Raw genomic sequence first — 144179 nt, forward strand, 5'->3', positions numbered from 1 at the left:
AACACAATAAATACAATACAATACAATACAATACAAATGTAATATTCCAAAACGAATGGTTGTTATCAACCGCAACTCGTCATGTGACTCTCTAATAGGATTTCGAGCGATGGAAGCGAGTGCAAGCATGTGTGCGTATGCCAGGCAGGTTAGGCATCCCCCAGTGATGTTTCTTGGTATAGCCGTACAATTGAGATTCATCATTAACATGCTATGCATTTGGAAAGGATTGCATCTGTGTTGCACCTATTTATAACTGGCTACAAATAGAATCTGTGTAGCATTGTAGGTGACTGCACGCCTAGTACCTGTCAAACTATAAGTGCTATGCTCGGTTAAGGAACGTAGTAAGGAAATGCCTGTTGCGAGTTGATGCGGGTTGGCTCAATATATCAGTCAATATTGCCACTTCGTCTCAAGAACTAACAGCCTAGTACTTGTGTGCCAATTAGGCATGGGGTGAGCTCTAGCCTAGTGTGAGTAATGAGCCGGCACCATCATGATGGAAATGGTTGCTGTGGGAGACAGTGGGAAAGATTATAGATAATTGTCAGTCCTCGCTTGTATGTGGTCCATACAGTGTGTGCATTATCACCTTTTGCCCCTGGATGGTATTGAGGCTAAGCTGTGCTCTCTACATCAATATTATAAGGAAGGTTATTGGAGCATCACCAAAGTTTGCCAGGGTATGGCCTCATTTAGGCCCCCCGATCTATGTGTAGACGGAATATCCAGTTCTGGTCTCTTTTTAGTAATAAGGACTGAATGTCGCCTCCCCTCCATGGACAGATCACTTTCTCAATTATTGTCCAATGTATATCAGTAGGTGTGTGATGGTGTTGTTGAAAATATTCCACCACAGGCGCATTCTCACGTTCAAGTCTGATACAGGACATATGTTCTTTAATCCATTTTTTTATAGGTCTGCTTGTCATCCAAATGTACCTTAATTGACGTGAACACTTGATAAGGTAGATTACGTTCATGGTGTTACAATTTTTGTTTCCATGGTGTTCTAAGGCCAAGGTCTAAATTTTGTGTCTGTGTTGTCAGGGGACATATATTACACATATCCATATCCCACAGCATACCTTGATGCTCTGATGGGTCCCTGACCCAGGTTGGCAGACCTGTTTTCCTTCTCTATCAGGTCTCTTAGTCCCAAACACAAACTTGGTTTACTCACCTGCCAAGTTATGTGTTCAACCGTATTATTCTCTCAGTTCTCTTTATGGTCTTTTTCTCTTAAATGCAGACTTGGTTTACTCCCCTGCCAAGTACTGTGTCTATATGTATTACTCTCACAGTTCTCTTTATGGCCTCTTGATCTCACATGACGACTTGGTTTACTCCCCGGCCAAGTACTGTTTCCATATGTATTACTCTCACAGTTCTCTTTATGGCCTCTTGATCTCACATGACGACTTGGTTTACTCCCCGGCCAAGTACTGTTTCCATATGTATTACTCTCACAGTTCTCGTTACAGCCTCTTGATCTCACATTCAGACTTGGTACTGTGTTTTTTGTAGGGTTTCAAGCACCCTCTGGGGACCCCCAACCATAGGCTCAGCCACCCAAATACCTTTAGGGTCTTGGCTGTTGACCTCCAGTCAGTCGCAAGCTTCCCCATGTCTTTCTCTGTCTCGCCGGCACTCTGCATCCCACAGTGGCTCCTCAGCTCCTGTCCCTGTTCAGTGTGTCTCTCCCAGCCGGACTGCGTGGTCCCGCAGTGCTGTGATTCTGGCGTTTTTCCCAGCCAGCCTCCCGGTTTGGCCAGCATCTCTGGTGGAGACCGCCACTCCAGCGTCTCCACATCTGGGTCTGCTCCTGCTGATCTCCTTGCCGAGCACCGGTCCCTCTTGTGGTTCCTCTATGGAGCATCTTACATTTGGGTAAGTCTAGACCGTTCACTCCAGTTCTTCTGTTTGATCCCTGCAGGACCCTACTTGATTAGATTTGTTGGAAAGATATCATTCACACCTGATGATTGGACCTTGTGTGCCAAAAAGCGTAGTGTTGGATATAAGAATAGTCATATGAGAGACCATCTTCATTGAAGTTCGACTTTTTATATTCAAGAGTGTATTATGTGGGATAGTTAGATAACAATATAAATATCAAAAAGACATATTGTTACTTGTCCGAATTACGTTTTTTCTGTAACACGAATGATGTCCTTCTGTCAGAATCTGAAGAAACCTTCCTCCCTTCCTCCTCACCTGGGTCTTCTGCAGAGCTTTCTTCTGGATCCCTCTTCTTCCTTCTAGTCTTTTGCTGGGTGCTCCCCTTCTTGTCTTTCTTTTGGTGTAAATAGGGTCTCCCTCCTTGGAATGCCACACACCCCGAGGAGATGAGGGATGCCACACTGTCAGTAGGGAGATCCCCAACAGAGTGGTCTCCCCTGGAGTAAGCCCAAAAAAAGGGAAAAGCCTCTTGGCTGAAAAACCCTGTAGGTCCGAAGATGTTTAACTGGACTTATAGTTAAGTTTGAAGGTGAGGCAATAATGATGCTGTAGTTCCTGGTAAGGCTGTACTGATACAGTGGTTCTGGGTGAAACAGTAAGATGCTGGAGATCCCAGGAAAACTCCAGAACAAAGAGTGAAGGCAGTTGGCCGCAAAAGGTAATGATCGGCAGCGAAATGAATTCTTGAACAGATGAGTCCGCCTTGCGCCAAACACGAGCAGCTGCAAAGGATGAAAATGAGAGAGCCTGAGAGAAAGACAAAGCAGAATGAAAGTCGGAACGGAATCCCCGAGAGCCGGGAGTCAGACGTGCAGAAGCACAAATGAAGGAAGAGGGAAAGTGAAGGGATACTAGATGCGGCCGAGAGCCGTGAGGGGAAAAGAAAGATAGGAAATATGGAGACGAGAGGACGGAACGAAGCGAAGAAAGATAGGCAAAGATTCACTACAAAGGAAGCAATAATCGGAGCTCTACAGAAGAGCTCCCATACAGAGAAGGGCTAAGGAAATGCTATTGCAAGCGATAGAGGGAGAGCGTAAGCGCACGGAAAGAATTCAAAGTGCAATGCACCAAAGCGCCGTTGCTGTGTCAGTAGATGCCTGGTGGTGGCCATCTTTGAAAACAACTAGACTGTTACTGACAGAATGGTGAAAACGTGATGGAACAACCTAATGGCGCCGCCAGCGATCCCAGATCGTCCAAGAGGGCATGACAGTATAACCCCTCTTCCTCGGCAGGCCTCCCGGCTTTCCCGGGTTGCGTCTGTGGAACTTCTGAATAAGAAGAGGGGCATGTATGTTTCTTCTTGGTTCCCAGGTATGCTGCGCCTCTGAATACCCTTTCCAATGTACCAAGTATTGGAGTACTCCTCTCCGGTACCTGGAATCTATAAGATGGGAGACTTTGTATTCTTCCTCTTCTGGGGGAATCGTAAATTCTGGCTTTGGAACTTTTCACTGGTAAGGATCTGGTTTGTATTCCTTCAATAAGGAAGAGTGGATCACTCGGTGTATCCTCTTCATACTTGCTGTAAGACGGAGACGAAATGCCTCTGGATTGATTTGATCTTGAATGTTAAAGGGGCCAATGTATCTGGGAGAAAACTTCCCTCTTCTAATACATCTAGGTAGGAATCTGGTGGACAACCACACCCGGGTCTCCTTATTCCAGGATGGATTTGGCTTTCTAACCGCATCTGCCTTTTTCTTGTAACCCCTCCTGCTTTCCTCCAGTGTCTCGATTGCCTGCTTGTGGGTCTCATTGATGGTCTCTCCCAATTGCTCAATAGAAGGAATCTTAGTGGAAGTTGACAGATGCAAAGGAAGGTGCCAAGGATGGGATCCATAAATACACTGGAACATGCTCATTCCTATGGCAGTATGACACGTGTTATTGTAAGTGAACTCGGCCATATGAAGGAAACTGCTCCACTGGTCTTGCTTATGGCAGCAAAAACATTGCAAGTACTCTTCTAAAGTTGTGTTTATCCTTTCGGTCTGGCCATTACTCTAAGGATGATATCCCAAAGAGAGAGCCTGCTAGATGCCCATCTGTTGACATAGAGAAGACCAAAAGGATGATGTAAATTGGGATCCGCGGTCTGACACAATGGTGACAGGGAGTCCATGCAAACAGACAATTTCTTTTAGGAAAATTGCAGCCGTCTGCAGAGCGGATGGTAGACCAGGGAGTGGAGAAAAATGGGCTAACTTGGAGAAGGTGTCTACAGTCACCATTACAGCATTGAATCCTTCAGACTTAGGGAGGTCCACGATAAAATCTGTAGAGATGTGAGTCCCTGGTTGAGACGGTAGTACTTCTTGCTGTAACAACCCAACTGGCTTACTGGTTATGTGTTTAACCAATGCACATGTTGGGCAGGTGGAAACATAGACCTCCACATCTGTTTGCATCATTGGCCACCAAAAATATTGCGATAGGAGTTCGGTGATGGCCTTCTGACCCTTGTGGCCCGCCGAAAGGAGGTCGTGACACCAGGCTAGGGCTTGGTCTTGGAGTTTCTTGGTCGGCAGTAACAAGGCTTGTCCTTTTAAGTAGAGTCCATCCTTTAGGAGGAGAGGAGTCTTCAGAGTGGGAGGTAAGGCTCTTGGAGCAGAGCCATCCCGCATGTCTTGAAGAAAGGTATTAACAGCAATAAAGCCCTTGCCTACAAGCAGCATGTTGCCTCTGTGTGGACTGTCATGCCTTTCTCCAATACTGCGTGACAGTGCGTCGGCCAGGCTATTTTCTTTGCCAGGTATGTAGGTAAGTGTAAAATCAAACTGAGAAAAGTAATATGCCCAGCGGGCATGTCAAGCATTCTGGCACTCCATGTGTTGTAGGATTTGGAGATTGCGGTGATCGGTTCTGACCAAGAAAAGATGTAACGCTCCGTGTAGAAGATGACGCCATTCTGTTCGCACCTTGAAACACTTGTGTATAGGCGCGTTACAAATGCCATATCATATCATATCATTTCACAGGCCTGATGTTTGGCCAATAGCTCCTTCTCGATCACCGAATAGTTAAGTTCACTCGTGGTCAGCGTCCGTGAATGGTAGGCGATAGGGTGTTCTAGCCCGTCTTCCCCTTCCTGGAGAAGGACTGCCCCTATGGCTCCATTCGAGGAGTCAGTCTGTACCACGAATGGGAGGCTTTGGTCGGGTTGCCTGAGGATGGGTGCTGTAATAAAGGCGTGCTTGAGAAGGATAAAGGCTTTTTCAGCCTCTGGGCCCCATAGAAACGGTACCGCCTTCTTTAACAGCGTTGTGAGGGCCAGGACCTTGGGCCAGGACCTTGTCCGAAAAGTCAGCTATGACCTGAAAATAAAAGTTCGCCAGAGCTAAAAAATGCTGGAGGTCTTTCACCGTCTTAGGGGTTGGCCAACTCACGATCGCTTGGATCTTGACAGGGTCCATCTGTATCCCATCGGCTGTAGCCCATATAGTCAATGTAAGGGGTAACATAGTAAAATGGAACCCGAAAAAGACTGCTAAATTGAATAATTTAATGATGCATGATTTTACACAAAGAACCCTGGAATCTAAAATTGAAACGTACTCAGTAGACTCATTTGGAGTTTTGCTGGATAATATGTTATCTAAGTTTTATGAATCATCAACAAATGTATTACCAAAAAAACAAAAGTCATGGACATGCTTATGACTTAGCTATTAAACAACGTAGATCGCAGTTGTATAAAGAACTTCGAGGCATGAAGCACTTAAATCTGAATCCATTAGAAGCAAAGGAATACATAAGAGTGTGTCGGCAGCGGTATAAGAATTGAATGATTCAAAACCATTCTGCGCAATCGCAGAAAGATGGAGAAGCTATGTTAGTAGCTATGAAGAAATCAAATTCAAGAAATGATTGGCCCCTGATTAATAACACTGAGGTCTCTACTACTCAATTGAACATAAACCCTATAAGTGATACGATGTGGTGCGAATATTTTGAGAAACTGTATTGTTGCTCTTCTACTATCTGGACGGTACCAGTGTTTGAAAAGGAGAATTGGGTTCTAGATTTGTCAGTCGAAAATATAAGCAGAAGTATCAGGAAAGCAAAATTTACTTCCTCCCCTGGGCCGAATAATTTGTCTTATGTAACTTTTAAACAAAATATGTTTGTATGGTCAAGGATTCTTAGCCTAATATACAGAAATGTAGTCGAAACGAAGAGAATGCCCGAGTCTTGGAAAATGTTGTACGTGCTCTTGATATTTAAAAAGGGTAATTGGCTTAGTCCTACAAATTATCGGCCAATTTCAGTAATGAATGTGGAGGCTAAGATCTTTGCCTCTCTGGTTTTAGAATGACTAATATGATGGATGGACGAACAAAGAATCCTGAATATTAGACAATTAGGATTTAGAAAGGGGATGGGGAATGATGTTGGGGGCCTCCTTGTCTTTATTCTGCAAATGATAGCACAAAGTTCAGGTCATCTTCCACTGTATGCTGCCTCAATGGACCTGTCAACTGCCTTTGATAAGGTTGATAGACCCCTACTTTGGCAGAGGCTGCTTGTACTAAATAGGATTAGTATCCTGATAGAGGATTACTGGATGTACTGATATATTTATATTCTAATACAGTGATGAAAGTGAGACTAGGCATGAATGGCTTGATGTCTAAAGAAATTAAGGCAAAGAACGGTCTTAACAGGGCTGCGCACTAGTGGCCATATTATTTAATTTATATGTATTTGGCGCTAGTGAGGTTCTTGAGGGAAGTGGACTAGTGGCACCAAAGTTGGGAGGGACAGCAATAAAACGGGTTGCATATACAGATGACTTCCTGCTTTTTGATAAAACCAAAATTGGCTTACAAAAATAGATACATTCACGAAATTCATAAGTGATTTGAAGTTGAAAATAAATCCATAAAAAACAATAATTATTAATCTGGGACATATAAATAAGAAAGTATTAAAGCCAATTTGGTTTGTTGAGGGGTCAAGGATTCAGCTACATAAGGTCTTTCGATACTTGGGTTACTCATTTGCCAGTTCAATGACTAAGATTTTCATTATAAACTGTTTAAAAACGAAGGCAATTGAAGCTGCTAGGCAAATGAAGGTAACTGAAAGGAGATATGGTAAATTCACAATGTCCACATGGAGAGACTTTTATATCACTAAGGTCATGCCAAGACTTGCATATGGGTTTGAATTTATTCCAGATACCTTGACCCCATACCTAAGAACAATAGAAGCTATAATCTGGAAAAAAATCCTGTTTTTTTCTGCCAAAATGTGTACCCATTGAAGTAATCCGTTTGGCCTTGGGTCGCTGAAAAGTCTTATGGAATGCAGGAAGATTGCGCTGTATAGGAAATGTGTATTAGGTGAAAGCAGTTCAATGTATAGCATATTCAGTGACAATGAGTCGGAAAATTCACGTGGAACCTTAAAACATATGTTGAAACTATACTGTAAAATGTTGGCGTCACAATGCAATGTCTCATAGAGAAACCTTTGAAGGTAAAATTGTTAATTAAAGCTTTTGACTGGGTAGACAATAATGGCACTATATTGAATCTTAAGCTATATTGTCAAACTGTATCAGCATGGAAATTGTATCCTGGGTCAGAGAAATATCTTGTAAAGTATCCATCCCACTATTGGAGGAATAGTGGGATGCGCTTCAGGTGCAATGTTTTAAATACAGATGACAATGGCTTTATGCGTAATTTAACCCCTGAGGAAATGAAATTGTGTAGATGTTGTTCAGTCAAAGGCGAAACTGAAACTTTGATGCACTTGTTTTTAATTTGCCCTAAACTGTGTAAGGAGAGGATAAAGTAATTTTCAAAATTTGTGTAAGACACATCAAATGTTTGAAGGGATGTGATTTGGTAAGAAATGTTACATGGCTCCTCAATGTCCTTAAAAATCGGGGTGATTGAATTTGTAAAGGTGGTTTGTAAAGTGGCTTAGAAGGTATTCAAGGAACCGGGGGGTCTCTATTGAAAAAATGTTGTTTGTAGAGATCCAAGTTAAGTGGCTAACCATTTACTGTTTGAATACAAATTATGATCTCGTTGAGATTTCACACTTGTGGAGATTCATTGTGAAAAAAATTGTAAAGAAAGTATATGTCGTTGGCTAATGAACTGTTGTAAGTATTGTCTTGGAAATTTAATTTAATTGTTAGAAAGTATGAGTGAAATTTAGTGAGAAAAACAGTATGTTTTGTTTTATGATGATGTTTTAATGAAATTTTAGAATCTTTTTGTAAAGGTTTATATAAATCAATAAACAATAAAAAAAAAAAAAGAATGTAGCCCAGGTAGGAAATAGTGGATACTTTGAACATGCATTTCTCTGGTTTAGCATAGAGGTGGTTGTGATGAAGGCGAGATAGAACCTCACGAACATGCCTGCAATGTTCAGCGGTCGAGGACAAATACACCAGGATATCATCCAGATAGACTACCATGCTTACAAATAACAGATCTGCAATTAGCTTGTCCATGAACCTCTGGAAAACGGCAGCGGCATTGACTAGTCCGAACAGTAAACTCAAAGTGGCCTAGGGGAGTTCTGAATGCCGTCTTCCAATCGTCGCCAGATCTTATTCACAACAAATGGTAAGCTCCCCTGAGGTCCAACTTTGTGAAGATGGAGGCTCCCTGAACTGCTTCCAGGATTTCCTTAATTAAAGGCATAGGGTATCGGTCCTTGATGGTGTATTGGTTTAGGCCATGATAGTCTATGCAGGGTCTGAGCTCAGTGGATCCTTTCTTCGGTATGAGCTGGTGATCTGGACTCTCGGATAAACCCATGCTTCAGATTGGTATCCAGGTATTCCTTGAGAGCTTGACGTTCTGGGATGGACAGTGGTTACATCCTACCGAAGGGAATGGAGGCTCCGGATGTAGTATCAATCGCACAATCCTTGGCTCTGGGAGGAGGAAGGAGGTGATGGACCTTGTCTTCAAACTCTTCCTGGAAATCCTGGTAGTTTTATTGGCACAGAGCCGGCAATGATGGGAGAACCATCTTTAAGGATGCCCTTGAGGGGTACTGGCCTTGGACAATTTAAACAGTGGTCTCAAAAATAGGAGGAATCAAAGGTTACTGTGTTGTCAGCCCAGTCTATGGAAGGTTTGTGGCGACGCATCCACAGTATTCCCAGAATGATCGAGAAGTGGGCTGCCTTGATGAGGTCAAACACTACTTCCTCCTGGTGTTGGAAGATGGTCGCCTGCATTGGGTGTGTCTCTTTATCAATAGGCCCAGAAGATAAAGGAGAACCATCAACCCCTTCCACCAGAGTCAGTCTGGTCTTTGGGCAAATGGGAAGTTGGTTTTCTTCTGCCCAACCAATGTCTACGAAGTTGCTGGCCACACCACAATCCAGCATGGCCAGAGCTTCCCATTCTCGGATGGCAGAGGACAATCTCACCTTGAAGACCATGAGACGACTGTCCTCAGGGTTCCTAGTTGCTCTGGAGAGCCTACAGGGACTCATGGCAACCACCCCCGACCTATCCCTGTTTAGGTTTGGGGAGCGGCATTTCCCAGACGCCGTGGCGGAACCTCTGGACAGTTCCTTAGTTGATGCTTCTGGGAGCCACAATACATGCACAAGCCAAGCTCCCTCCTTCTCTTCCGTTCTTCAGGGGTCAAGGGACCCCGCGCTGTTTTGATCTGCATCGGCTCCTCTCCTGAAGTGGTTGTAGGCCTTTCACCGGTCTGGGATGAATTAACTAGAGGTTGCAGGGTTACACAGCTTTGCTTCCTTTCAAGTCTTCTTTCCCCTAGACGGAATTCCATCTGCAGAGCGAGAGTTACTAACTCCTGGAAGGTCTGAGGTCGAGCTGTTCTAGCCAGCTCATCATTGATGTCTTCATGGAGTCCACGCATCTGTTGCACCGAATCCGGCCACACTGCGTTAGCTGCTAGATGCTGAAAGGCAGAGACGTATGTTTGAACATCCTGTGAGAACTATCGAAGGTCTAACATGGCTTCATACGTTGAGAACTGGACTTTGTGTCTCTCGAAACGGGCTCTGAACAAGGCATAGTCATTTACAACCGGATCAGACTGGGTTATCAAGGGGGTTGCCCAGGCCAGGGCATTGCCTACCAAGTTTAATACCAAAAACCCTACTAAGGCTCTGTCAGATTCATAGGCCTGAGGCCGAAAGGTGCAATACATAAGGCAGGCATCCAGGAACTCCTTTAAGGTCTTTGGGTGGCCGTCATACTTCCCAAAAAGTAACAGTAAAGGAGGCAGGTCACCCCGAGTCCCATCATCCCGGACCGCTACTTGCTGTCTTAATGCTACATTCTCCGAGCAGGGAGTCTGCACCTCCGCAGTCAAACCCTGAATAGCAGTGACCAGTTCATGGTATTGTCCCAATGAGGCCATAGTGTGCTTTGGGTGTTTGCACGCCATCAGAATCCGAAGAAATCTCCCTCCCTTCCTCCTCACCTGGGTCTTCCTCAGAGCTTTTTTCTGGATTCCTCTTCTTTCTTCTAGAAGTCTTTTGCTAGGTGCTCCTGGTTTCTCTCCTCGGGATGCCACACTGTTGGTAAGGGGATCCCCAACAGAGTGGTCTCCCCTGGAGTAAGTCCAAAAACAGGGGAAAACCCTGTAGGTCCGAAGGTGTAGAACTGGACTTATAGTTCAGTTTGTAGGCGAGGCAGTAATGATGCTCTAGTTCCGGGTAAGGTTGTACCGATACAGTGATTCTGGGTGAAACAGTAAGATGCTCGAGATCCCAAGAAAACTTCCACAAGGCACTTCAGAACAAATAGGCAAGGCAATTGGCCGCAAAAGGTAATTATCGGCAGCGGGACAAACTCTTCAACAGATGAGGCCACCTTGCGCCAAACACAAGCAGCTCCAAGGAGGAAAAGGAGAAACAGGTAAGAGGAGCTCCGGAGAGAGCCTGAGAGAAAGCCAAAGCAGAATGAAAGTTGGAACGGAATCCCTGAGAGCCGGGAGGCAGACGTGCAGAAGCACAAAAGAAGGAAGAAGGAAAGCGAAGGGAAACTAGACACGGCTGGGAGCCGTGAGGAGAAAAGAAAGATAGGAAATAAGGAGACGAATGGACGGAACGGAGCAAAGAAATATAGGCAAAGGTTTGCTACAAATGAAGCAATAATCGGAACTCCACAGAAGAGCTCCCATACAGAGAAGGGCTAAGGAAACGCTATTGCAAGCGATAGAGAGAGAGCGTAAGCGCACGCAAAGAATCCAAGGTGCAACACACCGAGGCACCTTTGCTGTGTCAGTATATGCCTGGTGGCGGCCATCTTTGAAAACAACTAGACCGTTACTGACAGAACGGTGAAAACGTGATGGAACAACCTAATGGCGCCGCCAGTGATCCCAGATCTTCCAAGAGGGCATGACACCTTCTTCCTTGGTTTAAAAGAAGTTTGGATGAATATATGATTTTGTCTGAATGTTAATGAGAAACAATTTTCGATTTAGTTTAAGTATCATTGACTTGAACCATAAATTGCTTGTAATAAATGTATTAAGAATATGTGATTATATGTGGAATCTATTTTTCCGTTAGGAGTGACTAGGTATCTCATCAAATGGCTTGTTAAATATGTTGCCTCTGTCCTTGTAGCTAGGATTGGACCCAGAGCACCTGAAGTACATTAAGATATTTACCTACATTTATGGGAACAACGGTATTCTTCATAAAGTTGATTGTTAAGTTGTAGCAGTGTGCCTCATCAGTCCTATGTTGTTTTTGTCATCAAAACCAAGTGATGAGCAATGGTTATGAGAACTTCTCAAAGCCATTAACCCCTCTAACTTGTAGATACATGTATAACCAGCGAATTTTCTCAATACTAAATCCTGGTCATTGATTTAATTTTCAGGCCTTGCTCGTGCAGCAGTGGTTAACAGTAGCGCATACCTCCCCAGGTCAGTGCTTTTTTGGCTTGTTAAACACAGCAACACCACAGATAACGAGTACTTCTGTGTCCATTGATCTATAGATGTTTCATACATTAGCTGTAACCTGCGTTAGAGATTATGGTTACCCTGTTACAAGCACTGCATTATGTATGTTTTACACATAAACCCCACGTCGAATCTGGAAAATGACATTCCACAAATGTGTGATTGTGGACACATTGCACCTCCCTCTGTGCCTCAGTTCTTATATCTGGCTCTAATGAGAGCACCTGGAAACACAGGTGCTAGACGCATCTGAAAAATCTGAAGGTCGTTTGCCATCACTTGCTGTGATGTCAATTTGGGTCTCTGGGTGTCAAATGACATCACTTCCTGTGATGTCATCAGGGGGTCAAGGGTCGTGTGATGTCACTTCTGATACCCCTGGCATTTTGGTGAAATGACGTCCCTGTAGTGTGATGATATATTTCAATAACCCTCAATCTCATACTTATGGAGTTTAAAGAAAATGGGCTTGATGTAGGAACCGGGTTTATGAGTCAGTTTGCTCCTTTTGTATGAAGAATGCACTCGCAAAATCCATTGCTGCGCAAGCTTTCTCATACATGAATGGAATACTGCTTTGGCCAAGGTTGCGTTTTTGTGCTCCCAATAATTGAATTCAAAGGCCATGGGCTTGACATAACACTGCCGAGGATGCCTCATGGCCAAGTAACAATGCGTATACCGGCTTGCAATATGTTTCCTGTCTGTGCTTGATGACATCAACGGAAATGTTTTCATCTTTGGCTCAAAAAATGAATTCAAAGAAAGGCTGATGAACTCGGGCGCTGGGTTTATCCAGCGATTAGCGAGCTCTTGCATGCTATAGAAATATAAAGTCATTCAAACGAATGGATATGCATCATAAAAGCAGAAAGAATATTTGCCAGTATGCAATGACTATACAAGAAACGGCGTCCAATCAAAAAGCGCATTTTTCAAGTAAATGTAGTCTTTCAGGAAATTGCAATTCAGGTCATTGAATGAGCATGAACAACCTTTAGAAAAACTCTGAGCATCAGAATGTTACCCCATGAGACAATTCACGAACGGGTTTGTTGTCAAAGCATTATCTATTCCCCACAAGTGCTCTTACAGGTGAAAAGCAAAGCTCATTAAAAGGCCTGAGTGGCGTGCAAGAGCAAAATGAAGGAGATCGTGATGTTAAAAATTGAGCTACCAAGAAAATGGATACTATATTACTAGGGATTCTTTTTCGCACTACTTTGGTTTCTGGCAACATTCTTTATTTCCAATGAAAATTGACCCTTAACATAGGGTCAAGGGGGGTGCATTTTGGGACTAAGGTGCCCATCAACTACATCCTCTCCACTACTTGCCACCCACATTGAATTCAGATGAGATAGGCAGGGGCACTGCTGATTTGACAACTGTGGCCGGCTGACATACTTCAGCTGTAGTGTAATGCCTGTGATCTCCAGGAAGCTACTTCACTGAATCAGAGGTCTGATTCACTCCCATTTATACCCATCTGAATCTCCCACTCTGCCAACTCTTTTCCATCTCCAGTCTAGTTTGTTTCTGGTTCTATCACTTTCTGCCTTGGGCAATTGCCATCTACAATTTAGAATCTCCCAAAGTGTCTATAGCATCACACTACCCCAGTCTCTTCACTGAGCCCCCTGTCAACCCAGCTCATGAACTTTGGCCTCTCTGACGTAACTGCTCCCACGCCAATCATAGTGTTTTGTGATGCCCAGGGTAAAAAATGTGGCGAAGCCCATTGCTACTTCATGCACTGAGCCAGCAGCAGTGTGGCGCCACCAACAGGGGACCAAATAACTCTCCTTTGAGTTTATGGATGAGGAACCAGAATGTGGTTTGTTATTTTAACTGTGCATACTGTAAACAAAATACATATTCAACCCAATAATCAAGGGACAAGCAAATAGTTGCATAGAAATGGCAATCAATCAACACCCTCAGCAACTGCTAAACACCAATAACCAGTTCAGGTGGAACTATTTTGTCTCCATGGTAGTGCTAGTGCAAATGTCCAAACACCCCATGCCACCAAATGGATCCAATACAAAATATAGTAAGTATTTGGCTGGAATGTCCACCTAGGAACAAGGAGGACCAATATCTCCATCAGAGGTGCACTTGAAAGCCATGAGTGTTCCCTATCAGGGTCCTAACATTTCACCAGCATCGTCGCTATCTACCGCTATCTACAAACAGCGCCAGGCTCCCTGGCCAAGCCCACTACATACCCTCCTTTACAGAGGACAGACATTACTTACTTTGCCACATAAGTGGCCACTCCCAAGACATCCTCCTTAACTTTGTGCATCCCACTTATTTTATGCACCTTGTAATGGTTACCTAATAGGAAGCATATGTCTCATGTGAACTCAAATATCCATGGTGCTAACTGAAATAACCCCACCTTGGACACCTAAGTGCCACAGAGATGCTCAGTGTTGGCAGATTGTTTTGGTGCAATGTAACCTTGCTGTTTTATATGATTGGATGAAAGGATACTGCTATGCACCCTGTGCTGTCTCTGGAACTCGTTACTAGCACAGATAATACTGCCGCAAACATTCTACAGTTCAGGCAGGACATGAAGACCCCTACTCCTCAAAGACGATCTTGCCAAACCTTTATCAGTCCAGTGAAACTACTTCTCCCACTCCAGAGTGCCTACCACCCCTGCTCATCCTACCCATTCAATCACGTCTGAGCCTTACTTGTATCCTCCTGGGTGTTCCCCAATATACAGCACTCTGTGGCCTCCCCTATAGGTTTGTGCTCTCTAATCCCATACGTACATGGACTGACCATGAGAGTACACTTATTCAGCATAGTTAAGGATTGCTCAACCACAGTTACTGGTCGGTTACTGCCAGTGGCATCCGTATTCCTGCTGGAGTAGCTCACTGCCATGCTTGACATCTTTAGAGATGAAGCAAAGCATTACAGTCCTAAATAAAAATAATGATTTTATCATAGAAAAAGCATGTGTTTGTGTTTCTGTCATTGTGGGGAGTTTGGCATGATAACACCCACACGCTGTGGGGGCTTGGTTTCACTGCGCGCACAAGAACCCAAGTCCCCACATGATAATGTCTTCCAGGCTGCGTGAAATATCCAGCACCCTTAGCCAGCACATAGCAGGGACACGTTTCACCAGTATTGCTGTTACGTTCACTTTTAGTCCTCTTGTTGCCTTGCCATGTGGAAGGGACAATCCTTCCTCATTGTAACCAATAACAAACGACAAAATGTGCCTAATAAGCAAAGATGTTTCTACAGAACTCCCTTTTATTGTTCCTTTCAGATTAATTTGTGGATCTAGTATGTCAGACACTCATGATCCCAACTGAGTATCCAGCAATAAATGTGGCTGTCTGCGCTACTATTGTGACTCATTTCTAAAGGTAGAACTCAGCCAACTCCGAGTTCCCTCTCTTGGGTGCTCTTACCAGGTCAGTGGTGGCCCAGCTAGTATTTTATTTGCCCAGCCCACACTCTATTGTTTTTATTCAACCTTTCATTAATCCCCCTATACAGCCTATAGTTACGTTTCTCCACACTGAATACTTCCATCTTTCTTTTAGAGACACGATCCCAGGCCCAGAAGAAGGCAGCCTTCGATGCAGCCGAAACGTCTATGGACCAAGCAACTACTGCTCCTATACAGTCCATAATACACAGAGGGAAGCGCACCCCCCATGTCGACCCTGGATTGGTCACTATCTAGTCTGCAGCATGACCGAAGTTAGGTCAAACGTACAATGCATACACTAATTTAGTTTCAGCTATGCTTGTATCATGTATATGCTATGAGAATTGATGTCTAGCTTAACTCCAGCTATCCACACTGAAATGTTAACAGATGTATGTGTGGTTGATATTTATATGTTTTTTCACTCACGATTGGTTCACAAACTTTTGTTGTTATGTTCTGAATGCACAACTGTGAAAAATAAATGCTAAAAAATGCTATTCAAAAATAAATAGTGGTATACGTTCAAACCATCTGTGTTAAATGCATTAAAGCAACCTAACAAGGCATAGGTTCAAGGCTTTCACTGTACATGACCATCTTTGAAAGGTTGCTCTAGGGCAGTCTTATTCCAGCCTAATTTCAGAAAAAATGGTACATACACAACTAAGAGTATGTTATATTGTTAAGTGGAAAGACCAATTACAACACAACCTGTGCCCCACTGGGTGCCTTGAACTTACCTGCACATCGTACACACCAAAGACATGCATTGCATGAAAGTAAACACACAGGATAACCTTGGTTTGTCCCATAAGGAACAAGGTAACTTGACAGCCATGGATCACCCAGTGTCAACAACCGGAAGGACGTATCAAAGAGCGTGAGCAACAATGAATCCAGCAAAATCCAAACTCATTGACAGAGTAATCACTGGCAGTGAATCAAATTTCCAGCACAACATTTTATGCACTCTGGACACAGTCTGCCCTGGCATGCGTGCACAATCTGGGCAACTGATTGCAGGCATTCAAGTTGTGCACATCCACGTTCAGGTGTCACGTGTCCCTTTGGGTCACCCTTGGATGCAGGGGAGGGAAAGGGACAACAAGTGATGAGATAAAGGTCTTGAGCTTAGAGCCCTTTGGGTAACACGCATGCAGTGGATGAAATGCAGAATAACTCTGACACCAAATAATCACACCAACTCAGGAAGATGGCAAAGTTTGCTGTTTCAATATCAATTATCTACAACAGGGAGTTACAATGGACATCAACCGACATTTGCTCAGTTTTCTCAGCGCATATATCTCATAAAAACATTTCTGTACTAAAGATTTGTCATAAGTGACGTCATACTACATGGCAAATGAGAAAAACATACGAGGGGTTGTGATATGCTCAAGGGGAACATCTAAGTATACTTTCTATTAGGGGTGAGGTTGTGATTGGATATCTACTGTCAGGTGGACAACTTTTGCCTACCTCTAAAATGTTTTCTCTTCTACACTAGTAAGTACACAATATATCATTGGCTCTTAAACTATAAGGTCCTTTGTTATACAGCCCTCTACAATTGGTTGGCACACTCGTGCCGTGTCTGGAACATTCGGCTCACTTAGCAGCATGTGATCTCAGACCCAGCTACCAGGAGGTGCATTGGATTTTACCTCCCCACCAAATTAGCCCAAAGTCTCTCATCATTCAAGCATTCTGCCATGAAGATTGTCTTTGAACTTGGCCTTGCAGAATGTTCTTATCTCTGGGAATATATCCTCTCCCTCTCCTACTTTGCTACCCACTCTGCCTTCCTTTGAATTCATGTTTAAAATATGTAATTCTCCCCATGCTATTTCTTTCCTCATCATCTATCGCCCCACCGGCCCTCTAGGCTCCTTCTATGAGGACATTGACCATCTCCTCAGTCTCATTACTCCTTGCCCTACTCCACTACTTGTACTTGGTGACTTCAATCTCCATCTCTCCCACCTCTCCTCTTTTATCCATCCTTGACTCCTACCTTCTCTCCCCCTCTCTTCCCCTCATACTTATCAGTCTAGCTGGTCAATACCTGATCTTTAATTCCTCTTTCACTGCTTCTCCTATTTCTATCCTACCCAACTATCTTTCCGACCACTCCTTACTCTCTCTTTCCCTCACCCACCCTCCCCCTCTGCTCCCTCCCCATCCTCCACCCACTTCTCCCGCCGTGATTTACGCAATTTCAACCCCTCTTTATTCCTTTCATCCTGCTCCCCTTCCCTCCCCCCTCTCCCATTTCTCTTCTCTTTCTGCTACTGAAGCCTCTTCCACCTTATCCTCCTCTCTCTCTTCCACTCGTGATCTTCTTTGCCCTCTCTCCTCATTCCGCCCTTCCCTTCGACCTGCTCAACCCTGGCTTTCATCTCATCTCTCCTCAATGCGCCGCCTCCTCGGGCGCCTTGAACGACTCTGGCCCAAACACCGTACACCCTCCAACCAAACAGCTTACTTGTCCTATCACACCCTCTATGACTACTGCCTCCACTCCGCTAAACGCACCTACTTTTCTGACCTTCTCCAGTCTCAATCTTCTCACCCTCGTCACATCTTTCAAATCTTATCTACACTTCTCTCTCCAGCTACCCCTGATCCTTCCATTGCCTCTCCTCTCTCTGCTTCTGATCTTGCCTCCTTCTTTTCTAACAAAGTCCTCAATTTCTGCCAAACTATCCTCTCCTCCCCTTCTTACTCTCCTCTTCCACCTCCTCAACCTCCCCCTCCTTTCTCCATGTCCTCTTTTACTCCTGTCACTCAATCTGATGTTGCCATCCTTCTTTCTAAAACTCATCCTACAGCTTCTCCCACTGATCCCATTCCTACCCCCCTCATTCCTAAAATCTACCCCCTTCTCATACCCTACCTCACCTCCTTTTTCAACACCTGTCTTTCATCTTCCACCTTTCCTACTCCATTCAAGCATGCATCTATCATTCCCATTCTCAAAAAACATTCTGCTAATCCCCTCCTTGCTTCCAGCCATTGTCCCATCTCTCTCCTCCCTTTTCTCTCTAAACTTCTCGAACGTATTGTCTATTCTCAACTTTCTTCCTTAATCTCTTCCCATTCTCTTCTTCCCTCTACCCAATCTGGTTTCCGTCCTCTACACTCCACTGAAACTGCCCTCATCTCTGTTCTCAACTCTCTCCTTTCTGCATGCTACTCGAAACATTCCTCTATTCTTATTCTCCTTGACCTCTCTGCTGCTTTCGACACTGTGGACCATCCTCTTCTCATTAACTCTCTCTCCTCTTTTGGCCTCAAAGACTCTGTCCTTAACTGGTTCTCCTCTTATCTTTCCAACCGAACCTTTGCTGTTTCCTGGGGTGGCTCCACCTCTCTCACCCTCCCTCTTAACCATGGTGTTCCACAAGGTTCTGTCCTCGGCCCCTTTCTCTTCTCACTCTACACTTCCTTCCTTGCTTCTATCATCTCCTCCTTTGGTGTCTCACACCATTTATTTCTATGCCGATGATACTCAGCTCCTCCTCTCCTTCTCCTCCTTCTCTCCCGACATCCACCATAAGCTTTCTTCCTGTCTCTCCGCTATTAAATCCTGTATGTACTCTCACTTCCTCACTCTCAATGCTGACAAAACTGAAGTCCTATTCTTCCCTGCCAACACTCTCCCTCCTCCCTCCCCTCCCCTTTCATTCTCTTTCCCCCCTCCCATCTCTCCTTCTCCCCCCACGTACGTAACCTTGGTCTTTACTTTGACCCTCACCTCTCTCTATCTCACCACATTTCTCTTACTGACAGATCTTGCCGTTTTCACCTCTACAACATCTGTAAAATTCGGCCCTTCCTAACCTTTCATGCTACTAAACTCTTAATCTCCTCTCTCATCTTTTCTAGACTTTTCTACTGCTCTACTCTTTTCTTTGGTCTCCCCTCCTCTCATCTCTCCCCACTCGAATCTGTCTACCACTCTGCTATTCGCTCCCTCTGCCTCCTCTCACCTCTTGACTCTATCTCTTCCTCTCTCACCTCACTTGGTTGGCTCCCCTTCCACTCTCTGCTCAAATTCAACTTCCTCTGCCTAGTCTTGAAATCCCTCTATGGTCTTGCCCCCCTACCTATCCTCCCTCCTTACTTTCCACACTCCTTCTCATTCTCTCTGATCTGCTGATCTCTGTCTTCTCTCTCCTCCTCCCCCCTGCGCCTCTTCCCGCTTCTGTTCCTTCCAATTGCTTGCTCCCTTCCATTGGAACCACCTCCCCCTCTCTATCCGCTCCATTCCCTCCTACCCTATCTTCCGTACCTTTCTAAAATCATATCTCTTCCATTCAACCCCTAACCCTTCTACTATGCTCCCTCCTACCCTTCTTCCAGCATCTCTAATTCTTATGTTGTCCATTCTTCTCCCTTTCACTGCCTCCTTCCTCTTCATTTCTGCTTTTACCACTACTCATTCCTCTTTTTCCCACTCATGCCTTATTCCGCCTTCTCTCTCACCAATACTCATCTATAATGTAAATTGTTGCTTGTACTGTTTTCTGGTTTGATTCAATTTGTTACCTAATGCTTGATGTTTCTAATGTTTGATGTATCTTGTTTTGTTCCTCTTGCAAAGCGTTTTGGATTAAAACGCTATATAAATTCAATAAAGTACAAATAAAATACAAATACAAATAAGGTAGTCCTCGAACGCAATGCCCAACTCTATTTTTGTCCTTGGCTCACGTGACAGGAGACCATGATCTGGACCAATTTACAGCATTTAAATGTCTTAAATGACTAAAACTTGGCATGCTTTGTGTTCTTTCTTTGCACCTTAACACAGGATGATTCAGATTCTCACGTTCTCTGCCTTCAAGAATAGAGAACCGGTCTTGGCTGCTTTCAGCTTTGGTACCAGGCCACACAGCTTTGCCACTCATGTCCACGATCTCAGCTAATTCTTGCTGTGACACAGTTCTCGGCCTTCCTCTTCATGGGTCCGGGCGTACTAAATTGATGACACCGATGTCCAGCTTCTATACAATGGAGGCTCAGCCTACAGTCTATTCACTACTTATAGCCAGCTTCTATGATCACTTAGTCTACTTGCGTTACTGCATCTGTACAGTTATTGAACGGCTTGTATTTTCTGCAGTGCATCACACACATGCAATATTCTTTTCACATATGAAAGTTTACTCAATTCTTAACTTTGTTGTCAGTTTCTATAGGGTCCATGCATTTTCTTCAGCCAGTCTTCTCAGTGCCTCGCGCTGGTTTCTTGTGACGTCACCAGCTCCTCTTTAACTCGTTCTCATATTCCTTCAAGGATTGTCGTCTCTTTGGGGATACATTTGATAGGGTTTTCTCAGAGGATATCTTTTCTCAGATATTCTCTGTGGTTTGGTCAAAACTGCTGGTGTCAAGTATGGCACGATCTCAGATCTCCAACATACAGGAGGTAGGGGGACGGGACTTCCTGCAGAGGCATTCAGCTGCTCCTCTACACTCCCCCCTCTTCCACAATGGTCTCCACATCTTGATATTTTCTCTTGAAGAAATGCTTCTTTGTAGTCCAGATCTTCACCACCCCCCTCCTAGGTGCCAGCTGATTTAACATGTTCATCCACACTCCAAGTCATGTAGATGCACTATCCATTTGGATTACAATGGATTATGATTCTTGGGATACAGAAACTTAATTCCTTCAGGTGCTACGATGCTGTCCCCTGTGTATTTTTTCATCAGTCAATTCCTTGGATCCAAACCCTGATTCTGATCATGATCTTCATTCCTACTGCCTTCTTTGCTGTCTTCTTACATTGGGCAATCATGGGGCCTCATTCCGAGATTGGAGGCAGCCATGGCGCTAATAGCGCCATGGCTGCCTCCAATAACAGTACCGAGTCCACCCTCATTCAATGGGGATTTACCGGTCTAGTCGGACCTTTGCGGGACCGGTAAATCCCCATTGAAAATACCGGTACCGAAATTTGTGGTACCGTTATTTGCTCCCTGGACCCTTTGCGGCTCCCTAAGGCTGCCTGGTAAAACCAGGCGGCCTTAGCAGGACCCGCAAAGGGACCTCGGAATAGGGCGCAAAGGGATCACCGGCACCGATGTCCTTAATCCAAACATCACCATGAGCAATAGTGCTCCAAGAAACTTGAAGATGTTTGCCATCCACTGCGGAATCCATGAAAATATGGATGCAAACCAACTGTCATCTACAATGTCCTCTCTCTTGTCTTCCATCTTATTATGCAAGGTTGTCAACAGCGTTATGGCCTCTGTCAAGGTCCCATTGTCGTCATCTTGAGAAGGCTTGAACATACAACATGATGGCCCGATTTTGGCTCAAACTCCTCCTTCCACCTCACAGTGATCATGTCAAGGACATATCTGTTCTGAAGAGTCATCAGTCGTATGGCCCTCAACTCTTCCTTGATAGCATTGAATCCCTTTATGGTGGTGTTGATTGTCTGCAGAAGCTCCCATCTGGTCATTTGCAACCATTTGGCATTAGCCATCGTCTCGATTCCAGGCATGAAGATAGTCGTAAATATCAAAACATTTTGGCTGAACAACCTATGTTCATACGGAATGACATCAAATGCTTCTATCGACTTACCTGAGAAGTAATTCTCTCTTATGGTTCGTTTGAGAAATTCAAGCGCTCTTCTCTTTCTGAAATGGACATCCACCTTTGGAAATTCTCCAATGTCCAGGTCACTCTGAGGAATCACCAATGCTGGAACATGGATAAGCACCAAAGAGCACAATCCTTGGGCAGCGTCATGTAGGCCCTAGGCCCACAAGCCCAATATCGATCCATCAGGACAGCTGCTCCTGCTCCCATTCTGGAAAAATCAACTGTAGTTTTGCAGCCTATATTGTCTCCCACACGCTTATTTCCTTCTCTTCGGAAGCACAATGCTGCATTCGCCAGTGGAATCACAATCATTGGACCTCATTCATCTTCTCCCCATGTCAGAAGTTTGGCATGCTTAGCATGCTTAGCCCATGTCTTCAAACACTCATCGTTCACTCTATGTACCTCTTGCACATATTCTGACTTCAGTAGATGAGCTGCGCTGGGCATCAGCCCTCCTTCCCATCCCTTCTTGGACTTAACTTGTCCATAGACTAAAACTTGAGTTTGTTCCCAACACCCAGGTGATCCAGCTATCTCTGTTATACCAGGGCATTCCATTCTCTTCATGTCTTTTATAATTACTTCTTCCTGTCTGTCTGCAGGATACACAAGCATCTTGCTCTCCCATCCAGGTTGCTTTTCCATTTGTGAAGTTTTGGTATAGTCATCCTGGAATGGAAATGACCATTTCAATGTCCATCGTAAAGTGGCCCAACTTCCTAGCAATTGTCCTCTGGACATGCATGCTGCAAGATGAACGAGACAACTGCCATCATGTTCTGGGCTTTCTCTGGAAATGAAAGTTCGCACTGTATTTATGGCATATGGTATGAGAGCGCAGACATAGCAACTTTCCTCAGATGTTCTCACTCCCACCTTTTTCATGTGCTGATACTACATGTTATTACCCAAGTGTGCTGCATTGTCTAGGTAGGTATTTATCCCATCATTATCTTCCTCTGCAATTCTCTTATATCTCACAAATGTAAAGGTTGTGAAATACATACGAAGCAAATCAAGAGCAGTTCTCCTAATGGGGAAACCATAGTGGCTTCTACCTCAGTAGAAGTACTAATGAGAAAAAGACTGTGAAAAGTGAGGAGCAGAAAGACCCAGAGTGTAATTGTGCAGGCATATAATAAGCACCAAAAGATTGGCATCCATCTTTTTTGCCATCCAGGTACTTGTGGCACTTGTTCATTCTCTAGAACTGTGCTAGTTTCTCCATTTCTCATTTTCAATACAATCCTCAAATTACTGTATACTTGTAATTGTAAAATCTGTTAAATTATCACGATTAGGATCCTCTTTATCACAGGGCTAGTCTTAGGATCCTGTAAAAAAGTATGAATATCAACATCTCTTCTGACAAGAGCAGGATAAGCTTGAAGTATAAAAATAAAAATAGCAATTCCAATTTCTGATCAAGAACTGACGTTTAGGCATAACTTTAATGCTTCAATGCATTTTTAAAGTTCATTTTCAAAATTCCTATTATTCTCAGCAAGGGTTTGCGCTCCTGCTAAAAATATCTATAAGAAGCGTCAGTTCGAATCATAGTCCAAATGCAAAATCTGCATTAACAGCTGGTCTTTTTATCATCCTTCTTCTTTGTCATCGATCGAGTCTGCACACACTGAAATTCTTCTTCTTGTCTTGCTTCTGGATCAGCAACAGTTGTCACAAGTCTCTCCCCTTCTCACCTGTTTTTCTTCACTTGCAACCTTCTTGGAAGTGGCTTCCTTCTTTCGCACTGTCCGGGATTTATACAGGCCCATGTGCGGGTCTTTGGATTCCAGCGTGAGGTTTACGAGTGTCCTTCGCTGGGTAGCGTTCAAACATCCAGGACTGGGAACCAGGAAGGAAACAGTGTCCGGGCTTGGAGGTACGGAAGCGTCGTAGGACTGAGCACAGAAAGGATCCAGGAATGAAGCGCGGAAGTAGGTAAGGTAAGGAAAGGAAAGGGAACGAACGGGATATACAATTAGGAAGATGAGAACAAGGACTCAGAAGAGAGTACCGAGCGGACTCCGGCAACACAGGTCTAACTACTCCAAGCAGTAGCGTTGAGACGCGCAGAGCCACGGGGGCGTGGCTGTTTAGTAGGAAGTAAGTTGAACGTAACACGCAAGGGCTGGTAAGCAGCGTTTCGAAACTGACGGCCATGTTGGAAGGACCACAGAGTTCAGACCACGATGCATCATGGACCACGAAGTCCCGAATGGACGTAATCGGCGGTTCATGACAGTATGCCTCCTCCTAAGCCCTGCACCTCCGGGTTTGCCTGGGTGGATATGATGATATCTTTGTATCAATCGGGGGGCATTCACGTTTGAGACTGGTTCCCAGGTGCACTCACTGGAAGGATATTCTTTCCATTCGACCAAATACTGGAGTTGACCTCATCTGTATCTGGAGTCACATATCCTGGAGACCTCGAATTCAAGTTGGTTATTGACAATTACTGGAGTAGGTCTTGGAGCAGTTCGAGTGGATTGTACAAATGGTTTTAACAAAGAAGTGTGAAAGACTGGATGAATCTTTTTCCACGACTCTGGAAGTTGGAGTCGAAAGGCCACTGGATTAATCATTTCCTTTATGGAGAAAGTCCATAAGAAGAACAGAAAAACACAAGTGCTGAATGATTTTCAGTAGCGACACTCAAGAAGCAGTGCGAATCAGGGCAAACCCCTGAGGTAACCTGGTAACTATGGCTGCGGACAAAACTAAAAGTTATGATGCAAAATACGTCGAGGAGCTATTAGCTCAAGCTTCCTTTTTTTCTGAAGAAGGAGAAGGTCCACTGGCTGTGAATTTGAGCAACTGGGACGAACTTGTACAAACCAAAAAAAGGTTAATACGCACTGAGCTACATGGATCCATCATGATAGAGTACCTACGGTCGGGTACGCTACCTACGGGACTGATCGTACGGAACGAACCACGGTTGTTCTTGGATAATAAAGAGTTCATTATCCAGCGGAGCTACATAGCAAATAAATGCGGTAGAGACTGGGTGATTTTGATAATTGACACAGCGAGAGAAATGACACTGAAGATCACAGGAGATCTAGATAAAATGGGTGAAGCCATTAAGAAATTGGTACCATAGGATACATATAAAAAACGCCTAGAGGAAATTACACGAGAAATGAAGGACTTTAAAAGCTTCTGCACAAAAGATAGAGTTGCCCGGATGAAAAAGGACCTGATACAGTTCTCACATGAAGGAGCGTATCAATACACCAAAGAAGGCTATGAGCCTCAAGGAGTACAACAACAAAGACAAAGAGGTTATGGTCAACAACAACAAAACAGGAGAGGTTATACGTCATATAGCTCGGGTAGTTCTAATGATGGCAGTTTTCAAAATGGTCAAGATCAGAGACCCTATAGAAATAGAGGTCGACAGCAGAGAGGGAACTATCGGAATAGGCGTTCACAGCGCAGAGGTGGTACTAGTAATCAATATAACTCCAGACCACAACCACAACAACAACCACAACCTCCCAATTCTACGGTATCTTTTTTGGACGAGCGAGAGAGAATAAACGAATGGGAAACAGAAGAACGCAGGACTCGGAGCAATCATCCTTATTAGTCAATCTATCCACATATACTCCTAATGCTGTTGAGGAGAGAGTGTTAAATCACGGGTTAGGATGTGTCCCTACTACGCATTACAATAAGTTTCAAACTAGAATTGAGATCGAACAGTTACTGCGGAAGATCCACTTGAAACAGTACTTTATGGATAAAGATTTTGAAAAGGCAGTGAATGAGAGTGGGCTAAAAAAAACATCCAACTTTGATCCTCCGGTAGCTAGCTATACTGAGGCCATAGTGTTTGCCAGACGGGTGTGGCAAGATCTGCACAAAATGGAAAATGCAAATGCTCCCTCTAAATTTCAAAATGTGAGTAATGAAGAGAGAAAAGCTATAAAATCACTAGCAAATAATCACAGTATCATCATACGAAAGGCAGATAAAGGTGGTGCTGTAGTGATTTTAGATAGAGAAGCTTATATAACAGAATGCGAACGACAATTGAGAGATGTGTCTTATTACCTTAAGGTCACAGAGGATCCTTCTGGTAGATTATCGAGTCTTATTCGAGAGAAAGTCGAGAAAGCACTTGGGAGAAGATGGATATGTCAACAGGAATATGAATATCTTATCGTCCACAGACCCTCCGTTCCTAAATTTTACACTCTGCCTAAAATCCATAAATCACTACTAGCACCCCCAGGCCGTCCAATTGTCTCAGGTATGGGGTCGTTGCTAGAACCGCTTGCTAAATTTGCAGACAAATTTCTTAAACCATTCGTATTAGAGATGTTTTCATACATACAAGACACTACAGAGGTCATCAATTCCATAGAACATATGAGTTTTGACCCTGACATTCATCTGCTAGTTAGCTTGGATGTAGTAGCATTGTACACGTGTATTCCACAACATGATACATTAGAGGTGCTCGAAAACGTTTTACTAACTAAGAGGACTACAGGAGTAACACCTAATAGCTTTATTCTATGGTGCGCCGAGATGGCTCTGACAGAGAATTATTTTATGTTCAATAATGAACTATGCTAATTAAAAAGGGGGGTCCGGGGAGTCCCTCTGCCAGACATTAGTCCTGGTTACTCTGGGTAAGTCACTCATAACCAGGACTAATGTCTGGCAGAGCGACTCCCAGGACCCCCCTTGTTAATCTGCATATTTAAGTAACTTTGGGTCTCACCCTAAGTTACTAGGGGAATCCAGACGTGGACCCCTTGCTCACTATTCTTAGAGAGGCACAGATCCACCCTACTGATGAGGTCCAACCAGACCGAAACACGTGTCTGGGGTTTCTGTTGGTACTCTTGTTCAGAGGAGAATTGCCTAGCATTTCGGTGCTGGACTGCCCCAGGGCAGGACAAAGACTGATATGTTTGGGATATTTCTTCTTTGTGAAAGATAGTGAGCTAAAGACTCTGGGTAAGTCACTCATAACCAGGACTAATGTCTGGCAGAGCGACTCCCAGGACCCCCCTTGTTAATCTGCATATTTAAGTAACTTTGGGTCTCACCCTAAGTTACTAGGGGAATCCAGACGTGGACCCCTTGCTCACTATTCTTAGAGAGGCACAGATCCACCCTACTGATGAGGTCCAACCAGACCGAAACACGTGTCTGGGGTTTCTGTTGGTACTCTTGTTCAGAGGAGAATTGCCTAGCATTTCAGTGCTGGACTGCCCCAGGGCAGGACAAAGACTGATATGTTTGGGATATTTCTTCTTTGTGAAAGATAGTGAGCTAAAGACTCTGGGTAAGTCACTCATAACCAGGACTAATGTCTGGCAGAGCGACTCCCAGGACCCCCCTTGTTAATCTGCATATTTAAGTAACTTTGGGTCTCACCCTAAGTTACTAGGGGAATCCAGACGTGGACCCCTTGCTCACTATTCTTAGAGAGGCACAGATCCACCCTACTGATGAGGTCCAACCAGACCGAAACACGTGTCTGGGGTTTCTGTTGGTACTCTTGTTCAGAGGAGAATTGCCTAGCATTTCGGTGCTGGACTGCCCCAGGGCAGGACAAAGACTGATATGTTTGGGATATTTCTTCTTTGTGAAAGATAGTGAGCTAAAGACTCTGGGTAAGTCACTCATAACCAGGACTAATGTCTGGCAGAGCGACTCCCAGGACCCCCCTTGTTAATCAATAATGAACTATACCATCAGATCCATGGCACTGCCATGGGGTCGCCAGTTGCACCGACAGCTGCTAACCTATATGTGGAAAATTTTGAAATACAATACATTTATCAAAACACCAATCCATATTTTTCAAAAATCGCATTATGGCGTAGATTCATCGACGACATCCTAATAGTATGGGAATGTACTGTAAGTTCCTTTCTAGAATTTTTCGAATGGATCAACCAGCAGAATAGACATTTGAAGTTCACCTGTACTTACAGCGCAGAAAAAATTGACTTTCTGGATATTACAATTTGGGTGGACACAGTACAGAACATATTACAAGTGAAGCCCTTTCACAAAAAAACAGACAAGAATGCCCTGTTAAGTTTTAACAGTTTCCACCCGAGACACACAAGAGAAAATTTTGCATTTGGGCAATTCCTTCGGTTAAAAAGGAATAGCACATTGAACACAACGTTTCATGAGGAAGCAGAATCATTAAAAATGAAATTGCTGAGTAGAAAATACCTGAAGAATATCATCAAGAGAGCTTATAAAAGATCGACCAACAACCATCGGGACGCATTACTAGAGTACCATCCGAAAAATCTAGATAATAGAGAGATCGTGTTTGTTAGTACGTTCAACGAAAGAAGCAATGAAGTTATCAAGATTGTCAAAAAAAACTGGCACATTCTTACAGGGGGAGAGAGCCCATTAAATAGGCCTTTATGTGCCTATAAGAGAGCTCCTAATTTAAAATAATTGGTAACGAAGAATGACGTTTTTCTGAAATTGAAAAATCAAATTAGTGTTACACAAGCCTGGGGGTTACCCTTACTAGTAGGACATGCGCAGTGTGGCAAATGTGTCAATTGCAAGTATACGCGGAGGACCAAAGAGGTTGATTTGAAATTACAAAAGATGTGGCAACAGACCAAATTCACAAATTGTAATTCAATGCATGTGATTTATGCAGTATAGTGCCCATGCCAGAAAATTTACATAGGCATGACTGAACGAAGAGTGACCACAAGAATAGGAGAACACAGAAGTTGTATCCGTAATAAGAATATATTGGCTCCGATGGCGGGCCATTTTTTGGTAATGGACCACAATGTAGAGGAACTGAAGTGGACGGTACTGTGGCAAGCAGAAAGAACTAATAATTCAGAGGCAGATTTAAGGAAACTACAATACAAAGAACAATGGTTAATCTTTTTAACTGACTCAGCGAATACGGGGCTTAACAAATTAAATAATTGGAAATTTTAGTTCTGGATGATCCAATGGCAGGGACGAGCTATTCATAGACTGGTGATAGTGTAGATCCATACAGGACTACAAGGAGAACGAATCCCATACCGGTCCACTGCATCCTTGCCTGTATCACTATGGTAATTGATGGAATCAAGATAAGACAGGCGGGAGGTATCAGTGATCATACCTGTAACGTTGAAACTCACCATGTTGATGGTACCCAGTGTACATGCAAATACTGCTCAACGGATATGTGCTCTGTCGAGCGATGTGTCGCGCATCGCTCAGACAGAAGGTCGGATTTGGTGTCCTCCGCACGGGCAACAACGAGTTAACTATTAGAGCAGGACCAAAACAATCGGTCACGTGAACATCCACGTGATACAGACGTTCACGCAATGAGACGGAGAAATAATCGTGCGTACGTGGTGCTAGAAACCCGGATATAATCTACTGTGTCTGAATATCGCTAGCGCACAGCACGGTTTGGGAAGAGATAGACGAGGTCGTAGCAGTTCGTGGATGAGGTAAGCACTTTTTCGCATAGAATGGAGACCGGGGGGAGCATTCGCACCATGACGCTTGGGACGATTTTATGAAGGTGGTGTATTTTCCCATTTTTTGGTGTAGACAATTCATTCGGCAATACACTTGTCACGGACAAGAATGCATTACAGCTTCACTGGTGAGAGCGATGTTAACGAAAAAACGACCTGCAAATGTATGAAGTACGACCGATCAACGTGAGATTTAAGTTCCGTTGATAAAAGGTATGTGAGTGTGCCCCTTGCTGGCTTTTTGGACATCATAAAATTCAGCACGCAGAAGGTGTGGTGTACACGATGTAGAAGGTGGTGTTGGTAACCGACTCGCCACGTAGAGGTGGTTCCATGAGTTAATGGTACATATACAGAAAGCACCTTTAAGTCGGAGTTCAAGCACTATGGACAAACTTATGGCATTTGTTTACTGGTAATTTTGGCTAAGAGGTGTTATGAATAGCGAGCACACCGCGTTGGAAAAATGATTGTAAGCAGTTACGCATTGGAGATTATTCACCACATAGAAGTGCTTTTTTGTTTGTGTTTCTCTAGGTTTTGAGTGGTCTGACATATATGTTGGGACCCTCCCCTATGGTATTGTGGTCAATTGACACTCTTTGAGTGACACGGTAAGCCTTAGTTTGATAAACTTAGGTATCAACTAGGAAGTACAAGAGTTACTGAAGTACTAATGACTGTTGTTTCTTGTTATTTTTTCCTACTTTTTGTTTCCCCAGGTCAAGAACTGTGTTTGAAGTAAATTCTGAGTTATAATTTTTGAGTGTCACTGAGGGTGAAATGTTGAAAAGTGATGTATCAACCTTATAGAAATTACGAGAGCTAAAGGGTACAGAGGGTCCCCCTGATGAAGTTCTTGAGCATTTTATTGAACTGAATTGTTGGACGAAACATGTTGGGCAATTGAGTAGTATTGTGAGTTAGTGACAATACACAAACAACATTGTAAATTCAGTTGTGACTAAACCCTTGGGTAGCATTATGAAGGGTATTAATATACAAAGTAGAAAACACAAGGTATCCAGTATTTAAAAGTGAACCTGTGGGCTACCGACCATTGTGCTTTCTTTAGGAAAGGTAATGTTCTTAGAGGCACTATACATTATTTAGTTCTGTATAGGCAGGAGGTTACAAGGTTGAAATACAACACTGGGTTGTGTATGGTATTGTATGGTTTTGCAATTGTATTTTATATTTGTATAAGGTTTTAGGAATTTTTTACACATTTTACATGTTTTAGGTATTGTGTGATGTATATGTAATAAAATTATGAATTACTGTTTTTTGGTTTAGTTTTGTCAAAGTTATTCGAAAGTTAGTACCTATTTGTTCAAAGTACTAAGGTATAGCGACCTGGGGAGGACAAAGAAAGGTAACAAGTAGACGTGATTGATCCTTTGTCAAAGGACTGTCCAGCTTTTTTTGTGTAATAAGTCAGGTCAACACGTCGATAAATGGCTTAAGGTCTCTGTTTGGTTGATATATGAAACGTCCATAATACCTGGGAGCCAGTTTATTTGGTCATATATGTCGAGGAAGGAGTTTCGAAGACAGCCAAACCTTATCTCCCACAGCATAAGAAGGACTAGGCCTCCTTTTGGTGTCTGCATATTGTTTGACATCTTTTCTGGCCTTTTCCAAGCGTTCCTTGGCGTCCTTGTGTTCGTTGATCAGTATTTCAATCCAGGAATTGACCGCAGGAACTGGGGTAGGATGTGGAAGAACGGATGGTAGAACTGAAGGGTGAAATCCTTGACTGCAAAAGAATGGACTGGTCTTGATAGCGGAATGATCCGAATTGTTGTAAGCAAATTCAGCTACAGGAATCAAAAGCGACTAATCATCCTGGACTTTAGTGGCGAAGCAACGAAGATACTGTTCTAGGGTCTGGTTGACTCGTTCAGTTGCTCCATTGGTCTGTGGATAATACCCCAAGGACAATGCATGCTGGATTCCCAATATTTGACATAGTTGTTTCCAAAACTGGGATATGTACTCGGGTCCTCTGTCGGAAATGATTTTGGAAGGTAGTCCATGAAGCCTGAATATATGTTCCAGAAAAATTCCAGCCAAATCAGATGAGGATGGTAGCTTGAACAAAGGTGTAAAGTGAGCCATATGTGTAAACAAATCGATGGTAACCATTATGGTCGTGTATCCTCTGGATGGGGGTAATTCCATGATAAAATCTGTGGCGATGGTTTCCCAAGGTCGTGTCGGTATTGCTGGTTGGTGTAAGAGACCCGCTGGTCTTCTGTTATCATATTTATTCTGATTGCACACTGCACAGGATTGGACATAGGTTCTTACGTCGTCTTTCATCCTTGGCCACCAAAACTGCCTCTGTATAAAACGGAGGGTGTTGGTGATTCCTCGGTGTCCTGAATGGAGGGTATCATGGCATAGATTTGTGATCTTATGTCTCAGCTCTTGGGTGGGAATAGCCAGCCGTGTTTCCTTGAAAAGATATCCGTCCTTCATCATGAGATTCCTTAGATTGCCTCCTTTACATTCCTTCCACAGTTCGGAAGAAGGTGTCTTGGCTCGAATATCCTCCAGGAGAGTAATGGCTTGAGCTACGAACACTGTGTTAGGAAACGTCTTGGGGAAGCTCCGAGCTTTAAGGGGTTCATAATCAGGACATCTGGACAAGGCATCAGCTATGAGGTTATGTGTTCCAGGAAAGTGTTGGATTTGCAATTGATATTGGGCAAAAAAGAAGGCCCAACGGGCCTGACAGCTATTTCTGCATTCCAAGGACTGTAGGATTTGTAGGTTTCGGTGATCCGTGCGAACTTGTACTGGGTGTTTGGCACCCAAAAGGAGATGATGCCAGTCGGTAAAGGCTTGTCGGATACCAATAGTTCCTTCTCCAGGACGGAATAATGAGTCTCACTAGGAGTAAAGGTACGGGATAGGTATGCAATAGGAAGCTCCATCTTGTCCTCAAGTTCCTGTTTTAACACTGCTCCAATGGCATAGTCGGATGCATCTGTCTCTACCAAAAAGGGTCGATCTATATCAGGTTGAGCTAGGATTGAAGCACGAGTGAATTCCAGTTTCAGTTGTTTAAAGGCCTTCTCTTGAGTCGCAGACTAATGGAATGCAGTGTCTTTCTTTAAGAGCGTTACAATGGGATGTACTATGTCAGAAAACGTGGGTTTGAATTTCCTGTAAAAATTAGCAAGTCCCAGGAAGGATTGGATCTGTTTTACTGAAGTGGGAGCGGGCCAAGACAGGATAGAATCAACCTTGGATGGATCCATTCTGATACCTTTGGAACTAAGCACAAAGCCAAGATAATGAACGGTTGATACATGGAAAAGGCATTTTTTAGGCTTGGCCAGGAGCTTGTGTTCACGTAGGCATTGTAGAACTGCTTGTACATGTTCTTGATGGACCTGAGGTTCTTTGGAGTAAATTCGAATATCGTCCAGATAGACTGTGACAAAAAGGAACAGCATATCAGAAAAGACCCGATCCATGAAGTGTTAAAATACTGCAGGGGAATTGGCGAGACTAAAGGGCATCACCAGATACTCAAAGTGGCCAAAATGGAGTCCTGAAGGCAGTCCCGAGAAACAAGGACCGTGCTGACCAATTGATATATTGATTGTGTTTCTGTAGCCAAGGCATGCCTAAAACCATGGGGTAGTGGGCAGGCTTTATGATGTCAAATCTAATCATTTCTTGATGGTTGTTTATCGAAAGTAGTATCTCCTTGGTTTGATGAGTTATGGGTCCAGAAGACAAGGGTATGCCATCGTTGGCTTCAACAGGTTGCATTACTTCTTTGGTTTCCCAGGGGATGTGATGGCTTACGGCCCAATCATGATCTATGAAAATGCCCATGGCTCTGCAGTCCACTAAGGCCAGGATGGGGTAGTATTCTTTTTTGGAAGGCGACAGAAATGTCTGTAGAATCACGAGATTGTTCTGTCCTGGGGATTTCAAGGAAGGAATAGATGAGGAGCTGACATCTTTCTCTCGAAACTGTGCTCCACTTAGGATCGGGAGCTGGCGTTTCCCGAACGCCGAGGCGGCGCTATAGGACACTCTCTTACAAGGTGTTTATCAGAGGCATAGTACATGCACAGTCCTGTATTAATCCGACGGATCCTTTCTTGGGGAGAAATTGGTCCTCGGAAGGCACCTAGTTGCATGGGTTCTGGATCTGAGGCTTGAGATGCAGAGGTTTCTTTTTGGCAGGGGTAACCTGTGGCTGCCTTTGGGGATGTTGACTTAGACTTCCTTTTCTGTGCCTTTCTTTCCTGGATCCGGAAATCAATCTGTAGGGAGAGGTCCATGCCATGAGAGCATGGAAGGAGCTTGGGCGAGCTACCCTAGCTAATTCATCCTTTATCTCGTCATTCAGACCTCTTCGAAAGAGGGTAAAGCTGGCTTCTTGGGACCAATCGGCTTCTATTACTAGCTGTTTAAAGCGAGTCACATAAGTGAGCATATCCTGAGTTCCTTGTTGGAATTCAAGTAGTCTTTCTTGTGCACTGTAAACGAGTTCTGGGCGATCAAACATGGCCTTAAGGGCTTCCACAAAGCCATCATAATCATCCAGGTGGGCATCACCCACATTGACTAAGGGAGTTGCCCAAGTTAAGGCATTGCCCGTGAGATGAGATATCATAAATCCCACCTTTGCTCTTGGGGTGGAAAAATAGTACGTTTTGAAGGTAAAATGTACCAAACAAGAATCAAGGAAGGCACGGAAGGTTTTTGATGAGCCATCGTATTTGTCCTCTACTCCTCCCAAAAGGACACTTACTTTGGCTGCAGAGTCACGAGATAAGACTAACTGCTTTAATGCTGCATTCTCAGCTTTGAGGTTCTGGACTTCAGTGGTTAATTCTTGCATACCTCACATGAGGTCTTGAACTGCGGCTTCCATATCTGCCTTTGAATCAGGTTTTAGGCTTCTCAATCTGTCACAAGTCTCTCCCCTTCTCACCTGTTTCTCTTTACTTGCGACCTTCTTGGAAGTGGCTTCCTTCTTTTGCACTGTCCGGGATTTATACAGGCCGGTGTGCAGGTCTTCGGATTCCAGCGTGAGGTTTACGAGTGTCCTTCGCTGGATAGCGTTCAAACATCCAGGACTGGGAACCAAGAAGCAAACAGTGTCTGGGCTCGGAGGTACGGAAGCGTCGTAGGACCAAGCACAGAAAGGATCCAGGAATGAAGCGCGGAAGTAGGAAAGGAAAGAGTACAAACGAGAAATACAATTAGGAAGATGAGAACAAGGACTCGGGAAAGAGTACCGAGCGGACTCCGCAACACACGTCTAACTGCTCCAAGTAGTATCGTTGAGACACGTAGAGCCATGGGGGCGCGGCTGTTTAGTAGGAAGTTGAACGTAACGCGCAAGGGCTGGTAAGCAGCGTTTTTGAAACTGACGGCCATGTTGGAAGGACCGCAGAGTTCAGACCACGATGCATCATGGACCACGAAGTCCAGAATGGACGTAATCGGCGGTTCATGACAACAGTGGGAGGGGGGGCTTCACCTTCGTAGGCTTTCACATTGCCCAAATGAAACCAAGCTTGTCTCCCGTGGACCTTCACAGCCGAAGGCGTTATATTTTCAACACAAAAGGGGCCACAAAAGGAATCAAAAGCGATTAATCATCCTGGACTTTAGTGGCGAAGCAACGAAGGTACTGTTCTAGGGTCTGGTTGACTCGTTCAGTTGTTCCATTGGTCTGTGGATGATACCCCAAGGACAATGCATGCTGGATTCCCAATATTTGACATAGTTGTTTCCAAAACTGGCATATGTACTCGGGTCCTCTGTCGGAAATGATTTTGGAAGGTAGTCCATGAAGCCTGAATATATGTTCCAGAAAAATTCCAGCCAATTCAGATGAGGATGGTAGCTTGAACAAAGGTGTAAAGTGAGCCATATGTGTAAACAAATCGATGGTAACCATTATGGTCGTGTATCCTCTGGATGGGGGTAATTCCACGATAAAATCTGTGGCGATGGTTTCCCAAGGTCATGTCGGTATTGCTGGTTGGTGTAAGAGACCCGCTGGTCTTCTGTTATCATATTTATTCTGATTGCACACTGCACAGGATTGGACATAGGTTCTTACGTCGTCTTTCATCCTTGGCCACCAAAACTGCCTCTGTATAAGACGGAGGGTGTTGGTGATTCCTCTGTTTCCTGAATGGAGGGTATCATGGCATAGATTTGTGATCTTATGTCTCAGCTCTTGTGTGGGAATAGCCAGCCGTGTTTCCTTGAAAAGATATCCGTCCTTCATCATGAGATTCCTTAGATTGCCTCCTTTATATTCCTTCCACAGTTCGGAAGAAGGTGTCTTGGCTCGAATATCCTCCAGGAGAGTAATGGCTTGAGCTACGAACACTGTGTTAGGAAACATCTTGGGGAAGCTCCGAGCTTTAAGGGGTTCATAATCAGGACGTCTGGACAAGGCATCAGCTATGAGGTTATGTGTTCCAGGAAAGTGTTGGATTTGAAATCGATATTGGGCAAAAAACAAGGCCCAACGGGCCTGACGGCTATTTCTGCATTCCAAGGACTGTAGGATGTGTAGGTTTCGGTGATCCGTGCGAACTTGTACTGGGTGTTTGGCACCCAAAAGGAGATGATGCCAGTCGGTGAAGGCTTGTCGGATACCTAATAGTTCCTTCTCCAGGATGGAATAATGAGTCTCACTAGGAGTCAAGGTACGGGATAGGTTTGCAATAGGATGCTCCATCTTGTCCTCAAGTTCCTGTTTTAACACTGCTCCAATGGCATAGTCGGATGCATCTGTCTCTACCAAAAAGGGTCGATCTATATCAGGTTGAGCTAGGATTGAAGCACGAGTGAATTCCAGTTTCAGTTGTTTAAAGGCCTTCTCTTGAGTCGCAGACTAATGGAATGCAGTGTCTTTCTTTAAGAGCGTTACAATGGGATGTACTATGTCAGAAAACGTGGGTTTGAATTTCCTGTAAAAATTAGCAAGTCCCAGGAAGGATTGGATCTGTTTTACTGAAGTGGGAGCGGGCCAACACAGGATAGAATCAACCTTGGATGGATCCATTCTGATACCTTTGGAACTATGCACGAAGCCAAGATAATGAACGGTTGATACATGGAAAAGGCATTTTTTAGGCTTGGCCAGGAGCTTGTGTTCACGTAGGTGTTGTAGAACTGCTTGTACATGTTCTTGATGGACCTGAGGTTCTTTGGAGTAAATTCAAATATCGTCCAGATAGACTGTGACAAAAAGGAACAGCATATCAGAAAAGACCCGATCCATGAAGTGTTAAAATACTGCAGGGGAATTGGCGAGACCAAAGGGCATCACCAGATACTCAAAGTGGCCAAAATGGAGTCCTGAAGGCAGTTTTCCACTCATCGCCTTCTCTTATGCGAATGAGGTGGTAAGCACTCCTGAGATCGAGTTTAGTGAAAATTACAGCACCTCTCACTGCCTCCAGAATGTCTGAAATGAGTGGTAATGGATAGCGGTCTTTGAGTGTGCATTGATTAAGGCCACAGTAATCCAGACAAGGTCGAAGTTCCTTAGTGTCATTTTTAGGAATGAAGAAGAGAGAAGCACCGGCTGGAGACTTGGAAGGTCGGATAGTGCCGTCTGTCAAATTGGTGTCCAGATACTCTCAAAGGGCTTTCTTTTCAGGTTCAGACAAAATGAACATTCTCCCAAAGGGAATTACCGCAGCTGGGTCTGTATCAATGGCACAATCCTTGGGTCTATGAGGTGGAAGAGCTTGAACAATGGCTGTTGAAAAGACATCTGAGTAAACTTGGTATACCTGAGGAATCTGGATAATGTTGGATACAGATACAACTGGTTGCTTGGGCTCCTAGAAGTCCGCTGAAGAACTTTGCAATGTGGCAAGAGATAAACAATGGGACATACAATGTTCTGAACCGAGAAACAAGGACCCTGCTGACCAATTGATATATTGATTGTGTTTCTGTAGCCCAGGCATGCCTAAAACCATGAGGTAGTGGGCAGACTTTATGATGTAAAATCTAATCATTTCTTGATGGTTGTTTATCAAAAGTAGTATCTCCTTGGTTTGATGAGTTATGGGTCCAGAAGACAAGGGTCTGCCATCGTTGGCTTCAACAGGTTGCATTATTTCTTTGGTTTCCCAGGGGATGTGATGGCTTACGGCCCAATCATGATCTATGAAAATGCCCATGGCTCTGCAGTCCACTAAGGCCAGGATAGGGTAGTATTCTTTTTTGGAAGGTGACAGAAATGTCTGTAGAATCACAAGACTGTTCTGTCCTGGGGATTTCAAGGAAGGAATAGATGAGGAGCTGACATCTTTCTCCCGAAACTGTGCTCCACTTAGGATCGGGAGCTGGCGTTTCCCGAACGCCGAGGCGGCGCTATAGGACACTCTCTTACAAGGTGTTTATCAGAGGCATAGTACATGCACAGTCCTGTATTAATCCGACGGATCCTTTCTTGGGGAGAAATTAGTCCTCGGAAGGCACCTAGTTGCATGGGTTCTGGATCTGAGGCTTGAGATGCAGAGGTTTCTTTTTGGCAGGGGTAACCTGTGGCTGCCTTTGGGGATGTTGACTTAGACTTCCTTTTCTCTGCCTTTCTTTACTGGATCCGGAAATCAATCTGTAGAGAGAGGTCCATGCCATTAGAGCATGGAAGGAGCTTGGGCGAGCTACCCTAGCTAATTCATCCTTTATATCATCATTCAGACCTCTTCGAAGGAGGGTAAAGATGGCTTCTTGAGACCAATCGGCTTCTTTTACTAGCTGTTTAAAGCGAGTCACATAAGTGAGCATATCCTGAGTTCCTTGTTGGAATTCAAGTAGTCTTTCTTGTGCACTGTAAACAAGTTCTGGGCGATCAAACATGGCCTTAAGGGCTTCCACAAAGCCATCATAATCATCCAGGAGGGCATCACCCGCATTGACTAAGGGAGTTGCCCAAGTTAAGGCATTGCCCGTGAGATGAGATATCATAAATCCCACCTTTGCTCTTGGGGTGGAAAAATAGTACGGTTTGAAGGTAAAATTTACCAAACAAGAATCAAGGAAGGCACGGAAGGTTTTTGATGAGCCATCGTATTTGTCCTCTACTCCTCCCAAAAGGACACTTACTTTGGCTGCAGAGTCACGAGATAAGACAAACTGCTTTAATGCTGCATTCTCAGCTTTGAGGTTCTGGACTTCAGTGGTTAATTCTTGCATACCTCACATGAGGTCTTGAACTGCGGCTTCCATATCTGCCTTTGAATCAGGTTTTAGGCGTCTCAATCTGTCACAAGTCTCTCCCCTTCTCACCTGTTTCTCTTTACTTGCAACCTTCTTGGAAGTGGCTTCCTTCTTTCGCACTGTCCGGGATTTATACAGGCCGGTGTGCAGGTCTTCAGATTCCAGCGTGAGGTTTACGAGTGTCCTTCGCTGGGTAGCGTTCAAACATCCAGGACTGGGAACCAGGAAGCAAACAGTGTCTGGGCTCGGAGGTACGGAAGCTTCATAGGACCGAGCACAGAAAGGATCCAGGAATGAAGCGCGGAAGTAGGAAAGGAAAGGAAAGAGAACAAACGGGAAATACAATTAGGAAGATGAGAACAAGGACTCGGGAGAGAGTACCGAGCGGAACTCCGCAACACACATCTAACTACTCCAAGCAGTAGCGTTGAGACGCGTAGAGCCGTGGGGGCATGACTGTTTAATAGGAAGTTGAACGTAACGCGCAAGGGCTGGTAAGCAGCGTTTTTGAAACTGACGGCCATGTTGGAAGGACCACAGAGTTCAGACCACGATGCATCATGGACACGAAGTCCAGAATGGACGTAATCGGCGGTTCATGACAACAGTGGGAGGCGGGGCCTCACCTTCGTAGGCTTTCACATTGCCCAAATGAAGCCAAGCTTGTCTCCCTTGGACCTTCACAGCCGAAGAGGTTATATTTTCAACACAAAAGGGGCCATGAAAATGTGTCTCATGCCACATGCGGGTAAAGTTCCTTATTAAGATCAAATCAGCAACATATAACTTGAGTGCTGATAAAAGTTCATCTGTGCTGGTTGCTGAATTGTCTTCATCTGTGTTCTGAGACCGACCCCCCGATGCTGGAGTTAATCTGAAATGAGAGAGATGCTAGAGGTCATACTTGTCAAATAATCATGCAGCTCATCACCTAAAGTCTTAGCTACACTCTGGGCATTACTTCTACTCCTACACAGAGGTGTAAGAGGCATTCTCATTTGCCGTCCTGTCACTAGCTCATGAGGTGTGAGGTGATGGTCTGAAGCAGTCTGATTCCGAAGGGCATATCAAGTTAAGGGTAGGCAATATAGCCATCCCTTCTTCAAAGTCAATTTGATCTTGGCAATCCTTTCTTTAAGGAGGCAGTTGAGTCTCTCACATATCCTGTTCACTTGCGAGTGCTAAGCAGAAGAAAACTTCTGTTTTATATTCAATAAAAGCCCTATTTGTTCAAATACCTCAATAACACAATGTGGCCCATTGTCGGATCTCAGCACTTCACACACACCCCATCTTGGAAAGACTTCAAGTACTTAAAACTTTGCTGCCCAAGTGCCGTTAGGGTGTGTACATGGACCTGCCTCGATCCACCTAGAAAAGGGACACACTGCCACTAATAGGTACCTGTATCCATTACAAACTTGCAGCATATCGACTTAGTTAATATGTAAATGCTGAAACAGACCATTTGGTCGAGGTATTATCCCTCTAATTGTTCTCAGTGTATGCCCAGTAGTAAACCTTTGACAACTTTAGACACGATGCAATTTACCATAAAGAGTACAACGCATTCCAACAGATTTGGAATGAACCAGTCTTCCTCAATCGTTGCAGCAAGACTCTCCCTAGTTGCATGCGCGGGGTAATGCAACTGCTCAAGCGCAACCTTTAATAATGCTACTGGCATCACCGGCTTTCCAGTGCTGTCTTGTCGCTATAATGCTTCAGTGTGGGATAAAGAACACCCCCTTCGTTTCCATAATTCCTGCTCATACTGTGGTGCACTTCCTTGAATATCCATTAATTGGGTTATCGACAATTTATTAAACCCTTCTTGCACTATTATGGCTATAACTACTTTCTCTTTAATATTCTCAGTGTCAAAACTCGAAATGTCAGGGGAATATTGAACCCTTTTGGCTTCTACGTCTGTGTCTTTGTTCCCACAAGAGATCAAATCAGTTTGTTTAGTGTGCGCTGCAAACTTAAATTGTAGTGCCTTAATAAGCCTGTCCAATAGGGATGCATGCTGTACTGAAGCGCCGTCCGCACAGAGGTAGCCCCTCCATTTCCAACATGCTAGCCCTGCATGTACGGTTGATGTCACTGAACCCTGTTGCTTCCTGCCCTTTGTGTTTCTCGAGTGCAACAATAAGTGCTGCCAATTCTGCTGCTTGCACTGAAAAATGAGATGGTAGTCTTGCACTTGCTACAACTTCAAATTTCTAATTTAATCTGTGTCTTATCACTGCTGCACCTGAATGCCTCTCCCCACTAGTCTGATACATTTTCGAAGAACCATCAATAAAGAGAATTTCCCCTCCTGCTAAAGCATTTTTCATCACACAGGGTATGTCATCATAAAATTCAACATAATTAGCACAGGCATGCACATGATCACCTTCTGCTACTGGCTCAGCTATAAACGTGGCAGGATTTACTATTTGACATCTTACAATTTTATTTGTTGGTTCAAAATCATTACCTCATGAGCTGAAGCACTTTGGGATGTCAATGTCCCTTTGGGGTTCTCTAAAATGGCAAATAGAGCACGCTCCACGAAGAGAGTCAAGAGCAGCCGATCACAATACTTGTAGACTTCTCAATTGCGAATGTAGCGGCTGCCAATGACTGTTCACAAGGAAAATGTCCTCTACTGACTGGGTCTATAATCCCACTGTAATACGCTAGAGGCTTGTACCCCAATGTAGTCGTCTGTGTGAGTACCGCTGTCCTGACTGTCCCATTTGTGTGTGAAAACAAATAAAATTCCTCAGCATAATTGGGTATTCCCAAAACAGGGGCCGTACAGATTGTTTTTTCAGCTGCTCAAACCCTTCCTCAATTTCCCCAGTCTATTCTATTTTTACTTTATTCACTTGCGCTTTCTTTAAAGCTTGCAAAAGGGGTCTTGTGTATGAACTGTAGTCAAACACCCATGCTTTAACATAGTTGCATAATCCCAAAAACTGTTGCGTCAGTTTCACTGTATTTGGCTTCAAGGTTTTCATAATTGCCTCAGCTCTCTCAGGAGTCACCTTCTTTCCTTCATGTGAAATCAACTGCCTATGTATAACACATCTTCTTGGCAATATTGTAACTTCTCCTTGTCTACCTTATATCCTTATCTGCTAGAATAGTCATCAACTGAATAGAATCTTGTCCGCACTCATCTTCCGTGGTGCTACAGATTATATGTCATTTACCTATTGTATCAATGCACTCTTAAGATCAATATTGCCTAAATCCATCTGTAGGACTCTATTGAAAATTGATGGGGACTCACAATACCCTTGGTGCAAACGAGTATGTTTCAGTCGAGTTTGGCGGAATGTAAAGGAAGTCAAGTCTTGTGAGTCTTTATGCAACACGATTGTGAAAAACTTATTTTTCAAATCGATCGCCATGAAATATTGAGCTTCCACTGGGATACTACACAGTATCGTCGCTGCGTTAGGAACTAAAGGAAACTCTGCCACTACAATCTGGTTAATCGTCTCATATCTTGTATAAATCTCCATGACCCTCCTTTAGATTTTTTGATAGTATACACCGCTGTGTTACACGATGATTCATGATTCTGATGGCACCAGAATTCCTTGTTTCATCATTGCTGAAATAGTCTGAAATATGCCCTCATCTGCCTCTCGAGACATAGGGTACTGTCTTGCTCAAGGTAAAGTCGCTCCTGGCGTCAGCTTTATTTTGACTTCCCCTATTCCCTTCAACAAACCTATGTCATAAGGGCCTGTGGTCCAAAGGATGCTTGGTGCTTTCTCCAAGTCTTCCTGAAATTCTACTGGATGCTGCTGTATTGTCGTCATTCGTTGTGGGATTTCCCTCTTTTCTATTCTTATCCAGTATATGATGCTCAGAAGAACTCCACTTCATCATCTGTTCGATCTTCCCTAAACATATCATCATCAGTAATGTCAGTCAGTCTATACCCTTCCTCGAAAGCTATTACTGTTCTCCAGGGTCTACCCTCACCATCTATTCCTTCAAGCATTGCCAATTCCATTCGTACTATGGCTGCTTCTAATTCTATAGGGATTGTCTGAACCCCCTCTTCATCCATAGGTATCTGTGGTCTAAACAAGAACTCATCAGGTATCCTCACAATTTTTTCCACTAAGCCAGATAGACATGTCAGAAGAATGCTCACTCCATATAGAAAAACCTCTGTATCTATTGGAACACCTCGAAGAGCCACTTGCCCTGTGAACGATAGTATAAATTTGCCCACGTTTAAAAAGTGTGAGTGGAGCACACTATTCCTTGATCGGTGAATGAAATTGTCATGTCAACTTTCGTCATCAAATCTCTTCCCAAAATGGTAACCAGTGTTTGTCGTGAATATAACAAAGGAACAGACATGTCACATACTCCTATAGAGACTGGTAAGTCATCAGTAAAAGGAGTTCGACTTGTAGCTCCAGATAACCCTTGAGCATTCATGGCAATTCCGACATTGGATATTTTCCCTCTCGTATAGAAGAACGAGTAGTCCCAGTGTCTGCTAGAAAAGAAAAGATTTTCCTCCTATTGTCACATCGACCCTTGGTTCCTCTTGGGGTCTGGTGTCACAGATAGTACTGAACACATCAAGTCACCCTGTGAGCTGTCCTATTGTGGGTACAGGCTCATCTCCGTCCCTGCGAAAAGATTTCCTCCTACCACAGTGACACCTCCTATTCTGGGGGTCAACACTTGCCCTGTGTCTGCCTACTGCTTTATCTGCATAGGGGCTTGTTGTGACAGCCCTTGTGGTGGATTAATCTGTACTCACTCTTGCTGCTGTGCCTGCTGCACTTGCGGCGCTTGTGTCTGATACACTGTGTGATTTGGGTAAACCCTTCCCTAGTCTGTGTGCTATATGGTGGATAAGCTGTCCCCAATCTTGAGAATTGCCATTCCCTTGGCTCCCACATACACATGCAATGTGCCCTGGCATTCCACATGTCAAACATACTGGGGGTGCTCGTCTGACAAGTCCCCCTTGGTTCAATCCTCCCTGGGTGTTCTGATTCTCATTCTGTACATTCTGAAAACCACTTTGATTATTTTGAAATCCACCTCTTCCTCTGTAGCCCATACCTCTGCCTCGTGGCACAAACCCATATCCACCTTGATCCTTCGGGCGCTGATTATTATTGGCCTGTGATGTATCCATTGGTTCCTGCATTCCCAATCCTTCTTCACTTGTCAATACCGCCCCTTCTATGGCATATTTTGACAATTTCTTCTGAACTAACTTGGCTTCCTCGATTTTCCTACCCTCATCTTTCTTGCTATTTTCTGTTGCAACAGCCGACAGTGATGCACTATCATCAACTGTATCTCAGTCCATAGTTTGGCTTCCATTCCCACTTGTTTCTTCATTTGTCTCTGTACTGGATCAGGCAACCCCTGACATAAAATGTGGTAAAATAATGCCACCGGTTTTTCCCACGGTTCTCGAGTTTCAAGCTGCCATTTCTCTTGAATGTCTTGAATGTAAGCAATAGGGTCTTCATCTTCCTTCATTGTACATGTCATAATTGCACCCATAACTGATGTGTCAGGATACTGTACCCTGGGAGCCCTCCAAACATCTGCTCTGCAATTATTAAACGGCTCTCCGTCATGCGCTGTGTTTTGTGCTGTCACACTTGAATATCCTGCTCTCCTCCATATGTCGTCAGCTCTCTCCCAAAGAATAGCTGCAAGGAGACATTTTATGTCCCCCATTGCCATGGTATTTCCTCCTGTCATTTTTTCTAAATTGTATATCCATTTCCCAGTGCCCTAAGTCAAACTCTTAAATGGTCTTGCTCCCCTTTTCCCAATAAGCGAAACTGCGCAAACCCCAACCCACAGTCAGCTCCCATCATTAGCCTGTGCATGGCAGGGACGATCGTTGCTGGCCGTCTCCTTGATGGTAGCTATCTTAATCTGCTCACATATGGTGGTGATTCTCCCTTTTCACTACACAATCGTCCTCAGGGACGCTCTGGATATGGTATGGGATCTGGTGTCCTGTCCTTAGGTTGTTCCAGATCTGACCATCTCACTTCTTTATCCATTTGCAGGCTTCCTTTGGGAGCGCACATGCTCCCCCCTCCTGTCTCGTGGACAGACTCCCTTTCCTCGACTGACATTTCTTGCCCCCAACTAGTGTGGCTGTCATCCCCTTCACCCCTATCGAAGTTCAGTCTACTTAAAGACAATCTCGACATGGCTTTCCGTCTCTCTTTGTGATCGAGGCATTAGGGATCGATCATTGTTCCCTCGAGTTCCATGCTTGCTATTTCGTCTCAACTGTTGATATGCTTTATCGATCCTGTCTCCGATACTTTCTACATCAAGTCTTTCCTCATCTAATGCGACTCTAGATGCCTGTGGTGTTACTTCCTTTATTGGAAGAAACTCTTCTGTTCTATCCCATTGTATGCCGGGCCTTGGCCCTCCCGTCACTCTCCGAATGAGACTGATATCAAAACCCCACTGTCTCCTTCTTTGTTCTTCATCTAGTTCCCTTCATTTTCTCGCATCCCTTCTAATTCTGTCTTCCTCTTGCCTTCTCTCCATACTTCTTCCCTTCTTTCCTCTTCTTCCCTTCATCTCTGTGTTCTTTTGTCCCTTAATTTATGTGCTTCCTCCTCTTCTCTCTCCCTTTCTCTTCTATCCCTATCGTATATCACTCTCTGTCTGTTGTCATAATTTATTTGTTCTTCTGCCCACTCTTCTTTTTTCTGTTGCTCCTCCTGATATATCTGTTCTCGTCACTCTCTGCTCTTCTTTCTCTGTTCATCCTCTTTTAATCTCTCCTCTCGTTCCTTATCTATTCCTTCTTGTTCGTCCTTATCTTCTTTTTGCCTAACTTCCTCAATGATTTTCCCATCTAATTTGAGCAATATCTGTCCTCCCATCCATTAGTTCTGCACAAGCGTTACCTTGTCAGCTTTACCCTTTTCTCCTTTCCATCTCTTAATCTCCCTTTCTATTTCTGTCGATAGATTTGATGGCTCACCCTTTTCCTCTTTGTCTTTCATGGTCTTACAGATCTCTTTTTTACTCTTATCTTCCTTTGGACTATCATCACTGCTATAAGCGGGAGGTTTGTATATTGGATTGCTACACTCCGCTGCTGCTTTCAACTCCTTTAAAGGATATAACCCTATTTCTTCTGCACTAGCGTCTTTTACTTCGGGCAAGGTAAGGAGGGCTGAGGGCTCAATACCTTCCTCCTTACGCTGACTAAGCTTCCACTCCTCCGGTGGCGGATCCACTCTCTCTTCCTGGTACATTTTCCAAAGCTTAGAATAGCTAACCATTTCTCAAATTTCTTCCCCGTGTACGCAGCATGCAAGTATGTGGTCATGTGTTGAAATACCGCTTTTGACAATGATCCCCCTTGTGGCCATGGCATGATCATCTTATCTGCTGTGCCTTTAACCCATTCCGCACTATTCTGTTTGAGCTTGGTCATGTGCTTTGGCAGTGTCTTGCATTAGTGCATAAGAGGAGTGTCTCCCATGATGACAAGTCTCAATTGACTGTCAATACTTACCAGACTGTTAAATAAACATACTCTGCTTAAATCACAACTTTTTCAATGCTTTTTAAAACAACAAATATGAGTGCACCATCAATCGCTGCTCAAACCTCCAATTCCTTAATTAGCTATCTCTACCTCTGTATTGGTACCAACCTCTTCACTAGGTAATAATTATAGCTGCTTGACTTTTTTTTTAATTACTTCACAACTTCTATCGCTCTTCGATATTTTTACTCAACAAAATAAACAGACAAACAAGTCAACTTTACACATTTATAAACATTGTGATCACACTTTTTTCTCCCTCGCCTTTTTCTTAATATCCTGTGCAGGGTTTGAGATGTCACCTTATGTAAACCTGTTTACGCATTATATTTTTCACTCTACCCCCATTGGGATGTGAGACGTTTCCTTCTAAAACTCTCTTGAGTTTAGGACTCTAGGTGCTATTTCTTCTCTTTACACAATCTTTCCTGTTACTCAAAAATTATCACAACCCATCCCCTTCATTTGACATTCCCCTTAGTCTACTCACCATTAATTCGGTAATTGAGTCGAGAAGTTCGGAATTGACTCCTCTCTCCAATCCGACCACTTTGCCTTACGTCCGCAGAGCGCCCGTGGAAACTGTGCAGGGATTTTGACAAAGTGGGACCTGCCCACCATCTTGGTTCTTCTTACAAGTTTATTTCTATCTGGCCCCTCTCCACAGGAACCCTGCGATCTTCCGGCTAATGGCGGAGGATACTCGATAGTCTAAAACTCTAGAGCAGAACTAATTTGGATCTTGAACCATCCGCAGTGCTACCACGTGAGCTTAGATACCTTTGGGTAACACGCTTGCAGTGGATGCGATGCAGAATAACTACAACACCAAATAATCAAACCAACTCAGGAAGATGGCAAAGTTTGCTGTTTTAATATCAATTATTTAAAACAGTGAGTTACAACGGATGTTTGCTCGGTTCTCTCGGCGCATATCTCATAAAACACATGTATATACTAAAAATTCATCATTAGTGACATCATACTACGTGGGAAATGAGAAAAACCTAGGAGGGGTTGTGATACACTCAAAGGGAACATCTAAGTATACTTTATATAAGGGGTGAGGTTGTCATTGGATATCTACTGTCAGGTGGACAACTTATGCCTACTTCTAAAATGTGTCATCTTCTACACTAGTGAGTACGTGATAGATCATTGGCTCTTAAACTATAAGGCCCTTTGTTATACGGCCCTCTACAATTGGTTGGCACGCACGTGCCATGTCTGGAACATTCGGTTCACTTAGCAGCATGTGAGCTCAGACCCAGGTGCCAGGAGGTAGACTAGACTTTACCTCCCCACCCAATTAGCCCAACGTCCCTCATCACTCAAGCCTTCTGCCATGAAGATTGTCTTTGAACTTGGCCTTGCAAAGTATTCTCATCTCTGGGAATATATCGTAGTGCTGGAACTCAATGATATGATATGATATGATAGTTTATTTATATAGCGCCTATACACAATGTGTTTCAAAGCGCTTCAAGGCAAGGGAGGGAACAAGGGAAAATACAACCACATTCTTACAGGCCATGAACAGTAAGGATGTGAAATTAACTATTGTACTCGGCCTGACGACATTTCAGATAGTGCAAGAGCTAAGACATAGATAAGGAAGGGAGGGGGAGAGTGGGAAGGAAATGGAAACAGACAGGCGACTACCGTACTAGGCCTGACGATATTTCTGGTAGAGCCGGAGAAAAACAAAAGGTGAGGGAGAGGGGTGCAGAAAGGGAGGGGAGTAACAAAACAAGCGACTATCATACTAGGCCTGACGACATTTCAGATAGTGCTGGAGGGGTGGTGGGGAGGAAAAAAACAGTAATGGGAGGGTGGAGGAAACAGACATGTGAGCTCAGACCCAAGTGCCAGGAGGTAGAATAGACTTTACCTCCCCACCTAATTAGCCCAACGTCCCTCATCACTCAAGCCTTCTGCCATGAAGATTGTCTTTGAACTTGGCCTTGCAAAGTATTCTCATCTCTGGGAATATATCGTAGTCCTGGAACTCAATGATATGATATGATATGATAGTTTATTTATATAGCGCCTATACACAATGTGTTTCAAAGCGCTTTAAGGCAAGGGAGGGAACAAGGGAAAATACAACCCCATTCTTACAGGCCATGAACAGTAAGGATGTGAAATTAACTATTGTACTCGGCCTGACGACATTTCAGATAGTGCAAGAGCTAAGACATAGATAAGGAAGGGAGGGGGAGAGTGGGAAGGAAATGGAAACAGACAGGCGACTACCGTACTAGGCCTGACGACATTTCTGGTAGAGCCGGAGAAAAACAAAAGGTGAGGGAGAAGGGTGCAGTAAGGGAGGGGAGGAACAAAACAAGCGACTATCATACTAGGCCTGACGACATTTCAGATAGTGCTGGAGGGGTGGTGGGGAGGAAAAAAACAGTAATGGGAGGGTGGAGGAAACAGACGAGGTTGCTATCATATTAGGTCCACGGACAATTCTGATAGAGTAAGTGCACAGAAGAAAGTAAGGGGAAGAGATAGGAAAAGGGAGAAGGGAAAGGAGGAGAGAACAGAGAGTAAGCAGTCAAAAAGAGTGGAGAAGCAAGAGTGGAGAGCGAATACAATTGCAGAAGTCAGTAGTAACACATAATGTTGCAAGCCAGGATACAAGATGAAGATGGGAACAGCATGATTCTGGGCCACCATGAGTACAAGATGCAAAGGAAGTCCAGCTGAGAGTTGAGAAAGAGTGACGCACCATGAATGAATGAAGTCCATAAAAGTCAAATCCAGCATTGGCCACAAGACGGTGATGGTGAAGGAAGGCACCAGGTGGGCGGGGATTGCTAAGTGGTGAAAAAGAGCAGCAGGCAGGAAGGCACAAGGTCGGCGGGGCTTAGGCCAGGTGACCTAGATCCACTTGCACCTGCTCCCCATCTGCAAAGGAAAAGAAGCTGGAGGGCTCCTTAAGTAGGGAAACAGAGGGGCAAGCAGGAAGGCACCAGGTGGGCGTGGCTTGCTAAGTGGTGAAATAGAGCAGCAAGCAGGAAGGCACCAGGTGGGCGGGGCTTGCTATGTGGTGAAAAAGAGCAGCAAGCAGGAAGGCACCAGTTGGGCGGGGCTTGCTAAGTGGTGAAAAAGAGCGGCAGGCAGGAAGGCACCAGGTGGGCGCGGATTAGGCCAGGTGACCTTGATCCACTTGCACCTGCTCCCCATCTGCCCAACTCTATTTTCATTCTTGGCTTAATTGACAGGAGATCACGATCTGGACCAATTTGCAGCATTTAAATGTCTTCCTTCAGCTTTGGTACCAGGCCAGACAACCTTGCCACTCATGTCCACAATCTCAGCTAATTCTTGGTGCAACATAGTTCTTGGCCTTTCCTCTTCATGGGTCCAGGATTACTAAATTCATAACACTGATGTCCAGCTTCTATACAATGGCGGCTCTGCCTGCAGTCTATTCACTACTTATAGCCATCTTCTATGATCACTTCGTCTACTTGCGTTAATGCATCTGCACAGCTATTGAATGGCTTGTATTTTCTGCAGTGATTCACACACATGCAATCTTTTTTTTGCAAATGGAGGATTACTCAATTCTTAACTTCGTTGTCAGTTTCTTCAGCCAGTCTTCTCAGTGCGTCACGCTTGTTTCTTGTGACATCACCAGTTCCTCTTGCTTTTTCTCATATTCCTTCGGGATTTCCTCCCTCAGATTGTCATCTCTTCTGGGATACATTTGATAGGGTTTTCTTAGAGGATATCTTCTCTCGAATATTCTCTGTGGCATGGTCACAACTACTGGTGTCAAGCATGGCACGATCTCAGATCTCCAACATACAGGAGGTAGGTGTTGGGACTTCCTGCAGAGGCATTCAGCTGCTCCTCTACAGTCTGGGCAGCGGAAGTACAAGTGTGGGAGCTGATGTGAAGGTTGAAAGAGGGCAAGAGGGAGAGAGAAATCAGAGTGATAAATGTGCAGCTGCAATGCTGATAGAGAGAGAGGAATTTGGGAGCAAGGAGCAGTGTGGCTGGTGGGTAGATGAGGAGAAAGGTCGGGGCTGTTACCATTGCTGAGGGCGGAGAGAAGAGGGTGAAGAGAGGAAGACAGAGACAGAAGGACAGGAAAAGAAGGCAGCAGGGGCAGAGAGCCTGGAAGGCACATCAATAAAAACATTGCACAGGTTGGGGGTGAAGAAGGAAAATAGGGGATGAGGGTGAAGGGCAGACTGGGAAACAAAGGACAACTGTGAAATTGGACTCCTCAGCTATTATCACAAAAACAACATGGTCAAAACACCATGGCATGTAAACCAGAAAGAGACCCAAGTTCACAATATCCTCATAAATAAGGGTGTTCAACACCCCCTCCTGACCCTGCACCATCCACCAACCCCCCCTGTTGGACACAACAATTCATGTTCAGGTCATCACTCCAGAGCTGTTGCCTTCCCCTCTAACAGATCACACACCCTGGACAAGCCCTTCCCAGAAAGCGGGTGGGGGTCATAGGGTAAACTGCAAATACTTGCAGGGACGACAGATGAACAGAAACTGTGGGGAGGGGATGATGTTCAACATGCATTTGCCCACAATGTACATACACATTCAGGGCAGTCACTCACAGTGCTGGACAAGAACAACAAGTTACAGAAACAAAAGTTATGCAATGCATTCAGGAGGAGAGAACATACAGAAAAACAACAATAAGCAAGTGACTTGTATGGAGAACACAGGTAAAGGCTGTTGGGGGTCCACATGTACAAACCAGTACAAACCTAGATAGTCCAAGTGTGCTAAACCGGTCCTGTGGAGTGCATGGAAACATACAGCCAGATTTGTGTTTTCCAAGGAATGGTCACAATGGGGAGCAGCTGAGGTCTTGTTGATTTGTGAATGGATGTGTTTGCAAGACGTGCAGTTGTAGCAGGGCAGGTCATGTGAGCAGATAAGGGTGTGGAGTGGGCTCTGGCACAGGTTGAAGAGAACGGTAGACGGGCAGTATACCAGCAGGACCCCATAGGAGACATGGAGGGGAGTAGAAGGGTGGGAGGAAGAAGACTTCATATGGGTCAGCAAGGCAAGAGGTGAACAATCAGAATGCAGAATCCAGATGTCCAGAGATTGGAGTCTGAGGATGAGGATGCAGTCGTAGAATATGTGAATATATTGCCAATGGCTCAAGGGGGGTTAGTGATGCACATACATTGATGCTCAAAAGGTCATACACACACAAACATGTGAACTAACTCAGATATGCACTGACAATCACCATCCGAAAATCACATGACTAGTCAAAACCCTACATGTGCCATTGCTTTCAAATATTGGGGGGCAAACTTAAACAGCCATTGGGGGTCATTACGACCCTGCCAATACAGAAACAACAGTACTGGTAAGCTTGCAGGTACCATTGTTTCCTGACCGGCAAATTATGAGTCTGCGAGTAGGTGTCTGTCCGCCCGCCAGGTCTGACCTGGCAGGCGGAAATGCACCCGCTCGCAGACCATGTCGGATGCACCGGCACCATTCACGAATGGTGCCGGTGCATCCGACCTCCCCATTCCTATTGAGTCCAATGGGACTCAAATGGGAATGGGGACTAACATTTTCCGGCGCCCCAGAATGGGCAATTACTGGGTCCGCCGGGGGTGTAATGCCCCGTTAATTGCCCATTCCCGGGCGGCGGAAAAAAAATGACTCCGGCGGCAGCCGTGCCAGTTTTACCAGCAAGGCTACCCCCAAAGTCATAATGAGATCCATTGACATAATTGACAGTGAACAACCTAACCTGCCGGAATAGTTGCCCTGATGATTTCCTTATCACCTCCACCAAACACTGTTGCTCTGCATTTGTGAATGGAGGGCCACTGCCCGGAAGAGGGCATTGGGACACCGGAGGTGGAAGGGTGCTGCGTGGACATCAGAAGAAGTGTAGTCACTGGATGAGTCAGGATCACTGCAACCACATGGGAAATTGGATTTTACCAGCTATAGGAGTAAAACATGCAGACTGCACATATGTAACACAATGTTTTCACAGAATCTCAACTGTGCATGTGAACCTGTTGCAGTCAAGGAACCATGGAAGTTGAAACCACTGTGCATGACTGCACGTCCAGTTCCTCATTCATAAAGTCCTTGAGAGGGCAACAACACATCTCTCAAGGTTGAAAATAAAAAAATACATGTGTCCATCCTGGACAGGGGTCCAACAGCAAAAGTGTGTCTGTCCTGGACAAGGGTCAAAAAGCAAAAATGCGTCCATCCTGGACAGGGGCACAAAGAATTAGTCAAATAGCTCCATCCCGAACAGGGATGTAACAAATGAAAAATTAGGCCATGCCGGACAGGTTTATAAAAAAGAAAATATCCCTCTTGGAATGGGGGGAAAAAAATCCAACCTGTTGGAGGGAGGGTGTGTGTCCATGTCCACATGAGTGGATAGAAAAAAGTCAACACAAAAAAAATAACCCCTCCATGGACTCATGGATATCAGGGCACAAGTGGTTGAGGTGGCGTGGGCCAGACTGGGACTGTCGTCCTGGGGTGGATCATCAAGAGGTGGGGGGTGCATCCTGTCCATGCAGTTCAAAAGCCTGGTCTTCATTGGCTAGGGCCACCCGTGATACAGATGTATGCACCAGCATCCAAATGGTGGTGAGGTCACAATGAACTTTCTCCTCCCGAGTGGCCACAGAATCTGCACTCGTGAAGCATCTATTTGCTGGGACAACGTCTGCCTTAAGGCGTCCATCTCTTCATGGAGCTGGGACCTTGTGGCTGAAAGTTCCTCGTGCAGTGAAGCCCTCAAGCTCTCCATCTCACTGTGATGGGAGTCTCTAGATGCCAACATCTCCTGCTTTAGGGCTTCTCTATGTGCCACTGCAGACACTTGAGAGCAGCCCGTTGGCCTTTGATGCTGGCCTCCACACCCAATTTTTGGGAGAGCCATGAGGACTGCATCTCAGGATGCAGTTTCTTTTCGAGGCCAGCCAACAGTTGTTGCTGATATCCCTGAGAGGCCAGATGCTCTGCATCCTGGTCAGCTGGTGTGGAGATTATCCTGGCCATGTGATGCATTTCCACATAAATCTCACAACTTGTCACCATGCCAGATGGCCACACGCAACATCTGCTGCTCACACACTATCTCTCTGGCATGCAGACATCTACCACATATGCAGGGCCGATGGTGGTGGGATGATGAGGTCCAGGACAGTCGCAGTGGGGCCCCTGTCCCTGCATGCAGGCCCGCAACCCTCCATTGGACATCAGTACCTGAATCTGAACCCAACTCAGGTGAGAGCGATCTTGCAGCCATAACCAGGGCGCACATGGTGCTTACCACTTACTGGACCTGTGAATGGACCTAGAAATACTTGTGTACATGCATGTTATAAATGCCATATCATATCATATATCATATCAAGCATGGCTCACCTCCTCAGACTTAACGGGGGCAATAAGGCCATCCGAGATATAGGGCCTCATTACGAGGTGGGCGGTAAGGGGTTAACGGCACCATTAAATGTGCCGGAGCCGTTAACCCCTTACCGCCCTATTACGAGGGCCGCTCGCGGGACCCGCTCTGGATGTCTGGTTTTACCAGACGTCCTTTGTGGGTCCCGCGAGCGGTCTTTTATGCTTATAGGCCCGTCATTAATGGGCCCGTTGTTAGCATGCTCCCCCTTCCCATTGAGCCCTATGTGGGCTCAAATGCGAATGGGGATGGTCCGGGTTCCCTGAATGGGGAAATACCGGGCCCTCTAAAGTCGGAATGGCCCGGTATTTCCCCATTCAGGGAACCCGGACCTGAGTTTGGAAGCAGCCATGCCCTTATGAGGCCCATAGTGTAGCCCCTGCTGGCAGGTATTGCCAGTGGACGGGTACCATTTGGAATGCTGTTCAAGTTACGGGTGTGTATCTGCAACAGCATCATGAGCAGATATCTGTCTACTTGGCGCAGTTGACAACTGCACTCCTCTCGGGTGGTCTCTGTAGGCTGGCCCATGCAATTGCCCCCTCCACTATTTACACCTCTGTGGCCCTGTTGCTCTCCACTGCAGCTTGTGTGCCACATTCCACCACAGCCCCCTGTGCAGCAGTGCCACTAACACCCTGTCCGGAAGTACCCCTGTCCCTAGTTGAGGTGGAAGTCCCTACATCAGCAGCAGAGGTGGTCACTGAGCCAGCCGTGGAGCCCACACAGGAACAGGCAATGGTGGGGCAGCAGGCACCTGAGGACAGTGCAGGTGCCATACTCCCCCAATAACAATGGTCATTTGGTTGGAGGGAGTCCAGACCTAGGGCACTCACTCGCAGGCAGCAGCAGATGGTGGTTGTGCATCCAGGTCAGCTGGTGTGGAGATGTTCCTGGCCATGCAGTGCATTTCTCCAGCCATGCAATGCAGTTCCCCAGAAATCTTGCAACTTATCACCATGCCGGATGACCGCAAGCAACGTTTGCTGCTCCTGCACTACCTCGGGGTCCAGGCCCATCGCAGTGGGGCCCCTGTCCATGATTGCAAGTCTGCAGCCCTCCATTGGACATCAGTCCCTGAATATGAACCCAACTCAGGTGAGGGCATTCTTGCAGCTGTAACCACCATGGACATGGGGCTTACCACTGACTGGTCCTGTGAAGCATAGCTCTCCTCCTCAGACTCAATGGCCCCATCCGGCCTGCCCACTGGGGCACCCTCCATGTCCCTCAATGTGCTATTCACAAGTTTTTCCTGTATTGTCACTTGTGGAAAATAGTATCAAATATTGGGTAATTTCCCTTCTTTTTTGTTTTTGGGGGATCAGTTTCCAAATGTGAAAAATAATAATCAGCACCCATTATAGGCCATTTCAAATGTGGACAATGTTCAGTCTGCTCTTTGACAAAAAATATAAAATCAATTGACTTGAATCGCAAGGAATGGAATTTTGGCAGTTTTACAAACTGTCCTTCTGAATGGGTAGTGTATGGTATAAAATGCCCCTGCAACTTGATTTATGTAGGGAAAACCAAACGCTAAATACGGCAGAGGATTTGTGAGTATCGCTCATGCATTAAAAATAAGGTTGAGAACAAACCATTGGTGGCACATTTTACACAAGTCCAAAATAAATATATAGATTGTTTCTGGTTTGTGATCCAGGTGATTAAGCTGATCAACAGAGAGGTCAACCGTGAGTTGTCCCAGTCTAAATGTGAACAGCGTTGGATATACAACCTGGACACGGTGAGACATGGCTTAAACTCGTCAATAGAGTGGAATATTCTCATCTAATTGGTATACTACACTGTATACTGTGCACTGATTAATATACATGCTCTTCACGCACAATATCTTGCATGATATATGCGTGATATATGCGTTATAGTCACCCCCTGATTGTATGCAGCAGAATTTCCTCAAAACAAGTAATAAACAGAAGAGGCATCCCTTATATAAAAGTGAAAGTTGTTGGTCTCCCTCCCTCAGTTACTGCTAGATCTTGTGACTCTTTTTAAAAATCCTTTTGTGAATCTTTTATGGATTTTTTTCTGAATTTCATGAATACTGGTGTAATGTTGGTGTTCTTTAAATAAACAAAAGGAATGGAAATGTGAAAACAAGTCATCCAAATAAGCTATTCGAAATATGAAATCATGTAATAACAAAGAAAAATCATGGGTTTATATTTAACATTCCGCTTTGTCGATAATCGACATATCCCCATATATCCTGTTTACCATCACAAGATGGGCACTCTAGGTACATACAAAAACAAAGCGAACATGGGGAGCCCCACATTTGACGTGGTATGTGCACGCTCTGTCACGTGATCGAGAAGTGCTTTCAAAAAGGGAAGACGTCTCTTTAACAAGTCCCTTGATCATTTTTGAATGTAGAGGAATGCGTGAGGAGCCATTTACACTTCAAAGAAGATATTCTATTGGTAAGCCATAGCTCAGAACAGACTAGAATACCATAGGCATTATATGCACTCTATTTAGCAACACAGAGTTTCTGCAATATGACAATATATTGAGTATTGAGTCCGACTCAGAAAATTATATCTCTGACACTCCACCTGTTTTCTCATTTTTCTCGGCATTCAGGATAGGCGTGAAAAAGAAAAAACATTGTAAATATATTCTACTGCAAAAAATATCATGAACAAGCACGCCCAGTGAAACCACACTAAAAGATTGTGTAGCAACAAGTAAGCAGTTTCTTCTCCACTGTCTTTCTGGTTTTCCGTTTCAAAATGGTAAATGCAATATGAATTAGATCATATCATAAATAAGTTGACACCAATAATTTTGTTTCCTCAGTAAACGGGAAATAATTTAAAAGTAACAGAAAGCTCAGGTATTGAGAACCTTTGGGTATCTTTTTGTGAATAGGCAGTTCACCGTCTGTAGACTGTAAGGTGCCCGCCTCAATCAGTGAACTTTGAGAACCTTCGTGACACAAGCTATAAAAGGTCAGGTAAAACAATCTCAAGTAATTCTCTATATAATCTTAAATGATGAGATAAATTATAAATAGATGATAAAATCGAGCTCCTCCCTTCACCCCTTTCTGGTTTAGGATACCAAAGTTGATGTTATCATTTTGGAATATTTCTTCTTTCATCAAGCATTGAAATACTACTGTGATCACGCCTGCACTCTGTGTGTAAGTATACTGGTGATGAAAGGATTTTAGAAAACTTTTGTGCAGTATTTTTAGTAGGATTCTAAGAGTCAATGCTGATTAGCATAATGCTGTTTATGCAATTTTACTCAACTCTCATCTCTGACATGGATCAATACATTCCATTGAAACATGTTTTTGTAGATTATTTGTAGAGCAACGATTCATCCAATGCTTATGGGGTTACAAGATGTAATCACCATACACAAGAAATGATCCTGTCCTGAAGAAGGCTTAATGAATTATCTGGAAAAACACACTAGAGATAGTGTTTAATTTGACAATATGGCCGAAACATGTCGACTATCCACAAGATCATAAACTAGAAAGTCTTGTACAATTAGAGATTAAGTTGGTTTTCTCTGAGATAAAACTTTGTGTGTTATCTGTGTCGAGATTATCATTGAAATCCCTGTTACAAATGACCTTATAACAAACTGTGTGAGAGTCATCACGATTACTAAATCCATATGTACAGTACTGGTGACTAATCACAGAATAACAACACACATTTTGATTAAATACCCCCACCTTTATACATTTTTTATAAATTGATGTGAGTCTTATCTTTTGTGATGATGTTAGATATAGATGTATATTGATGTACAATAACGTTTTTCTTACACATATCATAATTTTTGTTGTCTCATGGCCAAGATGATGTGAGTATTTTTGAATAAGAGTGCCTTTCACCAGTCAGAGCTGCGTTGGCGTAGAGAGGGGTAATCAGTTTCCCTTTTTTGTATTCTTGTCACTTGCGGAGTCAGTAGAGTCAGAAGATTCCGAAACACAACTGGGGATCATCTGCAGCACCTGCTGATGTTCATGGCGAACAACATCACGGCAACCGATGTATCATCACCTGCACTGCTCCGTTGACACTCCATATTTGTAATGAACTACACAGAAACAACTATTGGCCATCCACATGTTGCCCCGTCGGGAAGATGCCCTCATGCGTCTATTGCTGCTCATTCTTGTCTACCGGCCGCAAGGGCAGATCATTTTGTGACACTGTTTGAGTCATGATTGTCTCACCCACTGGACAATACACATAAAAGACACTGTGAATGTGAACAGGCACATGTGTGTTGCATGCCATTGCCACACGTACAAAATGCACCATTTCATGGTCCATGCATAGGTAGCGACTTCCTGGGGAACATAGCTCAAGGCACACAGGGGTGGACACAGGAAGGTTCAGACCCAGACATCTGACTCTGAGTACACCGCTGGTAAAAGAACATGCATACTCATGCATCCAATAATGGAGTGCACATTGAGAATACAGTCACTGAGATTCTCTTCATACAAACATCCTCTGGCCTCTCCCCCCGTGTCCAGATCATGCCCTCAGTGTAGACAGAGACGTTCTATTGTGGACTACTCATGTCTGATGACTAATTCAACAAGTATTTGCTTGCAAAACCCTACAATAAGTACTGCACATGGGGCATTGTGATCCTGATGGCCAGCACAGAACAACAGTTTGCTGACCAAATCTACACATTTTCTCTGTAGATGTCAAACATGAAACAAAAGAAAAGATACAAACAGTCTACTCCATTTCCATGTTTGTCAAGTCACGTGTGGAAACTTTTCATGAATATCACTTAATTGCCACATATGGTGCAAGCTCGAGAAGGTATCCTTGCCAAAGCGATCTGGTGGATGCTTTGGGACATAGTGTACATGCATCCCCTCGCCAGAAATATACTCTACATCCTCTCAACATGCGAACCATTGCCAGAAGTCTCCTTAATGTGACTTTGCACCTTAACTAGGACAGCAGGATCCATTGTGTCAAACTGCAAACCGTAATCCGTGTACAATCAATGCTGTGATATGTGTGCAGCTATGATTAGTGTGCTGGGCAAATCACCACCCATTTTGCCAATGCCTTCATGTGCTTGTGCTACCCCAATATGAAATGACACATATGACACATATGACTGTTACTGTTTGATGTGCCTACCAGCACCCATTATGGGAATTCACATGGGTGTAAGACCCCTGCTGTTTGCCTGCCGCAATTCATGATAAGGCGGTGTCATATAAAGGGCGCTGTCAGCTCACACAATGTGAAGTGGCACTTGACATTGTGTGTGTTCACGGTGCACTATATTTGCAGTGGCCCTAGCTGACCGCACAACTGAATAGTCCCTTGAACCATCTCTGTGCCACTTGTCCATACAATAGCACACTGGGAACGTTGACATATGCAGCTACAACAAGTATGCCATACTGTCCCCACACTAAATGTACTGATTTACAGCCTACCAGAGGACTGGCAGGCGGAAGTCGGCCCCTTCTTGAAAGGCCCCGTATGTAAGGCTCCTGTCCGAGCCTGGCCTCACTTTTCTTCACCCTTCTTCACCTAGCTGCACCCGATGCAAGGGATAAAGCCGGAGTGCTCCCTGATGCTACACACACTGCAGGAGCAGCAGAGAGCATTCCTAGCCTCAAGGTAAGCCACTGGGCTTAATCTACCGCACTGAGTGATCCTGCTCTTTATATTAGCATCATCACTGCTAATATCCATAATTTTATGCGTTGCTCAACGTCGTTTTGCTATTTTAATTATCATGGTGGACTGCAACGTGGAAAGCATGTTGCCCAGCAACCACTGTTTACCGACACGTACTAAGAGATCACACAAAGTCCTCCCAAGATGGCCACCCTGCTGTTGCCGATTGGCTGCCTTCCCTGATTTACAGTCTACCAGAGGACCGGGAGGCGGAAGCCGGCCACTTCACGAAAGAGCGGCCCCACATGCTGCCCGTCTCCCGCAACATTGACTACTCCACCACTCTGTGGCTTCAAGTAAGTTTCTATCCCAATAAGTCTAGCGAAGAATAACTTGCCCATGTGATTTAATTACTCCCCTATCCTCGCCAACACTGGCATACCCCGGCAAGAGCTATAGCCCTCTCCCATCACACAGCTCGTTCACCTCTTGTTTCACGCCGATTGTCCACTGACCCTTGCATCACGCACTACCAGCACCTGATTGTGTTAACTGACTCTCACCACTTGGATAAGTTCAGTCGCCACATGGCCACTGCAAGGGGACGCAGGCTCCCTCCTACCAGAACTCTCCTGCATACCAGCCAAACAAACACAGGCACCCTTGAGCCTAAACACCGTCCCACAAATTGTTTTAATACCCGGCTGAACTGGATAGTCCAGCTCCTTTGATGAGTTGCAATTACCCTCGAGATGGATGAGGATGCAGACCTTACTCATACATCAATAATGGAGCTGACTCAGGAAGTTGACAAAAGGGAAGACTGTTTTAATCTCAATGATCTAAAACAGGGAGCATTAGGAACATCAACGCAAGAAAAAAATTAACTTTTATTAGCAATATGTGTCATCAATGAAGTCTAAACCACATGTCTACTAACATCATCCTACGTGGCAAACTACAAAAACCTAAGAGTAATGGGGATAGGTTGTTCGTAAACATCTAAGTATATGATCCATAGTAATTTCAAAAAAGTGTGAATATGTGATTGGTTACTTAACATCAGGTGGGGCAACTAATACCAGCTCCTGCATACCAGCCAAACAAACACAGGCACCCTTCAGCCTAAACACCGTCCCACAAATTGTTTTAATACCCGGCTGAACTGGATAGTCCAGCCCCTTTGATGAGTAGCAATTACCCTCGAGATGGATGAGGATGCAGACCTTACTCATACATCAATAATAGAGCCGACTCAGGAAGTTGACAAAAGGGAAGACTGTTTTAATCTCAATGATCTAAAACAGGGAGCATAAGGAACATCAACGCAAGAATAAAATGAACTTTTATTAGCAATATGTGTCATCAATGAAGTCTAAACCACATGTGTACTAACATCATCTTACGTGGCAAACTACAAAAACCTAAGAGTAATGGGGATAGGTTGTTCGTAAACATCTAAGTATATGATCCATCGTAATTTCAAAAAAGTGTGAATATGTGATTGGTTACTTAACATCAGGTGGGGCAACTAAGCCCTCCCCTTAAAATGACCACTACAAACGTCACTAAATACATGCCGTCCCATTGGTTTATACAACCATAGGACCCCTAGATAGGAAGGTCTTCTACAATTAGTTGGCACTCTACCCTCTTTAGTGTTTTTCCATCTATGTTAGCAGCAAACAGACTGGCCAAGCAGGTGCTGGTGAGGTCGTCTTAACTTCAGCTTCCCACCAATTAGCATATTCATCCATCATCACATCAGTGGTCTGCTGTCAATTAGGCCTTTGAAATTCATCCTTGAAAGTGTTCTTAGCTCTGAGAAAATTAGGGAGTGAGGAGCACAGTCTGCCTCCATGCGTAGGTGTGACCATCTCATTCATCCAACTTCATGCTTCCATGTGACTAGAGACCATAAAATCGGGCTTTTCGTGGATTTAATATTATTTTCCAATAGACCTCTGATGTCTTCCTTGTTATGTTCATGCCTTCTGAACAGGAGGTTTGTTCTTTCACACGATTTTGTATCCAAAGTCAGTTTACTCCAGTTTTGATAAGACCTTTGCTTCTTGGCTCGTTCAACCTTGGCTTTGCTGAAACTCACTTGTAATTCAATTTCTGCTTTTTAACTGCGACACACTACAATGAGGCCTTTTGCTACTGTCCAGCCTGCTATAACACGTTAATGGAAAACATCCATAGTTCATTCATTCCTATATGTATACGTTGGCGCTTGACGCAATCTATTTTACTATAAGATTGGAGCTAGCTTCAGGATTACTTTGCTGCTTGCGTTTCTTCTGCCTCTGTACACGTGTAAAACAACGTGATATCTTTATTTGTTCTGTGGCATAATCATTTTCATCTTGATCCCAAGATGTCACTTATCCTTGCTACTTTCTTGATGCTTTATAAAATATCCGCATTCTCTGGTTACTGCATCTCTTTAATGTACGTCATCTCAGCTTCATGTAACATATGCTAGCAATGGTAAATGACGTTACCATTCATCCTTGCCGCTTATCGGCTCTGCTTCTTCAGGGATTTCATTCAAATGACCATCATATTTTCTTGTATGTAGATATGGCTTTCTCAATGGGGACCTTGGCTCCCAGATTTTCTTAGGCACTGGACCTTTCACTGGTACTGGACTAAGTCCATAGTCTGCTTTTTGTCGATTCAGCTGGTCTGTGTACGTAACATACTCTGACTTCCAATCTATAGGTAAAATGGGCGGGGCTGTTGAGGTGGGGGCACTTGGCTCCTCCTCTACACAGCGTTATTCAGAAACAAGGAATATATTTTGCAGCAACACCGGCCATATGAACTTTCGCATTACTTCGGTCATATGACGGTGACGTGCATAAGAATCCATATGTTACAGTACAGCGACTGTGCAACATAAGCAATTTTACCCCATGAGTTGATCCTATGCTATATGCTGTGACTGTGCAACATAAGCAATTTCACCCCATGAGTTGATCCTATTCTATATGCTGTGACTGTACAACATAAGCAATTTTACCCCATGAGTTGATTCTAGTTTATATGCTGTAGTGATGGCGTCCCTCATGGATCTATGCTAGTATGTGCTGTTTTCTACATTACAGTGCTTCATGCTGTAGCGCTGCGCCTTGAGGAATTATGTCAGTACACGCTGTCTTTCATGTTATACTACTGCACAATATAATGATATTGCATTTTGAGAAATTATGCTAGTATCTGCTGTTCTGTACGCTACAGTACTTCTTGCTATAGCATTGCGCTTTGGAGGAATTATGCCAGTTGTCCCCAAGGCACCCCAAAAGCAATACGCAATATGCAGAGGCACCCCAATAAAAGAAATTGTGCATGTGATACCCAGAAAACTTCAAAACATGAAAAAGTGGGGCGCGAATACGCAGTGGCACCCGAAAAGCCAATAAAATGCGTACCCAATGCACTGTAAGCTTCTAAAAACAGGAAAAAAGTGGTACACGGTGTGCAGAAGTACCCTAAAAGCAGAAAAATCCATACGCGATGCACCGAAAACCACTTGATGTAAAATGAAACATGCGCGTATATACATAGGCAAACCCCAAAAAGAAAAATGCAGTGCACGTTACATGAAGGAAACTCTATCTTCATACCTTCTCATGCACAACCAGTTATGTGCATCACACCTCTTAAATATCCCATCACTATGCGTAGGCATGCCATGTGCAGTGCGTAGCACATAAGTCACGCTCTCAGGGCCTTTCCTCTCATCTCCATGCTGCCTTGTCTTTAGGTGCCATGAATATGATTCCTCCTGCCTCCATGCCTTTTATTTTGCCTCTTCCAGACCTGTATGGCCTCCAAACCCCACCATCTGCTGCTGCCTACGGTTTGTGAGTGTCTGCTGCCCACCAGCACTGTCTTTGAGTGCCTGCTGTTCCGCCAATGTCTGTTTGCCTGTGGTTCACTTGTGAGGCTCTGTGACCACCTCTACTGCCAACAAGGGACTTCCACTACTCTGTACCACCACCACCACCCCTCCACAGCACGTCAGGACCCGGCTGTCCAACATCTGCCTTGGCGGATGCCATGTCTGGGTCATCCTCCCCTCCATCGAGCAGCACCCCTAAGGCGAGGCAGAGGGCTGCCAACTTCACCCACAAAGAAGTTGGCATCCTGCTGGACAATGTCCTGACCTAGTTCGATGCCCTCTTCATCCCAGCAACTCAGCTTGATCCGGTAAGACTTCACGGCTGCCATCAATGTGGAGGGTGTGGCAGTCCATACCATCAACACCGTCAAAAAGCACTGGGAGGACATGAAGCAACGGAGCCAGGAGAAGGGAAAAGCCACCCTCGAAGCAGGTGCCACCGTGCGTGGAGGTGCACCGTTCAGGCAGCCAATGGTTGTCACTCCTTCAGCCCTGTGTCCTAGAGACCTTCTACCCAGTGCTCCACTCCCAGATACTTCAGCGGAAGTCACGTCTGGAAGCTGCTGGTGAGTAGCCATGTGGTGCACTGCTCTACATTGTGTGTGTGTCCTGCTTGGGTATGTATGATTGAAGGTACTCCCTAGTGTACACAGCATATGGGTTCTACTGTTCTACGCCAGCATGCAACCACATGCCAATGCTGTGTGTATGTGATGCCAGACATCTGGTAATGTGGCCAGGCATGGGTATGTGCACTGACAGTTTTTGTGATTTGGTACACTAGTGCACATGCAAATTGAGTTGATGACTAGATGTGACCATATGGCTATAGAGGACAGATTGTGGTGTTGGGTGCATGTGAGGGTCATACAATATCTATTGGAGATTATTTCATCCACATTCAGCATCTGAGATTGGCACATGTGTGTGGCTATCTGGAATTGACACGTGGGAGCATTGACCTTTCAGGGACTGCAGTATGTTCAGTCCGACAGATGCATGAGTAACCAAAGATGACTCTGAGACGCTGTGGGGCTAAAAGAAATTAATGAAAGGATTTTGTGAATACTGAACTGTAAATGAAATGAAACTGACAAGGCCGAGGAAGGGCCAGGGAAAGAGTGAGCTTTGAAATTGTGAATAAGCCAGTAAACAGGGTGCAGGTTCCCAGGAGGAGAGTAAACTGGTAATTTGATGTTGCTTTATTCAATGTGACTGATTGGAATGAAATGAAACAATTTTTGAATACCAAACCGAAAGAAAGCAAGTGTGATTGAATACTAAACTGAAGAGAACCAGCATTGGCAAGTGCCATAAGAATACTTTGTTATTTGAAAGAATAAGCAGTGGATGAAGCTTTGAGAATATTTGATAATCTAACAGGTGAATGGTGGCAAAACAAGCAGTGAGAAAGCTGCAAGAGGGTATGTCTGTGAAGCTGAAACAGTGACAGTGTAACTGTGAAGTAAGGTGTGTCAGTTGCGTGACCTGTTATGGGTGGGCCGTGTGGTCCGACAGCTGCACCTAGACCAAGTACGTCCTCCTAAAGGATAGAGCCACTTTACTCAACTAACTTGTGTATTCTCAACTTAATGAATTTAATTCTGTAATATTGGTGAAACTGGTGAAAGGCACTGAAGCCTGAAAAACTGTGCAGTATTACAAGGAATTGTATTGATGTGGAACATTGAGAGTCTTGAAAGCTTGGGGAAGAGAACCCCTGTTTTTGGTGAAGTGAACTATCCTGAATCCTGGGAAAAGGGAAAACCCTTTTCTTACCAAGAGCTGGAAGAAGTTCTGGACTTTTATTTGAACACTTCTCATTTTTACGCTGACATCCCTACACATTATGTATAAGTAGATGTGAGGGCAAGTATGGGTTTTGGACACAGACAGACATTTACTTTGGACTTCCTGAAACAGACTACCATTAGTCTTCGTTAAGTCAGGAAATCCCACGTTAGCATAGGGCAAGTTAGGCCTTTTCCCAAACCCCTTTGGTTTTAATAAATTTTTGCAACCCAATATTTACTCGGTTGTATGTGTCTACTTCATGATGCCTTCACAATGGTTTCTGCTATTCAAGGTAACAGTGCTGTGGGATGCCTGCACGCAACACCTCAGCGGTGTAGGCTGGTTTGGATACCTATGGAGGGCAGCATGGATACATTCCTGGGTGCAAATGGAGCAGGCTCACAAGGGGAAAGATGTGAGGTGAAATGTGCATCTTTCTTGGAATTAGCTTGCAATTTTCTCAGTCTGTATGATTATTTAGATATAGACGTAGACGTGTATTGCGATCATAATTGTTGTCAGGGAATGGTGTGGTCACTCCACCTGCCTTCCTACTTGTGTTCTCCTGTGTGTTGTTGGTGGTCTGCATGCACAATAGTTGGTGGGGGGTCATGAGAAAGTGGTAGGGGATTCTGTTGATTGTGTTGTGTGCTTTGGTGTGAACAACATGGATACTGTTGTTTCCACTTGCTCTGGCTGTATCAGTGGTTGGTGCAGTTTATTTTATGGCTATGTACACACAGAGTTTGCCTCTCCCAGACACACATTCTCTGGGTGTTGTTATAGTCACAGAGAATTGGCCCCAATTCATCAATGAATGGCACCAGGGATGGGGCCTCACTGTGTATGCTCCACAGTGGCTGGTATTCATGTGAAGTAGGTTTACACAAGTTATGGCGTGCAGCCACTCCCTGTGCCCTTTGGCCGACCAAGGGCATGGGTGGTGCCTGTGGCTGAGGGCAATGTCCCTCCTGCATCTCTACTGGTATGCCACGCCATGTGGCAACATTGTGCAGGACACAAGCTGCCACAATGATTTTGCATACTACTGGTGGGGCATATAGCAATACCCCACAAGACGTGATGAAGGGAGTGGAAACGTGACTTGAGCACCCTGAATGAGTGCTCCACTGTGCCGCTAGTGGCTAGATGTGCTGCGTGGTACCTTACCTAGGCTGGTGTGGCAGGATTCCTGAGTGGCGTGAGCAGGAATGCTGAGAGTGAGTATGCACTGTCCCCTGCAAATGTGTAAATGGTTGTTATTGGCATTGATTGCTATGGTCTGTTGTTCAGTGTGTCCCATGACTGCATGCATGTGTGTGACAGTTGGTACTCACTGATTAGCCAATTGTTGCCAAAAGTTCCCAATGCCAGGGCCGGTAGAGTGGTGACTGTCAGTAAATTAATCTGTCATGGTTGCTCCCAGGGAAATTGGCATTGACATGCATGATGACTCTGTTTACATCCAGATGACCTGCACATTTATGGAATGCCAATGCTTCCGGTTGCAGTAAATGTGCTCCCCCAATTTGGGGGGGGCCATGGTGTGAAATGCATGAAATCAATGGCTCGGAGTACAGTATAAAACTCCTGCACACTCTCTGCCTTGCCTACAGTGTGCGTTGCATGTATATGTGCCTACGCACACATGGGGCCTCATTATGACCCTGGTGTTAAGGGTTTAACGGCGCCGTAAAAGGTGTCGGCGCTGTTAAACCCTTAACGCCTGATTACGAGGTCCCTTTGCGGGACCCGACCTTAACGGCTGGATTTTCCAGCCGTTAAAGTAGGGACCCGCAAAGGGACTTTGGTGCCAATAACGGTACCGCAATTTGCGGTACCGTTATTAGCGCCTTCCCCATTCCCATTGAGCCCTATGGGGCAAAAATGGGAATGGGGAAGGGCCATGGCGGCATGGGGAATTACCGCCCCACCAACCTCGGAATGGGGTGGTAATCCCCCATTCCGCCATGGTGGACACCGGTAAGGACCATGGTGCTAATAGCACCAATGTCCTCCGCCTGGGTCGTAATGAGGCCCATGGACCTGATGTGACGCAGCCCAACATCTGGAGTAGACACCGGGATTGCCTGGCCTGCAATATGCCCCCAACAACAATTAAGTGCAATTTCTTTTCGTGGCACGTCCCTCGACATTCCCACACTATTCCTCGGTCATCCCACTTTTGCAGGGAGAATGGGAATATGCATGTTCTGTCCCCTAGTTGTTTATTTGCGCAGGCCCATCCCATACTTTGGTGCTGTATCACACAAAGCGCTCGACTGCATGCAAAGTCGTGACGTACCCGCAAAAAGTCCTGAAAAGTCAGCTAAGTCTGATCCATGAATCAGTAGAAAGAGTTTTGCGCACTGAAAAGTGTGCAAAGTCGCTTTTCATCGCCTAAGGACAGACGTTGTATTGAGGGGACATAAAGTAGCTGAAATAGTTTTTAGTTTGGAGTTTAAGGGAAGAGTTTCCCATGTCAAGCACATATTGATTATGTGAGAGGTCAGAAATGTGAGGTGGACAACTTTGAAGATTTTTCAAAAGATGCCATTTTATTAATTCAAACGGTTGGATACATGCCTCACTATTCTTACCCTGATAAGGATTTCCCTGACTAAAATAAACTAAAGTAAACACTCTTATAAAAGGTTTCTGTCCCTCACACTTGTACATACAATAACTCAACAAGGTAATATATGGCAGTTCCAAAGCAAGAAATATAACATTTAAGTTCACACCATGATAACTCTCCCTCCTTATAATCTGGGTGAGTTCCCCTTCCCCAGATTCAAGCAAGATTCTGTTCAACTGTTAAGATAAGGAAATCCTGTCTTGTAACAAAGTTCCAATGCACTCGTTTTTTGATTCCACCTCGAAAACCAAAGTTCCAATAGTTCTGAATTGTTTTTTTTCTGTTTTCCATTTTAAAGCAGCTTCTTCTCATCAACAAAGAATACTTCCATATGTCATTAGGATCAACACAAATATCTTGGTCAGGATGATTCTTTAACAGTTCACAAAACACTTCAGTGGTTCTTCAACTTCTTCTTCAATATTTCTAACCACACCACAGTACTTCTATGACTTCCACCTGGTCCACTCCTCTGCCAGTTCCAATAGTTCCAAATTGTTCAAAACGTTTTTTCCCTTTTCCATTTTAAAGCAATGCAGGTTATGCTCCACTCCTCCTGAATATCTCTTATCAGAAGAACAGCCCTCCCGCCACTCTTGTTTCGCTACTTCAATATCAAGCAATTACTGACAATGGGCCTCATTACGAGTCCGGCGGTGGCCGTGCCGGAGAAACCGGCAGGCTGCCGCCGGACCCGTAATACCATTCCGCCTCCGTGATTGCCGGAATCACCGGGGCATTACAACCCCGAGGACCCGGTAATTCCGGAGGCGGAATTCTGTAAATCCCCATTCCCATGGAGTCGAATAGGACTCCATGGGGATGGGGAACATGGAAACACTGGTTCCATCTATGACAGAGCCCGTGTTTCCATGTCCGCTTGCAGGCAAGTGGTGTTACACCCGCCAGGTCAGACCTGGCGGAAGTGACACCTCCCGCCTGCAGGACTCGGAATCAGCCAGTCTGGAAACAACGGTGGCGGCGGATCTACCGCCACCGTTATTTCCGGACCGGCTGACTCATAATGAGGCCCAATGATTCTCTTTCACTCTCACACTTATTTGGCTTTGGCAATGCAGGTTTAAGTCAGTTTCTCCTATAACCTTCTGTATATATGTGCAATATGTTTACAAACACTTGAATTCTTGATTACCTTCTCCTGACTTTGGCAATAAGGTTTTTTTCTAACTTGCCCTGGTATTAGTCTCTTTTGGCTTTAGCAATAGTTGTTTGCGTTTTCACTGGTTATTGCCTTTTCCTGTTGTTGGTCTCTATTTTGGTCCATACAATCACACCCATGCCCCTTTGGGCTGTTGGTCAAGGTCTTAGCCTGCCACCTCCTCCTTTTTATATCAGCTTGGTTTTCACATGAATTGTTAGTCAGCTTCACATTAGTTCGGTATTCAAAAGAAGCCTTAATTGTCCCTTTCACTTTCCTTGTAATGGTACTCTGCTTAGAACTCCCCAGCTTGGCCAGCGGGTGCTTAAGGAGTACTCTGGGGTCACAACTCAACAGTGAACTCACCGGGTCTGGCGTGCGCATCAGCTCGCTCCGCTGCCTCCAGGTTTTCTGCTTCTGCTTCTTATTGCGGTCTGGCAACCTGCTTTCTTCAGTCCCCTAAGGCTCACGCCACTCGAAAAAGGAGCTTCCTCTGCTCCAGAGGCTCTCCGGTGCTTTCCAGCCACCGGAGCCTGCCTCCCTTCATGGAAAGTTTACAAAAGCTACACGTCTCGCCGTTCCACCTCTGCAATTCATGTCTCCAAGAGGAAAGCTTCAAACTTTAACGCTTCCCGCTGCGCAACCTCTGCAATGAAGATTTATGGAGGAAGATACCTTCTCAGGACCCTCGAGATACGACCGTGGTCCTGGGTCTCCACTTCCCTCCAGATTCTTCCTCTGCTTCGGCTGCAATGTGCAGAGACCAGGACTACTTCACATCCTGCTGCGACTCTTCTCCATGGCCTGTACCTGAGGGTGCCTTTTATGCCTCCCAGTCTTCCTCAAGTGTGGGTCATTACACCTAATAGGCTGCAACTTGCAGTCTCATGCCTCTGCAGCCCTCTTCTTTGTCCCAGTACATTGGGAATTGTGGGACTTGGAGTCAGTCCACAATGCAAAAATCAGCTTTTCTAATGAAAGGATCAACAATAAGTTAATTTCTTTCCTTATTTATATTCCCTAAAGGAGTATTATAAGGATTTAATGAAGTGTTTATTTTTACAGGGGAAGTATGGTTTTCAGAGTTTCATTTGGTCATTTTTAAAGACTAATTTTTAATATTCCCCAGGGGATCATAGAAGCTTTCATCCTTATGAATGTCAGTGATTTCACAAGGAGTTTTGTTACTCTCACTACATAACTCGATATAATGGTTTTTGCCCCCCATTGAAATAGTTAGCTTGGGAAAATAGAAGCTTTCTCTCACAGCAAGCCATCACATATTCCTGTATCCCCTGATGCTTCCTTCTTTAAAGAAGACAAATACTGTGTCTCACCCGACTGAGTCATCTTGTTCCCCTGGAGCCTTTCTCCTCCCAGGTGAACCTGCCGGCTAATAGCACACCCAGGATCAGGATCAGGAAGCGTCTGCCTTTGCCTGGCCACCTGGGAGGAGACTTTATGTAGGGTCTTTGTGAGGAATCTGAAGGATTCATCACAATTAACATTGGAATAGTATGGCAAGTTGGTTATGGGAACACAGAGAGCACTCAGTAAAGGGAAAGGTCTGTATTTTATATTTGTCTTTTAAAAATGTGTAAAACACGCAGAAAGAGAGCAGTTCATATTATATGAAAGAGATGTATTATGTTGTATGATAGGTATTGGATGTTAAATTGGATGCATGGGAAGTAGGGCCCTCTAATGGATTTAAGTTGAATCGGCTTGGAATAGTTTAATATTTGCACGTTTAAATGAGAATTATTGGTGGAAGCATGTAGGGGAGCATTTCAAATGAGGGAAGTGGATAATTAATTCCATAGTAGATGGCATAAGTACAATTGTTTTAATGACATGCACACCATGGGCGTATCGAAGAAGCAGGATTTATCATCAGTTGATAGTGTTATCTCAGAACTTGGTGAGAAAATATATGTTATATGTTGGGTATAGGAATACAATTAGTACAGAATATTAGACATTGAGTAAGAAGTGAGAATTATTATAGTGGCTCTCGGGGAAAAGGACTAGGGGGAGATTTGATTGAAGACAGTGGATCTCTTTGTATTATTGGTGTTACCCTGGGCACAAAGGGCGTTCATGGGAGAGATGAATCTGGGAGACAGGGTTTTTTGTTTAAAATGGAAGTAGCATTCTTGATACCTTTGGCAGTTGGGCAACAAGGCCCACAGCCTGGGCATTTAGTTCGTGAAGGGGGTGCAGTAAAGATGCACACAGGGAAAGTTAAAGTACGTGAGGGATTAGCTATAGTTTGTAAAAATGGGACGACAGGTTTGGAGGAGGTGTTTGGAAGTGGCAGTGATGTAAAGGTAGGGTTTTGTCGCCATGTGTGCAAACATCCTTTTTGAGAAAACAGAAGCTGAAATGAGGAGTTTGTTTAGCAACCTCACAAACATTGAGTATGTTTGGCATATATTTGGTTAGTGTAGAACTTTAGAACTATAGATTTTTGATTTTTTGATTTTTGAATAAGAGGATTTTAAAAGTGGTTCTTTTATGTTTATTTTTGTCGATCATATTTGTATTATGTCTGTATGGCTTTATTCTTTTTGAGATTGTGTGCAGTTTAGAAAATTATATTAGAGGCCTATTGTATGGTCATATGCAAAACAGGCAATTTATATAGGATGTATAAGATGTTTTGGGGATATATGTTTATAGTGAATATTCTCTTTTTTCTTTTCTGTGTTCATATCACTTTAATATAATATTATATTTTCCTATTTTGAAAGCATTATTATGGCTTGAACAATCTGTGGGTGCCCAATTTATAAGCATTTTTTCCAGAGCACGTGCAGCAACTGAAACACATTGTGGGCAGACAATACAGAGAGGCTCGCCCCTTCACTTAGATGTATTTCTTTATTGGGTTAACATTTTTATTAAAATGAGTGACAGGCATTAAAAATAAAATATTGTGCAGTACAGTAGAGTAACTTTTAGAAGGACAGCAACAGTAGACAGAGCACATGGAATGATTATAACAGTGCACATTGAATCAGTAATTACCAAATCAGATCAGGTATACTTATCAGCAACAGGTGAGGACCCCATTGGATGGCACAGTGTATCGTGCATTGAGCGTTCACACAGATGGAGAAAAATATCAGATGAAGCAGGTGAAATAATTTTTGAAGTTCAGATACATCTTCAGACCACATTATGTGCCTTGGCCCCATATTGATGGCGACAATTTAAAGACAATGGCCCTCATTACAACCCCGGCGCTAAACCATGGTGCTATTAGCACCATGGTTGGTGCCGGTGTTGTAACGAGTCTGCCATGGTGGAATGGGGAAATACCGCCCCATTCCAAGGTTGGCGGGGCGGTATTTCCCCAATTCACTATGGCCCTTCCCCATCCCCATTTTCGCCCCATAGGGCTCAATGGGACTGGGGAAGGCGCAAAGTACGGTACCGCAAATTGCGGTACCGTAATTAGCACCGAGGTCCCTTTGCGGCACCCTACTTTAATGGCTGGTAAAACCAGCCGTTAAGGACGGGTCCCCCAAAGGGACCTCGTAATCAGGCGTTAAGGGTTTAACGGCGCCAACACCTTTTACGGTGCTGTTAAACCCTTAACGCCAGGGTTGTAATGACCCCCAATAATACCCTCACTCACAGTGGGAGCAGGGAAGTGGATGTACGCCCTAGAAAAGGAGAGTGCAGGACACATACACAGCTACACGTGACATGAATTAAATTATGGCCCGCAAAATGAATGCTGATTAGGACACAGCACTGTATATTCATCAGATTCAAGAGATGTGGTGAGCAGAGACAGGGGAATAATGGGGCAGGTACATAGCTATACTTTATCCTATGCTGCGAAATGGGCTCCTTGAAAAGGTGCAGAAAGATTTATATAAAGGGGTCAGCACTGAGCACAAGGGTTGGCCGAAAATACAGGTGAATATAGTACATCACTGTGAGAGGAGACAAGAGAAGGAAAATAAAGTAGTGGAACAGGTGCAGAAGGCAGAAGAAAAGTTCTAGCAGAGGAAGATAGATACATGGAGTTTGGAAGGAATTGTACGATCGGACCGAAAACAAACGGTCCGACTGTACAAAAAGCCCAAAAAATGCTACCACCAAAGGTTCGAACACCAAAAGTTCAAACCTTTGGTGGTAGCATTGTAGGTAAGTATATAACAAAAGAAAGACTGCAGAGGCTGCGGGGGTGTCCCCTGCAACACCCCGCTCACTATACTGTGTGGTACAGTGAAGGGGTGTTGTGGGGGACACCCTTGCAGTACACCCAAGAAAAAAAAAAAAACAAGGGCTGCGAGGGTGTTCCCAGCAACACCCCGCTCACTGTACTGTGTGGTATAGTGAGTGGGGTGTTGTGGGGGATACTCCCGCAGCACACCCGGAAAAAGAAAATGGGGGCTGCGGGGGCCCGCAACACCCTGCTCACTATACTCTACGGTACAGTGAGTGGGGTTGCGGGGGAAACCCCTGCAGCCCCGTGAAAAAAAAAGAAAGAAAAGGACCCTGCGGCGCCGGTTCCCGATCACGGAAGTGAAAGGGAACTGGCACCGCAGGGAGACAGCGTGAAGAGAAGGTAAGTAGGGTTTGTTTATGTTGGGGGTTTGGGTGGGGGTGTGTTGAGGGTGTGGGTGGGGGGGTGTCATGGGTGTGCTGTGGGTGTGGGCGGGGGTGTGGGTATGTAGGGGTTTTCTACATGTGTTCGCATGGGAAATGTACTAACCTTTTGTGGTTCGTACATTTCACATGCAAACATTTCAGCCACGGTAAAATCAGCCGTGGTCGATTCACGTAGATCTGTTTGAAAGGAGCAATGAATACTATTATTGTACAGGGCCAGCCCGACCAGAAACAGGTCCAGGGCTGGACAGACGGGTATCAAGATGATAGCAGGAATATGAGAAGGTTTCAAAGTGGAAGAAGATGTTTTCAAAGAGGAAGAGGGACAGGATATGGAGGAATGAGGCCCTGGTTTGGAAGACAGTGTTGGAATTGTGGAAAGATGGTACATTTTGTGAGAGAGTGTAGAAGCAGGGAGTGTTTGTTTTGACCACCCTATCACCAGCAGTCACACATGTAGCACCCAGCAATGTAGTATGCACCAGGGCAGTCACAAACATGTGCCCCAAGCCCCATGTAATTGCCACAGACCCAGCGAATTCAGTATCCAGCACCAAGGCACATGCAGACCTATGCACATCAACAGCTTATGGCAACACAAGCACTTACACAGCACTGGGATAAAAATACCATTCCATAAGGAACAGTGACACCCTACACATGAACAAGTGTTTTAGGGGTAATGCCTTAGTTTTCCCAGGAACAAACACACATACCCAAATGGATAGCCCACAGAGAGCCCCACACAATCATTGAGAAAGGTGTCTGATGAACAGCTGTTTGAAGATGCCGACGGCACAGGAGGAATGGTTTTTCAAATGTACATACCATGCCAAATAGTGATACAGCACAGATAAGCGCTGTTCACCATGGTCATTATTAAAGCATTACCAGTGCAATTATAGGAACATTTGGAAAAAGGTACCCAACTAGCCATGGACCAGCAACCCCCATAACGAAGGATTATTAAAGAGCATAGGGGCAGTGTGGATTAAGTTTAAGCAAGGCGCAGTACTACCCCCTGTAAGACAATATCCCATGTTGAAGGAAGCAGATGGGAGCATATAGTAGGCCATTATGTCATTATGGGAACAGGGGATAATACAGCCATCAGAGTATTGTTCCAGGCCTTTGACCACATACTCAATACACAACAAACAACAGAATATGAAGTGATTCACATTTTTACATGTCCCACTGTAAATATAGCAGCATTTTGTGCATGAGATTATACATGCACAATCAGTATATGTCACATTCACAGTCCATTCAGGTTTTTCAAAATGGCAGAGGCATGGTTACAAGAAATCAAATGGCACAACATACAACTTTACAACTAAGGCTAAAAGAAGCATTGCCTGTGCCCAAAAGCAGGGGCTGTGGAGAAATATGCAGTACACAGGGAAAGTACATAGTTGCCAGCACAGGGGATGACACACTAGAGTTAATAGCAAAATAAGTCGTTTATTTGTAAATAGTGAGCACTATAACACAACAGATCTTTTGAATATTATTCTAGATTCCAAAATATGCCTTGTGACGAACATGAGGATGTCAACTCTTATCCCCTAAGGGGAAACCATTCCCAGGGGGCAAGAGTGGTGCGTCCAGAGTACAATAATCCCCCTGGGAGTGGTACACAGGGGGGGATCACATTGGAGAGGAAAACGCTTATGGGATTAAGGACAACCTTTCCCATAGAACGTGGTATAATCCTGCTTTACATCAACCCCCCCTCCTTACCAAAGCCCAACCCTTCGTCCCAATCTTTCAACATACAATCAGTCAACATAATATCGATCTGGCTAGAATAGTAGGAGTCCCTGTTGGTTTTCCATATAAGGACTATAATAGTACTGTGGAGAACAAGATTCACAGGGGCTACCAGAGAACCAAAGTGAATGGTCTAGTCTTCTACAAAATGTGATTGTTCGAGAACAACCCAACAGGGAAGTGCAGCAGTTTAAATCCCCGTCAGCTGAAACAGACAGAGAGAGCTACCCTCTCAGGAGGAAAGTCAAGAGCTGCTGGGAGCCACCAAGCAGGCGCGAGAACTGCATTTGCAAGCTCAGTAAAGAAGGGGGAGATGCCACGCATGGAAGACAGAGGTACGGTGCGGGAAGTCCAAGAAGAAGGGACACTGCGAGCAAGTACTTGAAGCAAACCCTGAGCGTTCCCCGAACTGGAGAGCTGAAATGCAGAGCGGAGCCACTCCAAGAAGGACGCCGAAGGCAGCGAAGGGACGAGCAGCGAAGACAAGACCCTGAGAGCTACCAGAGCCTTGCAAGAAAGCCCTGTTCCACGGCGGACACGAACCAAGAGAAAAGGTATGTGGGCATACCGAGAAGGGCTGGAGGTCCGAGGAAGCCTGGGGAGAAGAGTGGAAAGCACTTGAGAAGGGTCAGGTTCCCTGAAAGCAGTGTGCAAATCGGAGACACACAGCCCCATGAGGAACAAAGAAGGAGAGGGTCTGGGACCATACAAATAACTGAAGAAAGAGAAAGAGAACCACATGCTTGGCAGGATAGTGAACCAAGCCATGTTAATCACATTTTGAGAGTATGGGACAAGCATCCATATAAGAAACCAATTTCAAAAGGCACAAGAGGGCCTGTAACCCTGAAGAATATTGAGACATTTGAAAGGGGCAGACATACTTGGCAGGAGAGTAAACCAAGTCGTGCTGTTTCCTCATTATGAGTCTGGGACCCGCACCCATATGAAACCACAAGAGAGTTTGGGACCCTAAGGTGTACTGAAATATTTGAAAGGGACGCACATACTTGGCAATAGAGTAAACCAAGTTGTGGTGTTGCTGCATTGCGAGTCTGGGACCCGCACCCATATGAGGATCAAATAAGAGGGTCTGGGACCCTACGAGAAACCAAGACTGTCCAGAAGGAAGTATATCATTGCCAATAGAATAAATACATGTTTCGTGATACAGCTTTGCAAATCTGGGACTCGCGCCCATATGAAAATCTGAGAGTAACCAGTTCAAAGCCAGGGGAAAGCAGCCAACCCCTAGTTACTGGGAAGTTGATTGTTAAGAAACTGAACATTTGTTTTCCTTTCAACACTTGAGACTTTTGAAGAGGCAAGAGCTGTCAATACTAGTTTACTTTGGAGTTTGGAGTCCTGGCACATTAGTCATTAGTGTTAAGGTCAAGAAGTAGGTTTTTGGGACACAACAATGACAGACTATTGTTATTTGTTATTTGGACATTCTGACAGTTTTCCTTAGTTTTCTTGAAGGTGGGGAAACCCCTCTTAGTTTAGGGATAGAAAGGACTTTCTCCAGCCCATTTACTTTTATGAAAAAAAGTTCATAACCAAAACAATGCCACACTTGTGCCCAAGCCTTACTCCTGCAGCCTTACCACGTATACAAATGAATAAACTAAACTACTGTCTCGCCAGTATACAATGTATTGACCTACAAGCATGAGCATCGCAAGAAAATAATAACTTGTGGGCACAAAGGTGATGTGCAATTTCCCATACTGATCCTTGAAACAAAAAAAAAGGAAGTATAGGCAAAGTAGTTATGTTTAGAAATATATTTATGCTAGCATTAGATTAACGTCAATTTCTTAGCGCGCACGCGCGCGCGCGCACACACACACACACACACACAGTGAAGGAACACATTGCAGCAGACTTACAGCTATAGTATTTTATACCTAATTATACAGTATATACCAGAAGTATTCTTTTGGCCGCACCTTAAGAACCCTGAGGGAGACCCATGGATAACAGGTAAAGGGCATTTTGTTATTTTATTATTAGTATATGTTGTTTTCTGTGGGGTATTGTTGGATGTGTAAGTAGTAAATAGTAGAAAAATGGTATGGTGCATTGTTTGTATTAGCTAGGGACATATTATTATCATATATCGCAGTAGTGAGTGATAGGCAGACACATGCAAACACCTCTGCACGCAGAACCTCATATGCTCAAGTGTTAGGTGAGGAATTCTAGGGATATTTTAGGGACCTTACAACATTTGTCTGATTTTTCTCCAAACAGATAGACCCACGGCGATTAGAACGGGTTCCAGCGCATCCTGGCACACAGCAACAAAAGCAGTGTGCGCCGACGCAGCTGCAACCTGGGGACAGGGTGACCTTCTATTCTTTCGGCAGTGAAGATATTGGGCAACCATACTTGGATCCACCGGACCGACGACAGACTGGACAAGAGCATGCATCTCCCCCACCAGCAGACGGCATCAGAACAGGGGGGAGCAATATAATGGGAAGTGCATTTCCTAAATGTTTGCAATATGACTTTCTCCTGGACACGTGTGTACCCATTTGGGTGAAGAGACATTTTACTACAATATCGAACGACCGCCCCTGGACACTAGCAGTATATGCCTTATGTCACGTTTCTTTTTTCTCTCCTATGTTTTTCAGGGGAATATTATCTGGGGTTTTCTTCTTCTGAGGGTGGGGAGTTTAAGGAAACTGGAAGGAAACGGTATTAGCATATGTGAATGTTTCCAGAATAAAGGCTAAGAAGTATATTGAAAATCTAGGTGTTATCCCAGACAAATCTAACGATGCACATGGTCACACAGAAGAAAAGATGTGGTTTTGTCACGTGTGGTCAGTAGGTAGAGAGAAATAAAATGAACACTGCTTGTCTGCTCCCTTATGCCCTTTGCAACAGCATGGTCACGTAATGAATCACTATGTTTAGTTGATCTCTCTCTCTCTATGCAGAGTGAGAGGCACAGTACAGGCAGACAACGTGCACATTAGCTGGTGTATAGTAAAGACAAACATTTATGATAATAATTATGGAGAAGAGGGGATGATCACAGAGGGAATTGAATGAGTAATAGTATACAAATGTTTGGCAAAAGTGGCCAGGCACATATAAATGAAGAGTGGGAAAACTTTGTGAGGAAAAGTGGGTTCTTTATTACAACGTCCCCTGATTCCAAATGTTTTAATGACACAAAATTGAACCAATCACACTGTGGATAAAGGTCAGGTCTACAAGTGAAGGGTGGGGTATACCACAATGGCAAATGGGCTGCAGGGCTAATGTGTAGGACAGGAGCATGGTTTTATAAAAACGATAGTGTGCTGCAGAAAATCTATCAAACCTGTTCAACTGTCTGGGACTCCTACGAAGCTTAACATGAAAAAATCAACATGACCTCCCGATAAGAATCATGACACTTACACAATTGTTCTTATGTTTCAGGAGTAATGGAACTATTTGTGTGGAGACCAATGCACACTGCAATAGAATCATGTATATTTCTGACCTCAAAGGTGGCACGGCTGCATAAAAGGACGTCCACTTGGTGTGTGATGGACTTGCGTACACCTAGCTACCACCATAATGGGCAGGACATGGGTTAGATGGCCACACTACATGCGCCCATCTCAGTGGTGCCAGGGTTCAATCCCGAGGACTATCATGAGCACCCCATGTTGAAAAGCACAAACCTACGTACCTGCAAACAATGCCAAAATTGGAAGCATTGGAGAAAGAGGGTGGAGTGCAAGAAATGGATTGTTTGTCATGGTTAACTTTATGGCTGAGCAACATCATCAAAGGGTTGATTCATCTCGTCATACTAGTGCTGATTTTTCTTGTGTACCTGCCAATTGATTTCAGGGTACTGTCCAAAAATTATGACTAAAGCTATGCCTGTGATGTTTCTTACTTTATCAAACACTACTTATCAAACACTACTCGCATCAAAATTGTCCAAAGCCAAACAGTTCCAGAGACTTGCAAGAACAAGCCATGCAAGGTTGAAATGCGAGGTACAATTTGTTCCCCGGGAACTGTGTGGGATTGCCCTGCAGACATCAAGAACTATTTCAAACGTCATGTTGATGTCACTGGAGATGGTGGATGCCATTTCCTACCCTGCAGCCCAGAAGAATATTTAGGGAATCCTAAGAAAGTGTTTTAAGTTGTGGGTAACGAAGAGCACCCGCCTTGTGCAGCAAAGATAGTGTGTTAAAAATTCAACTAGAGGAAGGAATTTTGGGGTGAGGGTGTAACGTCTAAAACCTAAAAGGAAGTATCAAATTTGTTACGATTGTTGAGATTGATTTGTTTCTTGTAACTAGTTAGACGGAAATGTATGCTGCTATTTGCTTTACATTAATTTTAAACTGTCAGTGGAGTGCATTGTATTTAATTGACTTTTTAGGAAAACTTATTTTACTTTGATTACTTATTTTATTTTTACTCAGGCAACACTTCTATATTTACAGGGTAATTCATAGAATTTCGCAGAAAAGTGTCGCAAGCGGCTGGCGCAGAGTGTCCGCGTGCGATTGACTGCGCCAGGCACGTGCGCTAAAACCGATTTCCGCGCACAGCGTATTCATGGATTTCAGGCTCCCAAACCAGCCGTGGCGCAGAGTATCGCAGCGACCCAGCAGCAGCGCCAGTAACGCCCCCAAGAACGCCCTCGCGCAAGGAAAAGCCATCAAAATCGCAAAATCATCGCAAAGGGCTGCGCTAACCCTGGACCAGTTTACAGGGCTGCCAAACAAGGAACGCAAAGCGGGTAACGTGCATATCAGGGGTACGCGTGAAGTTATACACGCGATTAGCCAGGGTACGTGTATTACAGGGGTACGCGGGAAGTGTAACACGCGATTGGCCAGGGTACGTGTATTACAGGGGTAGGCGGGAAGTTATACACGCGATTAGCCAGGGTACGTGTATTACAGGGGTACGCGGGAAGTTTAACACGCGATTGGCCAGGGTACGTGTATTACAGGGGTATGTGGGAAGTTTTACATGCGATTAGCCAGGGTACGTGTATTACAGGGGTACGCGGGAAGTTTAACACGCGATTGGCCAGGGTACGTGTATCACAGGGGTACGCGGGAATTATCACATGCGATTTGGCTGTGTACGTGTATTACAGGGGTACACGGGAAGTTTTACACGCGATTCGGCTGGGTACGTGTATTACAGGGATGCGATTTGGCCAGGTACGTGTATTACAGGGGTGCGCAGGAATTATCACACGCGATTTGGCTAAGTACGTGTATTACAGGGGTGCGTGGGAATCATCACACGCGATTTGGCTGGGTACGTGTATTACAGGGGTGCGTGGGAAGTCACACGCGATTAGGCTGGGTGGGTCCTCACAGGTGTTCCCTGTACACCCTCCACGGCCCCTGCAGGCAGCCTACAAAACAGGGGACTACCCTGCACACCTGCTCATGTCCCCCTGCACCCCCACCCCCCAGCAGTGCAGGGGCAGCCTCCACCAGGCCCCCACCCATGTCTCCCACCACCCCCACCCCCCCGCCACCAGGGGCAGCCTCCACCAGGCCCCCACCCATGCCTCCCACCACCCCCAACCCCCAGCAGTGCAGGGGCAGCCTCCACCAGGCCCCCACCCATGTCTCCCACCACCCCCACCCCCCCGCCACCAGGGGCACCCTCCACCAGGCCCCCACCCATGTCTCCCACCACCCCCACCCCCCCGCCACCAGGGGCAGCCTCCACCAGGCCCCCACCCATGCCCCCCACCACCCCCACCCCCCCGCCACCAGGGGCAGCCTCCACCAGGCCCCCACTCATGTCTCCCACCACCCCCACCCTCCCGCCACCAGGGGCAGCCTCCACCAGGCCCCCACCCATGCCTCCCACCACCCCCAACCCCCAGCAGTGCAGGGGCAGCCTCCACCAGGCCCCCACCCATGTCTCCCACCACCCCCACCCCCCCGCCACCAGGGGCAGCCTCCACCAGGCCCCCACCAATGCCCCCCACCACCCCCACCCCCCCGCCACCAGGGGCAGCCTCCACCAGGCCCCCACTCATGTCTCCCACCACCCCCACCCTCCCGCCACCAGGGGCAGCCTCCACCAGGCCCCCACCCATGCCTCCCACCACCCCCAACCCCCAGCAGTGCAGGGGCAGCCTCCACCAGGCCCCCACCCATGTCTCCCACCACCCCCACCCCCCCGCCACCAGGGGCACCCTCCACCAGGCCCCCACCCATGTCTCCCACCACCCCCACCCCCCCCCGCCACCAGGGGCAGCCTCCACCAGGCCCCCACCCATGCCCCCCACCACCCCCACCCCCCCGCCACCAGGGGCAGCCTCCACCAGGCCCCCACTCATGTCTCCCACCACCCCCACCCTCCCGCCACCAGGGGCAGCCTCCACCAGGCCCCCACCCATGCCTCCCACCACCCCCAACCCCCAGCAGTGCAGGGGCAGCCTCCACCAGGCCCCCACCCATGTCTCCACCACCCCCACCCCCCCCCGCCACCAGGGGCAGCCTCCACCAGGCCCCCACCCATGCCCCCCACCACCCCCACCCCCCCGCCACCAGGGGCAGCCTCCACCAGGCCCCCACTCATGTCTCCCACCACCCCCACCCTCCCGCCACCAGGGGCAGCCTCCACCAGGCCCCCACCCATGCCTCCCACCACCCCCACCCCCCCGCCACCAGGGGCAGCCTCCACCAGGCCCCCACTCATGTCTCCCACCACCCCCACCCTCCCGCCACCAGGGGCAGCCTCCACCAGGCCCCCACCCATGCCTCCCACCACCCCCAACCCCCAGCAGTGCAGGGGCAGCCTCCACCAGGCCCCCACCCATGTCTCCCACCACCCCCACCCCCCCGCCACCAGGGGCAGCCTCCACCAGGCCCCCACCCATGCCCCCCACCACCCCCACCCCCCCCCCACCAGGGGCAGCCTCCACCAGGCCCCCACTCATGTCTCCCACCACCCCCACCCTCCCGCCACCAGGGGCAGCCTCCACCAGGCCCCCACCCATGCCTCCCACCACCCCCAACCCCCAGCAGTGCAGGGGCAGCCTCCACCAGGCCCCCACCCATGCCCCCCACCACCCCCACCCCCCCGCCACCAGGGGCACCCTCCACCAGGCCCCCACCCATGTCTCCCCCCACCACCCCCACCCCCCCGCCACCAGGGGTACCCTCCACCAGGCCCCCACCCATGCCCCCCACCACCCCCACCCCCCCGCCACCAGGGGCAGCCTCCACCAGGCCCCCACCCATGTCTCCCAACACCCCCACCCACCAGCACTGTGGGGCACGTGGCCAGCAGGCAGTCAGGCAGCAGCAGATGGCAGGTGGGAGCGTGCTCAGGGCTCTGGGGGGCAGTAATTTGGCCTCCTGGCCAGGAGCGTGGTCTCTCGTGTGTGAACGCGTGGACAGCCTGATAGGGAGTGAAATCCCACACGTCAGCGTGTGAATCGAGGAAAGGCCCTTAGCGCGTAAACCCGTCAACAGCATATGCGCGCCTATAGTCACCTGCACGTGCAGGAAATTGTTGCGTGACACGTCCCAGTGTCAAAGCGTGTGATTGGTGAAAATGGATCTACACGCAGAAGTGACAAAGCGTGTGATTGGTAAAAATGGATCTACACGCAGAAGTGACAAAGCGTGTGATTGGTGAAAATGGATCTACACGCAGAAGTGACAAAGCGTGTGATTGGTGAACGTACACGCCGCGTAAGTGACGCTGTACGTGTGGGCCTGTATATAAGGTACATGTAGAACACCATTTCCTTGTACGTGCTTTTCGTGGAGAGCGAGTGGGTGAATTCTGTACTTCTTGTCGTTTCACACGCGATTTACTTCACGGCGTTTCCAGTTCGTACTCCCTGTTACCTCTGACAGCTTTTTCTCTATTTTTCCTCTTGTACTGGTTTACCTGGGCCTGTTCCCTCAAACAGTGTCCCCTTCTACTGTTGTCCTGTCTTCTCAGACAGCGTACACATCTTCTTTTGGCGGGGGTTTAGCCAGCCAAACGCGCTCATTTTTCACGCTCTTTTACCTGGCAGACGGTGAGTCACGCACGTATCCAACTTCTGTGTTTGCCCCGTGTGTAGCCTACCCCTTCAGAGGTCATTCTAGGCTGCGTGTGACACGCATACGTTCATTCTTGTGTTACTGGGTGCCACAGCGTAGTGCAGGTTTTTCTTTCTGCACACGTGGTCTAGGAGGGGTTGCGTGCACGTCATCTCCCTTTTTTGGGCCTCCTGTGCGTTGCGTGACCCGTCATCTTTCCCCAGGGGTTACAATCAGCCGTGCTAGAGCACTAGGGTACAATTACCATCTGGTACCCAACCCCTTTGACCCCCAATTGCCCAGGACAATTGTCTACAGCCACTCCCATACGCACATTAATATCAGTGCCATGGCTGGGAGGCGAGGATTCCGTAAGGGTGGCAAAGGTGGAAGAGCCACAAGTGGTGGCCGTGGTGGATCCGGTAGGGGACGTGGTCGTAACTTGCAGGGTGAGCCTGTCCCCCCATGTGTGGAGGACCAGTCAAGGGCACCCATCATCCCCCCCTCCCCCCCTCCCCCCCTCCCGTTGAGGCTGAAGTGGCTGACACCATCCATGCTCAGCCCTTGTTGGACCAGCCCATTGTGGCACCAGACCTGGCTGACTCCATGGCTGACTTCCAGGTCAGCAGGGCTACGACACGTGCGCTGGTGCACGTTGATGCTATCATGCCACGTGGATCTGGGGCAGCAAGGTCATCTGCTGCCCCAAGTAGGCAGGGCGGAGAGGCTGCAGGGGCAGCTGCAGCTCCATCCACCCCAGCTCTCACACACCCAGCCAGGACAGTGTCCGTCCTAGTCCATTCTGCTGACATTCCCCATGACACCATTACACTTGAGCCAATGCCTGCACCAACTCCCATGCTGAGTGTGCAATCCCACACACCTGATACAGAGCCCACCAGGGCTCCTGCCCCTAGTGTCCAGAGCGGCGCAGGACACTCAGGATCACCACCACCTTCCAAGCGGAAGAGGAAGAGTGCTCGTCCGGCACAGGCTGATGCCCCCGACACGGCTACACAGTCCGGTCCGTCGAGGAAGCCCAGCTTCACGGATGTGGAACTGAATGCACTTGTCGAGTATGTGTCCGGACATGATAACGAGATGGTCATTGTTGCAGGATCCAAGACCACACCTGCACAACGCCAGGCACACTGGCAGACCATTGCGGACATCGTAAGTGCCCTTGGAATCGTGAGGCGCACAGCCAATGATTGCTACAAGCGCTGGAATGACCTAAAGCGCAGGGCAAAGAAGAAGCTGGCCTCAAGTCATGCCGCAACTCTAGTGACTGGAGGTGGGTCTCCAGTAGAAGACATGGAACTCACTCCACATGAGTCAGTCGCTGGGACCTACGTCACGGAGGAACAGATCCAAGGCGTGGGAGATCTGCCTGATTACGAGGCATTGTCCGGTGAGTGCACATGCATGTGTGTGTCATCCATGTGCATGGTGTGTGTGTGAGGGCATCTGTTTGTGTGCCAGGTGAGAGTGTGTGCGCCTGAGTCGAATGGGTCAGCCATGTGCTTCATGCAAGACATCCTGGGCAGCTGCATTTCGCCATTGCAGTATCCCTTCTGCCAACAGTAGACATCTAGCCCAACAGCACCCAAGTTGGCCTTGAAGTGTCACCTTGCCACTACATTGTTGATTATTTTCCTATGTTCAATCAGACAGATTGTATGCATTCCACCACTTATACTAGGCATTCCTCAGTCCTCTAGTCACATGTATGGCATGGCCATGGTAAAGTGGAGTTACTTTGTTACCTGGATATCATATGTTCACACATGTCCCTGTGCAATTGGACCATATTGGACTGGCAGCTCCAGGTGATAAAGCAGACCTGTCAGAATTAGAAAAGCTATTGCATGTGGGAACTGGACAGAATGAATAAGTGCTGCCCTCCTCTCCATCTACACTCAATAGCAATGGCACATGCCATCTGTGTGATGGCATGTGTGTGTCACCTGGCAATCACAGGGCAATGTGTGATGCCACTGCCAGGCAGCATGCATGAAATGTGTTCATCTTCCATCTTTGTGTAATGAGTGTGTGCCATTTGCCTGCCCTTCATACGCAGTGAGGGTGCATGCATGGGAGGGTCTTAGTCATGTGGGACATGTGTCAATCAAGTACTGGTTCTCTTGTTTCACAGCCCTCATTGTGTGCCATGGTGCTAATGCGGGTTTCCATTTCTTTGTCATTATGTCATTGCAGGGGAAGACGCACCTGATACTGCTGGGGTTGTGGAGATGGTGCAGAGCCAGGAGGGGTCCGAGGGCCGACCAACCACCAGTGAGGGACGTGGTGTGCTGGTGGGTGAAAACCCACAAGTGCTGCAGGTCGTGCTCTCAAGGGGTGTCTCTGGCTGCACCTCCCCCGAGCTGTACTCAGCTGTTGACTCGGATAATGAGACCTATGTGCCGTCGCAGGTGAGTGTTCCAGGGAGGGAATCTGTTCTGTCCCACCCACCTGCACCAGGGTCAGAACCCTCAATGGGGATGTCAGTGTTGGCAGCTAGGCCTTTGGTGGTTACGGATGCAGGGTCACACTCCGCGACATCTGATCCTGTTCCTGGGCCAGCAGATCAGAGGGGGAATGCAGTCCTGCAGCCTCAGGCAGTGCCGGCACAGCAAGGCGCAGTCCGCCTTGCCCCAGACAGGTGTGGTGCCCGCCGACGTGGTGGCCGTACGCCACCTGGCAATACCGTATGGGAGCAATCCATTTACGGTATGGCTACCCAACAGGCAGCATCATCCGAGATGATGGCTCAGGCCATGGATAGGGTGGCCACTTCCATTGTCCCCCCTGAAAGGCTGATGGAGCGACTAGAGCAGGCAACCGACTCCATCTGCCAGTCACACAGGGAGGACATGTTGGCGTCCAACAGGGACAGGCGGGCGGCACTGGCGACTCTGCAGGAGGCCATCTCCATAGAGTCCCAGGGCCACAGGGAAGCCCTGAGGCAGGAGCTACATCAACTCAGGACGACTCTTGTTGAGCTAGAGGCTTCAACACACCAAAGGACAGAACAGCAGCTGGAGCGTCTCACCCGTACGCTCTCAGCTGAGATGCAAGCAACGAGGGCGGAGGGCCGGGCATCCCGTGAGTTGTTGCATGGGGACCTCCGCACCCTCATCCTCCAGAACGAGACCTACCACACCCGCATGCTTGCAGCCATGGAGGAACAGAGTAGGGCCTTGCGTGGGCTGCCTCCCATAGTGCAACCACCTCCGGATGCAGCTGCACAGGGTGATAATAGCGACAGCAGTGATACTCCCACAATAGGGTAGCCGTGTGGGCCATGAGCCCATGGAGGTGTTTTTTTTTCCCAGGATCCACACAGGTGGTTTCTGGTGTGCACCCTGACCTCGGACCTCCTGGGTGGCCTCCCCAACCCCCCCCCCGGGCCCTTTAATGGCCATTTTTGATTTTCTTTTTATTTTTATATTTTTTAAATTTTTATTTTTAATTTTATATTTTACCCAATTTTTTGGGGACACATTGTTGGCTTCCGTGGTTCCTGTGGGCATACGCTGCATTGTGGCTGGGCACATGCAGGCTTGTCATGTATTAGGTTCAGATGCCTGGGTTTGAGTCACACACACCCCTCCAGCTTCCCGTTTCCATGGGCTTGCAAAGGGTGTGCCCAAGTGACATTGAAGTACATGGTGACATTGGACTCCCACTACATGTGTGGGTAGTCTAGTCAATACTGTGTATACATTCCTAGTGCATATTGCTGTTGTGTTGTACACTGCATGTTGCATTGATGTGTAACTCATCATCTGTGTCTGCCTCCCAATTTGCAGGTCCCTTCCTCATGTCTACACAAGGCCCTCTAGTCTGGAGATGGGGTCCTTGTTGGCAGCAGTGCACCTACAACTCTACATGGCACCAACACTGTTCAGTTGGAAGTGGTGGGAGTGCAGGCATATCCAGGTGGTGAGACAACTGATTTATTACATTACTGAAGTCATGTTTATGGTAGTACGTGCTCAAGTATGTTGTTTGTCCTGCATTACAGTGAGCATTTCAGGTGTAGGAAGTTTCAATTGGGGACACTGTACATCGCAACACTTGTCACGTTGTGGGGATTACTTTGTTTACCTGCACATAGCATGACATGGCACGGTGTGTTGTGTGGCGGTGCTGGGGATGGGTTGGGTGACATGGCACTGTCCTCTTGTTGCATTTAGCAAGTGGGTATTAATTTTGGCTGCTTGAATGTGTTCCTTCACAAAACTGCATTGGTGTTGTGTGTGGGTAGGGATGCACACATTGTAACACTTCCAGGTGAACAATCTCAGGCTGATATGCTTTTCACGGTTGAATCTCCAGACATTCAGGATCAGTGTCAGGTTGAGTCATCATTGATTGTCAGATGGAATGTGCCAGGCCAGTGTGCACTCCACAGGGGAGTGAATACTATGTGAAGTAATTAGCCAGTAGCTGTGTACGGGCTGCCTCCCCTCGTGCCCTTTCCCCTCCCATGCGCAGCGGCTGTGCATGTGGTTGGGGATGTGGGGCCACCACCATGTCCACGGGCAGGCCCCGGCGTGTTGCAACGTTGTGCAGGACACATGCTGCCACTATGATCCTGCACACTACTGGGGGAGCGTATAACAGCTGCCCGCCAGAACGGTCAAGGGAGCGAAAGCGTGACTTTAGCACTCCGAATGTGCGCTCCACTATGCCCCGGGTTGTAATGTGGGCTGTGTTATATCTTACCTCGGGTGGCGTGGTGGGGTTCCGAATTGGCGTCATCATGTGGGGGCTGAGAGGGTAGGCACTGTCCCCTGTGGAGGTGGTGATTGGTATCATTGGTGGGGTTGTGACCTTGCTCAGTATCCAACATGCATGCATGTGCAGTGGCATACATACTCAGCGAGAAGCCATGTATCGCCATGCCGCCCAGCATCTATGTCCCGGCATAGGGTGGACATTCGGTAAATGAAGCTGTCGTGGGTGGACCCGGGATAGTTGGCATATACTGAGGTGATGATTCCCTTGGCATTACATACTACCTGCACGTTGATGGAATGCCAGTGCTTGCGGTTCCTATAGATGTGCTCTGATGCCCTGGGGGGACGTAGAGCCACATGGGTGCAGTCGATGGCACCTAGCACTTTGGGGAATCGTGCCACTCCGTAAAAATCCAGGGCGGCAGCATGCCTTTCAGCAGGTGTTCTGGGCAGGTATATGTGCCTGCGGACTGATGGGCGTGCAGTGATGATGTCCAAGACCTGGTGTAGGCAGCGTGACTGGGTGGCCTGTGACACCCCACCCACTATGGCACTTGTCCGCTGAAATGATCCAGTGGCTAAGAAGTGCAGTACATTGAGGACCTTCTCCAGGGGGCTGAGTGCTTGAGAGCACAGGGTGGGTGATGTGAGGTCATCCTCCCACTCACTCACCAGGTCCAGTATTATGTGTGGTGGAAACCTGTACCTTCCATACACCTGGTCATCAGGCATCCCGAAAAGGCTGGTTCTGGGTGTGAATATTCTGGCCCTGACTCTCCTCCTCCTCCTCCTTTGGTAGCCCACTGCCACTGCTGCTAGGAACGGTATGTTCATCCTGGCATCTGGCTTGTTATTTGAAAAGTGCGCAAATTAATGCTTTGCGCTTGTTCTAGGCGAGCGTGTGACCCGCGCACCCCTGGAATCTAGTTCCCACTCCAATAGCGTGTGGAAATTCCCACGCAGCAGCCATACAGGTGCGCTGACGTACTTGCGTGTGTAAGTGCCCGCGCACCCCTGAAATACACGTACATAGGCCAATCGCGTGTACGCGCACTTTTGTCCAATTACACGCAATGAAATACACGTACATAGGCCAATCACGCGATGACACTCTGACGTGCAGTATTTCCACGTGTGTTCCGTCATCACGTGCTGAGTGGGGAACGCCCGTGCGGGTCACGTCAGACGCGCTTACGCGCTGAGGGACTCTGGTCCAATAGAATCGCGTATGCGTGCTGACGCGCTTACGCGCTAAGGGCCTTTCCTCGGATTTCACGCTGACGTGCAGGATTTTCACGTGCCAAATCACTCCGTATCAAGCTGGCCACCCGAAAACACACGGAACACCACGCTCCTGCCCAGAAGGCCGAGTTACTGCCCCCCAGTGCCCCGAGCAGCCTCCCACGTGCTATCTGCTGCTGCGTGCCTGCCTGCCTGCTGCCACCGTGCCCTGCCATTTGGTGCCTGCACATCAGCCATCTGCAGGGGTCCAGTTGCTGTGTCCACCCCTGCTGGAACTGAAGACTCCCAACTGGGATTACATCGCTCCACAGCCCAGCCCCAGGACCCAGTTGCCCACCCACACCTGCCTCTGGGGTTGCCATGTCGGGCACTTCCACATCTGGCACCAGTGGCAACCCCAGGCCTTAGGGGCAGAGGGGCACCAGCTTCACTGCCACCGAAGTTGGTGTCCTGGTGGAGCATGTCCTGGGGCAGTATGATGCCCTCTTTGGATCGTCCCGCGCCAGCAAGGAAGGACGGGAGAGGATCTGGGCCGACTGTGTGGTTGCCATCAACGCGGAGGGGGTGGCAACCCGCAACGTCCAGAAGATCAAGAAGCGCTGGGAGGATTTGAGGTCCAGGACCCTTGTGAAGGCCCGGCACCTCGTGGAGGGGGGCCGGGGCCGCATGAGTTCCATCCAGAAGAGGGTCCTGGAACGCGTACGCCCAGCGCTCCACGCCCAGGTCCTTGAGAGGGAGGCCCGTCTGGAGTTGAGCGGTATGTGTCCAAGCATTACTGTGTGAGACAGGGCATGTTGCGGTGTGCTGGTTCTATGATACTTGCCTGTATGTGTGCCATGGGCCATGTATGCATGTATGTGTGCAGGGACATCATGGTAATGCATGTGCGACCAGTGATGTGTGACCCACATGGTTGTTGCATGTGTTGAAATGCGGCATGGGGAGCCCTATGCAGATTTTGGACATGAGAGCATGCCAGTCTCTGTACCTGGACATGGATGGGGGTGAAGGATGGGTGCTGATGCCAGGTACATATATGGTAGCCATGTCTGTGTGCCTGACCTGCGTGTCTGTGACTTGTGCATGCCATGGATGCATGACACATGTGTGTGACAATGCACAGATTCAGTGACGCACCCAATTTACCCTTGTTTCGCCTGTGTTCGGTGTGTTTGGGGCCAGATGGATGTGACTGAGGTGAAGTGTGTGCATGTGATATGCATGAGCCATGATGCATGTGAGTTACATATCATTGAATGTTTCTAGAGTCCATTGGACATGCATGGAAATGTCCATGGCATGCACCATGCCTGTTACTGTGTGTGTTTTGCCTGGACTGACCCATGTGTTGTGGAGGGACATGATGGAAGTGTACTTTGACAGTGGTGCTCAGCTGCTATTGCTTCCTGTCTAGGGGACCATTGTACAGTAGCCTGATGCTTGTGTCCTTTGTCTCCCTCTACGCAGCGGCTAGTGAAGAAGAGGGCGGAGACGGCGCTGTGGAGCAAGGCGGCGGGGATGCCCCCACGGCTGCAGCGGAAGGGGTGGGTGAGCCCCCACAGGGGCCTGCTACGGCGGGAGACGGTGAGGAGCCATCCAGGTTGGTGGTTTGCACAGAGGAGGAGGAGGCCGACACTGGTGCACACATGGGGCCTGGTGGGAGCATCCCTGCTGGTGCAAGTGGTGCAGTCCAGGGCCAGGGGCAGGAGGCAGCACAGGTCACCGTGGAGGGGCCTGTGCATGTCACTGTCCCTGACCCTGTGAGTGCACCACCATGCACCAGCAGGGATGCCCCGTCCCAGGCCCGTCCGCAGGTAGAGGGGATGTCCATGTCACCTGACTCCCCTCCACCTGCGGACGTGGTAACCCCTGGCCGCGTGGAGAAGGTCCTGATTGGGGTCGCGATGCGCACGGCTGTGATTCGTGATGACGTGCGTGCTTCCCGGGAGGAGCACGCACGTCATCACGAAGTGCACCGTGCCGACGTGGCCCAATTGGGATCGGCCATGTTCGGGGGTTTCCTGCATGTGTTGGCCAATCTGACGGCCCTCTCCTCCTCTGTGCAGGCTATCCACGGTCGTTCTCCTTGCCGTCTTCCGGCCCAGATGCCACCAGGGCCCCCTGTGGACCTGCCCCGACCAATGCAGCCAGCTCGGTGGGGATCCCATCCCTGCCACAGTTGGGAGTCGGAGGTCCAGCAGGGGTGGACAACACAGCAAGTGGACCCCAGCAGATGGAAGATGTGACGGCATCATCGGGCAGGGCACGTGCACGACGGCGTCGGTGGTTTCCATCAGCCTGGATGCCGTCGTGCTGGCAGAGGCAGTGGCGTCGGAGGCAGCAGCGGGCTCGACGTGGGAGGCATCATGGCTCGGGGCCATCAAGATCAGAGGGGCAGGCATCGGCCGGAGGGCAGGGCAACCCTGGGATGGTGGTGTGTTCCGTGTGGGAGGAGTTTGGCCAGCGGATAGGTGCGGAGCGGCAGCGGGCGGAAGAGGAGCGGCTCGCCATGGTCAGGGCGGAGTTCTCCATGCGTCGGGCATTGAGGCGGGCTGAGTGCCTCGAGGAAGCTCGCAGGGAGTTTGAGGTGGACATGGGGTTGTCCCTGCGAGACCTCGGGGCCAGGACAGAGTCCCGCCTCCAGGACATCGACATGGAGTTCGATGATGCCCTGGCCAGCAACATCACCAAGTGAGCCGCAGGACTTGCCCGCTGCCTTTGTATATAGTTATTTAGTTAGTTAGTGCTAGGTTTCCTTTATTTATTTTTATTATTTTGGACCGCTCGGACAATGGCCACTTTTTTGTACATATATTTTACATTAGTTAGTGGTAGGTTTCATTTTTGGTGTTGGGCTCATGGACCCTGGAACATTCCTGTATATAGTTTGTTTTTTTGGGAGATACATTTTTTTAATTTCTTATTGTTTTCACCATGACGTAATGGTTTTTCATTAATTTCCTATGACATGATATTGCTTTGGACAAATTCATTTAAATTTTTTATTCCTTTGTTTTTTTGTTTATCACTTTTGTTCTCGGACATGGACCATTTATTTACTTAGCCACATCGTTGTATGTTTGAAAAGTTCACTTATTTTTGGTATTTAATACATTTTTTATATTTTCTTACACTTGTGTTATTTTCTCATTGGTTTGTTACATGTCATGATATGGGTTTTGACATTCACTTGCACCCATTGTGTATGTGTGTGTAACGGACATGTGTTCTTTTGCATAGTTGGCATTGGGGTTGTGTCATGTGATTGCATTCACTATGTGGGTGGATGCAATCCTTGCCTGGGTGTTTGTGCTGGGTATGCTGGCCATTACTGCCATGATTGTGTATCGTCAGGACCTGGGGCCAGGGGGACATGTGTGGGGGTCTGCTGGCAGGTTCCCCACAGTGCTGGGGGGGTGGGGGTGGTGGGTGACATGAGAAGGGGCCTGGTGGAGGGTGCCCCTGGTGACTGGGGGGGTGGGGGTGGTGGGTGACATGAGTGGGGGCCTGGTGGAGGGTGCCCCTGGATGGTGGGGGGTGGGGGTGGTGGGAGACATGAGTGGGGGCCTGGTGGAGGCTGCCCCTGCACTGCTGGGGGGTGGGGGTGGTGGGAGACATGGGTGGGGGCCTGGTGGAGGCTGCCCCTGCACTGCTGGGGGGTGGGGGTGGTGGGAGACATGGGTGGGGGCCTGGTGGAGAGTGCCCCTGGATGGTGGGGGGTGGGGGTGGTGGGAGACATGAGTGGGGGCCTGGTGGAGGGTGCCCCTGGTGACTGGGGGGGTGGGGGTGGTGGGTGACATGAGTGGGGGCCTGGTGGAGGGTGCCCCTGGATGGTGGGGGGTGGGGGTGGTGGGAGACATGAGTGGGGGCCTGGTGGAGGCTGCCCCTGCACTGCTGGGGGGTGGGGGTGGTGGGAGACATGGGTGGGGGCCTGGTGGAGGCTGCCCCTGGATGGTGGGGGGTGGGGGTGGTGGGAGACATGAGTGGGGGTCTGGTGGAGGGTGCCCCTGGTGACTGGGGGGGTGGGGGTGGTGGGTGACATGAGTGGGGGCCTGGTGGAGGGTGCCCCTGGATGGTGGGGGGTGGGGGTGGTGGGAGACATGAGTGGGGGCCTGGTGGAGGCTGCCCCTGCACTGCTGGGGGGTGGGGGTGGTGGGAGACATGGGTGGGGGCCTGGTGGAGGCTGCCCCTGGATGGTGGGGGGTGGGGGTGGTGGGAGACATGAGTGGGGGCCTGGTGGAGGGTGCCCCTGGTTACTGGGGGGGTGGGGGTGGTGGGTGACATGAGTGGGGGCCTGGTGGAGGGTGCCCCTGGTGGCGGGGGGGTGGGGGTGGTGGGTGACATGAGTGGGGGCCTGGTGGAGGGTGCCCCTGGATGGTGGGGGGTGGGGGTGGTGGGAGACATGAGTGGGGGCCTGGTGGAGGCTGCCCCTGCACTGCTGGGGGGTGGGGGTGGTGGGAGACATGGGTTGGGGCCTGGTGGAGGCTGCCCCTGCACTGCTGGGGGGTGGGGGTGGTGGGAGACATGAGTGGGGGCCTGGTGGAGGGTGCCCCTGGTGACTGGGGGGGTGGGGGTGGTGGGTGACATGAGTGGGGGCCTGGTGGAGGGTGCCCCTGGTGACTGGGGAGTGGGGGTGGTGGGTGACATGAGTGGGGGCCTGGTGGAGGGTGCCCCTGGTGGCGGGGGGGTGGGGGTGATAGGGGACATGAGTGGGGGCCTGGTGGAGGCTGCCCCTGCACTGCTGGGGGGTGGGGGTGGTGGGAGACATGGGTGGGGGTCTGGTGGAGGCTGCCCCTGGATGGTGGGGGGTGGGGGTGGTGGGTGACATGAGTGGGGGCCTGGTGGAGGGTGCCCCTGGTGGCGGGGGGGGTGGGGGTGATAGGGGACATGAGTGGGGGCCTGGTGGAGGCTGCCCCTGCACTGCTGGGGGGTGGGGGTGGTGGGAGACATGGGTGGGGGCCTGGTGGAGGCTGCCCCTGGATGGTGGGGGGTGGGGGTGGTGGGAGACATGAGTGGGGGCCTGGTGGAGGGTGCCCCTGGATGGTGGGGGGTGGGGGTGGTGGGAGACATGGTTGGGGGCCTGGTGGAGGATGCCCCTGGATGGTGGGGGGTGGGGGTGGTGGGAGACATGGTTGGGGGCCTGGTGGAGGGTGCCCCTGGTGACTGGGGGGGTGGGGGTGGTGGGAGACATGAGTGGGTGCCTGGTGGAGGGTACCCCTGGTGACTGGGGGGGTGGGGGTGGTGGGAGACATGAGCAGGTGTGCAGGGTAGTCCCCTGTTTTGTGGGCTGCCTGCAGGGGCCGTCGAGGGAGACAGGACCCACCCAGCCTAATCGCGTGTGTAACTTCGCACGCACCCCTGTAATACACGTACCAAGCCAAATCGCGTGTGGAAATTCCCGCGCACCCCTGAAATACACGTACCCTGCTGTAATCGCGTGTGGGACTTTCCGCGCACCCCTGTAATACACGCGCCCAGCCTATTCGCGTGTGGAAATTCCCGCGCACCCCTGAAATACACGCGCCCAGGCTATTCGCGTGTGGAACTTCCCGCGCACCCCTGAAATACACGCGGCCAGGCTATTCGCGTGTGGAACTTCCCGCGCTCCCCTGAAATACACGTACCCTGCTGTAATCGCGTGTGGGACTTCCCGCGCACCCCTGAAATACACGCGGCCAGGCTATTCGCGTGTGGAACTTCCCGCGCACCCCTGAAATACACGTACCCTGCTGTAATCGCGTGTGGGACTTCCCGCGCACCCCTGAAATACACGCGGCCAGGCTATTCGCGTGTGGAAATTCCCGCGCACCCCTGAAATGCACGTACCCTGCTGTAATCGCGTGTGGACCTTCCCGCGCACCCCTGAAATACACGCGGCCAGGCTATTCGCGTGTGGAAATTCCCGCGCACCCCTGAAATACACGTACCCTGCTGTAATCGCGTGTGGAACTTCCCGCGCACCCCTGAAATACACGCGGCCAGGCTATTCGCGTGTGGAAATTCCCGCGCACCCCTGAAATGCACGTACCCTGCTGTAATCGCGTGTGGACCTTCCCGCGCACCCCTGAAATACACGCGGCCAGGCTATTCGCGTGTGGAAATTCCCGCGCACCCCTGAAATACACGTACCCTGCTGTAATCGCGTGTGGAACTTCCCGCGCACCCCTGAAATACACGCGGCCAGGCTATTCGCGTGTGGAAATTCCCGCGCACCCCTGAAATGCACGTACCCTGCTGTAATCGCGTGTGGACCTTCCTGCGCACCCCTGAAATCCACGTACCCGGCCAAATCGCATGTGAGACTTCCCGCGCACACGTATTTTTTGTCAGCGGGTGTCCGTGTTTGTGGGTACCCCTTTGCACCTCATTTGTCCTGGAGGGCCACAGTATAGGACATTCATCATGGCAGCATATGGGTGCTATTTGTTGGCGCACCTTTTGGCGCACATTTCTTACAGCCGCTGAGACGCTACCGCCTGCTTTCTTGTGGCGGTCGTGTTTGTGCCTGTGCGCTGGTTTGAGCGTGCGCTTTTTTGACCTATTCTATTCCATGAATACGTGTTGTAGGCGAGCGTGTGGGCGTTCTGCGCACTTTTACCCTGTGCTTCCCCCGTGACGCCCACATTTTGGCAAGTTGTTCCCCATTCCGAGTGTTACGCCCCGTGTTCCGCCTACTTTTGTTGCGTGCGCCGCGCTATGTGCGATTTTCGCTGTGGACTGTGCGATTTTCGCTGTGACCTGGCGCATGCCGTTAGATGGCCTGTGCGCCAACGTGCGCCGCGCACTTTCTTATCGCACGTCCGATGGTTTTCTCGCGCACGGCCTTCCATGAATCGATGTGCGCTGCTTTTCGTGCGATTTTCGCTATTCCACTGCGATTTTCGCTATTCCACTGCGAATCGCACGTTTTTGGCCACTTGCGCCGCGCTAATTATTCCATGAATCGGCCTGTAAGTATGTTCACGCGTTGCACGCCAGACATTTGTTTTTTCTCGAGCTTAGTTGATATTGCCCGATCGCTGCAAACTAATTTCAATCAAAGAGGGAATCGTTGAATTCTAGAATTGCCAGTGCAACATCTAATAATAGAGAGCTCTTGCACATTTTAAAAGAGCAAGAAAATCCTAAAGGTCCTAACCAAGACTCTGTCCTTAAGGACGAGACGTGATGTAAAAACATACAGAATGCCCTTAATGACAAACTGTAAAAGATAAAAGTCTCTACTCAGGAGAAAAAGTTATTCCTGAATACAAATGAAATGAAATAGAAGCACCCCACGCCCTGCCATTAGCTAACGACATTAAGACGCAGCCTTTTAATTTTACATCTATATCTGAGACAGAAATAGCAAAAACTATTGCTCATGTAAAAAAAACAAGCTGTATGGGTGATCCCTGTTCAGCAGTGATTATTAAGGAATGCTCACTGCTACTAGTAAAGGCTATCACAACATTTGTGAATGCCTCCTTGGAACATAATTGTGTACCTAACAACATAAAAAATGCATGGATTATCCCGATTTAAACGAAGTCAAACCTCTGTCGCTTGACCCACTCTAACTACTGACTGATCACCAACACCCCATTCCTGTTGAAGATTCTAGATAGAGTGGCATATAATCAAATTTCACAGCATCTCAATAAATCTGAGATTCTCCATAAATGTCTGTCCAGTTTTAGGCAGTGCCACAGAACCGAGACCGCGTTGGTATCTTTAAAATCTAAACTGCTTCAAACAATGGATTAAGGCTAAATGGCCCTGCTGATGATTTTGGATTCATCCGCAGCGTTTTACATGGCATGGTCCACCAGGTTAAAGCAGTATGCTAACTTTTCAGCCCAAGCCACGCAATGGGTCATGTCGTTCTTAAGTGGAAGAAAGATCATAGTTGCAAGCAGTGACGTCATGAGGTGGGTGTAGGAGGGGCAAACTTCCCCGGGCCTCACGCTTGTGGAGGGCCTCACGGCCCCCAATCCTAAGTAGAAGGCAGCACAGTCCACCCGTGTCCCTTATTCACACGAGGGACTGTGCTGTCTGCTCTCTGCCCTGCAATGATTTTGCTGTTTGTTACGAAGCCGTATGGCTTCACAACAAACAGCAAAATAATGGGAGACAGCAGGGCTCAGAAGTGAGATCTTCTGCCTCCCGTTATTCAGCTGACAACGTAGACATGCTGAATGACAAGTGAGGACTCCTCTCCTGTCAGTCAATGGGCCTCATTACAAGTCAGCCGGTCCGGAAACAACGGTGGCGGTAAATCCACTGTCACCGTTGTTTCTGGACCGGCTGATTCAGAGTCCTGCAGGCGGGAGGTGTCACTCCCGCCAGGTCTGACCTGGCAGGATTAACACCACCTGCCTGCAGGCGGACATGGAAACACCAGCTCCGTCATACACGGAACCAGTGTTTCCATTGTGCCCATTCCCATAGAGTCCTATTGGATGGGGATTTACAGAATTCCGCCTCCGGTGATTCCGGCAATCAGGGAGGCGGAATGGTATTACGGGTCCGGCGGCAGCCTGCCGGTTTTTCCGGCACGGCTACTGCCGGTCTCGTAATGAGGCCCAATGTGTTCACGTTGCTTAGCGTGACAACGCTGAATGATGGTAGAGGAGTTTTCTCCTGTCAAGCAGCATGTCTACGTGTCGGTGAAGGGTGCATGGAGGTAAGGTAAGTGTTTTTTATTTTAAATTAAATGTGTATATATATATATATATATATATATATATGTATTTAAATTAGATTAGTATGTATATGTGGATGAATGCATGCGTGCATGTTGGTGTTTATGTTTCTGTCACTGCTGTGTTTGGTTTTATATGTGCATGCATGTAATGAGCTGAGTAACTGGTGAATGAATGCATGGGTGAAAGTTTTATGTGAGTGTGTGTTCAGCCCCATCCCTAAATTTAGCCGCCCTGGGGGCCACTTCATTAAGGGGTGGGTTCATGGCATCAGAGGTGCACTGAGGCTAAAATGTCAGGGGGGGACTAACACTTCAAATGTTGGGAGAGGTGCTAACATCAGACGCTGTGAGGGAGGGGCAAACTTCCTTGTGTGGGGGCATCTAACTTTCCACATTCAATCATGCTAACCCCACATCACAATTTCAATTACCTAAAAATGTATGCTTATGAATGCAGGTGCTAACATTTAAATGTTTTATGTTAGTAATTGCAGGGCCTTTGTTAACAGCGTAGCCCAGGCACCATTTAATGTTTGTGTCCTGATCGGTTTAGCCATGGCTCTGGTGGTCAACCCGGCAGGGGCTGGATGTTACGCTCACCTGGTATCCACGGGGACGCCACCCAGCCAGTTGGTCGTTGGTGCCCTTCCCAATGATTCCCTGGTGTGGTCTCGGTGTCGATGGGATTCCGCCTGGAAATGAAGACTATATTAGGACTGGGCGACCAAGGTAAGTTTTCCCCCACCTCCCTTGTGTTTCCAGCCCCTCTAGGTTCTCTTCTCACCTGGTTGTCGGAATCGGTGGCTCTCCGTCCTGCTCTCTGGGGAGGGGCGCGTTGTCTTTTGTGGGCGCGGGCGGTCCAGTTACTTCACTGACTGCTGCCGTTGTAATGTCTTTCAGGTAGGTCTTATTGCGATTGATGGCGTCGTAATTCTTGCATGCTATGTCTCTTTTTTATCTCCCTAGGAGCGTGGAGTGTCCGCTTGGAGAACTGGATATGCTAGTTCTCACCGGGAGATGATGGCGTGCTATAGCGCTATGATGCAGTAAGGAGGCGCTTTGCGTAGCGCAGCAATGTCTTGTCCTCACTGACCTGTGCTTTTCTCTTTTTGTAGGTCACGGTAAGTTCCCAGCGCCGATGGAGTTCCTGAGCTATGCCGGCCGAAAAGCAACCAACCAGGTAAGTCTTTAAGTGCTTTGTGGTTGTAATGTCTCCACTACCTCCTTTAATGATGTCTTTCTCCTTTTCTCAGGTCCTTCGATCGGGGCGGTGAACTCCACCAACAGAGCTACCAAGGAGCTGCGAGCAGTGAAGGATGATGAATGCAGGTAAGATTCTGCTGCTAACGATGTTCTTGGTTTTTCTGCAGGTCTGGAATTCACCAGGCTTGTGAGAAAGCTGGACATGGTGAGCGTCACGTTGCTAGAAGCAAAGTAACGCAAAGCGTGTTCTCTTGTTCGGGTGTGGTTTAAATAGCCACTGTAAAGTAGTCCAGGTAAAGTAGTCCCTAGGCCACCACACCCAAAGCACTAGACCGCATAGCTTGGTTCTAGGAATCAAGCTATGTGGATGCCTCCATGTTGGCTGAAAGCCTAAATAAAGTAGTTCCTCAAGCAGATGTCTTTCCTTACTGATGAGCCTGGCGCCAAAGGCGCCAGGACTGGCCCCAAGAGGGCCTGAGAAGTTGATGCCAGGCCTTATTAGTGATCCTAGCCCTGATTCCACCTGGCCAATGGGCTTGCCAGTGGGGATCAGGGCTGAGGGTCAAGACAGCACTCCCCCCAAGGCCCCTCCCAAGGTGTGTCTCCTGCCTGGTCCAGGTTTAGTCGGGAAGTTCTGATAAAACTTCTTGATCAGACGTGGTGCATGGATGTTCTCACTGGGTTCCCAGGATCTATCTTGAGGCCCAAACCCCTTCCAGTCAACGAGATAGTACAACTTGGCTCTAGAGTACTTAGAGTCCAGGATGCCCTTGACTTCGAATTCTGGTTCTCCATCTATTAGTATAGGTTGAGGTGGTGTCTTGATTTGTGTACCGGGTTCCATTGGTTTTAAGAGGGACACATGGAATACCGGATGGATTTGTAGATTAGGTGGTGAGTCCAATTTGACGGCTGCTGGGTTGATAATTGCCTTGATGGTATAGGGTCCCAAATATCAAGGATGGAAGGTCCGGGTCACTTTGATGGGTACGTATTTGGCAACTAACCAAACCTGGTCTTCTACTTGGTAGTCTGGGGCCTTTTTCCAATGCTGGTCGACAAAGTGATTTTGTTTTTCTTTAGCATGAATAAGATGTTCCTTCGCCTTTCTGAACGCCTGAGTGATGGTTGTGTGAAGAGTCTTTACTGCAGGCATTTCCAAGCTGGCAGGAAGATCAAGTTCTGATGTACGTGGATGTCTGCCATACAAGGTGTAAAAAGGTGTTTGGCCCGTGCTAAAATGTACAGAGTTGTTATTTGCGTACTCGGCTATCCACAGTAAGTCCTTCCAATCTCTCAATTCATGGTGCAGCATGCACGTAAATACTGCTCGTGGGTCTGGTTGGTCCTCTCGGTTTGGCCGTCTGTCTGGGGGTGGTGACTGGTGGATAGCCGGACATCAATCTGTGCCATTGCACAACATTTCCTCCAAAAATTGGATACAAATTGGCTGCCTCGATCGGAGACCAGAACTGATGGAAAGCCATGCAGCTTGACAATGTTTTCCAGAAATACTTCTGCTAGGGTAGATGCGTCCGGGAGGCCCTTGAGAGGAATAAAATGTGCCATCTTTGAGAACAAATCCACGATTACAAGAATGGTGTTAAAGCCTCGACTCGGTGGCAGATCAGTGATAAAGTCAAGGGAAAGAGTGTGCCATGGAGTGGGAGGGATGTCCAGTGGTTGTAGGAGACCCAATGGTTTCTGTTTCTGTGATTTATTTTGTGCACAGACGTCACAAGACTGAACATACTGGACAATGTCCTTACACCAGGTAGGCCACCAAAAGTTCTTTTTTACCATGGCTAAAGTTTTAGCGATTCCAGGGTGTCCTTCGATCAGAGAGTCATGATATCCTGAAATGATATGTTGTTGTAACTCCTTCTCGGGTACATATAGCCGGTCCCTAAAATAAGGTAACTGATCCTTGATGCAATATTGTTCTCCTTGAGTTTGCCATGCGAGGAAAGCATCCGGGTTCATTGACTGTCGAATTTTGTTTCGTAATTCGGCTTGTGATAACGCGGTTGTGATACCCAAGAGTTTGTCTTCAGGTATGATGGGTACCGGGTCTGGAGTTGTATACACCGTTTCATCGATGCCCATTCGAGATAAGGCGTCAACTTTCCCATTCTTGACCCCTGGTCAAAAGGCGATCACGTAGTCATATTCGGCGAATATGACTGGAACTGGCATGAAGACTGGGCTTTGGCTATTTTGAGATATTGCAGGTTCCGATGGTCTGTGATCACTGTAATGTATGTCTAGCTCCCAGAAGATAGTGTTACCACGCCTTGAAAGCGGACTTGATGGGTAGGAGTTCTTTGTCCGTGATAGCGTAATTAATTTCCGGGGGTGAGAATTTATTTGACCAGAAGGCCACAGGATGCAGCTGGCCAGTTTCTGGGTCCCTCTGTGAAAGGGTCGCTCCCATTGCCATATTGGAAGCATCAGTTTCTATGACATAAGGGAGGTCTGGACATGGTGCCGCAGGATTGGAGCGGAGGTGAACATTTGTTTCAGTTCCTGAAAGGCTCTTTCTGCTTCCTCAGTCCAAGTGAACTTTTTATTGCTTTTTCGTAGCAGTACTGTGATCGGGTGCAAAACCTGAGAGAAGTCTGGGATAAACCGGTGGTAAAAGTTTGCAAAGCCTAGCATGCTCTGTATCCCCTTCAGAGATGTTGGTGATGGCCAGTTTAGAATAGCGTCAACCTTATGTACGTCCATTCTGATGCCTTTCGGCGAAAGGATGAAACCAAGGAATTCTACTTCGGTGACGTGAACAAAACATTTCTCCAGCTTTGCATACAAACAATGTTGGCGGAGCTTGGTCAGGAGTGAACGAAAATGCCTGATATTATCTTGTTTTGAGGCTGAGTAGACCAAGATGTCATCAATGTACACTAAGACGCACACGTCAATCAGTTCTCTCAAGACATCATTAATGAAATATTGAAACGTTGCGGGAGTGTTACATAAGCCAAAAGGCATGACTTGATATTCAAATAAGCCATTTTTGGTACAGAAAGCGGCTTTCGAATCATCTCCACTTCTGACCCGGACCAGGTGATATGCTCCCCGAAGGTCTAATTTGGTATAGATCTGGGCATCTTTGACTTGGTCTAGCATTTCCGGGATAAGAGGCAAGGGGTAGTGGTTCTTCACGGTTATCTGGTTTATTGCGCAGTAATCAATACAGGTCCTCAAGTCCCCTTCCTTTTTCGGTACGAAGAACAAAGGACTGGCTGCTGGGGACTTAGATGGGTAGATAAATCCGTTTGCAAGGTACTGGTCCAAATAGGATTTCAGGTGAAGATTTTCTGGTTCGGTAAGAGCATAGATCCTGCCGCAAGGGATTTGTGCCCCAGGAATAAAGTCAATTTGACAATCATAAGGCCTATGCGGCAGCAATGTGTTAGCCTGGTCTTTTTGGAAAACATCCTGAAAGTCACGATATTCATCTGGCAAAGTATTAGTTACTCCCAGAGTAGAGGCTCTATTATTGGAAGTTTTGGAGACACAGGAGTCGGGTTCCGGGTCAGGAGAGTAGCAAGTTAGGGAGCAGTTGCTGGAGAAGGTTAATTTCCATGCCCGCCAGTCTATCAAAGGGTTGTGAGCAACCAACCATGGCATCCTAGTATCAACCGGAACTGAGGTGCCTTTATAAGATCGAACGAAATACACTCCCAATGTCCATCCTGGCACAGCAAGGTTACTACTGCTGTGCACTGGGTTACTGGTCCGGAGGCGATTTCAGTCCCATCCACGGTAGTCACCTTGTCTATGGTAGACTAAGAACACAAAGGGAGCCCCATCTCTGCTGCCAACTCTTGATCTATATAGTTCCCAACTGCTCTGCTGTCGATGTATGCTTCTACGGCATGCATCTTTGACGATTGTTGGTGATTTATTAAGATCACGGGTATCGCAAAGTGTGAGGTCAGTGGCTCTTTCTCAACACTCGACAAACTGACCTCTACGGTTGCCGAGCTTGGTAGTTTTCCAATTCCTTAACTTCATCCTTTTCTGTGGCCCCGACTGTTTATTGGGCAGTCTTTCAGAAAATGTCCTGGTTTTCCAAAATGCAAACAAAGTTGCTGTTGTCTTCTTTTATCCCGCTCTTGTTTTGTTAATGGAGGTCATATCCCTCCGATCTGCATGGGTTCTACGGCATTGTCTGGCCCCCGTGGCGCATTGTCTTTAGGCTGAACATAAACTACTCCATAGTCTGCTTTGGACCGGTCTGCTTTTCGGTCCTGCAACCGATGGTCTAGCTGCACGACCAGATTTATGAATTCGGTACAGTCTCTGGAGGGATCAACTACCTGTCATGATGCCCGCTCCCGGGGAGCCGGTTCAAGCCCTGCGTCCCCGAAAGCGGACATCCAGTCCCCAAGGAAGGACCCAGAAACCCCATATAGGGGCCCTTTGGACAGTGTCCTGGCGCCTATGGCGCCAGGCTCATAAAAGACATCAGTCCTGGCGCCACAGGCGCCAGGCTCATTATGGAAGTGCTTGGGTGCACTTACCTGATGCAGACCATGCTGCAGGATCCCGGCCTCCTTGAGGCCTGAAAGGAACTACTTTACCTGTGGGACTAATTTACCATCCAGACGTGGTCGGGGAAGGATACATACCTGATTGGAGGAAGGATACATACCTGGAACTTCTTCCAAGGCTATTTAAACCCCACCCGAACAGCCACACGTGCTTCGCGTTGTTCTGCATCTAGCAGCTGGACGCTCACCGTGTCTGCTCCTGCATCCTGACTTCTGCCACGCCTGCCAGCATCCTGGATCACCTGCAAAGGGAGAGAAGAAGAGAACAGAAGAAGGAAAAGTCCTTACCTGCTAAATCCGCATCCCGGAGACATCTCGCCGACAATCCTGAAAAGGAAGACTTTTATTTAAAAGCTCATCGCGTCGATTGCTGCAGCGCCGCATTCCACTCACCTTTACAGGGCGCCTCCATGTTCAGCAGCGATCATCCGGATTCGCAGTCACGCCCCAGCGCCTAGGGAGAAAAAGACCAGAACAAAAGGTGAGAGAGAGAAGGGAATAAGGAAAGCTAAATCTCCATGTTAAGACTTACCTGTTGATTCATTCCCTCTTCATTTTGGGTCCGTGCCGCATCCTGGCATTTCCAGACCCCGGCCCCTAAGGGGAAAAAAGAGACATTAGCGTTAATGAGCGAATGAAAAGACATTACCAAAAAACGCTCATTAAGGACTTAACTGATTTCTACAAGGATTTCACCTCTCATCTCAGGTCGGTGCCTGTTCCCCGGCATTCCGTACCCCGGCCCCTATGGGGAAAAAGACACTAGCATTAGTACATTAATGCATGGACACAAGGGGAACCTCTTATCAAAAAAACTTACCTGGAAGCCAAGCAAGTTGGTTCTCACCAATCCGAAAATCCAGTGAAGCAACTGGATACCAACGCGCCCCTGCATCAGAAGCAGGATGGAGAGCTCGTCCTTCCAGACCCTAAGGTGAGACGCTACGAGGAATCACAGAAGGGTTTCGAGGAGGGTGAGAGGGGAAAGTGGGAGGCTGATTGCATTACCCCGCAGACAGTTAATCCCCTATTTTCGCCTACAGAATGATACTTCTGCGAGCCAGACAAGCCAGATTTGGGGGCCCGGTCCAGTCCGTCTTCCGAACCCTGCGCATCACCTTAGAAGAGGTCACAGCAGCGCGAACCAGGCCAGCGCCTCCGTGGGAGTCAGGTAAGCGTTACACTACCTGGGCCAAGACCTCCTTTAATTCGCCTCGTAAGCCTCGATGGAATAACGTGGTTCTTTTGTTTTCTGGCCACCTGCCTTCAGCAACCAGTCTATTGAAAGTCGCAATGTATGTTAACAAGTCTTGGTTCCCCTGCCGGAGGGATAAAAGTTTGTTATCCACTGCTTGTTCCTGGGTATGACGAGCAAACAGTTTTTCCATTTCTCTATGGAACCCCCCACAGTCCTGTAACAATGGATTATTATGGGTCACCAACGGCACCGACCAATCCGCTGCACTTCCACTCAAGTATGATAGGATGAAAGCTACCCGAGCTTGGTCATTTGGAAATGCTCCAGGGCGACAAAGGAAGTGAAGGCGACACTGATTTATGAATGCTGCATACTTCCGTGGGTCGCCCGAAAACCTTTCTGGTGGTGGCAGAGGAACTGTTCCAGGCAGCGCGATCTGTACTGGTGTGGGGGTATAAGATGGTGAGATAGGATTTTGCATCAGTGGATTTCCTCCAGACAGAGGAGACTGCCCTGCCTGAGATTGCAAGAATTGTCTGCTGTTTCGTCGGTGCGCTCCTTGGCCACTATTAGGTCTCTCCAGAGTGCATTAGTCTCTTGTCGGGCTGAATGAACCTCAGCACGAAGGTCCCCCAACAATTGGACCAATTGGTTGATTTCTGATGTTTCCATGGCGCCCATGTGGATTATTTATTTGAGGCTTCGCGTTCTGTTACGCTCACCTGGTATCACAGGGATGCCACCCAGCCAGTTGTTCGTTGGTGCCCTTCCCAATGATTCCCTGGTGTGGTCTCGGTGTCGATGGGATTCCGCCTGGAAATGAAGACTATATTACGACTGGGCGAACAAAGGTAAGTTTTCCCCCACCTTCCTTGTGTTTCCAGCCCCTCCAGGTTCTCTTCTCACCTGGTTGTTGGAATTGGTGGGCTCTCCGTCCTGCTCTCTGGGCAGGGGCGCGTTGTCTTCTGTAGGCGCGGGCGGTCCTGTTACTTCACTGACTGCTGCCCTTGTAGTGTCTTTCAGGTAGGTCTTATTGCGATTGATGGCGTTATTCTTGCATGCCTTTTCTCTGTTCTAAATGTCTCTTTTTTTATCTCCCTAGGAGCGCGGAGTGTCCACTTGGAGAACTGGATATGCTGGTTCTCACCGCGAGATGATGGCGCGCTATAGCGCTATGATGCGGTAAGAAGCGATGTCTTGTCCTCACTGACCTGTTCTTTTCTCTTTTCGTAGGTCGTGGTGAGTTCCCAGCGCCGATGGAGTTCTGGCGCTATGCCGGCCGAAAAGCAACCAACCAGGTAAGTCTTTAAGCGCTTTGTGGTTGTAATGTCTCCACTACGTCCTTTAATGATGTCTTTCTCCTTTTCTCAGGTCCTTCGATCCGGGCGGTGAACTCCACCAACAGAGCTGCCCAGGAGCTGGAAGCATTGACGGATGATGAATGCAGGTAAGATTCTGCTGCTAACAATGTTCTTGGTTTTTCTGCAGGTCCGGAATTCACCAGGCGTGTGAGGAAGCTGGACACGGTGAGCGTCACGTTGCTAGAAGCAAAGTAACACGAAGCGTGTTGTCTTGTTCGGATGTGGTTTAAATAGCCACTGTAAAGTAGTCCAGGTAAAGTAGTCCCTAGGCCACCACACCCAAAACACTAGACCGCATAGCTTAGTTCTAGGAATCAAGCTATGTGGATGCCTCCATGTTGGCTGAAAGCCTAAATAAGGTAGTTCTTCAAGCAGATGTCTTTCCTTACTGATGAGCCTGGCCCCAAGAGGGCCTGAGAAGTGGATGCCAGGCCTTATTAGTGATCCGAGCCCTGATTCCACCTGGCCAATGGGGTTGCCAGTGGGGATCAGGGCTGAGGGTCGTGGCACTGGATGACCGTTTTGAAAGCAGATAGTGAGTGGGGCCAGTAAACCCATTGCGTTGTCGGTTTCCCCACTGAGGGATGGCATCAGGGCCTTTCGCCTTTTACAGTTGAAATGGGCCCCCAAGTAGCTGCCCCCATGTTGGCAGTCTTATGACAAAGAAACCTATGGATAATATGCAACTTTTAACCACCTTGCTGTATTTTGACTTCATTATTGATTTAAGCACTCCACAGGATCCTTTGACCATTGTTCCAATCAGTAAGACAAGGGCTGCCCCAAACATCAAATAGAAATGGGACCTCACCAGCCCTGACACATCTTCAGCCAGCCCTGCTCCCATTTTCCTCTGAATTCCGTGAGCCCAGCTAGGAAGCTGAAAAGCTGTGCAACTTCACTTTGGCCACCAGTCGCACCTTTCACCCCAATTCAGAGGTTGTTTACTTTCCTAATGCTATGCTAATGCTATGGAGAGGTGGGCCATCTAAAAGCTGAGAACAGAAGTTAAGACTCTGGCTTCATCAAAGTGAGTCTGTTGATATCGCATGGATAGGTTTTTGTGCTCTGCATGTTAGATGCTGATACTGCTCCCTAAGAAGTGCTACGGGCTGGTGGCACATCGAAAGAGGCCTTTTGCCTCAAAGTGGCCAGGGGCTGGCACTGCCCATATAGCCAGGTTGAATCAACAAAGCCCAAACTTTCACGAGGGGGGTAGAGACCGATCTGCTCAATGGTGTTGCGCCACTGCCTGGCATTCTTTTATTGCCACCAATAAGCCAAAACTATTGCTTTAGCGAACAGACAGTGGTGGAAATAGACTTTTTTTCTGAGGCATCCCTCCTACCGCAGTGAAAGAGGCCGGGTCCAGCGACGGGATGATTAGGAGCGTGTAGGGCAGGTATTTTAGTCATCCTCATGAATATTTGCCTCATCCCGTCAGAGGATTTATCGTCTGCAAAGTTCAAAATATGCACCCCTTTTAATCCTAAAAAATGCACATCAATATTTCCAGTACAGTACTACATTGACAGGCCTCCGTTCAGACCCTCAAGTGGTCTTGTGGGGAAGTGTCTCACTTTGGAACCTAGCGACGATGGTTCAAATCCCTGCCCAACACAGTTTAAAGCACAAACACACCAGAGCATTCTAAAATAAACATATAGTGCACATAGATTTCCCAGTTTGTGAAGCTGTATCTGAGATCTGTGAGTAATTTTTTGCTAGATCCTGGATCTGGGAAGATCCGTCCCAATGACAGCATTGAGTACAAATAGGAAGAAATGGCATATGAGGAGGGACTTGGAGATGTTGTTCAGTTATTTGCCCACCCATTGACTACTCATGGTCATGCTAATCCCTATGGCAATTCTCACCCAGTTCCTGCCCTCCCCACTCAAAACACCTCCTCACTGGAACTCTTTGAGCTAGCTTTAAACAAGCCTTGCCATCAAACTGTGCCCTCAATGTGCCTGCAAGTGTTTTCTCAAAAGAGTGTTAATGACTTCATTGGAGTTGTAAACGCGTAACTGGTGTAATAAAAATGTCTTGATCCGGTCTGCCTTTGGGCACTCGATTTAAAAGCACCCTGCGTGGCTTTCTCTAAAGTCCTGTTAAAAACAAGCACTGGTAAAGCCAACAGTTTTGGCTTGTGTATAAGTAGTAGGCATTTTCCAGGCACTGCTATTAGCTGCTCAGGTACTCCAACTATTTTGCACCGGCACTATCAACGGCCAGCTAATACCAATACAGAAGTGCCTTTCCCATGCCTACACGAATGTCCAAACTGTTAGCATTGCCAATGCTCTTTTTGCTTTACCCTTGATGCACAGGACTATGCATCAAGGTTAAAGCAAACATACTACTTGGCTAAATTGGCCCACATTGAATGTAGGACAATCTAGCCAGTAACAACACTTATGGTGCACAGTCAGGATGGATATACTTTCTGTGGCATGGCATTTTTACTGGCTGCGAGTCTGTACATGGTAATAACGGCATATATTGATGCAGCCTGCATGGACATACATGAGAACAACCAGCATGAATATATTTTTATACAAGCATATCTTGTGTGGAAAGGCAGCATGAAATGTATTGGAAAATGTTCCTGTGCACGGTTTGTGATTTGAACTATTGGGATTTTCCATGTGCTTCCATACAAAACCAATTGCAAACTGTATGGATTTCTACCCAATTTTGCAAAGAAAGTGCTGTAAAATGCACAATTTTAACCCAATGTTTCAAACATTTTCTTGGGAGTGTGAACCCCCTCAAGCAACCCTTGTTTGGTTTGGGCTCCCTCACTTTGCTCTGTTGATCCTGCATAGTTGGTACAAACATTTAAGCCTCTTGCGTTCAGTATGCTGTGTGTTTTAATACGCACACAGGGGCAGGGTGCTCCTTAATGATATGATATGATATTTATAAAGCACCTGTACACAAGTGTTTCTAAGCCGACAAGGCAAGGAGGGGAAAACAAAAGAGTAGGACAAAACACAGATCTTACCAGGCCTTGTGTCACTCAGATCGTGCAAGAGCAGGGTAGGGGAGAAGTACCGAGGATGGGGTATGATGCAGAAGTAAGGAACAAAGGAGAAACAAGACTGCAGCCAACAGGTGGCAAGTGTGGGTACTCATAAGTGCAGCCAATGGGTGGAGAAGAAGTGCAAGAGAGGGGACTGTAGGGTTACAGATACAGACCACAAGTGCAGGGGAGCCAAGATGCAGTGCAGGATTGCAACAGGACAGGCAGGGACCTGGGCCCGATTTCAGAGGATGACCAGTGCATTGATCAGGCAGGTGATCGGCAAGGGAGAGGAAGAGAGAAGGCAGAAGCAAAGAGAAAGGTCTTGAATTGCTTCCGGAACCGGAGATGGTTCTGCTCAACTTTCAGAGAGGCAGGGAGGCTGTTCCAGAGGGAGACCCCAGCCGAAGAAAGAGATATGCCCCCAAATCTCTGCTTGGAAAAGTGACTGACCCTCAGAGAGTTGGAGGTTGCGGAATGGAGAGCTCATGCCATCCTATATATATTTATGCAGATGATACAAATGTTAGTCTGGCATAAACCTTTCTTCAGTGGAGAAATCTAACTTTGCTGTAGTTGATTTATAGTTGTATTAATAAACCATATTTGGGATCCTGCACACAAACTCGAGGGGAGATTTCTTGTGTCTCCTGTTTGCGGAGGTGCCGCTGCTCGGCGAGTGCAAAAAATTGTAAGGAGGCCTCACCAAATGTTTTGCCCTGGGCCTCACCACATCTTCTGACAGCCCTGGTTACAAGTGAGACGGCAGAAGCCAAACCTATACCGTTGTTATTTGGAGTTCCACAAGGGCGTGTGTATCCCCTTGTTTCGATAACATTTACACAATCCCTTTCTTTTACATGCTCAAACAGGAAGGGATTTTCTTTGTTAACTATGCAGATGACACTCAATGTGTCATCTCTATTTCAGGAACCCATAAGGAAGATGAAAAAAATATCAACAACATTTACCAAGCAATCAATAGATGGATGGTTATGAATGGCATGGTGCTGAATTGTTCAAAAACTGAGCTTTTGATGGTTGGGACAGACAATAGATTGGCCAGGTTGGGCCCACTATACAATTGCTTCTGTATAGATAATTGTACATTTGAAGTCAATAAGAAAGTTAAGACTCTGGCATCTTTCTTGATAATAATATGACTATGAAATCTCAGGTCAATAGCCTAGTGACATCCTCATCCTACTTCATCAAACTACTACGCCACCTCTGCACCTTCATATCTGAGAAAAATGCAGAGGTTTTAGCCAAAGCCATTGTTGGCTCTAAACTGGACTACGGCTGTAGCCTCCTCGTAGGCATCGCACAATCTGACCTCCACCGCCTCCAGGTTATTCAGAATGGAGCAGTGAGAGCTGTGACCGTTCTGAGCCGCAGGGACCAGATATCCGATGCCAGACGTAATCTGCACTGGATGCCTATACATGCAAGAGAATGCTTTAGGATGATTCTCATCACTCATAAATGCCTGAAAGGCAAAATGCCTGCGTATCTTATGGAAGCAATCAAAAAGAAACAACCCAGTAGAAGATGAAGATCCAATAACACACATTTTCTTCATATCCCACGATGCAAGCTCGCTAAAACCCGCAATGGCGCATTTAACTTTGCAGCCCCAGCTGCATGGAACGCCTTACCTCCAAATTTTAGAACCATGGAATCCACAGAAGCCTTCAAGAAAAAACTTAAGACATTACTCTTTTGCAAGTCCCTTTTAGCCCTTGCTCAACGACCGGCGCACATCACATTAGTTATCTATAGCTGCCGTGGCTTTGTGTCCTTGTTATGTTTGTCTTTTTTTCATGTATTGCGCCCTTAAGCAAGAGGGTACCGGGAGCGCATTATAAATTCATAAACATAAACATGAACAAATCTCTACTGAGACACAGGTTTTCTCCCTACATTATATTAGGTCCCTTCTGTGATGTCATGAACGTGTTACAAGGTAACTGTAGCCAAGAAACAGGCCTTGTAATGTCGTCCATCTTGTCTCTTTCTGTCTTCCATCTTGCTTTATGGTTTCTTTAATGATGAATTAAAGTTTTGTTTCTGACTCTTTAAGAACACTGCACAATGTGCATGGCCATTATTCTCACAAGTGAGCCTCTTCACATTATCTCCTGAGCAACTCCAAACGGAGTTGCGCACACAGTGAATTTATGGCTTTGACCCTGACATAGCGAGAAAAGAGAATGATAGCTGCGCCAGGCAGGTGCTGGGAGTAGCACGAGGAGGGCGCAGTAAATGGGCTTACGAGGCAGGACGGCCTTGGGTTTTAATTTGCTGCTGAGAATGTTAAGTTTCGCTCTGTTTGTTGACTGCACATAAATTAGATCGTCGACGGGAGAATGCATATCATGTGGAGCTTGTGTGGTCTTAGAAAATGGGAAGCAGGAAAACATATTAACCAGAATAATGCTAGTTAGTAATAAATGAGCTTAGAGTAATTTATATTGACTGACATTTTCTATAAGCAACGGCCAATCAGAATGTTCTGAGAACTGACACAAATAATATTATGCTAGCATATTCATGTATTATAATTCAGCGAATTGTGTCCATAAATACTGTTGACTGATGTGCCGGGTACTGTGTCAGCTTTTCACCCTTACAGGACTCTCTGTCCTCTCCATGGCCAAGTCATGTTGTAATTTTCCCTTCCAATGAAGTGCACTCCTTTCTTTGGAATGTTTTACTGATCAGAGTTTATGAGCCTGCCCTAAAAAAAGAGAGAGAGAGAGAGAGAGCGAGAGAGAGAGAGATAGAGAGAGAGAGAGAGAGAGAGAGAGAGAGAGAGAGAGAGAGAGAGAGAGAGAGAAGATAAGGGAAGAGAGAGTGAGAAAGGGAGGAAGAGAGAGGACAGGGGATATTTTGGAGAGAGTTGGTAGTGAAGGGAGAAGGAGGAAGAAGGATAGGAAAGACGTTATGCTAGAGAGGGTAGATGGCAAAATGGTAGTAGAGAAAAGGGAATAAAAGAGACAGAGATAAGGGTAGAGTGTCTGAGGAAATGCAGGCACCGTCATTAAAATATCTTTAGGACCATTATTGTGGGGAATGCTAGAGTAGGTACCCATAGAATGTCCCAGAAGGAGTAGGACGGATAAGGTCATATTATTTAGACCACCCCACAGTAGAGAAGTTACAGTAGATCGTAGGGGTTAATGATCACTAGTATTCACTCTGACCTTGGGTGATGGAGAAGTCTGGGTTAGGGTGGGTGGGAGATGGAGGGACCAGAGAGAGAACAATCGTTTAGTCTATTAACATACTAGAAAATTAGACAGGTTTAGTCTCAGAGAAATGCACAGGAAACTTTAAATTTTTTTTTTTTTTTTAATTTTATTTTGTAATTTTATAGTTTGATTTACAAACTTTTTAAAACAAAAAAAACTCTTAACACAGATTTTACAACAAGATACAAAACAAAATCTCTTGTCACAGACTTTAGCTTTGTCTTTTGTTTTCAGCATCCCCTTTGATATCGTCTTTCAAGATTTCATCCAAATAGTCAATTATTCGACAGGTCAGCAATGCATTTTTCCCTCCAAGGATGTAGAACCACCAATCTTCCATATTTGAGTTCCTCGGGGCGTATTTCCCTAGATGTAATGTTCGTTGGCTCTTAAGGTCCGCACATTCAATTATTAGATGGTTGGTAGTTTCTACTTCGCCCTTGCATACTATGCATAGGTTGTCACATGTTTCCTTGACGTGTGTTCTGAATAGTTGATCTTTTGTTCTCAAGGCATTTAGACGCGGTTTCATGAAACTGTCACGATGGTGTCTTGATGGAAATTGTTTTATGTACGCCGGTATTAAGTCTAGCCCATTTGCAGCTGGTCCCAGGTATAATGCAGATGCCAAGTTATTGTATCGTTCTGTATTTAGAATCCATTGCCATTGTTTTCTTTTTCTTTTTGCAGTTTCAGGGCGATTTATCAACATCTCTAAGGTGATATCTGCGCTGACTAGTATTTTTTTGACGGTTTCTTTCCAATCATTTATCAGAGAGCTTGTGTACTCGCTGTGGCAGTTTTTGAAGATTTCGTAAGCCGGTTCTGGTGGGCTTAAATTCATTTTCCTTAGGAGTGAGATTGATTTCCATAGGACTGTTCCTTGCAGGGAGTCTAATACAAGCTCATTTCGTATTTTGATCACAGAGATGTAATTTGGTAGCCTCAAAACCTTTCTCCAAAATTTACCTTCTAGGTATGGCCATATTCTGTGGTGTAAGTTCCAGGTGGATTCTACGCCATACGTTAATGCTGGTGTTACCTTTAGTTGATAAAATTCTCGTACGGGTAGCATCGTAAATTTTCCGTATAGTCTGTGTAATTTTGTAGCTTGTAGTGCAAATGTCAGGGTCTGCTGTATTAGATCTTTTGACCATGCCCATTCCCTTATTGATGTGTTGAATAAAATGCCCAGATATCATATTTCTTTTGTTTTTTCTGTCGTTTCCGCTGCAATTGACCATTTGTAGTTGTTGTTCCTTTTTCCTGCCGTCGACCCAATTGACATAATCTTGGTCTTTGCTATGTTAATGCGCAGTTTGTTTTTGCGCATGTAATTGTCAAGCTCTGTTAGCAACCATTGCAGGCCAATCTGCGTTTGGTCGGTTAGGACTATATCGTCAGCATATGTGACACCCCTTACTTGATGGCCATTTACTTTCGGAGGAAAGCAGTTTACTTGGTTTAGTGCAGTTGGAATATCAGCGTTGAACAGCTTGAAGAGCAGCGCAGCTAGAGGGCACCCTTGTTTCACTCCCCTGTTTGTCACAATGGGAGCTGTCAGGTCTCCTTGTTGGTTCAATCATATCCTGATTGAGGTGTTTGTATGCAGAGCAATTATAGGCTGTAAGATCTCTTCGGGGAAGTCCCGGCTCCTCAATTTCTTCCACAGTAGCTCGCGGTTTATCGAGTCGAATGCTTGACGCATATCGACAAAAGCTAGGTGTATGTTTCTTTTTTGTTTTAGCGCCTCTAGTTTTAGCAAATTCAATATTACTAGGTTCACTTCTGTCCCCACTCCTTTGGTGAACACAGTTTGTCGATGATCCAGGCGATTAGATTTCGCGGCCCAGTTTGCTAACTTCTGCTGCAAGAAGGATGCCATTATCTTACCAATCGTGTCTAACAACGCGATTGGTCGATAGTTGTTTGGGTCCTCGCGCAGGCCTTTTTTATAGATAGGCACTATTATTGCCGTGGTCCATGACTGAGGGAATTTTTTTTCAGTTGTGATGTGATTGAATAAAATCTCAATAAAGCAGGACCATTCTGTTATATTCTTTTTTAGCATTACATTACTAATGCCGTCTGGTCCAGCAGCTCTAGAGTTTTTTAATTTTGAGATTTTTTTGTTTATATCTTCAAGTCGCTCAGACGTGTCCCACTTTACTTGAGTGATATAGTTGTCGTTGTCTGTGCATTCGCTGTTGATGAAGAATAATTTTGAGAAATGATCTACCCAAGTCGCCTCGGCTACCCCGTTAGCCAGCTTTAAGTTCTGAAACGGAGCCTCATTGTTCAAGATCGCCCAGGTTTCTCTTGAATTTTTTGTTACTATTAATTTCAACATCAGAGCTCCTCTTTCCTGATCTCTCATTGAGGCAAAGGATTTTTCCCAGTTTTGGTATTGTTGTTTTCTTTTTTCTATCAGCAGAAGAGTTTGTGGGCCGAAATTTTTCTTTAGTTTCTTATGTCTTTGCGTATCTCCTTTTTTTTCGTTAATCAGTGTACTCCACTTGTATTTATGTTGTACGTTGTTACTTGGTTGTTACGTAGTTTTCCTTCCTTTAGGAAATTGAAATTGCATCAGCAGAGGCGTGTAGTTTACCAGTGGTACTGCCTCATCATTCTCTGCTCGTAGTTTCGCAGTCATATTTGAGATTTGTTTTCTGTTTAATCTCAGGCGATTTCCTGCTTGATTTGTTTCTAGGGAACCAGTATACGTCCTGTCAGCAGTGTACTGGTCCGTTTGCCAAAGAAGCACTAGAGCATCATGATCGCTTCTTGTCGCTGTGTGCATGGAAAGATCGAGAACTTGGTCCCAAAGGTTTGAAGAGACCCAGATGTAATCCAAAGTTTTGTGTAGGCCCATGTTATGCCACGTGTAATGAGGAGGAAAGTCACCTGTTAGGTTTCCATTTGTCATCATACAATTCCTCATTTCCATGGCCTGATTCCAATTTTTACATCTGGTTGAACCAGTTTCTCCTGTAGTGAAGCTTGCATTTGGTTGAAGTTGTATATCGATTAGATCAGCAAGATTTAAATTGCCGCATATTAAGATCTTCAAGTCGTTGGGCCTCATTCCGAGTACGGCGCTAACCAATGGCGCTATTAACGCCTTGGTTGACGCCGTACCCGGACCGGCAGCGCCTTGGTGGTTGGCGGAATTACCGCCCCATTCCAAGGTTGGCGGGGCGGTAATTCCCCAATCCCCATTTACCCTTCCCCATTCCCATTCTTGCCCCATAGGGCATAATGGGAGTGGGGAAGGCGTCAATTACGCCACCGTAAATTACGGTGGCGTAATTAACATCAAGGTCCCTTAGCGCCATGGTATTTAACGCCTGCTAAAAGCAGGTGTTAAAAGCACCATGGCGCTAAGGGAACTCGGAGTATGGCGGTAAGGGATTACCGCCACCGCTCTCGTTAGCGGTGGCCGCTATCCCTTACCGCCATACTCGGAATGAGGCCCGTTATGTTTGAGTTGTCCTTGATCTATTATTGCTGTTATTGAATTGATGAAGTGTTTAGTTGAGATCTTTACTGGGTTCCAGTATACATTGACTAATAACATATGTTTCCTTGCTCCTGCTTCATGGCATTATAGTTGTAACAGTGTGCTTTGTACAAATGGGTTTGGGTTTTTTGATTCAATCACTTCCCAGCCTTTCCCTTGTTTGACCATCGTGATTAACCCTGAAAAGGTTCGCCCCAGCCTGTTTTTAATTGCGGGGTTTGCGAGAACTAGGTAGCCGTCTCTCGTGGGTGTCTCACGCAACCAAGTTTCTTGCAAACATATGATCAAGTTCAGCTCTAGGTCTATAGAGAACTCGTTGAAAAGATGGTCGAAACCCCTTGTATTCCAGGATACAAGTGTTGAATGGTCTCTCATTACGTCCATTCATTGCTAAACTGGGTTTCTTTCAGATCCTGTGGCAGAGCTGTTTCCGTTTCTCTTCGTATCTCCATTACTTCTGAATTTAGAGGGGTTTGTAGAAAGTTTCATCGTTTCCCTGAGCTTCGCTCTTACCAGATCCTTGGCTTTTTCGTTTAGTGAGGATGGTTGGTTGTCTCTCGCCGAATTTTTTGGCGAAGCCGCTTCTTGTTTTACTTCAAATCCAAAAAACAACAGTTCTTCTGAAGCCGCCAGAATTGCTCGGCGCACTGCGTGAGATTTTATGTGCAGCAATACTATGTCGGTGCTGCATTCAGACACATATTCTACAATTTTGATGTCATCTGTAGTTATGGTCCGTAGTGCAGGAGCACTCTGCAATAAATTTAGGATGTTCCGGCGATTTAGATTCATTGAATCATTGTCTGCCAGTACATTCTCGAGTCTCAGTTTACTCACGGATCCATTTGTCTCCTTGTTTGTTTCGATATGCACACTTCTGTTTATTTTGGATCGTTGAGCTGCTGTAAATTTGGGATTTGGGTTTAAGTCGGTGTATACTGTTGGTGTCGTCCCGGCAGCAGTTTGCTTGTGGGTTTTTCCCTGATGAGAACCATCATTGCTGCTAGGTCTTGGGGACTTTGCCGGGTTGTTGAGCGCATGTTTGTCTACTACTTTTGTAGTTGAGCCCAGGTTTGAGTCTGGGTTTTCGTCTTGTTTTCTTTTCCGATTAGGTCTTTTTTGTCGGTTTGTCTGGTCAGACATAGTTGCCAGGTGTTCACTTCTGTTTTGGTCAGGACTCGACAACGTCATTTGACTAGCTTCATCCTCCGAACTCACTGAATAGGTGGATAGGTCTGCGAGATCTATTGATGAAGGTGTGGAGTGAACTTCACTACCTTCCGAATCACGACAAGCTTGTTTTTTCAAATTTCCTTTATCGGGTACCGTTTGCTCGTTGATATCATTCGATATTTTTTGCTTTTTCTTTGCATGGGCTGTAGGTTTTAGATGTTCACGATCAAACAACCCAGGCCTGGTGGGGGTCGTCAAATTTCTTAAACATTTTCTGGAACTGGTCGTTTGCTTCTTTACTCCTGCCTTTTTAGTATTTGTACACTTTTTTCTTGTCTTTGCCTCCTTTTCTTTAGTTTCTTTGCTTAGAATGAATAAGGTCGACTTCGCTGGACCTTTGAACATGTCGAACGTCAAGGGTGTGTTTATTCCAGTCGGGTCGTGCACATCAGTTTGTGGGGCTGGTAGGGTGGTTTTTACTAGATTTTGGTAGTTCAAAGTCGACGGGAGCTGAATTACTTGAGGGGGGGTGTTTATTTCTTGCACTTGTTGGGGGTCATGATCACTTTCCACTACCATGACCTGTGTTACTGATTTGTCCTTCTTTCCTACCGCCTTTTGTTCCAACTGGGATGACTTCCCGGATTCAGTGGAAGTTTGTGTGCCTACTGATGCTGCACATTTTTTGTAGGGGACTCCAACTGATGGCAAGGTCGTATCGCTGGTCTTGACGACCGCTGACTTGGCTTCTTTGGTACCGTGATTTTCATTTTTTTCCTTTTTTTCTTCCCTATAGCGCAGCCATGACATACATTCTAGTACAGCCTTCAGCAGGATTTCCTTCTCGTGATTATCGCGCATTGCAAGATCAGTTAGCCTTGATTGCCAAGCCGCTGTTTGTTCTATTTCCTTTTCCATGCGTGCTAGTAGCTTGCCATTTTGAATTTCCATTTTGTTTAATTTTTCGTTTTTGGTGGTTAGCATGGAGCCCTGTGTCGAAATCCCGTCACTAAGCGTTTCATATAGCTTGGTGAAAGGAATGAGAGCCAAGGAGGTGGCAGCTAGCACATTGTTATGTATTTGAATTGCGGCGGCCGTTGATATGTTTGATTTGGAGGTGGCTTTTGTTTTTTCTTCGTTATTAGCTATGCCACTTGAGTCGTAATGATTTTTGCTTGTTGTTGTTGCATCAAAAGTCTTTTCCGTCATGCTTGTGTTTAGGTTTATTTTCGGCACAGTATTTGTTACATACACTAGCTCACCCTTTTTTTGTGAGGAAGTTGAATGTAAGCTTTGACGTGCTGGATATGTGAAACTGCTATTTTCCAGATTGTTAGAATTTTGTAGCTCCCAGTCATTACTATTGGTGCGTCTGTCCTTTTTTTTCAGTTTCAGGTGGGCTTCTGTTAGTTTTTGCTTCATTTGTTCAAAGTCTTCTTTCATTCTCTTCATTAGCCGCGCTTCCCTTGCGGCTTCTTCGTGAGTCAAATTATGAACACATACCGTTGTAAGTGGCGGACCTATTTTTGATGGGCATGTGCCCATGTCCTCAGCTTGCATGTGTCGCAGGATTTTTGAGACCGGTGCTGTAGATTCTTGCACCAGTCTGTCATTAGGGATCCTTTCATCACTGACAAAACTCTGTGTTTTGTTTACAGGTGAGGCGAGATTTCTTTCGTAATCAAGTTTCCATTTGGATTTTGCCGCTGTCATCTTGGCTAGCCGTTCGATCGTACTTGTATTTGGAGCCAATTTTTTCAGGTGGGGTGACGTATTTCTTGATACAATGGGATCTCTATTTATTGGGTTTGAGGAGTCGCCATTTTCCATGTTGTCTTTATATTTATCAAGGCAATCTTGTCCGTGGGAATTGACATCTTCTAGTACAGCGCTGTTTGCTGATTTTCCCGCCACCTGGGTGCTTCCATTTGGCAGTGTCGAAGGTGACAGGGCAATTGAAACTTCTAGCAATTCTCTGTCTGATTTATCTAACATAGAGGGCCGTGGTGGAACGCTTTTATCTGGTTGATTCTTGTCGTTGGATGTTACCAGTTCGGCACACATCATGTCGTTGTTTGACTCTTGAGTTTGATCCAAATCTATTTGCATTTCTGCTCGTGGCACGTGTTGTGAGTTCGAGCAAATGTCTTTTTCAGTTTGATCTGTCAGTCTGGAAGGACTGGAAGGATTTTGGCCATTGGACTCAAGGGATTTACTTGCAAGTTTGTCGAGGGTCCAGTTCTTCAAGCTCGCAATCACTAATGTTGAGAGCCGCTGAATCTTGTCAGTATTTTCTTCTCCCCTCCCCTCTTTCGCCCTGAGTGTCTGGTTTAATTGTGCTCTAACGGTGGACGTCGAATTGTCATCTAGCACCTGACTAAGAGCTTGCGTGGGAGTGCATGTTGTACGTGAGTCTGGAGTGGGTGAACCTGGAGAGTTACCAGAGGGGTTTCTATTTGTTAAGGCAGGTAAGCTAGGTGTTTGCATATTTGTGAGCAATACCTGCGAGTCAGTGTAATTTACACTGGAGTTAGAAAGCTCCAGTGTCATGACAAGGGGTGCTAATTCCAGGGTTTTACCCCGGTTAGTTTTAGCTTTTAGCGTTTGTGGGCCAATGTCTTGCATAATCCGACTCACCTCTCCTCTCCTCTCCTGCAGACTGAAGACTGAACTCTGCCGAACTCTGCGCGCGCTCCGCACGTTCCCGTGGTTTTTAAAGTTGGTTGGGCTTTTTTTTTCCTTAAAGCCTTAAAGCCACACCGACACCGGGATCGACAGAAAATAAAAAGAAACACAAGAAGAGAAGCCCGTCGCTGCAGCTCCTCACTTGTCAAGGGTCTCCTGCAGACTGAACTCTGCCGAACTCCGCAAATCTTTTAATTAGCATATCATCTTGAAAAATAATAGATAGCATCCCATCCTAATCAAGCAGACCAAACTAACCTGCACTGACATTTGTGTCACCTGCCCTTATGCACCACAAGACCCTCGACCCCATATTTCAAAATAGTTCTACTTAGGCCTTGCAGCACGTTATTACTGCCACTCCAGAACAAAGAGCACCCTTGTTTTATTTGATAATTCCATCGTCCATCTTCATGCTCCTCGGTTGTCATGTGATGAAGCTCTTCACGGTCAGCTAAGCAGACGCATCGATTCCCAGTCCTGTCCCCCTAAGTCCATTGCCCCGTAACAAACATCGGCAAACCCAATAAAAGTCCCATTGTTCCAGTCCTGGACTCGTATCTCCAACATGGCCTTCACCCACTAACTGCAGTAGTCCCAGAAAGGCTAGGCCCAGCACCTCTCAAAGTGCATGCCCAGTTTGCAGAGCCACTCACCAGCACTACCTTTAGCCAATAGTTCATGAGGACACTTCAACTCAAGTCTGTGTTGGGAAGCATATGGGCCTATCCTACCCACTTAGCCTTTCCCATGGTAAATAGAGCACGTTTAGGCCAAGGGGGGAGAGACACCCACCCTCATGTCACGTCCCCTTAGGATATAACCTAGAGGCTTATACGAATAATGCAGCTCACAGCTCGGACAACGGACACCATTTTGTATAAGAGCAGACGGCATCTTTTTACTAGGCCCAAAATCATCCCTTTGTAAACTCAGCGCTCCCTTCCCCAGCACCTCGCACAAAGAACCAAAGACATCGCCACCCCCTACCAGTGAGCCTTTTTCTCATGGAAGTCCAGCCATTTATTGTTGCAATTGTTTAGTATCACTTACACAGAATGTTCTCTCTCCCGAGTGTGAGATCGAAGCAGGCCCCAGCACAAGTGCCCATCCATCTCCACTAAACTGCCATGCCCTCTCATCCCCCACCCCGCCAGGCCAGGGCCCACCAGTATCTCTTCGTATCATGAAGCATCAGGGAACATAAATAGTAGATAAACCCCCCAGCGGGAGACACCTGGGAGTGGAACGCCAATATACTAGCCCATTTTCTCTAAGTACCTCCATTCATGCAAAGACTTTTATGTTTGCCATTATTCTCATATTATCAGTTCTTGTTGTTTAGCTTAGATAGTTAACAATTTGTCACATTTGTCCTGACCTTCACCGCTGAGATGAGCCCACCTGACCCACGTGCCACTCGATCGACTGGGAAGCAACAGCCAATTGCAGCCTGGCATCCCCTATAGAGCAGGCTGTGCCATACAGCCCCATCAATCCGCACTGTGATTTTGTACTGTATGCAATGACATAATTTATGATGAAATTACTTCTTATAATGTGCTGCCCGTGTAATTTTCAGCACAGCGCTCTCGGGCAGCAGAGTTAGTTGCTTAATAAAAAAAGTTTGCTATCCCTGCAACTTATCTCTTAGTCTCATTCCCTGACGGGCACGTTATCTTACTTTTGCATTTGTGTGAGGACACTTGTTTGGGTGCCTACCTTCATTTGGTGATTCCTTAGGGTGATTTTCTCGAGTTCCCCATACCTGCGGCAAGATCCAGGGCTTCTCCGGCAAGGCCGCGCCCACCTATGGCTGACCAGTCCCCAAAAACACATATGCAGAAGAAATAGGTTCTTGTGGGTTCCGGCTTTGCGAATACCCAGCTGCTCGCCTGAGCTGGGTGCGGCCCCACAGAGAGGCCCAGACGTTGTGGATAGACCATAAACAGAGGCTCTTGGAGGAACACGGGCTTGTGAGTATAAATTGCAAGGACAGACAAATGATGGGATTTGTGGAATATAGAGCGGTATGATTCAAGGGAACTCGCAAGGGTTGAATGTGAACAAATTGTGATTATTTGAAGCTAAGCGCTTTTTCCTTTTTTATGGCCATTGGTTTTTTAGCAGAGAAATAAGGAGAAATATAGAGGAGATACAGGAACCTAGCTCCGAAAGGGGGTGGAAGGCAGTGTCGTGGTGCCCTGTCCGACAAGTGCAGAGAATAAATATGGAGATAAAAGTAGGAGCCCCATATAATTAGAGGGCTCAGGAATAAGTAATGGTTATTGTTTTAACTTGTTATTTTAGTTTATAGTTTTCAGTGTTTTTATATATGTGGAGGAAGGCTCAGGAGGGGCAAACATGATGTGAATGAGGAGTAAGTGAGAAAGTGAACATTGCTCTAAAACAGGGGGATGTTCTTGGTCTGTTTTTATTGGTTTTTAAACTGTTCCATGTTCTTTGTATGTAATTGTGCAGGATATTGTGATGTTAAGGATAGATGTTATAACACTTTATAGTATAGCAGAGGGGCAAGGGGAAGAAAAAGCCTTTTAAGTATTGGGGGAACTTAACACAAAAGGAAAAAGGTCCTTGGCCATGGGGATGGACACTCCATTATTCCATATTTACAAGCACCTCCTCCTCTATAGTGAATGAATTGAGAAGTATCATGGTCAATGGGTGGCAGAAACCAAGGGGGAGGGATTGTCGCATGCTTGGTCAGAGGATGGGTCTTTTCATAAAGGAACATTAGAGCACCTAGCCACGTATCTGACAGCGAAGTACAAAGGGAAGCAGCTCCAAAACAGAAGGGAGGTTTTCGATTTGTGGAGAATATTTAAAGAAACTCCTGCCACAAATAAGAGGGGGAAAGGGTCAGAAGTGCCAGCAGTAATGAGGAGAAACAAGGGAGAAAAGGAGAAGTGGGAAGAGGCACCCAAGAAAATCTATCCATTACTCACAAGACCAGCAAAGGGGTATACAAATCCAACGTATGTATCTGGGGGAAGTGTGCAAAATACACCCAGCATGGCCCCACCCCGCCTTATGACCCATCAACTACAACCCCCGTTGCACTGGAGTAAGTAGCCAAGATCTTGAGGTGGTGTTAACCTCTACCCGTACAGAATTGGCTCGATTACGAGCTGTGTGTGAAGCAACACAGGGGTCAGGGGTAGGGTCCCAACCTCCAAGGGGGCTCCCTCCCATACCAGAAGATGATGGAAATCAGGAGATTTCCTTTTCAGGATTGACAGTGAGCCCATACTGGCGGTACAAGTAGAACAGGAACGGAAAACTGATAGTTTGGGATACAACACTGTGGCCTCAGTGAGGGATGAAGAGTATTGCAGTGATTTTGATGAATCAGAAGAAGGTGCAGTGGGAGGGACACAGCAGGTGCAGTGGGCCACACCTAGAGTGACGAAAACATGAGAGGTGAGACTCCGAAATAGAATCAGAAGAATGGCTCTGGCAAAAAAGAAAGGGACAGGGGCGAAGGGGGGAAAGTGAAATCAAAGCTACAAATGCCCCTTATCGATTACGAAGCGGGGTGCCCCCACTATGTACCCTGGCCACAGAAGGACAAAAATAATATCCTCAAGTCCCTCCCCCCACTTATGGCGGGCGTGGGAAAATGGATCTACGCCTTTTAGAAAACCACTGCAGGTGTGCCCCTTGCTATAGGAGATATTAAAAGCCTTTTGATGTCTGCAGTAAGATATCAAGCAGACTCGGTGTAGGTGAAAGCAGGCTTCCGAGGGGTGACTATAAGTAACGACCTTCATGATGGGGCATCATTTAATAATGTTCGAGCACAAGTGTGGGATGCTCTGCGGAGGACCCTCCCTGACACCCCTGACTTACATTCCGTAATGCAGTGCACTATGGGGGATGAGAAAGATGCTGTGCAGTTAACTCTCTGGGTCCAAGAGATGTGGCACGGGGAGACAGGCACTGCGTTGGACCAGTCGGCCTCCCTATTTTATTTCATCATTAAGAGAGGCCTCCCAAAGGAAGTACAGAAGGCCCTTGACAAAATAGCAGGGATAGAAGGCAAAGGCTGGGCTGAGATTCAGAGCCTTATAGTGCACCACTGTAGGAGGATCAAAGAAAGGGAAAAGGAAACAATTCAGAGGAGATTAGCAGAAGAAGCAAAACTAGTACAGACAAAGCTAGTGAAGGGTGCAGCAGTAACAGCAGTACTGCCCTCAGAGCAGCTGGGAGAAGAAGGTGGTGTCTTGGTTGCTACACAGGCAAGGATGGCTGCAGAATGGACAGACAACGGGCAGGAGCAGTGGGGAGGAGAGCAACAATACATGGGACCCCAGTGGCAAGGAAGGCCTGCAAGAGGACGAGGTGGGTTCTGGGGACAGAGAGGAGGGGGTTACAGGGGACAAGAGCCCAGAGAAAGGAGTCCAGGACAATGCTGCTCATGCAGGAGGTGGGGCCACTTCTGACGGGAGGGCCACAGAAGGCAAGGAGGAAACTATTAATACAACCAACCCTATTACAGCCCACCTCAATGTAGACACCCTCATCCTGGGAGCCCACACGGCCTTCCACAAATGGGCTATGAGCAACCCCTACAATATGCACAGCAATCCCCTCCACCATCTGGCTACAATACACTCTGCCATCCCCCACATACAATACAATCACATGCAATCACAGCAAAAGCGCCCCAAACAGATTGCCCAACGGCACAACAACCCTTTTGCCACCACCCCGAATGGCGCACCGGCAACCTACCAAGGGTCGTGTGTGTTCAGTGAAAATATTTTATCTTTCACAGGAACAGATACTCACCCTGACTTGCGAGTCCACTTTTATCCACTACCTTGCATCCAGAAGAAGAACCATTGGTGGGGGCAGACATAGGGAAAAACAGTTCATCTTTATGGTGGACTCAGGGCGGAAAAATCTGTGAAGGTGATTTTCCATTATCTGGCCAAACTCTCGAAACACAAGGGTTCTCTGGGGCTGTAGTCATGGTTCCTTGTACAGAAGATATGATGTCAAGATAGGGGGGAAAACAGTGCATGTACCCCTACTCTACTATGAAAGTTCCCCTGTCAATTTACTGGGACGAGATTTACTCAGCAAGCTAAATATGACCATATAATTTACCGACTGAGGGATTGTTTGCTTAACCCCAGGCATGTGCACCCTCAGAGCAATGCTATTGATACACGCCATGGCCAATGAACTGAAGATAAGGGGAGTACCAGTAAATCCTGACATGTTCGTGTACATGATCAGGGTTTTGGCTAGAGCAGTGCCAAAGCTCACCAGAATAGAATGGAGAGTGCCCTCTGATTTTGTAGTTTACCCTCTAGCTGTCCAATATTGTTTTAGACTTAGAAAGAGTACAAGTGTCTGCAAAGAGAATAGTGGCAATAGGGATGGACATGCATGGATGCGAATGGCGCACAGTGTTCTTAATTGATCCAAACATACCATTGCATGAGCTAACTGATGAAAAACAGTTCGCTGACAATGACAGGGAAATTATTTTGGAAATAAGCATCCCATATGAAGTGATGGTACAGCACAGAAAGGTACCAAGCCACCTCATGACTGTCGTAAGCGCACCACCTTCTTTCTATGACCCGATATGCAACAAGTGCCCCTTCATTTGTGGACAACAAATCCCCATGTTGTAGGTTTATTGAGAGAAGTGACTCCTGTAAAGATTACCCTAAAGCCAGGAGCCATACTACCCAGGGTCAAGCAATACCCACTGTCCAGAGAAGTGGAGGAAGGAATTCAGGAGACACTGAGTGTGCTCCTTCAGCAAGGAATAATTGTCCCCTCAAATTCACCATGCAATACGGGCGTTTACCTGATTAAGAAAGTGACAGGGGGGTCGTTACATATGATCCAGGACCTTTGCCCACTTAATGATATTTTCCAAAATGAGCTCCCTCTTGTCCCGAATCCCACTTCCATTTTGTGTAGCATTCCAAAACAGGCCACTCATTTCACCGTGATCGATTTGAAGAGCGCCTTCTTTGCAGTACCCCTCGATCCAGGGTCACAATATCTCATGGCATTCACACTGGGTAGGTGGAGGTATGAACACTGTTGACTGTCCCAGGGGTACTGTGAAAGCCCAAGTATATTCAACAGGATATTGCATGAAGATCTTGGCAATATTCAAGTCCTGAGCACTATCATTCAGTACATAAATGACTTTCTAGTCTGCAGTGAAAGTGAAGAAAGTTGTTGAAGAGATTCTATTGTCCTTCTCCAGTTGCTCACCCAAAAGGGGTATAAGGTAGACAAGAAAAAAATGCAGTACTATCTGACTGAGGTCCTGTACTCGGGCCAATTTATTTCAAAAGATGGTATGAAAATACCCGACAGGGCAGCGACAGTATGCACTGCAGCCAGACCTCACACACACTGTAAAGGACATGCAGAAGTTTCCTTGGAATATGCTATTACTGCAGAGCATCGATACTAGATTATGCTGCCTACACAAGGCCCCTCTTGCAGGGTCTAAAAGAGGCACAGGAAGATAAAACGCATATAACTTGGACAACGGACATGCAAACAGCATTCAACAGTTTAAAATAATTAATTACCATGGCCCCAGTTCTAGCCACACCTGATTACGAGCTGGAATTTTATTTGTTCTCGCACTCAAATGGGACCCTAATGACAGCCGTGTTGACATAGAAAGCCTCCATGGGGCACAAACCTATAGCATATTACAGTGGCACACTTGATTCAGTAATGCAGGGTCACTTCGCCTGCGAACAAGCTCTCACAGCTGCCGCCTTTGCTATGTAGAAAAGTTCAACAATTGTCATGAAGTGCTCTGTCACCCTGTACGTAGAACACTCCCTGTTCACCATGAAACACTTGTGTATAGGCGCATTGCTAATGCTTTATCATGTCATACTTGAAAGATCAAAATCCACCCTCACCACACAAAGGGCATCGGCTTATGAGATAATCCTTTGGTGCCCCAATATTCATGTGGTACGTTGCAAATCAGTAAACCCAGCCACATTCCCCACATAGCCATGCACCGTGCAAGACATGCAAGAGCCTGGAAGATGGGGAATATGAGGTTATAAGAAATGCTTGCCCATGCATTATTTCGCCCAAGCCACAGAGCTAGTAGCATTAATTGAGGCTCTCCATGCAGCAAAAGGATGTGCAGTGACCATATATTCAGATTCAGCATACGTGACCACTACGGTACATGCTGGACTATCCAGATGGAGAAAGAGGGGGTTCAGGACAGCTGATGGGTCCTGGTACAAAATGCAGAATTGGTGATTACATTGATTGAAGCAGACCCCTCTGTAGTAGCCCTAGTGAAATGCCAAACCCATACACATAACAATGATGAAATATCTCTGGCAAATGCAGCCGCAGACACGGCAGCCAAAGAAGCAGCATATCTCCCCATACAAATGAACACAGAATGCATATTAATAAGCAAACAAGAAGAGCCAAAAGAGAGGGCTATAACTCATTACCTATTGCACAAATCATAGTGTTACAGGGGAGAGCACCCACCAAGGAACAAGAGTTAGGGGCTAAAAGAGGGTGCACACAGTCACCCACTGATTTACTGTGGAGACAGGACACAACAGGGAAAGTGGTTATGCCCGTAGAACTATTTTATGTGGCATTCGAACAATTGCACTTCCCAGTGCATACTTCAAAACAACACATAGCAGCGGATCTCCATGAGGATTGGTTTATCCCAAACCTCCAGGTGTACTTTAACAAAATGGTGATTGAGTGCACAACATACCGAGCATGTAATTCAGCAATGACTCTCAGAACACCAAGGGCTACATTGCCCCACCCTGTAGGTCCCTTTCGTGAGCTGCACATTGATTATGCAGACATGGGAAAGAGATGTAACAGAGCCAGATATTTCACTGTGGTGGTGTGTCCATTTTCATGATGCAAAATGTGCTGCTAAGTTCGTAGTCAGAGAGGTGTTCCCTCAATGGGGCATATGTGAGGTCATGTGATCTGACAACGGAACTCACTTCGTAAACGATTTGTTCAAAGAGGTGACATCACTGCTAGGAATAAAACACAAAATGCGATCGATTTACCACCAGCAAGCGAATGGAGTAGTCCAGAAAATAAACAGCCTTCTTAAAAGTAGGTTATACAAACTGTGTCACTCTCTAAAAAAGAACTGCATATACTGCCTGCCCTTGGTCCTCTTCCGGATCCACACCCAATCCAGCAAAGACCACCACCTGTCCACCTATGAAATAGTAACTGGCCGATGCATGCAAACGCCATTGTCACTAGTGAGAAGAGTATCTGATGCACACAGAACAGTAACTTTACTAGGAGAAGAATTTAAAGAATACTTGACACAGCTTGCACGTGCAGTGAGATGCATTGCCAAACAAATTGCCCCACCCTTCACAAGAGACAATGAGACAGATACAACAACTGCAGGATCAGATAGCCCAGCCCAACCACTGATGCCCGGAGAGCTAGTGTACGTACATAGTTTTGCATGAAAATGGAACTCGGCGAGATTCCATGGACCCTATGAGGTGATCTATTATACCCTCCCCCTGGCTGTAAAAGGAAAGGGCTTAAGGTACTGGATCCACCTCTCAGACGTCAGAAAAGCACACGACAGTGTAACACCAGAAACACTGAATAACAATGAGAGAAATGCTGCAGTACCTTGAAAGAGTTATTGGGTATAAAGAAATAAAAGAATACTATGTAAATATGAAGAGTAACATGAAGTGTCAAATTTTAATATGTCTTGTAAATAGTACACTCTCTCTCTCTTTCTCTTTCTTTCTCTCTCTCTCTCTCTCACTCTTTCTCTCTCTCTCTGCCTCACACTCTCTCTTTCTCGTTCTTTCTCTCTCTCTCTCTCATTCTCACCTCTGACGTTCCTTTTCCACCTCTATGTCTCGTCCTGTCTAAAGCTTTATTAATGCCCACCCCGTTTCATCCTTTTCTGTAGGTACAATGATGTTGGAGTCAGCGCCCCTTAACGATAACAATGTTCAGTCAGATAGCAGTGGGAATAGGATAAACGCCACGCAAGCATATAGTTATGATTGTGGTCTTAATTTTGTTGCAATTGTCTTTTCAATAGTTATGCTTGTTTTAGGAATATATTGAGGAACATCGAGTCTGCATAAGAATGTGACCAAAGTGACCCCAGAAATTGTATTATTTATGAACAATGAAACTGAAAGCACATCGATTGCATTAAATGTGAAGCTATCACCCCCCCACCATGTTTACAGTTTCACAAGCTACCTCACAACATAACATAGTATCTATCTCAATGCTTAGTAAAATATACGATGTGTTCCACACGCCAGTTTCCAATATGAGATTAAGCCCCTCCTCCCTCACTATGGTATACCGACAAGAAACTACAAATATTAACATAAATGTAGACACTGGTATTTTTCAAATGTACAGTCAGCAACCCGCAAATGTACAAGGATCACTATGCACTACTGGTAGATTGTGTAGAAGGTTAACAGGGAAACAACAATCGCTTTTGCATAGTAAAAGGAGGAAAAACAGGCAAGTCAAAACAGATACGATGCCTACCATGGGTAAAAATGAGAAAAGAAGGAGGAGTGCAAGGAAATGACTGGTTCAATATGGCGTTCAGCCTAGTACCCTCATGGCTTGGAACAATCATGAAGATGCTTATATCCATCATTGTGTTCTTCCAGCTGATCTTCTGTGTGTGCCAGTTAGGCCTCTGATGCTGCACAAATGTGGTTCCAAGTAGTGCAATGATGATGGTGACAATCGGTAATAGGAATGTTAACAACAAAATGCCTCATGATTCTAAGGAAGCTCAGGTACAAACTGGTGAGAGTGATGAACACTGATACTGCATGGTGGCAATATACCACACAGGGGATGAGGTAGATAACTATTATCATACTACTATCAAACATCCCCAGGATCTCAAAAATTACAAGGAGTTATGGGTTGACCTAGATGGGGATGGGGCATGTATTTACATGACTTGTACTCCTGAAGAATATGCACGATGTGGGGAGAGTTTAAGAAGTGTGTGTAGAACATGGATGCCCATTAAAGGTACCTCCGCATGGGAAGAAGCAGTGAAACAGGAGGAGGAATGTAGAAATACTGGGGGAGGGTATTCGTTACGTTAGGAGTAACGAAAGGGGGTAATGTTGGGAAGGAAATGGTCCTATTCCACCCCCTTAGCCTTTCCCACAGTAAATAGATCATGTGTAGGCCAAAGGGGGGAGAGACACCCACCCTCATGGCACGTCCCCTTAGTATATAACATAGAGGCTTATACGAATAATGCAGCTCACAGCTCGGACAATGGACACCATTTTGTATTAGAGCAGACGCCATCTTTTTACTAGGCCCAAAATCATCCCTTTGTAATCTCAGCTATCCCTTCTGCAGCACCTCGTACAGAGAGCCAAAGACAGCACCACCCCATGCCAGCTCCACGCAAGCCTTGTTCTCACAGAAGTCCAGCCATTTATTGTTTCAATTGTTTAGTATCACTTACACAAAATGAGCTCTTTGCAGAGCATGAGATCGAAGCAGGCCCCAGCACAAGTGCCCATCCATCTCCACTAAACTGCCCATGACCTATCATCACACACCCCGCCAGGCCAGGGCCCACCAGTCCCGACCCTCCACTCTCTTTCATGTTGATACACATCTGACCCCCTTGCACTGACCATTCCAGAACACCCACACTAGACCTAATCCTGTGCCGCAGTATATTCTCCCCAAACGAACACAGGTCTGTGCGTATCATGAAGCGTCAGAAAACATAAATAGTACATCAAACCCCCAGGGGGAGACACCTGGGAGTGGAACCCCGGTATCAATGAAGCCCTGAATGTAGAGGTTGGAATGCCAATATATTAGCCCATTTTCTCTAAGTACATCATTCATGCAAAGACTTTTATGGTCGCCATTATTCTCATATTATCAGTTGCTGTTGTTTAGCTTAGATAGTTAGCAATTTGTCACATTTGTGCTGACCTTCACCGCAGAGATGAGCCCAGCTGACCCACATGCCACTCGACTGAGAAGCAACGGCCAATTGCAGCCTGGCATTCCCTATAGAGCAGGCTGTGCCATACGGCCCCACCAATCCGCACTGTGATTTTGTACTGTGAGTAATGACATCATTTACGACAAAATTACTTCTTATAATGTGCTGCCTGTGACATTTTCAGCAGAGCGCTCTCCCACAGCAGAGTTCTTTGCCTGCATACTTTATTTTATAAAGTTTGTTATCCTTGCAACTTATCTCTTAGTCTCATTCCATGACTGGGCGTCTTATCTTACTTTTGCATTTGTGTGAGCACACGTGTTTGGGTGCCCACCTTCATCTGCTAGGTCTTAAAGAAACATAATAAACCCTTGTGTCAGTGGCAAATAGGCATTTAGAAGGCATCTATTGTGGGAAGTACTGTTCGTAAACTATTTATCCCTCCCATGGATCGCATACCCTCACCACACCCACCAGGTGGCCATTATGGCATTATCTCTTTTTTGATACCCTAGACTGGTGGGGCTCTGCTTTGACAAGTTATATGCCTCTACAGGCTTAAACCCCGGACCATGAAGATACGAAAAAGGTATTCATAAATTACCTAGTGGGCGTTTGGAGTCTCTAAAGGTCACCTGTGAAATCTCAAAAGGTACCTATTGAGTTTTTGTCAATAAAAATCATTGAACCACATATGGGACTCTTGAGATTATAAGGCCATCTCTGATAACATACAATCCTGCAAGGATTCCAACTGAGAATATGCCACACAGGTATTCATGTGTGAACATAAGGCACATCAGGGTGCCACTTATTATTCACCTAGAGTATTACCCTCATATGTGCAGCTGTTTGCCAGCTTCCACTTCACTTGTTCCTCCTTACGTTCTTCCCTTCTTCGAATCAAGACATGAAAAGGTATTCATTCATCCTACTGACCACTATCACTCACTCTTACCTTTTGATTTCCCTACATGTTGTGAATCAAGTCTGTATATTTTGTGTCACCTGACTTTTCTCACTGTTCCTCTTCCCCACTCTCTTTGAGCCTGTTTCCTATTCACACCCAGTTTCACAGTGTGGCTTCCACCCTTGGCAGGGTCAAGGCTCAGCACATTAAGACCTCTACGGTGGTGTTATGTGCAGTAGAAAAGACAAAAAACAGAACATAACTCTCTTATGGATGTCCATAATTACCATAGATCGGTATGGGTGATATAGAAAGGAAACATAGGGAAAAGGTGGAAAATAAGGAGAAAAGTGGTGAGAGGAGGATGAGGCGGCAAAAAGATTCTTGATGGTGGAACACCCATTAAGAAAAAAAGACAAATCTTTCCAAAAGGTTAATTGAAATTGTAGTTGCAGTTTTTGGCATGTATCCCTCCTGTTATTAAAATGGTTTCCTGGGGACTGCAGACTCTTCAGTGCTGCTTAAAAGAATGTTGTCGAGTAAACTGAGACATTTCCCAGCTACACCTATGTCTACCTGTTACCCTAACTTGGCAGCTCCAGCTCACAGAAGTGATTGAAAAGGGTTGGTTAATATGCAGACTTTTCCCAGAGGATACCAGCAACTGTTAAGTAGGGAGACGGTCTCCACAATGTCCAATCAATCATCCGAGCTTGGCTGGCAGGACCGTATAACTGCATGGCAGCAGCCACAGGGAAACTGTCATGGATGTGCCTTTAGGGTCACCCACTTCCCCTCAGAACCGGCTAGATGTCTGGGGCAGAGGGGCCATTCCGCAATGTTCAGTAGTTTTGCCTGCACTTACATGGTTGTCTGAAAGGGTTCCTTGCCACTTCTGAGTGTTGTAAGGTGATCTTCCTTTGACATAAAGTGCTATACGAGCTATAAGTGTGCCATAGACTTAGGTGGTACAGACGTGTAACACACGCAGCCACCAGTGCTGGAATCTGGACCTATTCAAAAGCAGAACCCTCAGAAATATACTATCAAAGGATCAAACTATTGCCCACATGAGGGCAAAGCTTTCAACGTAACCTAGAATGTGTCCATAGATCCATAGCAGCTCGTACTCACCTTGTGTTCTCCAACTAAATTGGCAGCCTCAAACTATTCCTCTGGAGTTTCCCCGTGGGCAAATGTAAAAGGGAATTCCTGGTCAAAAGCCACCATGACGTAATTGGATGGCTGAAGTACACCTCGAGATCGTCACAAGGCTAATCACCACAAGTTATGAGCTACCTATTTCTCATATGCACTGCTTCACGGAGACAAACACACCAAAATAGCCTAGAACATACCATTCTTTCTGCAATTCAAATCTCAGGTCCACCTTAATGGAATCACGTGCACCCAAGCTATCACAAAGCATTTCCTTTCACCCATCTAAATCACCCCATCCTTATGTCTGTGCTATTTCACCTCTTATATTCTCCCTACACCTTTTCCCCTGCAGACCCATGTCGGAGTAGCCCAGACACGGGCACAACATGCCACCCGGTTGACAGGCGAGGCACACTGATTTGGTGAAGCATAAAAGCCCTGTAACATAGCATATGTTTCAAAGGCAGCATGAATACATGTTTTACAGGGCCATACATTGTGAATGTTCTTTACAGTAGCATTCTAGCACCTATTGTGCTCGCCATCAGGAACATGTTCTACAGTGGCAATTCTGGCATATATTTGGGCACACGCAGCAACAAAGAGTTTAAGTGGAGCATGCTCATACTTACATTGTGCACACAGACATCATAAACACGTGCTTTACAGTGGTAGTGCTAGCATAAATTGTCAGTTCAGTCAGCGCACTGACAAATATGTTGGTCCTTGGAATTCTTGACATGATCTTTAGAGTGGCAGTATGTTTGTGGCATATTGGGGACACCACCATGAAAGTGTTTAACAGTGGCAGTATATAGTGGGCCAAGGCATAATGGCAGGCATTATGACAATATTGTAAATGTTAAATATGGTGAATTGGCATTCATCTTTCTTCGATTTGCTCATGTGTTAAACTACAGCACTAGTTGTAAATTGCATGATTTTCTGTTTAAAAAAATAAAGGGTACCATTTCAATTTGCTATTCAAACAAATCTTAAATTCTTTAGTGGGGTTCACTTAAATCCTCCTACCTTGGCATTTGCTATCTCGCCTTTGCTTGGTCGCTTTGCTAATTTTAGGGGAATAGGAACACCCAGCCCCTAATGAAATAAATTGTCAGGCATCACTAAAATGGATGGGCCCCCTCAGAATATCCTGCCCCCCTCACGAAATTCGAAAAGCTGCTTCTACCACTGCCTTCCCCGTCTCCTTCATAATGGCTTATGCAAAATGTAGCAAAAGGTTGTGGAAATAAACGTCCTCCATCCTTTTGACCCTGGTAATTTCGCCCACCCCTAGTCAGCAAAATATATACAATACTGGGCAAATATATACAATATTGGGTCTGAAGTTAACCCCTTTTGCCTCCGCCTAAGCCCTGCACACACACCCAATTTGTATCCCCATGCGTGGGGCTGGCCCTAGGTATGGTTAGGCTGTCGCATACCAAAATCCCGCGCTCATGCAGTCCCTGCAGGCACCAGCTGCCATGTATGTACCAAGAATGACCCTTCAGGAACGCGGGCAGAGAGGTTCCTGGTCTGGAGACATTGATTTCCCGGGTTCAGCCATTGTGCTGATTTTGCTCAGATTTGAAGACCTGTGAAATTGGATATTCTGACAGCTTCAAGAATGTACGGCTATAGAGGCCATGCCTGGATCACACCCTAAAGCAATTCTGCTGTAGAGGAACTTTGCTCTGCCCATCCCATGCTGAATACATTCCCTCGTGCCCTATGAACCTGTGGTCTATTCAGGAGACATTCATTAAGAATATAGCCCACCTAATATAAAAAAACAAAAAACAAATAGCTTGGAGATTCATTTATTTTTTACAATCAAAATAATCCTCATCAGTAGCTCCTGAAATACAAGCATATTCCCAGTTTGGAAAATACTGTAATACATATACAATATAAAAAAAAAAGCAATCATGAAGCAAAAACAAGTTACCTTTAGTTGGCAGAACACAACCACCATGTTTTTTGTATACCTTTTAAAGTCAAGTGGTGTGTTCAAGCCAAAGCTGAAAAAGACTTGTGTCAAACAATCTTTCTACCAACTAAAGCTGGGAAGACATATGCTGAAGTGAAAGGTTACAGAATGATCTCAAATCCCAGCTTTGCCACTTAACCAAAGTGTTTGCTACTGGATATTCTGTTCTCACTTTGCCTTACCTGCCAAAATTAGAAGTCCCTAGAATTGATTCAGGTCACAATGTCCAGTACCGAAAAAGAAACATACTGATGATATTGATCCATATATAATAATTGTGAACATTCATATTTTGACCATCACAAACTTTGTGTCTTGGATGACCTCCTGCTACTTCTTTTAATATTACTTACAGTTTGCCCTCTAGAACCAGATATCATTTTCTGTGAAGTGGCTAAATAAGCACATTTGGGGCCCGCACTGGCAATGTGTCAACACCAACTGTGCCACTCAATCCTCTCCTGATGATAATAAAGCAAAATGCATCTTTAATTCAGCATGCATATTACAGGCTGCCTTTGCTGTCACACTCAGGCTTATCACCTTGCTGTCTTTCTACTATAGTTGGGACACTACATTAGCATCTTGCTGACAGAGAGAGCTTAATTTCTTTTTGTAAGTAAATATACAGGGATCATTTTATAGCGGAGCAAAGTCAAAAATAAATGCGTACAACTGCTTTTACACCTTCATTTTCCACTCCAGCTCATTTTGCTGCAGTTCTGAGGCATAGGAGAGCAGCAAAGCATAGATAGCATGTCCATTTTACTTTCCTCCTCTGACTCGGAGAGCATTGAGATTTTCATGCCGGCATAAGCCTAAATATGCTAATACGCCTTTGTTTAGCACCTGCTAAAGATCAGGCAGATTCCATTGAAATCCACTATGAATTGGTGCCTGCAAAGAGTATTTTCAGGCAGAGTATAACAGAAGAGTAAAGGCGATTTTGCCTCATTTTAATCTTACATTGTACTCTGCACTTTGTGAATGACAGTAAATCGCATGCACGGTACAATCAACGCATACGTGTAATCAATGGTTGTCCCCTCCATGCAATAAATATACCTTTTTTAGAAGCTGCCTGAGCATTCCCACCGAAAATTGGTCTTGGAGAGGTTCAATGGCTTTTATATACTGTCGATTTGGTGTTGATAGAACGTACCCCTATCGGTGTGCAGAGGCAGCGAGATGCTTTCTCCACTTACGCCTCAATCAATAGTTTAACCATCAATATTGCCAAGTCGAATGTGATGAAAATCCAATCCCACGAAGAAGGTACATTTGAAAGGCTCAAGCTGGCCCTTCTAATAGTACAAGATTATCAATATTTGGGGATCTTCTATAATAATAAACACAGTGAATCGCCTCGTGCGGAAAGCTGACTCTGCAAATGACAACTTTAGCTGTGCAAGCTTCCATTATTAATAAAAAAATATGGTATGTATTACTTATGTCCATTACTTACGTTCTATAAACAAAATGTGGTCCCGATAATTATTTATGGGGCAATTACCTTTATTAACTCAGAGATAGTGAATCCTTTGAAAACGTGTGTTACCACTCCCTAAGACTACGCCAATTGCAATTATATGTTATGAATTGGGACTTTTTTTTTGCAGGGCATAATTGCATGGACGCAGCGTTCCCTTTTTAGGAAGTGCCGGTTGGCTACCCTGCACTCCTGTTTTGATCAAATTAAAGTTGCAATTGCAGCAGAGGGTGTGATTGAAACTTGGACAAAGGATTGTTGGCTACTTATGAAAGAAGCTGATTTCTCTATGCATATCTTGCTGACCAACCCTATAAAGCCAAGGAATACCTAGAATCTAAAGCTTTTAATGTGTTGCCCAAGTATTTAGGGAAATTCCTGAATTCAAATTTTAGAAACATATTTTTAGGAATCAGATTTAATGTGATTTTAACTCGAGATTTGATGGCGGTTCGGTCACACGACCCCCCTTTATGATGCAAATTGTAGGTTTAGTCAGCTGGAGCGTAAAAATTCTGATCCATCTGCTGGAAGACTGCACGGCTGTGAAGGAACTAATGAGTCACTATAGACTGCTGTCTCGAGATAAATGGTTGGATATTTTCTTGAGTGGCCGATATACATAACTAACAACAGCGGGGGTGAAATATGTTTTATCATTGAATTTAAATTGATCTTTCCAGAAAATGTTATACCTCACACTAATGAATTTGCTGATTTTATTGTTAAACTTAGGAGGTTGTACTATTTGTTCAATGTTATTTCACATGTTTGTTATAGTTGATTATTTTAATGTCAAAGACTATTTGGTTTGTATTTGTCTGTTTTTCTTTTCTCTTTCTGGATACAGTGGGCAAAAGTTCTGAAGTGAACCTAATAAAATAATATAATGAAAAAAATGAATACATATTTTAAAATGGCCCACTTTCTGTTTCATCGACCTGCTTGCCTCCTTTATTTGTTATGCCATGCAGAGGCCAATAAACCTATCCCAGGATACTATACAGCTAATCACCTCCATCCTCCATTACTTTATCAATGATTTTGCCACATAATGAAGCCACAAAAAGGGTTTGATGGTTGACACATATCTCCATTATTATCTATGCACACTGAAAGGTGACAGACAGGTTTCCCCAGCTGTAAGACAAGGGGGCTGCAAATATATTTTTGAAACGGGCCCTCATGGCCTCCTTTGCATCTTCAGCCAGCCCTGGCAGTGCCTGCTGTGTGCTCAATCATTTACTCAGAGGGCATTATATGAGTACCCCTCCCCCCCCCCCGCGCCTGTGTGTAATATGTGTCCTGGGGGATAAAGTGAGAGAATAAAGAAGACAGCTGCCTGCAAGCCAACATTAGGCATTCCATTTGGACGACACTAGTCCAGTTCTGGTTTTAACTTTGCATTCTGGAATTGTAGTGCTGGATTTTTAATGTAGAAATCAAAATTAGACTGGAAACCAAGACTGGACTTGTGTCTTTTTAATCAAATGGATGTTGTTGGTATTGATGGGGCTATCTTTGCCTGTGCCGCCTGTTTCCCTCTTTAGTTCTTGGCCCATTGTTAGGGCACCTCTGTGATTTCTCATTCCATTCAAAAGCACGGCACTGGTACCAAACTATTGTAAATTGCATGGCCTTTTACCCAATATTAAACAGTTGGGGGATGGTAGTTCAATGTTAGTTTAAACTTTACATTCTGGGACTTGTAGCCTGGATTTGTAATGGGTAAGTAAGGAACTGTAAGTCCCAGAATGCAAAGTTAAAACCAGGACAGGACTAGAATTTCCAAAATGTAATGGGTCATGTTGGCATGAATGAAAGTGAAATATGCTTCCCTCACCCCAAACACCCATTTCTTAGGACACTACTTTGGCTATGTCCATTACTTTTAATGCACCTACCACTATCTGATTACACAGTTCCTATGACTTTGAACCATTATGCAAAAAATAGTCTGTGAATATGTCATTTACGACATAATCCTGGGTGATTGTTATTTTCTCACTGTACTGCTTGTGCTCCAAAATACTACTTGAGTGTACACCTTATGAATTTCTTATACGACATAAAGCACCCTGTCCGAGGCTCTTAAGCTGTATTGGGGATTGCTCAAAAGGCATCTCGTGTGTAGCTCATTTGTAAATGCAGCACTCTCCAAGTCGATATATAGCGAATATGTCTCAAAATAAGAAGTACGATTCCACCACTATCTGTTTTCTTTTATTATGGTAGAATCATTTTTTATACTCCATAGTTTTGCAGTTGTTTTTTTTGTTTTGTTTTAATACTGTTGCATTGTATTACATACAAAATCTGCTTTCGGCCATTCAATAGAGAAGTGCTCTGTTGAATGGCCGAAATCATGCTGTGAAATGGTGTTGCACGTGTCGAAAGTCACATTCGGCTCCCAGCCCTACTGCAAAAACCCGTAAGATAATTAGATTGGCTGGGCCCAACCCTCAGAACAGTAAAACAGACACAAGGGGAAAGAAAGGAACAGAAATCCTGGCGCACTGCTCTTCCGGTTAACCGTGAGAATTCCCAACAATAAAAACAGGGTTTATTTTCTTCTTTCTTTTTCCAACCATTTTCAAAGGTTGCACACTTTAAAGCCATATTTCCAAACCAGAATGTTTTTACTGTTCTCTTCTGTTTTACACCTTTGTCAAATCACAAACTCTGACCCCAAACAATATGCAAAACATTTCCCCTATAAACCCAAACAGATAAAACTAAGTTGACATGGCCAATATTATCAAATAAGCTTTGTTTTTCCTTTTCTCGCTTTCTTCTTCATTTCTGTAGATCTGACCTTGCCCTGTCACACAGACCACGTGATATAATGGGAGGATAGCTCAGGAGCAACACACTTGTCTTGGGAACAAGACAATGCTGAGCAGCACGGTTTCAATAGCTGGTCCGGCAAGTAGAAGCTGGACTCTGGCATGAAGTGTGATATTTAAAAAAGCTATTTTATTATATTAAAACATATTTATTTCTTCAATTTACTTAATGCTCTTTTTAACATGAACACACACTCTACCAAAGTAAATGTAGCAGTGTACATTTTGCTTGGATGTTTGCTCGACCTAGATATTTCATCTGTATAATATACTTCATATCAGTGAAATGGTAAAATGATTCGGCAGTTCACATTTACAACAGGCGAATGTTTAAAGCTGCACATTTAATCTTGCTGCATCTTCAGAATGGGGTGTCTGCAATCTTTGTCGTCCTGGAATTTTTAAATCTTAACTTCCATAGGGGCCAGCATAGGCATTGGTGAGAGGAAGATGGAGGTAGTAGTCCAAAACATCTGGCATGCTGCAGGTGGCAGAGCCCTGCCCCTAATGATCAGTCAGAACCTCCAGAAATATGGCAGCCGGTTCATAGTTTTATAAAAATCATAATAATACTTGCTGATTGCTAAGTTTTACTTGATGAATCTGTAAATCGAACAATAAAGAGTTCAGACTTACTGCAATGCCTGGTGAAGAACAGCGTAGAAAGACCAATGAAAAGCAGCAGAAATCACAGCCATACCCAAAGAGTCAAGTTGGTACGACTTCAATTATCAAAAGAACCAGTCTCTCTTACATGTGGCCAACTGACACCAGTCTCTCTTACATGTGGCCAACTGACACCAGTCTCTCTTACATGTGGCCAACTGACACCAGTCTCTCTTACATGTGGCCAACTGACACCAGTCTCTCTTACATGTGGCCAACTGACACCAGTCTCTCTTACATATGGCCAACTGACTTCTAATGCGATGCTTAAGGTTCAAATCAGGTGCTCAAGACAAATAAAGAGGCATTTCAAGCTAAGTGGCAATGATTGAGGTGGATATTTACCAGTGTTGGCTTGTTTACAATCACTGATGGAGGAGAGCAAAGATGTCTTTGACATCAGAATCTCTGTTTGATGAAATGACTACTGCTCCACAGGAGTACAAGGATGAGCAGTGCTTTCTGAGCTCTGCTTAGTAAACAAACCGTTATCTCAATCATAAATGTCAGACAAGCACAGCAACAATGGTACAACCCCCTCACCTCTTGAAGGTAGTGAGGGCCGAGGGCAGGCTATACTCTTCAAGCGGGGTGTGAGCCAGCAAGGGAGCATCCACACCACAATAGTACTGTGGTACCAAAATCAAACAAATGTCCAATCAGGTCCCCATGTACAGTACAAGACGTTAATCAAACTAAAAGTACAGACAAACTAATGAAAGCAGTAGCAACCCACCCCTGCAGAGAAATACACAGAATATGCCGTTTGTTTGATAGCAGCATTCTGAGTAGGAAGACAGAGATATGTAGCTAGTTGTCTTTGCAACAATGTTCAATGTTTAAGTGCATGCAATAGCATATCCAGGGTTGTTCAACAAGTGGCAATGAAGCTAATGTAGTTGGGCCCACACCAAGCAGAGCCCACGAAAGGAAGGGGCATTGTTACTAGCCGAGTATATGGGATGGACCTAGCTCAACGAGAGCGCTCAAAACAACCAAGGGAAGTTTGGGGAGTGCCCCCATGAAAAGATTTTAAACAATTGGTTGGAGATGCTTGTTACGGCACACTTTCTGTAAAAATAGGAGTGAAAAAATACCAAGTTTACAATCGGTTTGGTAGGAAAAGTCATGAAAACTTCCATTAGATGCCAACGCACCAACATTGCAAAGGAGCATTTTCATGGTTCCTTTGCCAAACTCATACCAATAAAAAAACATTTTAATTCTGAATGTGCCCATACATGTTAATGCTGGCTGCATCAATATGTGCTGTTGTCCACACATAAGAACATATCGTGTTTGCTTTGCCTACAATGTCAGTAATGATATTATAATAAAATATGTTAATTCTGACTTCTCTAATATATACTGTTATCCCCATACAAGGACATATACACCTGTTGATTTTGCACTTAATACCAGTAAAAATGCAATTTACAGTAGGAAAACATATCCTTGCTGGCTCCACAAATGTTCCCTAACAGGTAAGACCAGTCATTGTGATGTCTTTGCCCTTGATGCGAGCTGTCAAAGTCATGCAATAGCAAGAAAACAAATCCTGGCTGGCTCACAAATGAGCCCCATTTATCACGTTGGCTTTGTTAAGGCCAGTAAAAATGCAATGCCACAGTAAGAAAATAGCCAAGCCGGCTGTGTGATTCTAGTATAACCCCGCGCAATCCAACCCCTCCTCCATGCAATAAGTTGTCTTTGTCCAAAAATGTAAGAAAATGTCTATGCTCTAATATCCATTTAGCCCTAGCCTTATACACGCATGCACACACATATGTATACTCATACAACTTTTCTCAATAATTCACACATGCACCAAGAACATTCACACTGCATTCTCATTTGCACATGCACTAACACCCACACACACCCTTCATACTACACTCTCATTCATACACACACTGACACAAATACCCCCTCGCATCCACACATACATACATACATTCAAATCCGACATCTTTGCAGGCACAATGCGAACAATTGCTTTTTTAATTTAATCTGTTTCTCAATAAGCTCTGAACTTGATGCCATTCACCAGGTCTCACCAGGTCTCTGACTCCAGCACTCCAGGCAGACAGGAAGACTGATATGTAGTGGAAATGTCTCTTCTGTGAAAAGATGGTGAGCTAAAGACTCTGGTTGAGACTCTAACCCGGGATATAGGCCGGTAGTAGAGAAACTCCCAGAACCCCCTTTTATTTGCATATTAAGTAGCTTTGGGTTTCACCCTAAATTACAAGGAGAATCTAGACGTGGAACCTTTGCTCACTGTTCTTAGAGAGGCACAGCTCCACCTCACTGACGAGGCCCAACCAGCCCGAAACACGTGTCTGGGGTTGCTGTTGGTTCTCTTGTTCAGAAGAGAATTGCCAGGCATTTCGGTGCTGGACTGCCCTTGGGCAGGCCAAAGACTGGTATGTAGTGGAAATGTCTCTTCTGTGAAAGGATGGTGAGCTAAAGACTCTGGCTTAGACTCTAACCCAGGAGATAGGCCAGTAGTAGAGAAACTGCCAGAACCCCCTTGTATTTGCATATTAAGTAGCTTTGGGTTTTCACCCTAAGTTACTAGGGTAATCCAGACGTGGAACCCTTGCTCACTGTTCTTAGAGAGGCACAGCTCCACCTCATTGACGAGGCCCAACCAGGCCGAAACACGTGTCTGGGGTTACTGTTGGTACTCTTGTTCAGAAGAGAATTGCCAGGCATTTCGGTGCTGGACTGACCTTGGGCAGGCCAAAGACTGGTATGTAGTGGAAATGTCTCTTCTGTGAAAGGATGGTGAGCTAAAGAATCTGGTAAAGACTCTAACCCAGGAGATAGGCCGGTAGTAGAGAAACTCCCAGAACCCCCTTGTATTTGCATATTAAGTAGCTTTGTGTTTTCACCCTAAGTTACTTGGGTAATCCAGACGTGGAACCCTTGCTCACTGTTCTTAGAGAGGCACAGCTCCACCTCACTCACGAGGCCCAACCAGGCCGAAACATGTGTCTAGGGTTGCTGTTGGTACTCTTGTTCAGAAGAGAATTGCCAGGCATTTCAGTGCTGGACTGCCTTTGGGCAGGACAAAGACTGATATGTAGTGGAAATGTCTCTTCTGTGAAAGGATGGTGAGCTAAAGATTCTGGTTGAGACTCTAACCCGGGAGATAGGTCGGTAGTAGAGAAACTGCCAGAACCCCCTTGTATTTGCATATTAAGTAGCTTTGGGTTTTCACCCTAAGTTACTAGGGTAATCCAGACGTGGAACCCTTGCTCACTGTTCTTAGAGAGGCACAGCTCCACCTCACTGACGAGGCCCACCCAGGCCGAAACACGTGTCTAGGGTTACTGTTGGTACTCTTGTTCAGAAGAGAATTGCCAGGCATTTCGGTGCTGGACTGCCCTTGGGCAGGCCAAAGACGGGTATGTAGTGGAAATGTCTCTTCTGTGAAAGGATGGTGAGCTAAAGACTTTGTTTGAGACTCTAACCGGGAGATAGGCCGGTAGTAGAGAAGCTTCCAGAACCCCCTTGTATTTGCATATTAAGTAGCTTTGGGTTTTCACCCTAAGTTACTTGGGTAATCCAGACGTGGAACCCTTGCTTACTGTTCTTAGAGTGGCACAGCTCCACCTCACTGACGAGGACCAACCAGGCCGAAACACGTGTCCGGGTTGCTGTTGGTACTCTTGTTCAGAAGAGAATTGCCAGCCATTTCAGTGCTGGACTGCCCTTGGGCAGGACAAAGACTGGTATGTAGTGGAAATTTCTCTTCTGTGAAAGGATGGTGAGCTAAAGAATCTGGTAAAGACTCTAACCCAGGAGATAGGCCGGTAGTAGAGAAACTCCCAGAATCCCCTTGTATTTGCATATTAAGTAGCTTTGGGTTTTCACCCTTAGTTACTAGGGTAATCCAGACGTGGAAACCTTGCTCACTGTTCTTAGAGAGGCACAGCTCCACCTCACTCACGAGGCCCAACCAGGCCGAAACATGTGTCTAGGGTTGCTGTTGGTA

Source organism: Ambystoma mexicanum, chromosome 2q (genome assembly GCF_040938575.1).
Source record: "Ambystoma mexicanum isolate Mex_15411 chromosome 2q, UKY_AmexF1_1, whole genome shotgun sequence".
NCBI lineage: Eukaryota > Metazoa > Chordata > Amphibia > Caudata > Ambystomatidae > Ambystoma > Ambystoma mexicanum.